At 42.8% G+C, this 138,560-nt stretch overlaps 1 protein-coding gene across 1 annotated transcript; it reads left to right on the forward strand.

Moving 5' to 3' along the window:
- The first annotated feature begins 22,660 nt into the window (after positions 1-22,660).
- On the forward strand, positions 22,661-93,774 carry LOC139366647 (patched domain containing 1). The gene is made up of 13 exons (XM_071104322.1): positions 22,661-22,672; positions 22,775-22,893; positions 24,182-24,283; positions 45,242-45,356; positions 52,773-53,007; positions 54,302-54,506; positions 54,589-54,827; positions 71,307-71,443; positions 77,498-77,753; positions 77,982-78,139; positions 82,251-82,428; positions 92,612-92,948; positions 93,174-93,774. Exons 1-13 carry the CDS (start codon positions 22,661-22,663, stop codon positions 93,772-93,774), a joined length of 2,694 nt encoding a protein of 897 aa, XP_070960423.1.
- Positions 93,775-138,560: the final 44,786 nt, after the last annotated feature.

Genomic DNA, 138,560 nt, shown 5'->3' on the forward strand with positions numbered 1-138,560 from the left:
AAATGGTTATTGAAATTTTAGATTATCATGGATTTTTCAGTGGTGACCGTGTTACCTAGCCTCAGTGCAGTGGGCAGCTGGTAGGAGGTGCTCTTGTTCTGCTTGGACTTTACAGTGTCCCAAAACTTTTTGTAGTTAGAGCTACAGGATGCAAATTTCGGCTCGGAAAAGCTAGCCTTTGCTTTTCTGACTGACTGCGAGTATTGGTTCCTGACTTCCCTGAACAGTTGCATATCGTGGGGAGTATTCGATGCTATTGCAGTCTGCCACAGGATGTTTTTGTGCTGGTCAAGGGCAGTCAGGTCTGAAGTGAAGCAAGGGCTATATCTGTTCTTAGTTCTGCATTTTTTGAACGGGGCATGCTTATCTAAGATGGTGAGGAAATTACTTTTAAAGAATGACCAGGAATCCTCGACTGACAGGATGAGGTCAATATCCTTCCAGGATACCTGGGCCAGGTCGATTAGAAAGGCCTGCTCGCAGAAGTGTTTTAGGGAGTGTTTGACAGTGATGAGGGGTGGTCGTTTGACCGCGGACCCATAGCGTATACAGGCAATGAGGCAGTGATCGCTGAGATCCTGATTGAAAACATCGGAGGTATATTTGGAGGGCAAGTTGGTCTGGATAATGTCTATGAGGGTGCCCATGTTTACGGATTTAGGGTTGTACCTGGTGGGTTCCTTGATGATTTGTGTGAGATTGAGGGCATCTAGCTTAGATTGTAGGATGGCCGGGGTGTTTAGCATATCCCAGTTTAGGTCACCTAACAGAACGAACTCTGAAGCTAGATGGGGGAGATCAATTCACAAATGGTGTCCAGGGCACAGCTGGGAGTTGTGGATCAGTTCTCTAAGTCCTGTCATCTCCTCCCTCTGCCTGGTCTCCCTACGGCCCTACAGACTGTGGAGGCCTTGTTTACGCACGTCTTCTGGCATTACGGGGTGCCTGAGGATATAGTGTCTGATCGAGGTCCCCAGTTCACATCTAGGGTCTGGAAAGCGTTCATGGAATGTCTGGGGTCTTGATCAGCCTTACTTCAGGGTTTCACCCCGAGACTAATGGGCAGGTGGAGAGAGTAAACCAGGATGTGGGCACGTTTCTGCGGTCCTATTGCCAGGACCGGCCGGGGGAATGGGCGGCACTCATGCCCTGGGCCGAGATGGCACAGAACTCGCTTCGCCACTCCTCCACTAACCTCTCTCCCTTCCAATGTGTACTGGGGTACCAGCTGGTTCTGGCGCCTTGGCATCAGAGTCAGACCGAGGTTCCTGCGATGGACGACTGGTTCAGGCGCACAGCAGAGACATGGGAGGCTGTCTGTGTTCACCTTCAGTGGACCATGCTGCGCCAAAAGGAGAACGCAGATCCCACCGCAGTGAGGCCTCGGTGTTCACACCGGGGCCTCACTGACTGGGTCTGGCTCTTGACCCGAAACCTGCCCCTGTGGGAGGTTCCTCCGTCCCCTATGGACATCGAGGGGGCCCCGGCATACTCCGTTCGCTCTATGCTGGATTCAAGGCATCGGGCGAGGGGTCTTCAGTATCTCATGGAGTGGGAGGTGTACGGTCTGGAGGAAAGATGCTGGGTTCCGGTCGAGGACGTGTTGGACCCTTCAATGCTGCAGGAGTTCCACCGTCTTCATCCGGATCGCCCTGTGCCTCGCCCTCCGGGTTGTCCCCGAGGCTGGTCTCGGCTGGCTGCTGGAGCCGCGCGTCAAGGGGAGGGTACTGTCACGACTTCTGCCGAAGTCGGTCCCTCTACTTATTCGGGCGGCGTTCGGCGTTTAGCGTCGTCGGACTTCTAGCCATCGCCGATCCACCTTTCATTTTCCATTTATTTTGTCTTGTCTTTTCACACACCTGACTTCTCTGCCGCCAGTATGCACTCATTACAGGCGTCTGGTAAGACAAGGGGAAATGGACTATGTATTTTTGTAACTAACAGCTGGTGCACGATAGCTAAGGACGTTTTGAGCAATTGCTCACCTGATGTAAAGTATTTAATGATAAGCTGTAGACCATACAGTCTACCGTATTTTTTGTAGCTGTTTACATACCTTCACAAACAGAGGCTGGCACTAAGACACAATTGAATGAGGGGTATTCCGCCATAAGCAAACAAGAAAACGCTCATGCAGAGGCGGCGCTCCTAGTAGCCAGAGACTTAAATCCGTTTCACCAAATTTCTTTCAGAACATTAAATGTGCAACCAGAGGAAAAAAACTCATCAATAAGTACATCGATGACGTTGTCCCCACAGTGACCGTAGGTACATATTCCAACCAGAGGCCATGGATTACAGGCAACTTCCGCACTGAGCTAAAGGCAAGAGCTGTACCTTTCAAGGAGGGGGACACTAATCCTGATATGCCCTCCGACAAACCATCAAACAGGCAAAGCATCAATACAGGACTAAGATCGAATCGTACTACACCGGCTCTGATGCTCGTTGGATGTGGCAGGGCTTACAAACGATTAGACTACAAACGGAGACACAGCCGATAGCTGCCCAGTGACACAAGGTTACCAGACAAGCTAAACAACTTCCATGCTCGCTTCGAGGGACATAACACTGAAACATGCATGATGACCAGCTATTCCGGAAGACTGTGCGATCACGCTCACCGCAGCCGATGTGAGTAAGACCTTTAAACAGGTCAACATTCACACGGCCGCAGGGCCAGACAGCTTACCAGGACATGTACTCTGAGCAAGCTCTGACCAACTGGCAAGTGTCTTCACTGACATTATCAACCTCTCCCTGTCCGAATCTGTAATACCAACATGTTTTAAGCAGACCCCCATAGTCCCTGTGCCCAAGAACACTATGGTAACCTGCCTAAATGACTACTGACTCGTAGCACTCACGTCTGTAGCAATGAAGTTCTTTGAAAGGCTGGTCATGGCTCACATCAACACCATTATCCCAGAAACCCTAGACCCACTCCAATTTCCATACCGCCCCAACAGATACACAGATGATGCAATCTCTATTGCACTCCACACTGCCCTTTCTCACCTATGTGAGAAAGCTATTCATTGACTACAGCTCAGTCTTCAACACCGTAGTGCCCGCAAATCTCATCACTAAGCTAAGGACCCTGGGACTAAACACCTCCATCTGCATCTGGATCCTGGACTTCCTGATGAGCATGATGAGGTGGTAATGGTAGGTAACAACACATCCGTCAAGCTGATCCTCAACACAGGGGCCCCTCAGGGGTGCATGCTCAGTCCCCTCCTGTACTCCCTGTTCACTCATGAATACACGGCCAAGCACAACTCCAACACCATCATTGAGTTTGCCGATGACACAACAGTGGTAGGCCTGATCACCAACAAAGATGAGACAGCCTATAGGGAGGAGGTCAGAGACCTGGCAGTGTGGTGCCAGGACAACAACCTCTCCCTCAACGTGATCAAGACAAAGGAGATGATTGTGGACTACAGGAAAAGGAGGACGGGGCACGCCCCCATTCTCATTGACAAGGCTGTAGTGGAGCAGGTTGAACACTTCAAGTTCCTTGGAGCGGGCACGACAATGCCTATTCCCCCTCAGGAGACTGAAAAGATTTGGCATGGGTCCTCAGATGCTCAAAAGGTTCTACAGCTGCACTGGTTGCATCACTGCCTGGTATGGCAACTGCTCGGCCTCCGACTGCAAGGCTCTACAGAGGGTAATGCGAACGGCTCAGTACATCACTGGGCTCAGTACATCACTGGCTACTTGGCTACCAACCTTGCAAATTGATTTGTAACAATAAATTCATAAAGTATTTTCAATCCAGTAGTCATGAGTGCAAACAATTTGGTTTAATTTGAAGTTATACATCTGAAGATATTTCTGTTGGTGTTTACACTATAGGGAATAGGCTTGCTTGCCGGGTCCAGAAAAACATTTTTCGACATGACTTCGGCATTCTTTGGAATTCTGATCGGTTTTATGTAATAACTTCAAAGGTAGAAATAAACTGAAATGCCTTATATACATAAATATTAGGACCCTTTGCAATGAGACTCGAAATTGAGCTCAGGTGCATCCTGTTTCCATTGATCATCCTTGAGATGTTTCTAAAACTTGATTGGAGTCCACCTGTGGTAAATTCAATTGATTGGACATGAAAGACAAACACCTGTCTATATAAGGTTCCACAGTTGACAGTGCATGTCAGAGCAAAAATCAAGCCATGTGGTCGAAGGAATTGTCCGTAGAACAGGATTCTGTCAAGGCACAGATCTGTGGAAGGGTTCCAAAACATTTCTATAGCATTGATGGTCCACAAGAACACAGTGGTCTCCATAATTCTGAATTGGAAGTAGTTTTGAACCACCAAGGCTCTTCCTAGAGCTGGCCACCCGGCCAAACTGACCAATACGGGGAGAAGGACCTTGGTCAGGAAGTTGACCAAGAACCCGATGGTCACTCTGACAGAGCTCCAGAGTTCCTCTGTGGAGATGGGAGAACCTTCCAGAAGGACAACCATCTCTGTGGCACTCCACCAATCAGGCCTTTATGGTAGAGTGGCCAGACAGTAGCCACACCTCGTAAAAGACACATGACAGCCTGCTTGGAGTTTGCCAAAAAGCATCTAACGACTCTCAGACCATGAAAACAAGTTTCTCCGCTCAGATGAAACCAAGATTGAACTGAATGCCAATTTTCACGTCTGGAGGAAACCTGGCACCATCCCTCGGTGGAGCATGGTGGTTGCATCATCATGTTGTGGGGATGTTTTTCAGCGGCAGGGACTGGACACTAGTTAGGAATGAGGCAAAGAGGAACGGAGCAAAGTACAGAGAGATCCTTGAGTCAGTGTCAGTACCTTATTCAATGTGCAGGGGTGGCACACACTGATCTGTTTCACCTGTCTTGTGCCACCTCACCAGTTGTCTCTCATTTGTTCCCATTATCCCCTGTGTATTTATACTGGTGTTTTCTGTTTGTCTCTTGCCGGTTACTCTCTCTCGTGTTTTCCGTACTCCTGTTTTTCTAGTCCCTGTTTTCTAGTCCTCCCGGTTCCTACCTTTTCTGCCTGCCCTGACCCTGAGCCTCGTCCTGTGTCGTTATAGTACGAACTGGTCATGACCTACCCAGTAGACTCGGACCAGCTCTGAAACACTGTTTCCCTGTATGAAGCCACCATTGGAAGACATGAGGAGCTATGCTGAATCGGTTTGTGTTTTGTCTACATCCTTGTTTTCTCCCATTCTGCTCAAGAGCATGTCCTCCATGCGCCTCTTGGAGAACCTTTTGTTTGTGAAGGCTGAGAAGTGTGAATTCCATCGCTCCACTATCTCTTTTCTGGGATACGTCATTGCTGAAGGGAACGTTCAGATGGATCCTGACAAGGTGAGCGCGGTGGTGGATTGGCCCCAACCCTCTGCAACGTTTTCTGGGATTCGCTCATTTCTACCACCGCTTCATTCGGGGCTACAGCACACTGGCTTCTCCCCTCTCTGCACTCACTTCTCCTAAGGTGCCATTCACTTGTTCCCCAACTGCCGACAGGGCGTTCTTGGACCTCAAGCATCGTTTCACCACAGCCCCCATCCTCATCCATCTGGACCCGTCCCATCAGTTCGTGGTGAAGTTTGCCGCCTTAGACGTTGGCGTGGGGGCCGTTCTGCAGCATCGTTTGACCCAGGACCAGAAGTTGCATCCCTGCTCTTTCCTTTCTCATCGCCTGAATTCCGCTGAGACGAACTATGACATTGGTAATCAGGAGCTTTTTACTTTATTTTACCTTTATTTAACTAGGCAAGTCAGTTAAGAACAAATTCTTATTTTCAATGACGGCCTAGGAACAGTGGATTAACTGCCTGTTCAGGGGCAGAACGACAGATTTGTACCTTGTAACCTTCCGGTTACTAGCCCAACGCTCTAACCACTAGGCTACCCTGCCGCCCCATGACGCTGAGTCTTGTTCAAAGCTTCTTGCGTTTAAGATGGCTTTGGAGGAGTGGAGGCACTGGCTTGAATGGGCAGAACTTAGTTTGGACCGACCATAAGAATCTTGAATATCTCAACTCTTTGGGCTCTGTTATTCAGTCGGCTTAACTTTACCATCACCTACCGCCTCTGGGTCCAAGAATGTTCAGCCTGGTGCCCTCTCTATCGCCTGTATAGTTCTGTGGCTACAACATCAGACCCAGAGACCATCCTCCCTACCTCTTGTCTCGCTGCTACACTTGTCTGGGGAATGAAGAGCCTGATCCGCAAGGCGCAGGAGGGGGTTCCGGCTAACCGGATGTTCGTCCCTGATACGGCCCGCTCTCTGGTCCTGGAATGGGCCCATTCCTCGAAGCTTACCTGTCATCCCAGCTCCGGCCGGAATCTGGCTTTCATCCGACAATGTTTTTGGTGGCCCACTATGGTTTCTGACATTTCCTCATTCATCGCCACCTGCACTGTCTGCACTCAGAACAAGACTCAGCGTCATGCTCCGGCTGGCCTCCTTCAACCACTCCCTGTTCCTCACCACCCATAGTCCCATATATCCTTGGACTTTGTCACTGGTCTCCCTCCATCTGATGGAAACACCACCATCCTTACAGTGGTGGATTGGTTTTCTAAAGCTGCCCATTTTATTCCCCTCCCCAAGTTACCTTCAGCCAAGAAGACGGCCCAGCTCATGGTGCAGCACGTCTTCCGAATCCATGGACTTCCAGCCAACATGGTCTCCAATCGTGGTCCTCAGTTCTCGTCTCGATTCTGGAAGGCGTTCTCCAATGGTCAGTCGAGCTTGCCATTTAGGACCTGGAAACGACTCTTCAGTGCCTCGTCTCGGCCAATCCCACAAACTGGAGCCAGTAACTCATGTGGGTGGAGTACGCCCGGAGCACCCTTCCCTGCTCGGCCACTGGGCTCTCGCCTTTCGAGTGTTCCCTGGGTTACCAGACTCTGCTATAAGGGGTACTGGAGTGGTTGTATATACAGGTCAGTGTCAGTACCTTATTCAATGTGCAATGGTACTGGAGTGGTTTTATATACAGGTCAGTGTCAGTACCTTAGTCAATGTGCAGGGGTACTGAGTGGTTGAATATACAGGTCAGTGTCGGTATCTCATTCAATATCCAGGGGTACTGGAGTGGTTGTATATACAGGTCAGTGTCTGTACCTTATTCAATGTCCAGGGGTACTGGAGTGGTTGTATATACACATGTCAGTACCTTATTCAATGTCCAGGGGTACTGGAGTGGTTGTATATACAGGTCAGTGTCAGTACCTATTATTTATTCTTACCACCTTTTTCTCCCCAATTTCGATCTTGTCTCATCGCTGCAACTCCCCATGCGTCCTCCAAAACAGCACCTGCCTAACCACGCTTCTTAACACCTGCCAGCTTAACCCGGAAGCCAGCTGCACCTATGGGGTGGAGGAAACACCGTCCAACAGACGTCCGAGGTCAGCCGCAGGCGCCCTGCCCACCACAAGGAGTCACTAGAGCGCAAGGAGTCAAGTAAAGCCCCCCGTCCAAACCCTCCCCTAACTCGGATGACGCTGGGCCAATTGTGCACCGCCCTATGGGACTCACAATCACGGCCGGTTGTGATACAGCCTGGGAACGTACCCAGGTCTTTAGTGGCGCCTCTAGCACTGAGATGCAGTGCCTTAGACCACTGCACCACTCGGGATGCCCCAGTGTCATTACCTTATTCAATGTGCAGGGTTACTGGAGTGGTTGGTTATAGAGGACAGTGTCAGTACCTTATATAAATAGATAGATACTAACGGTAATATATACATGTAAACAGGAGTAATAGTGACCAGTAGCAGGATAAATAGATGGATACTAATTGTAATATATACATGTAAACAGGAGGAGTAGTGACGAGTAGCAGGATAAATAGATTGATACTAATTGTAATATCGTCACGCCCTGGTCTTAGTATTTTCTTTATTATTTTGGTCAGGCCAGGGTGTGACATGGGTTATTTATGTGGTGTGTTTTGTCTTGGGGTTTTTGTAGGTTATGGGATTGTGGTATAGTAGAGTTGTCTAGGTAAGTCTATGGTTGCCTAGAGTGGTTCTCAATCAGAGGCAGGTGTTTATCGTTGTCTCTGATTGGGAACCATATTTAGGCAGCCATATTATTTGAGTGTTTTGTGGGTGATTGTTCCTGTCTCTGTGTTTGTTTGCACCAGATAGGGCTGTTTCGGTTTGTCACGTTACGTTTATTGTTTTGTAGTTGTATCGTCATTATCTTTATTAAAGATGTATCGAGATAACCACGCTGCATTTTGGTCCTCCTCTCTTTCGACACAAGAAAACCGTAACAGAATCACCCACCACAACAGGACCAAGCGGTGTGGTGACAGGCAGCGGCAGCAGGAGCAGCGAAGTATGGAATATAAGACTTGGGAGGAAATAGACAGGTGGGCGGTAGACCCAGGGAGAGTGCCTGAGCCCGCCTGGGATTCGCTGGAGCAGTGCGAGGAAGGTTATAGGAGAATGGAGTTGGAGAGACGAACACAGCGACGCAGATGGAGGCCCGAGAGTCAGCCCCAAAAATATCTTGGGGGGTGGCACACAGGGAGTATGGCTAAGCCAGGTAGGAGACCTGCGCCAACTTCCTGTGCTTACCGGGGGGCTAGAGAGACCGGGCAGGCACCGTGTTATGCTGTGGAGCGCATGGTGTCTCCAGTGCGGGTGCATAGCCCGGTGCGGTACATACCAGCTCCTCGTATCGGCCGGGCTAGAGTAAGCATCGAGCCAAGTGTCATGAAGCCGGCTCTACGCATCTGGTCTCCTTGGGCCGGCTTACATGGCACCAGCCTTGCGCACGGTGTCCCCGGTTCGCCTGCATAGCCCAGTGCGGGCCATTCCACCTCGCCGCACTGGCAGGGCGACCGGGAGCATTCAACCAGGTAAGGTTGGGCAGGCTCGGTGCTCAAGAGCTCCAGTGCACCTGCACGGTCCGGTCTATCCAGTACCACCTCCACGCACCAGCCCTCCGGTGGCAGCTCCCCGTACCAGGCTTCCTGTGCGTGTCCTCGGCCCAGTACCACCAGTGCCAGCAACACGCATCAGGCCTACAGTGCGCCTCGCCTGTCCAGCGCTGCCAGAGCCTTCCTCCTCTCCAGCGCTGCCGGAGTCTCCCGCCTGTCCAGCGCTGCCAGAGCCTTCCTCCTCGCCAGCGCTGCCGGAGTCTCCCGCCTGTCCAGCGCTGCCAGAGCCTTCCTCCTCGCCAGCGCTGCCGGAGTCTCCCGCCTGTCCAGCGCTGCCAGAGTCTCCCGCCTGTCCAGCGCTGCCAGAGCTGTCAGTCTGCAAGGAGCCGCCAGAGCTGTCAGTCTGCAAGGAGGCGCCAGAGCTGCCAGTCTGCAAGGAGCCGCCAGTCTGCAAGGAGCTGCCAGAGCTGCCAGTCTGCAAGGAGCCGCCAGAGCTGCCAGTCTGCATGGAGCAGCCAGAGCCGCCAGTCAGCCAGGATCCGCCATTCAGCCAGGATCCGCCAGTCAGCCAGGATCTGCCAGAGCCGCCAGTCAGCCAGAATCTGCCGGAACCGCCAGTCAGCCAGGATCTGCCAGAACCACCAGCCAGCCAGGATCTGCCAGAGCCATCAACCTGCCTGAGCTACCCCTCAGTCCCGAGCTACCCCTCAGTCCCGAGCTATCCCTCAGTCCCGAGCTCCCTCTCAGTCCGGAACTGCCCCTCAGTCCAGTGGGGCCCTGTGTTAGGGTTACTTGGCCAAGGTCGACGGCGAGGATCGCCAATCTAAGGAAGCGATGCAAGCGGACTAAGACTATGTTGGAGTGGGGTCCACGTCCCGCGCCGGAGCCTCCACCGTAGACAGACGCCCACCCGGACCCTCCCCTATGGGTTTAGGTGTGCGGCCGGGAGTCCGCACCTCGGGGGGGGGGTTCTGTCACGCCCTGGTCTTAGTATTTTGTGTTTTCATTATTATTTTGGTCAGGCCAGGGTGTGACATGGGTTATTTATGTGGTGTGTTTTGTCTTGGGGTTTTTGTAGGTTTTGCGATTGTGGTATAGTAGAGTTGTCTAGGTAAGTCTATGGTTGCCTAGAGTGGTTCTCAATCAGAGGCAGGTGTTTATCGTTGTCTCTGATTGGGAACCATATTTAGGCAGCCATATTCTTTGAGTGTTCCGTGGGTGATTGTTCCTGTCTCTGTGTTTGTTTGCACCAGATAGGGCTGTTTCGGTTTGTTACGAATCCCTTTTGGCCCGACAGTCTAGGGGGGATGGTAATGAGACGCGTAACATAACTCATGTAAATTATAATTGTGACAAAGTAAAAGTGTGAACGTAATAACCAGGACAACTGAAATAATACCGTCAAACTCAGGGTTTATTTATAAACACACGGTAATGGGGGGGGCAGGAAAAGGGGCTGAGCTGGACCCAAGGAAAGAAACAATAAGTATTCAAAACACCCCTAAGCTAGACTAGCCTATTTCAACAACAGCTAACTAACTAACCAAAATACAGTGGGTGGTCCGCCCAGTTCTAACTAGTGTATTTAACAAAGTTCACCTACGGGTAGTGTATGCCCATGGGCGACTTGTCTTGGTTTCCCCCTTTTCCCACCAGCAACAAACAAACACCATAACCAAAACAATACTCACAGGTGATGACAAAGTGCTATGGAGGTGCTCAAACAAAAGAGAGGTTAATTAATACACAGAGAGCGCGTGCAAAACAGAGGTCTACAAACATGGCATTTACAAAGAGATTGAGCTTGAAATCTATATAGAACAGAGATCTACCAACATGGCATTATAAAGATTGAGCTCTCCTGAAATCTACAAAGAACAGCTATCTACCAACATGGCATTACAAAGATTGAGCTACTGAAATCTACCAAGAGCAGAGATCTACCAACATGGCATTACAAAGATTGAGCTACTGAAATCTATCAAGAGCAGAGATCTACCAACATGGCATTACAAAGATTGAGCTCTTGAACAAACAAATGATGGGGTTTTTAAACCATGGGGAAGGAACTGTGATAGGGTAGGAAACAGGAGGAGGTGTGTTCTGATTGATGGGTTGATTGTTGACTGATTGGGGAGTAATGATTTTCACCTGTGAGGGGAGAAGGAGAGAAAAGAAACACACACAGGATACACACAGACACAGGATACCTGTATCCGTAACACTCCCACCCTTAAAAGAGCAACCCTAGGGATTGCGACCACAGTATTACAATTAATACTCACAACAAAATTAATACTTACAACAACAACAGTGCTACCGCCCCGTAGCACTCACTTCCGTCATCATGAAGTGCTTTGAGAGACTAGTCAAGGACCATATCACCTCCACCCTACCTGACACCCTAGACCCACTCCAATTTGCTTACCGCCCAAATAGGTCCACAGACGATGCAATCTCAACCACACTGCACACTGCCCTAACCCATCTGGACAAGAGGAATACCTATGTGAGAATGCTGTTCATTGACTACAGCTCGGCATTCAACACCATAGTACCCGCCAAGCTCGTCATCAAGCTCGAGACCCTAGGTCTCGACCCCGCCCTGTGCAACTGGGTACTGGACTTCCTGACGGGCCGCCCCCAGGTGGTGAGGGTAGGCAACAACATCTCCTCCCCGCTGATCCTCAACACTGGGGCCCCACAAGGGTGCGTTCTGAGCCCTCTCCTGTACTCCCTGTTCACCCACGACTGCGTGGCCACGCACGCCTCCAACTCAATCATCAAGTTTGCGGACGACACAACAGTGGTAGGCTTGATTACCAACAACGACGAGACGGCCTACAGGGAGGAGGTGAGGGCCCTCGGAGTGTGGTGTCAGGAAAATAACCTCACACTCAACGTCAACAAAACTAAGGAGATGATTGTGGACTTCAGGAAACAGCAGAGGGAACACCCCCCTATCCACATCGATGGAACAGTAGTGGAGAGGGTAGCAAGTTTTAAGTTCCTCGGCATACACATGACAGACAAACTGAATTGGTCCACTCACACAGACAGCATTGTGAAGAAGGCGCAGCAGCGCCTCTTCAACCTCAGGAGGCTGAAGAAATTCGGCTTGTCACCAAAAGCACTCACAAACTTCTACAGATGCACAATCGAGAGCATCCTGGCGGGCTGTATCACCGCCTGGTACGGCAACTGCTCCGCCCTCAACCGTAAGGCTCTCCAGAGGGTAGTGAGGTCTGCACAACGCATCACCGGGGGCAAACTACCTGCCCTCCAGGACACCTACACCACCCGATGTCACAGGAAGGCCATAAAGATCATCAAGGACATCAACCACCCGAGCCACTGCCTGTTCACCCCGCTATCATCCAGAAGGCGAGGTCAGTACAGGTGCATCAAAGCTGGGACCGAGAGACTGAAAAACAGCTTCTATCTCAAGGCTATCAGACTGTTAAACAGCCACCACTAACATTGAGTGGCTGCTGCCAACACACTGACACTGACTCAACTCCAGCCACTTTAATAATGGGAATTGATGGGAAATTATGTAAATATATCACTAGCCACTTTAAACAATGCTACCTTATATAATGTTACTTACCCTACATTATTCATCTCATATGCATACGTATATACTGTACTCTATATCATCGACTGTATCCTTATGTAATACATGTATCACTAGCCACTTTAACTATGCCACTTTGTTTACATACTCATCTCATATGTATATACTGTACTCGATACCATCTACTGTATCTGCCTATGCTGCTCTGTACCATCACTCATTCATATATCCTTATGTACATATTCTTTATCCCCTCACACTGTGTACAAGACAGTAGTTTTGGAATTGTTAGTTAGATTACTTGTTGGTTATTACTGCATTGTCGGAACTAGAAGCACAAGCATTTCGCTACACTCGCATTAACATCTGCTAACCATGTGTATGTGACAAATAAAATTTGATTTGATTTGATTTGATTTTGAATTTGATTTGATTTGATTTGAACAACGTCAACCTTGCCAAAACATACAAAAATCATTTTTACACACGAGACAAAGCATCTGCCAACACATTATCTGAACCCTTTTTGTGGCGGATCTCCAAATTATAATTTTGTACAATCAGCGCCCAACGCATAAGGCGCTGGTTCTGGTTGTACATTCGGTGGAGAAAAACTAAGGGGTTATGGTCAGTATACACAATCACTGGTAGGGCACTGGAACCAATGTATACTTCAAAGTATTGCAGAGCCAACAACAAAGCAAGAGCTTCTTGTTCTATTGTCGCATAGTTTGTTTGACATTTATTAAATTTACGAGAAAAATAACAAACAGGATGATCTACTCCACTCTTGTCCTGCTGCAGTAGAACAGCACCAGCACCTCTGGCACTAGCATCTACCTCAAGCTTGAATGGTTGTTCAAAATCTGGAGCAGCAAGTACAGGCGTACTACACAAGAGTGCTTTCGCAGATTCAAAAGCGCTCTTACAATCAGGGGACCACACAAATGATCTTGCCGGACTAAGCAAATCGGTCAATGGAGCAACTACCACAGAGAAATTTTTACAGAAGCTACGGTAGTAGCCAACCATCCCTAAAAAGCGGCGTAGCTCTCGTCTGGTGGTAGGTGCAGGGAATGCAGTTATAGCCAAGACCTTGGCATCAACAGGGCGCACCTGTCCATGGCCAACCTCTTTACCGAGATAGGTAACAGTAGCCTTCCCAAACTCGCACTTTGCTAAGTTCAGGGTTAGAGAAGCAGCTGCCAACCGTTCACATACTACCCTTAGCGAGTCAACATGATCTGACCACTCAGACGAATAAATCACTAGGTCATCAAGGTATGCACTACAATTAGGAACGCCAGCTAATACGGAGTTAACCAGTCGTTGGAAAGTGGCTGGTGCATTTCGCATCCCAAAAGCCATGACTGAGTACTGTAGGAAGTTGTCTGGGGTCACAAAGGCAGAAATCTCTGAAGCACGTGAAGTTAACGGAACCTGCCAGTAACCTTTTAAGAGGTCCAACTTGGTTATATACTTAGCAGCACCAATAGTGTCGATACAGTCGTCCAGTCTGGGTAACGGGAACGAATCTGGCATTGTGACATTTACCTTTCGATAATCCGTACATAACCTGGACGTACCATCAGGTTTAGGAACCAGAATGCAAGGAGAACTCCAAGGGCTTGAACTTGGCTTAGCCAGGTCATTCTCCAACAAATATCTCACCTCATCCCTCATTATCTTCCTCTTGGAAGCGTTGATACGATATGGGTGTTGCTTGATAGGTGTAGCATTTCCAACATTAATGTCATGTTCCAACACCTTTGTGCGAGTAGGAACGTCATTAAAGAGACATGGAAAACTGTGTAGTAGCCTCACAATATCATTAGCCTGTCCATCCGTTAAATGAACCAGACCTGACTGGATAGACAGCAGCATTTCTGAGTTGGGCAATCTAACACACTGCTGCTGAGTATTGCGCAACTCCAAGCCATCAACATCATCAATATGACAGTCCACTATCATCGCAGTAGTAGCAGAGGAGACAGCAGTACCTTCCTCTGTTTTTAAACTATCTAACTGTGTGATGGGTCGGGTGTGGTATGCTTTCAACATGTTAATGTGACACACACGAGATTGGCGTTTTCTATCAGGAGTTTGAAGCACATAGTCAGTTTCACTTATTTTCTTTTCAATTAAATAAGGACCAGAGAAACGAGCTGACAGTGAAGATCCTGGAACAGGTAATCCCACCAGTACTTGGTCACCTGGCTGTAGTGGACGAGAAACAGCCTCTTTATCATAGTGTCTTTTCATGCTCCTCTGTGAGGAAGACAGAGCTTCCTTTGCAAGAGCACAAGCTTGGTGTAGGCGCTCACGAAAGCGACTAACATAGTCCAACACATTCTCATCTCTGGTACACAACTCTTGGGACAAGAACTGTTCTTTAAGGACTTTCATTGGTCCTCTCACTGTGTGACCAAACACTAGTTCAGCCGGGCTGAAACCTAGGGACTCCTGCACAGTTTCACGAGCAGCAAACAAAACTAGAGGAACTCCCTCATCCCAATCTTTCTCAGATTCCAAACAATATTTATGTAGCATAGACTTCAGTGTCTGATGCCATCTTTCAAGCGCACCCTGAGACTCTGGGTGATAGGCGCTTGATACACGGTGCGTAATTGATAAGGATTTCAACACCTGCTTGAAGAGCTTGGATAGGAAATTGGTACCTTGATCGCTTTGTACCACCTTAGGTAACCCGAATGTCGTGAAGAATTTTATTTCAGGCTTTACTCACTTGCGGAGCTGTAATCCTTCTCAGAGGAATAGCCTCGGGGTATCTTGTAGCCATACACATTATCGTTAACAAAAACTGGTTACCCGATTTTGTCTTCGGTAACGGTCCGACACAATCAACCACCACATGCTCGAATGGTTCACCTATGACAGGTATGGGACAAAGAGGAGCGGGAGGAATAACCTGATTTGGTTTTCCTGTTATCTGACATGTGTGGCATGTCCGACAGAACTGAGCCACATCTTGTTTTAAACCCGGCCAAAATAAATGTTGAAGGATCCGATCATAAGTCTTTGTAATTCCTAAATGACCAGACCACTGGTGATCATGAGCAAGGGATAACACATTCTGTCGAAAGGCTGTAGGAATCACTATTTGGTAAACAGCATTCCAATCTCCACCCGCGTCAACATGGGATTTCCATTTACGCATGAGGAGATTACCATCAATGAAGTAAGCCACGTTCTTCTTCTTTACCTCTTCTAACGAGACAACACTAGAAAAACATTTAGTAAGCTTGTTGTCAACCTTTTGGTTAGCAATCAGCTGCTCACGAGTGACTGGTAACTGTATTGCATCAGCAATAAGTTCAACGTTCTTTAATTCTTTCCTGGGCTGTTTGTCAGAGGTGATCAGCTTCTCAGAGGTATCACACAATCCATCCTCTTGATCATCCTCTTTGAACAGAACAGTGTTCGACAAATCTATCACGTCACCCTCTTGTAGTGCCTGAGCACGAGTGACAGCACAAGCGGGGAACACATGTGGATAACTCTGTGCCAACTCATTCGAGAGAGAGTGGTCACTTTTATCCAATACTTCCAATACGGGTACAACCTTTCCTCCGGCAATATCGTTACCCATATAAAGGTCACACCTTTCACTGGCAACTTAGGACGTACCCCCACTCTGAATATTCCACTGATTAACTCAGAGTGTACTTTCACAAAGTGCAATGGCACTGGGACAAAACCCATTTCAATACCCTGCACTAACACACTGGAACCACAGTATGTATCGTCAGATAAGGGCAACACATCAGACAATATAAATGACTGCGCCGCACCAGTATCTCTAAGGATTTTAACCGGACGCTGAGACGCTTTGTCATTCGTTAGGGACACAAACCCCTCGAAAATGAATGGTTCATAACTGCGGTCGGGGACTGACTACAAACTACAGTTACTCTGAGGCACCTGTTTTGTTGCAGACCTCACAACCGTACGAATTAGAGCAACACCTGTTGGCGGCTTGGCACGAAGAGGCATCCCTTGTTTGCGTTTAAGCAGGAAGCAATCATTAATCATATGTCCCACTTTATGACAATAGAAACAGGAACGCTTATTCTTCTGCCGTGCTTGATATACTACTGCTGGTCGACTAGGGCTAAAGGTAGGAAACTCAGTGGTTCTACTCTCAGTTTGAGCCGAAAACACACTCTTGTGCGTCAACACAAACTCGTCTGCCAACACAGACGCTTCTGCCAGGGAGGATACTTTCTGTTCGTTTAGGTAAACTACAATGCGTTCAGGTAAGCAATTTTTAAACTCTTCCAACAAGATTAACTCCCGGAGAGAGTTGAAATCAGTTACCTTACTAGCAGCATGCCATTTATCAAACAGATTTCCCTTATCTCTAGCAAATTCCACATAAGTCTTACTAGAAGACTTTCTATGAGACCTAAATCTCTGTCGGTATGCCTCAGGCACAAGCTCATAGGCACGAAGAACAGTAGCTTTGACCACTTCATAATTCAAACTGTCCTCCAGAGGTAGCGCTGACAAAACCTCTTGGGCTTTACCAGTTAATTTACACTGAAGTAATAGGCACCATACCTCTTCAGGCCACTTCAATGCTACGGCTATACGCTCAAATACACAAAAATAGGAGTCAACCTCCGACTCTCTGAACAAAGGTACTAAGGCTATCTGCCTACTAATGTCAAACGTGTTTGAGGACACAGCAGGTGAGGACGGCTCACAAACAGGCACAGTAGGAACGAAGGCTAGCCTCGCTGTCTCTGCCTCCAGTTCCATCTGGCGCATTTTAAACGTCATCTGCCGTTGTTCTCTTTCTGCCTCAATTTTACACATCTCCAACTGGAGAGTCTCTCGCCTAATTTGGGCTCTCTCTTCCACCTCTAGTTGGAACTGTGCTAAACAGACATCCCTTCTGGCATCACCGTTTGACAGTGGGGAGAGTGGATCAAAATGGGACAATGTGGCTGGTGTTTTAGCCTCGCCCTCATTATCAGATACCAATGGGCTTACAGGAGCAGTAACATCCCCTACAGTGGTAGTATGCTCAGGCAGCGGTAACACAAGCACCTGCTCTTCCAACAATACATTTAACACTAGCTGTTTAACCTCCGCCTTAACTACACTCTGCGGAATCGATATTGAGTAATGGTCAGCCAAGGTCATTAAATCAACTCTACGACATTTATCAAAAACCTCCCACGAAGGATTATCCAAAAAGGACTTCAAATCAAAAGTAGCCATCTTACACTACTTCACAAGAGCCAACGAAAATAGCAAACACTAATGCTACTTCAGCTATGACGCTCAACACTGAACTATACCACTACAACAATCTACATGAGCGGCATGGGTGTCAGTAAAGACAGATCCCGGATGAGCCCCCACTTATGTTACGAATCCCATTTGGCCCGACAGTCTAGGGGGGATGGTAATGAGACGCGTAACATAACTCATGTAAATTATAATTGTGACAAAGTAAAAGTGTGAACGTAATAACCAGGACAACTGAAATAATACCGTCAAACTCAGGGTTTATTTATAAACACACGGTAATGGGGGGGGCAGGAAAAGGGGCTGAGCTGGACCCAAGGAAAGAAACAATAAGTATTCAAAACACCCCTAAGCTAGACTAGCCTATTTCAACAACAGCTAACTAACTAACCAAAATACAGTGGGTGGTCCGCCCAGTTCTAACTAGTGTATTTAACAAAGTTCACCTACGGGTAGTGTATGCCCATGGGCGACTTGTCTTGGTTTCCCCCTTTTCCCACCAGCAACAAACAAACACCATAACCAAAACAATACTCACAGGTGATGACAAAGTGCTATGGAGGTGCTCAAACAAAAGAGAGGTTAATTAATACACAGAGAGCGCGTGCAAAACAGAGGTCTACAAACATGGCATTTACAAAGAGATTGAGCTTGAAATCTATATAGAACAGAGATCTACCAACATGGCATTATAAAGATTGAGCTCTCCTGAAATCTACAAAGAACAGCTATCTACCAACATGGCATTACAAAGATTGAGCTACTGAAATCTACCAAGAGCAGAGATCTACCAACATGGCATTACAAAGATTGAGCTACTGAAATCTATCAAGAGCAGAGATCTACCAACATGGCATTACAAAGATTGAGCCTTCTACATACAATAATTATACCGGGGAGGACAGCGGACGCCTTAAGCAAGGGGACTGGAATTGCGTAAACTTACAGTTTAATACATGTACAAAATGATCCTCTTTCCCTAAAAGCATGATGGTCATTACTTTTTTTTACATGAAAGAGGGGTTTAACTTGGCCCCAGACAATCGATCTGAGATGAGGTTCAGTCATGGGATTTTCTTTTGCTTTAACAAATCAAATCAAAGTTTATTGGTTTAGCAGGTGTTATAGCGGTGCAATGAAGCGGTGCAATGAAATGCTAGCTCCTAACAATGCAGTAAAATGTCAAACAATTAAAATGTCAAACAAAAAAAAATACAAAGGCAGGACGAATCCAATTAACAACCCAAATAGCACTGTAGCAGTATCATTATGCAATCACTGGGAATTCATACAAGATAAACTAAGAATAATATGTACAGCAGTAGATACACTAGAGCAAGCTATGTTAAGAATCCAGTATATAAATAAATATGCCATGTGTATGAACAGTGTAACTAAAATCACATTTACAGTAGTAGAAATATTATGATGGGATCCAGTATGTAAATACACAGTGTGAGATGGGAAGTGTCCTGATAACATGGGACAGCAGCGTTGGCTGAGAGTGTGTGTTTGTGAGTATAAGTTTTTTTGCAGACGTTTACTGACGCAGGCCATATTCAACGGGTGTTGTACACACATAACATAATGTTAGCTAACGAGCCAGCCACCTAATGTTAAATAGTTAAACAACAATGAACAAAGTGACAACAATGAACAAAGTGCCAACAATGCCTAACATTAGGCTCTAAATAGAAAAGCAAACAGCTCTGGAAAACGAATAATAGCGTCCGCTAGGGAGACAGTCAGCTAAAGTTAGCCAGCTAGCTAACAGTACACTTTAGCTTAAGCTTAAGACATAAGACATATAACAAGCTAGCTTGGTAAACAATGAACCTAGCTAGGTAAACAACGTTTAAGATCACACACGTCACGCAACGTTAGCTAATGAGCCAGCCAACTGACGTTAGCTAGTTAAACAACAATGAACAAAGTGCCAACAATGCCTAACAATGCCTAACATTAGGCCAACAATGCCAAACAATGCCTAACAGTGCTGGGAGCTAACCAACCAGGTTCAATGTTAGCTAGCTAACATTAGGCTCTAACTAGGACAGCAAACGGCTCTGGGAAACCAATAATAACGTCAGCTAGGGAGCCAGCCAGCTAATCGTAGCTAGCTAGATAACAGTACACTTTAGCTTGAAATGAAACCACTTTCTTTCAAAATTTAGATACGTGTAATATCTGAAAATGTAGCTATCTATCTTACCTGTATACATCATCATACATGATGGACACGTCTCCCTGTCAGGAATGCCATACCACGGTTGCCCTTAGTTTGAAGATGTAATCCAGAGACAGGTGTTTTCTCCATCTCTTTAGCTATCATACTCTAATTACACTGATTTCAAAACTTGATCCTCCAGAAAGTGGAGGATGCAGCTCCACGACACAATACATTTAAAAAAAATGGTCGACAGGATTACAAACACAGAGATCAAATAAACAGAAGCTTTCAATATGGCAGACTAATCAAACTCCTCTCTCGGCATGTCCTGCCCACTCATTATCTCAGCCAATCATGGCTTGTGGGAAGGTTGCTGACTTTTTCTGTGGCTTAACCAACTAGGCTCGTAATTTAACAATTGTATTCGTATTTACAGACGGCATACAAGTTTGTTATTAAGGCACATGAAAATTCACATGTTCGAGAAGGCATTTCTGCCAAAAAACTCATTTTGATACAAAACATATTTTTTTACGTTCAAACGGCTCTCCTGTGAAGTCGTGACTTGCGACATACACCTAGTTTTCTGGGTCACATATGGTCATACATTTGGCAGGAGGTTAGGAAGTGCAGCTCAGTTTCCACCTCATTTTGTGTGCAGTGTGCACATAGCCTGTCTTCTCTTGAGAGCCAGGTCTGCCTATGGTGGCCTTTCTCAATAGCAAAGCTCACTAGGTCTGTACATAGTCAAAGCTTTCCTTAAGTTTGGGTCAGTCACAGTGGGCAGGTACTCTCTGTTTAGGGCCAAATTGCATTCTAGTTCGTTCTGTTTTTTTGTTGTTATTCTTTTCCAATGTGTCAAGTCATGATTTGTTTGGGTCTAATTGTGTCAGTCTCTCTCTCTTCTCTCTCTCTGCTCTCTCTGCTCTCTCTTCGCTCTCTCTGCTCTCTCTCTGTGCTCTCTCTCTCTGCTTTCTCTTCTCTCTCTCTGCTCTCTCTTCACTCTCTCTGTGCTCTCTCTTCGCTCTCTCTGCTCTCTCTCTTTGCTCTCTCTGCTCCCTCTTCTCTCTCTGCTCTCTCTCTTCTCTCTCTCTTCGCTCTCTCTCTTCGCTCTGTGTGTGTCACCATAGCACCAGGAGCCATCACCATGGGAACCAGAGCTTGTCAAAGAAGAAGTGATCTGTCTGGTTGCTATGGAAACAGCTAAATACATTCCAACAGTAAACATACAGTACAGCAGCATTCAGAGTGACCAGTGAGATTGGAGCTAAATATCACAAGGGTCAGAACCAAACAGAGTGATGAGAGGGAGAACACAATCTGATTACATTCAGTTACTTTTGGATTACTTTCCCCTTGAGAGGCATTAGAAGAAGACAAAAGGATCCATCAAATGCATTTTGTGTGTCATCATATTAGACTCTGACTTGTGTTCTCCCTCAGGTGGAACAAATTTAACCAATTTAATTTAAACGTGTGACTTTTTTTCAATGATTTATTGAATGTCAGATTTTTTTTCTCACAAATATTCTTTTCAATGTAAAAGTAATCGAATAAGTAATTATGTACTTTTTGAAAAGTATCTGTAATTTGATTGTAATATTTTAGCTGGTAACTGATAACAGTTACAGAGAAAGAGGCTGGCGCTCCCACTGACTGCCTGAAAAAAATGAGATTCGGAGTTTGAGTCTCTGCATTACCAGCGAGGCGAGAGAGAGGCGGGGCGCGGGAAGAGGTGCATCAGTAACGGAATCACTGTTTGCCAGCCAGCCGGTAATTAGTGATGTCAGTTTGTTAGAGCGTGAGGACAACGGAGAGGAGCGGCCAGTGGAAGAGAGAGTGGCGTGGAGCCACCGGGGTGATAATGGGGCAGTGGCGCGTGAGGAGGCGATGACAAAGCCTTTACCGCTGCAGCGCGACCTAGCCGGATAACATCACCTACACACACCGGGGAATCTTTTTTTCACCTAGTTTTACCGAGCCTGCACTCTCTGGGCCAGTGCTACTGGATTACCGAGTTACCGTGCTAAACTAGCGATTTTATCTATCTTGGCTACACCCAGAGAAGGGTGGATGAGGCGGGAGATATGAGGGGTCCACTGCGCCCACTCTGGATTATAACGTCACCATCTAGCTGCTTTAAGGATAGGCTATCGCTTCTCTTGGCTGCTTTCACTGGATCTCTGTTGCCTTCATTTACCCATGTAGGTTAGTTCTGTCGTCTATCTATGGAGCTGTCTCTATAGAAGTGCCATTATCTCCCGGCATCTGCTGCTCTCTAGGCTACTGTGTCTACTGTCTGCTGCACCCAACCTGTAGAGAGAGGGAGAGTTGAGGGAGTAACGATAGAGAGTTGGGGGAAAGAGAGGAAGTGGGGGGAAAGAGAGCAAGTTGGGGGAAGAGAGAAATAGAGGGGGAAATATATATATATATATATATATATATATATATATATATATATAGCAAGAGACAGAGAGCTAGAGAAAGACACAGATCTGCAGGTTATTTATCTGTTGGAGCTACAGTCTGCCGCCAGGGGCTCTGATGAGTGAAGCCCTGAAAAGGAGCTGTCTGACCAGGGAGAACTAGGCTGTCCTCCTGTCTGTCTTTCTGTCTGTCTACCGGAGAACACTGGGACAGTAGTGCCTGTGGACCCGATGCTGTGTGCACCTGATGGTCGGCGTGCCCGCTGTTTCCTCTCGCTGGTGGGAGAGGCTCAAGACGTTGTGTCCAGAGCGCGCTAGGAGGATGCTGCGCCAGGTGTGTTTGTGAGAGAGAGAAGGATGTTTGTGTGTGTGTGTGAGAGAGAGAAAGGATGTTCATGTGTTTGTGTGTGTATCTATGTGTGTGTGTGTGATTCAGGTGTTGCAGGCAGGCCTGAGGAGCTCTTTCCAGGCTCTGGGTCGGTTCGTGGCGAGCCACCCAGTCTTCTTTGCCTCCGCCCCCGTACTGGTGTCTGTCCTGCTGGGGGCCAGCTTCAGGTAACAGACACACCTAACAATACAGAGCTCAATGTTATATTTTTTTATTCAGAAAAAGAAGCCACATGGCATGAAGGGCCACAGCATGTTGATTGGTGGAGGCCTATAGCAGACTGCTACATGGTGACATGTTGATTGGTGCAGGTCTGTAGCAGACTGCTACATGGTGACATGATGATTGGTGCAGGCCTGTAGCAGACTTCGACATGATGATTGGTGCAGGTCTGTAGCAGACTCCGACATGATGACATGTTGATTGGTGCAGGCCTGTAGCAGACTCCGACATGATGACATGATGATTGGTGCAGGCCTGTAGCAGACTCCGACATGATGACATGATGATTGGTGCAGGCCTGTAGCAGACTCCTAAATGTAGATTGGTGCAGGCCTGTAGCAGACTCCTAAATTATGATTGGTGCAGGCCTGTAGCAGACTCCGACATGATGATTGGTGCAGGCCTGTAGCAGACTCCAACATGATGACATGATGATTGGTGCAGGCCTGTAGCAGACTCCAACATGATGACATGATGATTGGTGCAGGCCTGTAGCAGACTCCAACATGATGACATGATGATTGGTGCAGGCCTGTAGCAGACTCCGACATGTTGACATGTTGATTGGTGCAGGTCTGTAGCAGACTCCGACATGATGACATGATGATTGGTGCAGGCCTGTAGCAGACTCCTACATGATGATTGGTGCAGGCCTGTAGCAGACTCCAACATGATGACATGATGATTGGTGCAGGCCTGTAGCAGACATGTTGACATGTTGATTGGTGCAGGTCTGTAGCAGACTCCGACATGATGACATGATGATTGGTGCAGGCCTGTAGCAGACTCCGACATGATGATTGGTGCAGGCCTGTAGCAGACTCCAACATGATGACATGATGATTGGTGCAGGCCTGTAGCAGACATGTTGACATGTTGATTGGTGCAGGTCTGTAGCAGACTCCGACATGTTGACATGTTGATTGGTGCAGGTCTGTAGCAGACTCTGACATGATGACATGATGATTGGTGCAGGCCTGTAGCAGACTCCGACATGTTGACATGATGATTGGTGCAGGTCTGTAGCAAATTCCGACATGATGACATGTTGATTGGTGCAGGCCTGTAGCAGACTCCTACATGGTGACATGATGATTGGTGCAGGCCTGTAGCAGACTCCGACATGATGACATGATGATTGGTGCAGGCCTGTTGCAGATTCTGACATGATGACATGTTGCACAAAGTTATTCTGCTATTGTGTTTGTGTGTGCGCGTGTGTGTGCGTTTCAGTCGGTATAGAGTGGAAGGTAACGTGGAGTCCCTCCTGGTTCCTAAACACAGTCTGGCAAAGATAGAAGGAAACCTGGTGGACTCACTGTTTCCTGTCAACAGGTCTGTTATCTACTATTACTGTCTAATAGCTCTGTTTCTACTATTATATACTATTATCTACATATCTACTAGTATCTACCTTTATCTACTATTACTGTCTAATAGCTCTGTCTCTACTAGTATCTACTGTTATCTACATATCTACTAGTATCTAATATTATTTACTATTATCTACTGTTATCTACTATTACTGTCTAATAGCTCTGTTTCTACTATTATCTACTATTATCAACATATCTACTCGTATCTAATATTATCTAATAGCTAATAGCCCGACAGGATGCTTTCGATTGTGCATCTACTATTACTGTCTAATAGCTGTCTCTACTATTATCTACTATTATCTACATATCTTCTAGTGTCTACTATTATCTACCTTTATCTACTATTACTGTCTAATAGCTCTGTCTCTACTAGTATCTACTGTTATCTACATATCTACTAGTATCTAATATTATTTACTATTATCTACTGTTATCTACTATTACTGTCTAATAGCTCTGTTTCTACTATTATCTACTATTATCTACATATCTACTAGTATCTAATATTATCTAATAGCTAATAGCCCAACAGGATGCCCTCGTTTGTGCATCTACTATTACTGTCTAATAGCTGTCTCTACTAGTATCTACTATTATCTACATATCTTCTAGTATCTACTATTATCTACCATTATCTACTATTACTGTCTAATAGCTGTCTCTACTAGTATCTACTATTATCTACATATCTACTAGTATCTACTATTATCTACCGTTATCTACTATTACTGTCTAATAGCTGTCTCTACTAGTATCTACTATTATCTACATATCTACTAGTATCTACTATTATCTACTATTACTGTCTAATAGCTTTGTCTCTCCTATTATCTACATATCTACTAGTATCTACTATTATCTACTGTTATCTACTATTACTGTCTAATAGCTGTCTCTACTAGTATCAACTATTATCTACATATCTACTAGTATCTATTATTATCTACTATTACTGTCTAATAGCTTTGTCTCTCCTATTATCTACATATCTACTAGTATCTACTATTATCTACTGGTATTTACTATTACTGTCTAATAGCTGTCTCTACTAGTATCTACTATTATCTACATATCTACTAGTATCTATTATTATCTACTATTACTGTCTAATAGCTTTGTCTCTACTAATATCTACATATCTACTAGTATCTACTATTATCTAATGGTATCTACTATTAGTCTCATAGCTCTGTTTCTACTATTATCTACTATTATCTACATATTTTCTAGTATCTATTATTATCTACTATTACTGTCTAATAGCTTTGTCTCTACTATTATCTTCTATTACTGTCTAATTGCTGTCTCTACTATTGTCTACTATTATCTACATATCTACTAGTATCTACTATTATCTACTAGTATCTACTATTAGTCTCATAGCTCTGTTTCTACTATTATCTACATATTTACAAGTATCTATTATTATCTACTATTACTGTCTAATAGCTTTGTCTCTACTATTATCTACATATCTACTATTATCTACATATCTACTAGTATCTACTATTATCTACATATCTACTAGTATCTACTATTATCTACTATTACTATCTAATAGGACATTGAGACTTGTCCTGAAGCCACTCCTGCGTTATCTTGGCTGTGTCCTTAGGGTCGTTGTCATGTTGGAAGGTGAACCTTCACCCCAGTCTGAGGTCATGAGCGCTCTGGAGCAGGTTTTCATCAAGGATCTCTCTGTACTTTGCTCTGTTCATCTTTCCCTTGATCCCGACTATTCTCCCAGTCCCTGCCGCTGAAAAACATCCCCACAGCATGATGCTGCCATTTTTACATTTTATTTAGTTAACCTTTATTGAACTAGGAACTATAAATATATGGATGACCGATGGCCGAATGGCATAGGCAAGATGCAGTAGATGGTATAGAGTACAGTATATACATATGAGATGAGTAATGTAATATAAACATTATATAACATTATATAAAGTGGCGTTGTTTAAAGTGACTAGTGATACATTTATTACATCCAATTTTTTATTATTCAAGTGGCTAGAGATTTGAGTCAGTATGTTGGCAGCAGCCACTCAATGTTAGTGATGGCTGTCTAACAGTCTGATGGCCTTGAGATAGAAGCTGTTTTTCAGTCTCTCGGTCCCAGCTTTGATGCACCTGTACTGACCTCGCCTTCTGGATGATAGCGGGGTGAACAGGCAGTGGCTCGGTGGTTGTTGTCCTTGATGATCTTTTTGTCCTTCCTGTCACATCGGGTGGTGTAGGTGTCCTGCAGGGCAGGTAGTTTGTCCCCGGTGATGTGTTGTGCAGACCTCACTACCCTCTGGCGAGCCTTGCTGTTGTGTGCGGAGCAATTGCCGTAGCAGGCAGTGATACAGCCCGACAGGATGCTCTCGATTGTGCATCTGTAGAAGTTTGTGAGTGTTTTTGGTGACAAGCCAAATTTCTTCATCCTCCTGAGGTTGAAGAGGCGCTGGTACGCCTTGTTCACGACGCTGTCTGTGTGGGTGGACCAATTCAGTTTGTCCGTGATGTGTACGACGAGGAACTTAAAACTTTCCACCTTCTCCACTACTGTCCCGTCGATGTGGATAGGGGGGTGCTCCCTCTGCTGTTTCCTGAAGTCCATGATCATCTCCTTTGTTTTGTTGATGTTGAGTGTGAGGATATTTTCCTGACACCACATTCCAAGGGCCCTCACCTCCTCCCTGTAGGCCGTCTCGTCGTTGTTGGTAATCAAGTCTACCACTGTAGTGTCGTCTGCAAACTTGATGATTGAGTTGGAGGCGTGCATGGCCATGCAGTCATTGGTGAACAGGGAGTACAGGAGAGGGCTGAGAACGCACCCTTGTGGGGCCCCAGTGTTGAGGATCAGCGGGGTGGAGATGTTGTTTCCTACCCTCACCACCTGGGAGCGGCCCGTCAGAAAGTCCAAGACCCAGTTGCACAGGGCGGGGTCGAGACCCAGGGTCTCGTGCTTAATGACGAGCTTGGAGGGTACTATGGTGTTAAATGCTGAGCTGTAGTCGATGAACAGCAATCTTACATAGGTATTCCTCTTGTCCAGATGGGTTAGGGCAGTGTGCAGTGTGATTGTGATTACGGCATCTGTGGACCTATTGGGGCGGTATGAAAATTGGAGTGGGTCTAGGGTGTCAGGTAGGGTGGAGGTGATATGATCCTTGACTAGTCTCTGAAAGCACTTCATGATGGTGATAGTCATTTAGTTCAGTTACCTTAGCTTTCTTGTGAACAGGAACAATGGTGGCCCTCTTGAAGCAGGTGGGAACAGCAGACTGGGATAGGGATTAATTGAATATGTCCGTAAACACACCAGCCAGCTGATCTGCGCATGCTCTGAGGACGCGGATAGGGATGCCATCTGGGCCGGCAGCCTTGCGAGGGTTAACGCGTTTACATGTTTTACTCATGTTGGCTGCGGTGGAGGAGAGTCTGCAGGTTTTGGTCGCGGGCCGTGTCAGTGGCACTGTATCGTCCTCAAAGCAAGCAAGTAATTTGTTTAGTTTGTCAGGGAGCAACACATCGGGGTCCTCGACGGGGCTGGTTTTCTTTTTGTAGTCCGTGATTGACTGTAGATCCTGCCACATACCTCTCTTGTCTGAGCCGTTGAATTGCGGCTCTACTTTGTCTCTATACTGATGCTTACCTTGTTTGATTGCCTTGCGGAGGGAATATCTACAATGTTTGTATTCAGTCATGTTTCCGGTCGCCTTTCCCTGATTAAAAGCAGTGGTATGCGCCTTCAGTTTTGAGCGAATGCTGCAATCAATCCACGGGTTCTGGTAGTGGAAGGTTTTAATTGTCGCCATGCGTACAACATCACAGATGCACTTGCTAATAAACTTGCTCACCGAATCATTGTATACATCCATGTTGTTGTTCGACGCTATGCAGAACATTTTTTAATTTTTTATTTCACCTTTATTTAACCAGGTAGGCTAGTTGAGAACACCTTTATTTAACCAGGTAGGCTAGTTGAGAACACCTTTATTTAACCAGGTAGGCTAGTTGAGAACACCTTTATTTAACCAGGTAGGCTAGTTGAGAACACCTTTATTTAACCAGGTAGGCTAGTTGAGAACACCTTTATTTAACCAGGTAGGCTAGTTGAGAACACCTTTATTTAGCCAGGTAGGCTAGTTGAGAACACCTTTATTTAACCAGGTAGGCCAGTTGAGAACACCTTTATTTAACCAGGTAGGCCAGTTGAGAACACCTTTATTTAACCAGGTAGGCTAGTAGAGAACACCTTTATTTAACCAGGTAGGCTAGTAGAGAACACCTTTATTTAACCAGGTAGGCTAGTTGAGAACACCTTTATTTAACCAGGTAGGCTAGTTGAGAACACCTTTATTTAACCAGGTAGGCTAGTAGAGAACACCTTTATTTAACCAGGTAGGCCAGTTGAGAACACCTTTATTTAACCAGGTAGGCTAGTAGAGAACACCTTTATTTAACCAGGTAGGCTAGTAGAGAACACCTTTATTTAACCAGGTAGGCTAGTAGAGAACACCTTTATTTAACCAGGTAGGCTAGTTGAGAACACCTTTATTTAACCAGGTAGGCTAGTAGAGAACACCTTTATTTAACCAGGTAGGCTAGTAGAGAACACCTTTATTTAACCAGGTAGGCTAGTAGAGAACACCTTTATTTAACCAGGTAGGCTAGTTGAGAACACCTTTATTTAACCAGGTAGGCTAGTAGAGAACACCTTTATTTAACCAGGTAGGCTAGTTGAGAACACCTTTATTTAACCAGGTAGGCTAGTAGAGAACACCTTTATTTAACCAGGTAGGCTAGTAGAGAACACCTTTATTTAACCAGGTAGGCTAGTAGAGAACACCTTTATTTAACCAGGTAGGCTAGTTGAGAACACCTTTATTTAACCAGGTAGGCTAGTAGAGAACACCTTTATTTAACCAGGTAGGCTAGTTGAGAACACCTTTATTTAACCAGGTAGGCTAGTAGAGAACACCTTTATTTAACCAGGTAGGCTAGTAGAGAACACCTTTATTTAACCAGGTAGGCTAGTTGAGAACACCTTTATTTAACCAGGTAGGCTAGTTGAGAACACCTTTATTTAACCAGGTAGGCCGGTTGAGAACACCTTTATTTAACCAGGTAGGCTAGTTGAGAACACCTTTATTTAACCAGGTAGGCCGGTTGAGAACACCTTTATTTAACCAGGTAGGCTAGTTGAGATCACCTTTATTTAACCAGGTAGGCCGGTTGAGAACACCTTTATTTAACCAGGTAGGCTAGTTGAGATCACCTTTATTTAACCAGGTAGGCTAGTTGAGAACACCTTTATTTAACCAGGTAGGCTAGTTGAGATCACCTTTATTTAACCAGGTAGGCTAGTTGAGAACACCTTTATTTAACCAGGTAGGCCGGTTGAGAACACCTTTATTTAACCAGGTAGGCTAGTTGAGAACACCTTTATTTAACCAGGTAGGCTAGTAGAGAACACCTTTATTTAACCAGGTAGGCTAGTTGAGATCACCTTTATTTAACCAGGTAGGCTAGTTGAGAACACCTTTATTTAACCAGGTAGGCTAGTTGAGATCACCTTTATTTAACCAGGTAGGCTAGTTGAGAACACCTTTATTTAACCAGGTAGGCCGGTTGAGAACACCTTTATTTAACCAGGTAGGCTAGTTGAGAACACCTTTATTTAACCAGGTAGGCTAGTTGAGAACACCTTTATTTAACCAGGTAGGCTAGTTGAGAACACCTTTATTTAACCAGGTAGGCTAGTTGAGAACACCTTTATTTAACCAGGTAAGCCAGTTGAGATCAAGTTCTCATTTGCAACTGCGACCTGGCCAAGATAAAGCAAAGCAGTGTGAACAGACAACACAGTCTGTGTTCGGTTAGCTGCTCAGATAGCAGATGTTTAAAGTTGGTGAGGGAGATAAAAGTCTCCAACTTCAGCGATGTTTGCATTTCGTTCCAGTCACAGCCAGCAGAGAACTGGAAGGAAAGGCGGCCGAATGACGTGTTGGGGCTTGGTGATGATCAGTGAGATATACCTGCTGGAGCGCGTGCTATGGGTGGGTGTTGTTATCGTCACCAGTCCACGTGATCGAAGCAATCTTGAAGCGTGGAATCAGATTGGTCGGACCAGCATTGAACCAACCTGAACACTGTAGTTTCCTGTTTTATTTTCTGTCTAGGCTGGGAGCAACAAAATGCAGTCGTGGTCAGATTTGCAGAAAGGAGGGCGAGGGAGGGCTTTGTATGCGTTGCGGAAGTTAGAGTAACAATGATCCAGAATTTTTTCAGCCCGAGTCGCACATCAATATGCTGATAAAATTTAGGGGGCCTTGTTTTCAGATTAGCCTTGTTAAAATCCCCAGCTATAATAAATGCAGCATCAGTATATGTGGTTTCCGGTTTACATAGAGTCCAATGAGGTTCTTGGTCACCTCCATGACCAAGGCCCCTCTCCCCCGATTGTTCAGTTTGGCCAGGTTGCCAGCTGTGAGACCTTATATACACAGGTCTGTTCCTTTCCAAATCATGTCCAATCAATTGAAATTACCACAAAAGTTGTAGAAACGTCTCAAGGATGATAAATCAAATCAAATGTATTTATATAGCCCTTCTTACATCAGCTGATATCTCAAAGTGCTGTACAGAAACCCAGCCTAAAACCCCAAACAGCAAGCAATGCAGGTCTAGAAGCACGGTGGCTAAGAAAAACTCCCTAGAAAGGCCAAAACCTAGGAAGAAACCTAGAGAGGAACCAGGCTATGAGCAGTGGCCAGTCCTCTTCTGGCTGTGCCGGGTGGAGATTATAACAGAACACGGCCAAGATGTTCAAATGTTCATAAATGACCAGCTTGGTCAAATAATAATAATCACAGTAGTTGTCGAGGGTGTAGCAAGTCAGCACCTCAGGAGTAAATGTCAGTTGGCTTTTCATAGCCGATCATTAGGAGTATCTCTACCGCTCCTGCTGTTTCTAGAGAGTTGAAAACAGCAGGTCTGGGACAGGTAGCACGTCCGGTGAACAGGCCGGGGTTCCATAGCCGCAGGCAGAACAGTTGAAACTGGAGTAGCAGCACGGCCAGGTGGACTGGGGACAGCAAGGAGTCATCATGCCAGGTAGTCCTGAGGCATGGTCCTAGGGCTCAGGTCCTCCGAGAAAGAGAAAGAAAGAGAGAAAGAGAGAATTAGAGAGAGCATACATAAATTCACACAGGACACCGGATAAGACAGGAGAAGTAGTCCAGATATAACAAACTGACCCTAGCCCCCCGACACATAAACTACTGCAGGATAAATACTGGAGGCTGAGACAGGACGGGTCAGGAGACACTGTGGCCCCATCTGATGATACCCCCGGACAGGGCCAAACAGGAAGGATATAACCCCACACACTTTGCCAAAGCACAGCCCCCACACCACATAAATGGAAACAGGATGCCCTTGAGCTCAATTTCGAGTCTCAAATCAAATGGTCTGAATAGTTATGTAAATAAGGTATTTCTGTTTATTTTTAAATCTTGAATCAATTTGCAAACATTTCTAAAAACCTGTTTTTGCGTTGTCATTATGGGGTATTTCTTTATAGATTGATGAGGATTTTAAATGATTTAATCAATTTTTTAATAAGGCTGTAAGGTAAAAAAATTATCTTCTCTACATACTGTTATCTACATATTATCTACTGTTATCTATATATTATCTACATATTATCTACTCTTATCTACTGTTATCTACATATTATCTACTGTTATCTACATATTATCTACTGTTATCTACTGTTATCTACATATTATCTACTGTTATCTACATATTATCTACTGTTATCTACATATTATCTACTGTTATCTACATATTATCTACTGTTATCTACATATTATCTACTGCTATCTACATATTATCTACTGTTATCTACATATTATCTACTGTTATCTACATATTATCTACTGTTATCTACATATTATCTACTGTTATCTATATATTATCTACTGTTATCTACATGTTATCTACTGTTATCTACATATTATCTACTGTTATCTACTGTTATCTACATATTATCTACTGTTATCTACTGTTATCTACATATTATCTACTGTTATCTACATATTATCTACTGTTATCTACTGTTATCTACATATTATCTACATATTATCTACTGTTATCTACATATTATCTACTGTTATCTACTGTTATCTACATATTATCTACTGTTATCTACATATTATCTACTGTTATCTACATATTATCTACTGTTATCTACATATTATCTACTGTTATCTATATATTATCTACTGCTATCTACATATTATCTACTGTTATCTACATATTATCTACTGTTATCTACATATTATCTACTGTTATCTACATATTATCTACTGTTATCTATATATTATCTACTGTTATCTACATATTATCTACTGTTATCTACTGTTATCTACATATTATCTACTGTTATCTACATATTATCTACTGTTATCTACATATTATCTACTGTTATCTATATATTATCTACTGTTATCTACTGTTATCTATATATTATCTACTGTTATCTATATATTATCTACTGTTATCTACTGTTATCTACATATTATCTACTGTTATCTACATATGATCTACTGTTATCTACTGTTATCTACTGTTATCTACATATTATCTACTGTTATCTACATATTATCTACTGTTATCTACTGTTATCTACATATTATCTACATATTATCTACTGTTATCTACATATTATCTACTGTTATCTACTGTTATCTACATATTATCTACTGTTATCTACATATTATCTACTGTTATCTACTGTTATCTACATATTATCTACTGTTATCTACTGTTATCTACATGTTATCTACTGTTATCTACATGTTATCTACTGTTATCTACTGTTATCTACATATTATCTACTGTTATCTACATATTATCTACTGTTATCTACTGTTATCTATATATTATCTACTGTTATCTATATATTATCTACTGTTATCTACTGTTATCTACATATTATCTACTGTTATCTACATATGATCTACTGTTATCTACTGTTATCTACTGTTATCTACTGTTATCTACATATTATCTACTGTTATCTATATATTATCTACTGTTATCTACTGTTATCTATATATTATCTACTGTTATCTACTGTTATCTACTGTTATCTACATATTATCTACTGTTATCTACATATTATCTACTGTTATCTACTGTTATCTACATATTATCTACATATTATCTACTGTTATCTACATATTATCTACTGTTATCTACTGTTATCTACATATTATCTACTGTTATCTACATATTATCTACTGTTATCTACTGTTATCTACATATTATCTACTGTTATCTACTGTTATCTACATGTTATCTACTGTTATCTACATGTTATCTACTGTTATCTACTGTTATCTACATATTATCTACTGTTATCTACATATTATCTACTGTTATCTACTGTTATCGACATATTATCTACTGTTATCTACTGTTATCTACATATTATCTACTGTTATCTACATATTATCTACTGTTATCTACTGTTATCTACATATTATCTACTGTTATCTACATATTATCTACTGTTATCTACATATTATCTACTGTTATCTACATATTATCTACTGTTATCTACATACTGTTATCTACATATTATCTACATATGATCTACTGTTATCTACATATTATCTACATATGATCTTCAGATTATCTTCTATTATCAACATATTATCTACTATTAGCCACACATGATCTACATATCTACTGTTATCTACATATTATCTACATATGATCTACTGTTATCTACATATTATCTACATATTATATACTATTATATATCATGATCTACATATGATCTACTGTTATCTACATATTATCTACATATTATCTACATATTATCTACTGTTATCTACTGTTATCTACATATTATCTACTGTTATCTACATATTATCTACTGTTATCTACTGTTATCTACATATTATCTACATATTATCTACTGTTATCTACATATTATCTACTGTTATCTACTGTTATCTACATATTATCTACTGTTATCTACATATTATCTACTGTTATCTACATATTATCTACATATTATCTACTGTTATCTACATATTATCTACTGTTATCTACTGTTATCTACATATTATCTACTGTTATCTACATATTATCTACTGTTATCTACTGTTATCTACATATTATCTACTGTTATCTACTGTTATCTACATATTATCTACTGTTATCTACATATTATCTACTGTTATCTACTGTTATCTACATATTATCTACTGTTATCTACATATTATCTACTGTTATCTACATATTATCTACTGTTATCTACATATTATCTACTATTATCTACATATTATCTACATATTATCTATTGTTATCTACATATTATCTACTGTTATCTACATACTGTTATCTACATATTATCTACATATGATCTACTGTTATCTACATATTATCTACATATGATCTTCAGATTATCTTCTATTATCAACATATTATCTACTATTAGCCACACATGATCTACATATCTACTGTTATCTACATATTATCTACATATGATCTACTGTTATCTACATATTATCTACATATTATATACTATTATATATCATGATCTACATATGATCTACTGTTATCTACATATTATCTACATATTATCTACATATTATCTACTGTTATCTACTGTTATCTACATATTATCTACTGTTATCTACATATTATCGACTGTTATCTACATATTATCTACTGTTATCTACTGTTATCTACATATTATCTACATATTATCTACTGTTATCTACATATTATCTACTGTTATCTACTGTTATCTACATATTATCTACTGTTATCTACATATTATCTACTGTTATCTACATATTATCTACATATTATCTACTGTTATCTACATATTATCTACTGTTATCTACTGTTATCTACATATTATCTACTGTTATCTACATATTATCTACTGTTATCTACTGTTATCTACATATTATCTACTGTTATCTACTGTTATCTACATATTATCTACTGTTATCTACATATTATCTACTGTTATCTACTGTTATCTACATATTATCTACTGTTATCTACATATTATCTACTGTTATCTACATATTATCTACTGTTATCTACATATTATCTACTATTATCTACATATTATCTACATATTATCTATTGTTATCTACATATTATCTACTGTTATCTACATACTGTTATCTACATATTATCTACATATGATCTACTGTTATCTACATATTATCTACATATGATCTTCAGATTATCTTCTATTATCAACATATTATCTACTATTAGCCACACATGATCTACATATCTACTGTTATCTACATATTATCTACATATGATCTACTGTTATCTACATATTATCTACATATTATATACTATTATATATCATGATCTACATATGATCTACTGTTATCTACATATTATCTACATATTATCTACATATTATCTACTGTTATCTACTGTTATCTACATATTATCTACTGTTATCTACTGTTATCTACATATTATCTACTGTTATCTACTGTTATCTACATATTATCTACTGTTATCTACATATTATCGACTGTTATCTACATATTATCTACTGTTATCTACTGTTATCTACATATTATCTACATATTATCTACTGTTATCTACATATTATCTACTGTTATCTACTGTTATCTACATATTATCTACTGTTATCTACATATTATCTACTGTTATCTACTGTTATCTACATATTATCTACTGTTATCTACTGTTATCTACATATTATCTACTGTTATCTACTGTTATCTACATATTATCTACTGTTATCTACTGTTATCTACATATTATCTACTGTTATCTACATATTATCTACTGTTATCTACTGTTATCTACATATTATCTACTGTTATCTACTGTTATCTACATATGATCTACTGTTATCTACTGTTATCTACATATTATCTACTGTTATCTACATATTATCTACTGTTATCTACATATTATCTACTGTTATCTACATATTATCTACTATTATCTACATATTATCTACATATTATCTATTGTTATCTACATATTATCTACTGTTATCTACATACTGTTATCTACATATTATCTACATATGATCTACTGTTATCTACATATTATCTACATATGATCTTCAGATTATCTTCTATTGTCAACATATTATCTACTATTAGCCACACATGATCTACATATCTACTGTTATCTACATATTATCTACATATGATCTACTGTTATCTACATATTATCTACATATTATCTACTGTTATCTACTGTTATCTACATATTATCTACTGTTATCTACATATTATCGACTGTTATCTACATATTATCTACTGTTATCTACTATTATCTACATATTGTCTACTATTATCTACATATTTTCTACTGTTATCTATATATTATCTACTGTTATCTACATATTATCTACTGTTATCTACATATTATCTACTGTTATCCACATATTATCTACTGTTATCTACATATTTTCTAATATTATTTACTATTACGTACTAATATCTACATATAAATTAACCCATACATAGGTTTTGTTCAGTAGTATCCTCCAACAGTAGTGTGTAAAGCCTTAATAACCTCTTGAGACTAGGGGGCAATATTTTGATGTTTGGAATGAAAAAACGTTCCCAAATGAAACTGCCTATTTCTCAGGCCCAGAAGCTAGAATATGCATATAATTGGCAGATGAGGATAGAAAACACTCTAAAGTTTCCAAAACTGTCAAAATATTGTCTGTGAGTATAACATAACTGATATTGCAGGCGAAAACCTGAGGAAAATCCATTCAGGAAGTGCTGTTTTTCTGAAACCTCTCTCTTCCATTGCAAGCCTATCCTTCATTTAAAGGGATATCAACCAGATTCCATTCCCTATGGCTTCCGCAAGGTGTGAACAGTCTTTAGTCATAGTTTCAGGCTTTTATTCTGAAAAATGAGCGAGAAGGATCACATCTCGTCAGTGGATAGACAGATGTCCTTAGATTTGTTAATGCGCGCGGCACTGGAGCGACACCTTTTCTTTCTCTCTTGTATTGAAAAGGCTGACGTCCGGTTGAAATATTATCGATTATTTATTGTAAAAACAACCTGAGGATTGATTATAAAAAACGTTTGACATGTTTCTACGAACTTTCCGGATACCATTTGGAATTTTCGTCTGCCCGTCGTGACCTGCACGAGCCTGTGGATTACTAAACAAAACGCGCCAACCAAATGGAGGTTTTTGGATATAAAGAGAATCTTTATGGAACAAAATAAACATTTATTGTGTAACTGGGAGTCTCGTGAGTGCAAACATATGAAGATCATCAAAGGTAAGCGATTCATTTTATTGCTTTTCTGACCTTCGTGACCAATCTACTTTGCTGCTAGCTGTTTGTAATGTTTTGTCTACTCAAAAGCTGTCCTCACATTATCGCAGGTGGATTAACAACAAGGATGGATTAACAACAAGTTAAGCTGTGTTTTGGTATATTGCACTTGTGATTTCATGAAAATGAAATATTTTTAGTCATTTAATTTGAATTTGGCGCTCTGCAATTCACTGGATGTTGACGAAAATGATCCCGCTAAAGGGATCGGTGCGCCAAGAGGTTTTAACAAATGAGTCCATAAATAGGCTTTGTTCAGTAGTAACCTCTAACAGAATGGTATAAAGCCTTAACAAATGACAGATAAATACAGTTACAACCAAAGTTGCTCAATATATTTTTAACACAAAACTATCATAGACTTCCATAAGGAAACAACATGAAAGATTCCACATGTAAACCAACAGTGTCAAGACTCTGCTAGCTCCTTATCCAAGAATCATGCAGAATGCACCGTGCGGCCCATTGGCGTAGCATGGGCAACGTTTCCCATCTCTTCAAAAGTATATCTACCATTGCGATTGTTAGACTCCACTCTGTGAGGCAAATCGATCTGCAGGTTGAACATGGTGAGATTATAGACTCGTAAATTGATAGTGTAGTTTGTTGAGTCGATTTTACAGCTAACTAGCTACGTTACACGCTGATAGTGTCTTCGGTATTATTGTGTGTAGCTACATTTGATAGCCAGACCCATAGAGAGAGCATTGCACTGTGGATTTTGTGGTCGACTTCAGCTGCAACAGATTTCCACAATGATTTTCCATGTTGCTAGCAACCTTGTTATAACGCCAAAATGAAACATTTGTCACAAAAAATATTGTGTTAGCTAGCTATCATGAAAATGGAGTAGGCTAACGGTGCTAGCAAACCATTGTTTTTATGCACGACGGCACAAATGCTTCAGGTGTGAAATGTTTTCCACACAATCACATGATGAAGACAACGTGGAACTGGAAAATGGACAGGGATTTATCTGCCCTACATGCACCACCATCAAGCAGCTTAGAGAAGAGAGCCTCCGGCTGTCAGCTCGGCTGAGAGAAAAGGAGAACCTGCTTTCTAAGTACACCAACCTTTCTGTAACCCAGGCAAACCAAATCTCTAGCAAAGCTGTTGATGAGTCAGGCGGCATTGATCTGTCCCAATCCAATGGACAGATGGTAAGCTCAACTCCGCGGCCCAGTGGAGACTGGACACTCGCAAGGCATATGAGATCGGGGAGGCAGTCTGGCCACCCTTCATCTATCCGAGAGGATCCAATTGTCATGCCCTGATCTGTTTCACCTGTTGTGATTGTCTCTACCCCTCCAGGTGTCGCTTATTTTCCCCAATGTATTTATCCCTGTGTTTCCTGTCTCTCTGTGCCAGTTCATCTTGTATGTTTAGTCATGTCAACCTGCGTGTTTTTCCAATACTCCTTTTGCTATTCTCTTTTTTCTAGTCCTCCTGGTTTTGACCCTTGCCTGTTTCTGGACTCTGTACCCACCTGCCTGACAATTCTGCCTGCCTTGGCCACGAGCCTTTCTGCCACTCTGTACCTCCTGGACTCTGATCTGGTTTTTACTTGTTTGCCTGTCCACGACCATTCTCTTGCCAACCCCTTTGGATTATTAAACATTGTAAGACTCCAACCATCTGCCTCCTGTGTCTGCATCTGGGTCTCGCCTTGTGCTTTGATACCAATCCAACTATCAAAGAACTTTGCCCCGCTAGAGATGGACCTACCAATGCCCCTAGCCCCCTCTTCGTTCCACATCAGATTCCATCACGTTGGCAGCTCGATGGTGAGATTTATTGGCCTGCCTTCAATCTGTGGACCGACCAAGGTCCACTGTCACCCAAGAGCCAGTGCCCACAACTTCAACTCCCTCCTGCCCACAGTTCTGGCCAACCACTCCAATATTGACACCATCGTCACTGACATATGTTTAACCTTAGTTTTGGATGATCTGAGGGAGGACTACAATTTCTTTTTTTTTACATCTTTGGACAGTGAAGAGAATAATTATCTCTACCTCGCAACCAGCACTTTTTTAAAAGAGACAGGATTCACCCTAACTGCAGGGTTCCAGGATTATTTCCAGCAACATCAAACTGTTTTAGAGACTGACAGACAGGGTCTGATAGTGTTCCAGTCCTCCCTGTCAGAATAACCAACAGAGGATGTGGAAACCATATACATTCCTTTAGGAATGGCACTATGGTTATTGTGATTAACCTAGTTTATGTTCCTATAACACCGACTTCTAGTGAGTTTATACAAACTGTCATCACCTACTATTCTGATAGATTGAAGACTGTCAGAAAAAGTGGTTGTAACATTAATAATTTGGTTGTTATTTGATTGGTTACCTCAATCCAGATGGGTTAGGGTTAGGACTTGGTTATTACCAAGGGGCTTTCTATTGACATATCCTCTATTGTTGATGTTGCTTTATCTGATCACCTCTATGTATTTTATACTACCTTGTTGCCCATAGCACAGGGTAATACTGAACGCATTATTATGAAATGCTATCTGACCTCTGAAGTTGCTACAGATTTTATTGAGTGTGTGAACAATACTCCACCACCTATTCTGCCTTCCTCTTGTGGTGATTTAGTTGATCACTAATAGCTAATGAAGGACAACCATTGATGCCATAGTTGAAAGGCCACATCCAAACAGAGAGCTCCATTTGGGGAACTAATAAATTAGGAAACTAATCAATTAAAGAGACATTTCAGAAAGAAAGAGCGGAAGTGGAGAAAGTCAAAGTTGCAGATCAATTATGATATTCTGAGAGACCAACTTAGCATATATAACAAGGCATTTAGAAATGCCAGACAGTCTTATTTTTCTAGCTTGATTACAAGTAATCAGAATAATTAGAGAGTGCTCTTCTCGACCGTTGATGGCCTGATAAATCCTACCCCCTCAAACCTATGTGAACTTTCCTTCACATCTAAATGTGATGAGTTTGCTGCATATTTCAGATATAAAATAACCAACATTAGGCTGGGTATCAGACAAGTCAGACCTGATGAGAAGTTTGATGACGTGCCCTAGCCTACCAAGCAAAGGCACTATGGATTTATTTTCCCTGGTTGACACAGACATGCTCAGGAAAATTATATCACAACTTAAGCCTTCTACATGCCTTCTAGATCCTATCCCCACCACCTTCTTCAAAATATGAATTGCATATCTGAAGAAATGCAGGCTATTGATAATCTCTCCCTGTTCACAGGCACTTTCCCCACTGCACTAAAAACTGTTATGTGAAACCCCTTCTGGGGAAACGGCATCTAGATTCTTCAGCTCTTAGCAATTATCCATCCATCTCAAGCCTTCCATTCTTAAGCAAAATTCTGGAGCAATTGATGTTCAAACAGCTAAATCATTTAAGTGACAACTGTAAAAAAAACAAATCCAATCGCAGAGACAGCCTTAGTTAGTGGTAAATGATCTTAGAGCCAACACAGATGCCAAACAGCTCTCTGTCCTTGTACTCTTAGATTTAAGTGCTGCATTTGATACTGTTGATCATGATGTCCTTCTGGAGAGGGGGGTGGCCTCTCCGGTCCAGGTCTAAATTGATTTAGGACCTATTTAACTGGTCGAGAGTTTTATGTCTCCCTTGGTGAACATAACTTCGATATCATGTGGCTTTCCACAAGGTTCGATTTTGTGTCCAGTAGTGTTCAGTTTATATATGTTACCCCTTGGCAGTGTTATCAGGAAGCACAGCATTGATTTTCACTGCTACGCAGACGATACATGGCATTTCTATGTCATCAGAGGATTTAGCTCCATGGATAAATTATTAGGTTGTATTAGTAATTTAAACACTTGGATGGCTCACAACTTCCTTCAGCTATATCAAGACAAAACCGAGGTACTTATTGTTGGAGTCAAAGCACAGAGAGAAATCTGGCCGCACATTTTAATGGGCAATAAAGATTAAAAACTAGGTAAAAAGCCTAGGTGTCAATTTAGATTCTGAACTCAATTTCGAATCACACATTAGGAATATGACCAAAATAGCTTTTTACCACCTGAGGAACATTGCCAAGATGTGACTGTTTCTCTCTCAGGCTGATACAGAGACTCAGCCATGCTTTTATTACAAGCAAGCTTGACTACTGTAATGCTGTCCTGTCTGGTCTACCCAAGAAAGCCATTGGTCAACTGCAAAACATACAGAATGCTGCAGGGTACTGACCAAGACCAGACAGAGAGAACACATTACACCGGTTTAATGGTCTCTGCACTGCAAAACATACAGATTGCTGCAGGGTACTGACCAAGACCAGACAGAGAGCACGTTACACCGGTTTAATGGTCTCTGCACTGGCTGCCTGTGAGTTTTAGAATTCATTTTAAGATTATTTTATTGGTTTTTAAATCAATCCACGACTGTGCAGCCCAATACATACCAGTCATGCTTTTAAGTTATGTACCCAGTAGGTCCCTCAGGTCCTCTGGTACTGGCCTTTTAACTATCCCAAAGCCCAGGACCAAGAGGCATGGAGAGGCAGCCTTTAGTTACTATGCCCCCAGCCTCTGGAATAGTCATAGAACCTGAGGGGGCCAAAACTGTGACATTTTAAAAAGAGATATTTAAATATTTGTAGCTTTGCTTTTCCTTAGGTTATTTTAATCACTCAGTTCTTATTGCTCTTTTGTTTTTTATCCTGTTGTGTTTATTGTGTAGTAATAAATATGAACGTTTTTTTTTCTCCAATGTTTTTTTAATTTGTTTTTTTTTTCTCCCAGTGAAGCACATAGCAATGCATTCCATGTCTGAAATGTGCTGTACGAATAAAACTTTATTGAACCATTCCGAACACAAAAACTGGGAACATAAACACAAATCCAAAACACAGCAGAATAGAAAGTGGACAATACCATGTGGGAGGAAACAATCCTTATTCTAATATACAGTGCATTTGGAAAGTATTCAGACCCCTTGCTAAGCTTGTAGCGTCCTACCCAAGAAGACTATAGGCTGTAATCGCTGCCAAAGGTGCTTCAACAAAGTACTGAGTAAAGGCTCTGAACAATTGGTGTGTGTGTGTGTTTGTTGTCAACAGATTATATATTTTAGTAATGCTGGACTGAAAGGTCTGTTTGTTGCCAACAGATCATATATTTTAGTAATGCTGGACTGAAAGGTGTGTTTGTTGCCAACAGATCATATATTTTAGTAATGCTGGACTGAAAGGTGTGTTTGTTTCCAACAGATCATATATTTTAGTAATGGTGGACTGAAAGGTGTGTTTGTTGCCAACAGATCATATATTTTAGTAATGGTGGACTGAAAGGTCTGTCTGTGTGTTTGTTGTCAACAGATCATATATTTTAGTAATGCTGGACTGAAAGGTGTGTTTGTTGCCAACAGATCATATATTTTAGTAATGGTGGACTGAAAGGTCTGTCTGTGTGTTTGTTGTCAACAGATCATATATTTTAGTAATGCTGGACTGAAAGGTCTGTTTGTGTGTTTGTTGTCAACAGATCATATATTTTAGTAATGGTGGACTGAAAGGTGTGTTTGTTGTCAACAGATCATATATTTTAGTAATGGTGGACTGAAAGGTGTGTTTGTGTGTTTGTTGTCAACAGATCATATATTTTAGTAATGCTGGACTGAAAGGTGTGTTTGTTGCCAACAGATCATATATTTTAGTAATGGTGGACTGAAAGGTGTGTTTGTTGTCAACAGATCATATATTTTAGTAATGGTGGACTGAAAGGTCTGTTTGTGTGTTTGTTGTCAACAGATCATATATTTTAGTAATGGTGGACTGAAAGGTGTGTTTGTGTGTTTGTTGTCAACAGATCATATATTTTAGTAATGCTGGACTGAAAGGTCTGTTTGTGTGTTTGTTGTCAACAGATCATATATTTTAGTAATGGTGGACTGAAAGGTGTTTTTGTTGTCAACATATCATATATTTTAGTAATGGTAGACTGAAAGGTGTGTTTGTGTGTTTGTTGTCAACAGATCATATATTTTAGTAATGCTGGACTGAAAGCTGTGTTTGTTGCCAACAGATCATATATTTTAGTAATGCTGGACTGAAAGGTGTGTTTGTTGCCAACAGATCATATATTTTAATAATGGTGGACTGAAAGGTGTGTTTGTTGCCAACAGATCATATATTTTAGTAATGGTGGACTGAAAGGTGTGTTTGTTGCCAACAGATCATACATTTTAGTAATGGTGGACTGAAAGGTGTGTTTGTTGCCAACAGATCATATATTTTAGTAATGCTGGACTGAAAGGTGTGTTTGTGTGTTTGTTGCCAACAGATCATATATTTTAGTAATGGTGGACTGAAAGGTGTGTTTGTTGCCAACAGATCATATATTTTAGTAATGCTGGACTGAAAGGTGTGTTTGTGTGTTTGTTGCCAACAGATCATATATTTTAGTAATGGTGGACTGAAAGGTGTGTTTGTTGTCAACATGTCACGGGATACTAGGAGTGGTGGGTGGAATCAGGCGCAGAGAGCAGGTTTCAGTAGATCGTCAATTTATTCTCCGGCGCACAAAACGGTCACGCCAACATACAGGGTGCATACAATTGACCAGCCCAAACACAGTACCAAATAGTCCGGAGAATACACATGCGAAAACCACCATTAGACAGAGGTAACAAAAACAATCCCGCACAAAACAAGGCTGGACAACCTACTATATATAAGGACGCTAATTAAACTAAAATACACACAGGTGAAACTAATAAGACAAAACCAACAGACAAACGAAAAAGGGATCGGTAGTGGCTAGTAGGCTGGTGACGACGACCACCGAGCACCGCCCGGACAGGCAGGGGAGCCAACTTCGGCGGAAGTCGTGGCACAACAGATCATATATTTTAGTAATGGTGGACTGAAAGGTGTGTTTGTGTGTTTGTTGTCAACAGATCATATATTTTAGTAATGCTGGACTGAAAGCTGTGTTTGTTGCCAACAGATCATATATTTTAGTAATGGTGGACTGAAAGGTGTGTTTGTAGCCAACAGATCATATATTTTAGTAATGGTGGACTGAAAGGTGTGTTTGTTGCCAACAGATCATATATTTTAGTAATGCTGGACTGAAAGGTGTGTTTGTGTGTTTGTAGCCAACAGATCATATATTTTAGTAATGGTGGACTGAAAGGTGTGTTTGTTGTCAACAGATCATATATTTTAGTAATGGTGGACTGAAAGGTGTGTTTGTTGCCAACAGATCATATATTTTAGTAATGCTGGACTGAAAGGTGTGTTTGTGTGTTTGTTGTCAACAGATCATATATTTTAGTAATGGTGGACTGAAAGGTGTGTTTGTGTGTTTGTTGTCAACAGATCATACATTTTAGTAATGGTGGACTGAAAGGTGTGTTTGTGTGTTTGTTGTCAACAGATCATATATTTTAGTAATGGTGGACTGAAAGGTGTGTTTGTGTGTTTGTTGTCAACAGATCATATATTTTAGTAATGGTGGACTGAAAGGTGTGTTTGTGTGTTTGTTGCCAACAGATCTAAACACACCCTGTACTCTGACCTGCAGACTCCAGGTCGTTACGGTCGTGTTATAGTCACCTCTAGGAGAGGCAGCATCCTGGACCCTCTACACACAGACCTAGTACTCAAGGTAACGCTGTGTGTGCGTGTGTGCGTGTGTTGGTCAGAGAATGATATAGCGGTCTATTTTATGTTTGCTGAACACACTCCTCTCTCAGTGTAAAAACCACACAGCACAGGGCCAGCCAGATGAGCAGCAGTCAGTCAGCCAGGCCAGGCAGTGTATATATAATCTGAACCAGTCACTCACTCAGTCAGCCATGCCAAATCAAATTTTATTGGTCACATACACATGATTAGCAGACGTTATTGCAGGTGTAGCGAAGTGCTTGTGCTTCTATCTCCAACTGTGCAGTAATAACAAAAAAGTAATATCTAACAAATTACACAACATATACCCAATACACACACATCTAAGTAGGAATGAATTAAGACTATATACATATGGACAAACGATGTCAGAGCGGAACGGACTAAGACACAGTAGAATAGGTATAGGTTACAGTACATATGAGATGAGTAATGCCAGATAAGTAAACATTATTAAGTGAATGAGATACCGTAGAATAGTAGGTATATATAAGCCAGGAGGTATATATAGTCGGAACCAGTCAGTCAGCCAAACCAGGAGGTATATATAGTCTGAACCAGTCAGTCAGCCAAGCCAGGAGGTATATATAGTCGGAACCAGTCAGTCAGCCAAGCCAGGAGGTATATATAGTCTGAAACAGTCAGTCAGCCAAGCCAGCAGGTGTATATAGTCTGAACCAGTCAGTCAGCCAAGCCAGGAGGTATTTATAGTCTGAACCAGTCAGTCAGCCAAACCAGGAGGTGTATATAGTCTGAACCAGTCAGTCAGCCGAGCCAGGAGGTATATATAGTCTGAACCAGTCAGTCAGCCAAGCAAGAAGGTATATATAGTATGAACCAGTCAGTCAGCCAAGCCAGGAGGTATATATAGTCTGAACCAGTCAGTCAGCCAAGCCAGGAGGTATATATAGTCTGAACCAGTCAGTCAGCCAAGCCAGGAGGTATAGTCTGAACCAGTCAGTCACCAAGCCAGGAGGTGTATATAGTCTGAACCAGTCAGTCAGCCAAGCCAGGCGGTATATATAGTCTGAACCAGTCAGTCAGCCAAGCCTGGAGGTATATATAGTCTGAACCAGTCAGTCAGCCAAGCCAGCAGGTGTATATAGTCTGAACCAGTCAGTCAGTCAAGCCAGGAGGTGTATATAGTCTGAACCAGTCAGTCAGCCAAACCTGGAGGTATATGCAGTGCCTTAGGAAAGATTTCATACACCTTGACGTTTTCCACATTTTGTTACGTTACAGCCTTATTCTAAAATGGATTAAATAAATAAAAATTGTCAGCAATCTACACACAAGACCTCATAATGACAAAGCAAAAATAGGTTTAGACATTTTTGAAAATCTATTAAAAATATTAAAAAATAATAAGTATTCAGACCCTTTGCTAGGTGACTCGAAATTGAGCTCAGGTGCATCCTGTTTCCATTGATCATCCTTGAGATGTTTCTACAACTTGATTGGAGTCCACCTGTGGTACATTCAATTGATTGGACATGATTTGGAAAGGCACACATCTGACTATATAAGGTCCCACAGTTGACAGTGAATGTCAGAGCAAAAACCAAGCCATGAGGTCAAAGGAATTGTCTGTAGAGCTCCGAGACAGGATTGTGTCGAGGCAAAGATCTGGGGAAGAGTACCAAAACATTTGCAGCATTGCAGCATTGAAGATCCCCAAGAACACCGTGGTCTCCATCATTCTTTAATGGAAGAAGTTTGGAACCGCCAAGACTCTTCCTAGAGCTGGCCGCCCAGCCAAACTGAGTCGGGGGAGAAGGGCATTGGTTAGGGAGGTGACCAAGGACCGGATGGTCACTCTGACAGAGTTCTAGTGTTCCTCTGTGGAGATGGGAGAACCTTCCAGAAGGACAACCATCTCTGCAGCACTCCACCAATTAGGCTTTAATGGTAGAGTGGCCAGACGGAAGCCATTCCTCAGTAAAAGGCACATTACAGCCTGCTTGGAGTTTGCCAAAAGGCACCTAAAAGACTCTCAGACCATGAGAAACAAGATTCTGTGGTCTGATGAAACCAAGATCGAACTCTTTGGCCTGAATGCCAAGCGTCACGTCTGGAGGAAACCTGTCACCATCCCTACATCCTCTACCACCTCAGGTCTCTTGGGGGAGGGTAATATTTGCCCAGTCCAAGCTCTTCTTTGTCCTGGCACCCCAATGGTGGAACCAGCTTCCCCCTGAAGCTAGAACAGTGGAACATCTTCCGAAAGCATCTGAAACCCTACCTTCAAACAATATCTTAAATAATCCTCCTCCGCTCAACTTAACCAGCACTTGGCCCCTCCCATCCAGAGGCTGCACTCCTAGTGGCCGGGGACTTTAATGCAGGGAAACTTAAATCAGTTTTACCTAATTTCTATCAGCATGTTAAATGTGCAACCAGAGGGGAAAAAACTCTAGACCACCTTTACTCCACACACAGAGACGTGTACAAAGCTCTCCCTCGCACTCCATTTGGCAAATCTGACCACAATTCTATCCTCCTGATTCCTACTTACAAGCAAAAATGTAAGCAGGAAGCACCAGCGACTCGGTCTATAAAAAAGTGGTCAGATGAAGCAGATGCTAAACAACATGACTGTTATGATAGCACAGACTGGAATATGTTCAGGGATTCTTCCGATGGCATTGAGGAGTAGATCACATCAGTCACTGGCTTTATCAATAAGTGCATCGAGCACGTCGTCCCCTCAGTGACCGTACATGCATACCCCAACCAGAAGCCATGGATAACAGGCAACATTCACACTAAGCTAAAGGGTAGAGCTGACGCTTTCAAGGAGCGGGACTCTAACCCGGAAGCTTATAAGAAATCCCGCTATGCCCTCCGACGAACTGTCAAAGAGGTAATGCCTCAATACAGAACTAAGATCGAATTGTACTACACCGGTTCCGACGCTCTTCGGATGTGGCAGGGCTTGCAAACTATCAGACTACAAAGGGAAGCATAGCCGCGAGGCCTGCCAAGTGACACGAGCCTACCAGACGAGCTAAGTAACCTCTATGCTCGCTTCAAGGCAAGTAACACTTTAACATGCATGAGAACATCAGCTGTTCTGGAAGACGTGATCACGCTCTCTGCGGCCGATGTGAGTAAGACCTTTAAACAGGTCAACATTCACTCGGCCGCAGGGCCAGATGGCTTAGCAGGACGTGTACTCCGAGCATGCGCTGACCAACTGGCAAGTGTCTTCACTGGCATTTTCAACCTCTCCCTGTCTGAGTCTGTAATGCCAACATGTTCAAGCAGAACACAATAATCCCTGTGCCCAAGAACACTACGGTAACCTGCCTAAATGACTACTGACCCGTAGCACTCACATCTGTAGCCATGAAATGCTTTGAAAGGCTGGTCATGGCTCACATCAACACCATTATCCCAGAAACCCTAGACCCACTCCAATTTGCATACCGCCCCAACAGATCCACAGATGATAAAATCTGTATTGCACTCCACACTGCCCTTTCCCACCTCGACAAAAGGAACACATACGTGAGAATGCTATTCATTGACAACAGCTCAGTGTTCAACACCATAGTCCCCTCAAAGCTCATCACTAAGCTAAGGACCCTGGGACTAAACACCTCCCTCTGCATCTGGATCCTGAACTTCCTGATGAGCCTCCCCCAGGTGGTAAGAGTAGGTAACAACACATCCGCCATGCTGATCCTCAACACGGGGGCCCCTCAGGAGTGTGTGCTCAGTCCCGTCCTTTACTCCCTGTTCACTCATGGCTGCACAGCCAGACATGACACAGCAGTGGTAGGCCTGATCACTGACAATGATGAGACAGCCTATAGGGAGGAGGTCAGAGACCTGACCGTCCCTCAACGTGATCAAGACAAAGGAGATGATTGTGGACTACAGGAAAAGGAGGACCGAGCACGCCCCCATTCACATCGAAGAGGGTGTAGTGGAGCAGGTTGAGGGCTAAAGTGCTAAATTAACATGGTCAAAGCACACCAAGACAGTCGTGAAGAGGGCATGACAAAACCTATTCCCCATCAAGAGATTGAAAAGATTTGACATGGGTCCTCAGATCCTCAAAAGTTTTTACAGCTGCACCATCGAGGGCATCCTGACGGGTTGCATCACTGCCTGGTATGGCAACTGCTTGGCTTCCGACCTCAAGGCACTACAGAGGGTAGTGTGTACGGCCCAGTACATCACCGGGGCCAAGCTTTCTGCCATCCAGGACCTCTAATACCAGGCGGTGTCAGAAGAAGGCCATAAAAATTGTCAGACTCCAGCTACCCTAGTCATAGACTGTTCTCTCTGCTACCGCACGGCAAGCGGTACCGGAGCGCCAAGTCTTGGTCCAAGAGGCTTCTAAACAGCTTCTACCCCAAGCCATAGGACTCCTGAACAGCTAGTCAAATGGCTACCCAGACTATTTGCATTCCCCCCCCTCTTCTACGCTGCTGCTACTCTGTTATTATCTATGCATAGTCATTTTAACTCTACCTACATGTACATATTACCTCGACACCGGTACCCCCTGTATATATCCCGCTATTGTTATTTACTGCTGCTCTTTTAATTATTTGTTTTTCTTATCTCTTACTTTTTTTTAGGTATTTTCTTAAATCTCTATTGTTGGTAAAGGGCTTGTAAGTAAGCATTTCACTGTAAGGTCTACATCTGTTGTATTTGGCGCATATGACAAATACAATTTGATTTGATTTATATCCAGTCAGTAACAACACATTTTTTTCCAATATTGATCAATGTTAGGGTTTAAAGCTCTGTTGTTGAGAGTGAGGTATGGTATTTAATGGGTAGTATAGTGACCGTACACACACACAAGCGCTGGTAGATGCAGCATTCCAAGGTGTGTGATAACTCCGCCCACACACTGTGAATGGTTTTGCTGTTTCCTAGTAACTGTAACCACGCACATGATCCCTATTGTCTTCTTGCCATGGAAAAAGAACAGAATGCTTCCTAATCTGTGGATACTTCTCCCAATACAGTGTTTGTACTGTATTATTGGACATATAGTATAATTATAGGAACATAATTATATACATACAGGTACATATGGTAGTAGGTAGATTATAGTATAGGTGCATACAGTGCATTCGGAAAGTATTCAGACCCGTTCCCTTTTTTCACATTTTGTTACGTTACAGCCTTGTTATAATATGTATTCAATAACTTTTTTCCATCATCAATCTACAAACAATACCCCATAATGACATCACAATACCCCATAATGACATCACAATACCCCATAATGACATCACAATACCCCATAATGACATCACAATACCCCATAATGACATCACAATACCCCATAATGACATCACAATACCCCATAATGACATCACAATACCCCATAATGACATCACAATACCCCATAATGACATCACAATACCCCATAATGACATCACAATACCCCATAATGACATCACAATACCCTATAATGACATCACAATACCCCATAATGACACCACAATACCCCATAATGACATCACAATACCCCATAATGACATCACAATACCCCATAATGACATCACAATACCCCATAATGACATCACAATACCCCATAATGACACCACAATACCCCATAATGACATCACAATACCCCATAATGACATCACAATACCCCATAATGACATCACAATACCCCATAATGACATCACAATACCCCATAATGACACCACAATACCCCATAATGACATCACAATACCCCATAATGACATCACAATACCCCATAATGACATCACAATACCCCATAATGACAGAGCAAAAACTATTTTTGCATATATATCTATTTTTTAAATGAACAGAAATACTTTGAAGTATTGAAGTATTCAGACCCTTTGCTACGAGACTCAACATGGAGCTCCGGTGCATCCTGATTCCATTGATGATCCTTGAGATGTTTCTACAACTGGTTTGGAGTCCACCTGTGATAAATTCAATTGATTGGACATGACTTAGAAAGGTAGACACCTGTCTATATAAGGTCCCACAGTTCCCAGTGCATGTCAGAGCAAAAACAAAGCCATGAGGTCAAAGGAATTGTCCGTAGAGCTCCGAGACAGGATTGTGTTGAGGCACAGATCTGGGGAAGAGTACCAAAACATTTCTGCAGCATTGAAGGTCCCCAAGAACACAGTGGCCTCCATCATTCTTAAATGGAAGAAGTTTGGAACCACCAAGACTCTTCCTAGAGCTGGCCGCCCGGCCAAACTGAGCAATCGTGGGAGAAGGGCCTTGGTCAGGGAGGTGACCAAGAACCCAATGGTCACTCTGACATAGCTCCAGAGTTCCTCTGTGGAGATGGGAGAAACTTCCAGATGGACAACCATCTCTGCAGCACTCCACAAATTAGCCAGACGGTAGCCACTCCTCATTAAAAGGCACATGACAGCCTGCTTGGAGTTTGCCAAACGCACCTAAAAGACTCTGACCATGAGAAACAAGATTCTCTGGTCTGATGAAACCAAGATTGAACTCTTTGGCCTGAACGCCAAGTGTCAGGTCTGGAGGAAACCTTTCACCTTCCCTACGGTGAAGCATGGTGGTGGCAGCATCATGCTGTGGGGATGATTTTCAGCGGCAAGGACTGGGAGACTAGTCAGGAATAAGGGAAAGATGAACAGAGCAAAGTACAGAGATCCTTGATGAAAACCTTCTCCAGAACGCTCGGGACCTCAGAATGGGGCGAAGGTTCACCTTCCAACTGGACAACGACCCTAAGCACACAGCCAAGACAATGCAGGAGCGGCTTTGGGTCTCTGAATGTCCTTGAGTTGCCGAGCCAGTGCCCGGACTTGAACCTGATCGAACATCTCTGGAGAGATCTAAAAATATCTGTGCTGCGAAGCTCCCCATCCAACCTGACAGAGCTTGAGAGAATCTGCAGAGAAGAATGGGAGAAATCCCCAAAATACAGGTGTGCCAAGCTTGTAGCGTCATACCAAATAAGACTTAAGGCTGTAATCGCTGCCAAAGGTGCTTCAACAAAGTACTAAGTAAAGGGTCTGAATACTTATGTAAATATGATATTTCAGTTTTAATAAAGGTGCACACGTTTCTAAAAACCTGTTTTTGCTTTGTCATTATGAGGTATTGTGATGTCATTATGGGGTGTTGTGATGTCATTATGGGTTGTTGTGATGTCATTATGGGGTATTGTGTGTAGATTAATTAACGATTTTAATCAACTTTAGAATAAGGCTGTAACATAATAAAATGTGGAAAAAGTCAAGGGGTCTTAATACTCTCCGATTGCACTGTATATTATATGCATACAGGTACTTCAATGTTCTAAAATAACAGCCTTGTTTCCTGTGTAAAGGCAGTGATATCGCTACTGATTGAATGGATTGGTAAAGAAACAGAAATAAATAATTTTCTCTCTCTTCAGCTCCATCGTGCTGTCGTTCAGCTCCAGGTTCCAGTGTTGGGGTTCAACTACTCTTTCTCCCACCTCTGTCTTCTCGACGACAAGAATACCTGCATCATCGATGACATCATCCGAGCCCTGGAGGACAGCCAATCAGCTCGCTTCGCTAACCGTTCTTCCCTTCCTCTGCGCTACCCAATCACACGTTTGGCTGACGGGCGGATGGCCTACATTGGTCACCAGTTAGGAGGGGTGTGTACTGTGTATTTTCATTGGTCACCTGTTAGGATGAGTGTCTGATTTGAGACTAGAGTTGCACAATTCTGGCAACTTTTCACAAAGTTCCCAGGTTTTCCTCAAATCCAAGTTGGAAGATTTCCAGAATCAGAAGGGAATCAGAAGGGAATGAGCAGGAAATAAGTCCTCCAACCAGGATTTCTGGACAACCTGAGGGGTATCCTACAAAGTAAGAGAGAGATACTCAGGGTTTTCTAAAGCTAACCGGCTTCAGTTAACTTCACATTCCATCCAAGTACTACCACGGTGGATATTGTTCGTGCTCCTGCCTCTGAATCTAGCAGGCTTGTAACTTTGCGTTAATGTCACACATGGCTAGTCGAACGCTCTTCTTTGAGACGATGCTAAAACATCAATCCATGGGTGATGTGTGCCACATTTTAATTTGTGCCGAAATCAAAATGAAAGAAAATGATCTTGCAAATTCAGCAGGTTATGGAGTGAAATGGACTTTCAGAAGTGCTTTTATTTATTACTTGACGTTATTGCCGTCTTAGGAGTGGGATAAAAGTTGCTTGTGCATTGATAAGCACACCAATCACTCCTATCTGTGGAACAGCTTGTTGCGTTGAGGCCATAGACATAATCCATAGAAGGGTTTTGGAACCTCTAAACCTGAGAATTTAACTGTTAAACTCATGGGTACACTAGCAATAGCTGTCAGTCCTGACTTGAATGGGAACTGCTATCAATGTCTATGGTTGGTTACGGCTGTTAGTTTGCCTTTAACAAATTTGAAAATATAATTGCGAGAAAAACATACAGTTTGGAAAGCAAATGTTTTCCTTACTAAATGTGTCATGTGATACATATTTTAATGACTTTTTTTTACACCCCCAAAAAACATTTGATTAATAAAATATTAAATAAGTAGTCTACCTCGAATGAAAGGGACGATGACACCATCTTTGCGAGAGGAAGGGAATCTAATTTCATTGGTCCTCAACTCGTGGCTCAGACACTTAATTCAGGATAAATGGAGTTAGCTCTGAATTAGCCTGCACCCGAGCAGGATAGTTCTGAAGGACTTGTTGCTATAGAAATGTACCTGGCTCTCTCCTCAGTGACCTCGCTAACTCCTCAAACCTGTTTCGTAGGATATCCCTTTTTGGGAAAGTTCTGTGAATTTTGCAACCTTTCTTCTGCTAACAACCCTTTACTGGCCCTGACAACCGCCCTCAGGTGACCTTTCCCTTCTTTAGATGTAGCCTTTCTTCTTTTCCAGGTGCAGGCGTGGGGGGCGGGGCCTGCAGTACAGGGTCCTGGGGGTGTGTCTGGTCGAGGCCAGGGAGTCCGCAGCGCTAGGGCTCTGCAGCTGACCTACTACCTGCAGGCTCGCGGCGCCCTGACAGACAGGGTGGCTAGCCAATGGGAGCAGGCGTTCTGTGGCGAGCTGGGCCGGTTTGGGGCGGGACACCCTGAACTGAGCTTATACCCCTTCACTTCATCCTCTCTAAGGTGTGTGTGTGCATCTGTGAGTGTGTGTGTGTGTGTCTCTCTCTTCACTCTACCCCTCTAACTCAGCCCTCTCTCCCCCCAGGACAGACTTCCAGGCGTCGTCAGTGCTGGCTCGGCGCCCCCTGCTGGCCAGTGTATGTGTGTGTTTGGTGTTAGCCGTGGGCTGTTGTTCTATGAGGGACTGTGTGAGAGCTAAACCCTGGCTAGGGCTTTTGGCTCTGCTGTCTATCGCCCTCTCTGGTCTCACTGCTGCTGGCATCCTTAACCTGACTGGAACCACTTACAACTCAACCTACTTGGGGGTACCATTCATACTGCTGGGTGAGTTATGACTATTTATCTACCTGGGGGTACCATTCATACTGCTGGGTGAGTTATGACTACCTACCTACCTGGGTGTACCATTCATACTGCTGGGTTTGTTATAACTACCTATCTACCTGGGGGTACCATTCGTACTGCTGGGTGAGTTATAAACTACCTATCTACCTGGGGGTACCATTCATACTGCTAGGTGAGTTATGACTACATATCTACCTGGGGGTACCATTCATACTGCTGGGTGAGTTATGACTACCTACCTACCTGGGGGTACCATTCATACTGCTGGGTTTGTTATAACTACCTATCTACCTGGGGGTACCATTCGTACTGCTGGGTGAGTTATAACTACCTATCTACCTGGGGGTACCATTTGTACTGCTGGGTGAGTTATAACTACCTATCTACCTGGGGGTACCATTCATACTGCTAGGTGAGTTATGACTACATATCTACCTGGGGGTACCATTCATACTGCTGGGTGAGTTATGACTACTTACCTACCTGGGGGTACCATTCATACTGCTGGGTTTGTTATAACTACCTATCTACCTGGGGGTACCATTCATACTGCTGGGTTTGTTATAACTACCTATCTACCTGGGGGTACCATTCATACTGCTGGAATGACTTTCATGACTGTCATGTCATGACTGTCATTTACAAAATAGCCTCCAACTCTCTACTCAGCAAATTGGATGTAGTCTATCACAGTGCCATCCGTTTTGTCACCAGTGCCCCATATACTACGCACCATTGCAGCCTGTATGCAAACCCACTGGCTCCAGGTCATCTATAAGTCTTTGCTAGATGAAGTCCTGCCTTATCTCAGCTCACTGGTCACCATAGCAGCACCCACCCGTAGCACGTGCTCCAGCAGGTATATCTCACTGATCATCCCCAAAGCCAATTCCTTCCAGTTCTCTGATGCCAATGACTGGAATGAATTGCAAAAATCACTGAAGCTGGAGACTTATTTCACCCTCACTAACTTTAAGCACCAGCTGTCAGAGCTTCTTACCGATCACTGCACCTGTACATAGCCCATCTGTAAATAGTCCACCCAACTACCTCATCCCCATATTGTTATTTATTTTTGCACCCCAGTATCTCTACTTGCACATCATCATCTGCACATCTATCAGGTAAGGTAAGGGAGGTAAGGTAATAAATAGGTAATAAATAGGCCAAATAGGCCATAGTGGTGAAATAATTACAATTTAGCATTAACACAAGTGATTTGATTTGATTTGATTTTGATTTGATTATCTTGGCCAGGTCGCAATTGTAAATGAGAACTTGTTCTCAACTAGCCTACCTGGTTAAGTAAAGGTGAAAAGAAAAAAAAAATATATATATATATATATATATATATATATATATATATATATACTGTCGTGTCTTTGGCTATGCCGGATTAAGTGATATGACATGCTATTCTATAAAATAATTTCTCCGTAATTAATATCACCTGATTGAGCTAATCATGTAAATGTAATTAAATAGACAGTCAGGGCACCACAAAATAATATTTATAGAGCTGTTATCTTCCGAATAAACTCTTAAAGACCTGGTAATATTTTACATCAATAGCAGTCAATATCAATCGTCATCTTAATTCAGTCTCATCTGAAAGTTGTAAATTCTTGGTTATCTGCACAAACCCCGGCTAACAAGTTGAATCAGCAATACAAAATTGGGTTTCATTATTTATTTACTAAATACCTAACTAATCACACAGAATTACACATACACATAATTAAATCATAACTTGATTACAAATTACGTCATAAAGGAAAACGTCCCTAGCGGACGGAATAGACATGACAGCTTGTTACACAAAATAAAAGGGCTGGGTTTGAGTGAAAGAGTGGGAAGACTGAGGAACAAAGACAAAGCTATGCTATCGTAAATACAGTATCTTATGCATTCTAAATTACCGCCCATTTGGAAAAGGAAAATGCAATAAATATTTACTCTGAGCTGCGCTTCGGTAGATTGGTGGTAGATGGAGTCCTTTGTCCTTTGAAGAATGTCTCTGGTGGTCAATTGGATACGGTGTAGTAACGTCGTTGTGTGATAGACGGGATACTCTGTCTGTTCCTTCCTAACCCTCATTTGCATCTGCTAGGAGGTATCACTTCTGTAGTGAATAAGAGTTCGAAGTTCATACCATTCGCAACCAAAGCTCACGCTGATGTTGGTTTCGTTCTGTAGTTATTATCTGAACCATTCTGACATCAGACCATCGTCCTCACATCCTCGGAACAGGAGGTTATATTGTTGTCCAGGCTTTATAAAGGAAGGGAGAGGAGGGCGTGTTTGAAAGGTTTTATAGCCCATGTCCCTTCACAGGGGCGGGCCACTGATTGAGCATAGCCCTAATTTATGAAATCCCGAATCTCACATTTTAGAAGCTAAAATCACATTTCATCCCATCACAAATAATTTCATATTCAAACATTTAAATTGAACAACAATTCCATGTGAATCCGATAACTCTGATGTGTAGACTTTCCACTGTAGAGTTTATGTCATCTTATCATTGATGAGAATGTCTCAGATGACAACCGAACTGACATCATCTTCATTAAGTACCACCGCATATGTTCAATTGGTCGGATTACCAGAATATAGTTAATTTCCCCCCACCTTCTGATGTTCCCAGAATCTCTGTTAACCAAGGGTTTTGCAAATGTAACATCAGTAGGGTAGAAAATGGAAAAGGGGGGGTAAAGATATTTATGACTGTCATAAACCTACCCTAACCTAAACCTAACCTAACCTAAACCTGCCAACGTCATGACAATACTGTATATATACACTGCTCAAAAAAATAAAGGGAACACTAAAATAACACATCCTAGATCTGAATGAATGAAATATTCTTATTAAATACTTTTTTTTCTTTACATAGTTGAATGTGCTGACAACAAAATCACACAAAAATGATCCATGGAAATCAAATGTATCAACCCGTGGAGGTCTGGATTTGGAGTCACACTCAAATTTAAAGTGGAAAACCACACTACAGGCTGATCCAACTTTGATGTAATGTCCTTAAAACAAGTCAAAATGAGACTCAGTAGTGTGTGTGGCCTCCACGTGCCTGTATGACCTCCCTACAACGCCTGGGCATGCTCCTGATGAGGTGGCGGATGGTCTCCTGAGGGATCTCCTCCCAGACCTGGACTAAAGCATCCGCCAACTCCTGGACAGTTTGTGCTGCAATGTGGCGTTGGTGGATGGAGCGAGACATGATGCCCCAGATGTGCTCAATTGGATTCAGGTCTGGGGAACGGGCGGGCCAGTCCATAGCATCAATGCCTTCCTCTTGCAGGAACTGCTGCACACTCCAGCCACATGAGGTCTAGCATTGTCTTGCATTAGGAGGAACCCAGGGCCAACCGCACCAGCATATGGTCTCACAAGGGGTCTGAGGATCTCATCCCGGTACCTAATGGCAGTCAGGCTACCTCTGGCGAGCACATGGAGGCCCCCCAAAGAAATGACACCCCACACCATGACTGACCCACCGCCAAACCGGTCATGCTGGAGGATGTTGCAGGCAGCAGAACGTTCTCCACGGCGTCTCCAGACTCTGTCACATGTGCTCATTGTGAACCTGCTTTCATCTGTGAAGAGCACAGGGCGCCAGTGGCGAATTTGCCAATCTTGGTGTTCTCTGGCAAATGCCAAACGTCCTGCACGGTGTTGGGCTGTAAGCACATCCCCCACCTGTGGACGTCGGGCCCTCATACCACCCTCATGGAGTCTGTTTCTGACCGTTTGAGCAGACACATGCACATTTGTGGCCTGCTGGAGGTCATTTTGCAGGGCTCTAGCAGTGCTCCTCCTGCTCCTCCTTGCACAAAGGTGGAGGTAGCGGTCCTGCTGCTGGGTTGTTGCCCTCCTACGGCCTCCTCCACGTCTCCTGATGTACTGGCCTGTCTCCTGGTAGCGCCTCCATGCTCTGGACACTACGCTGACAGACACAGTAAACCTTCTTGCCACAGCTCGCATTGATGTGCCATCCTGGATGAGCTGCACTACCTGAGCCACTTGTGTGGGTTGTAGACTCCGTCTCATGCTACCGCCAGCATTCAATAGTGACCAAAACATCAGCCAGGAAGCATAGGAACTGAGAAGTGGTCTGTGGTCACCACCTGCAGAACCACTCCTTTATTGGGGGTGTCTTGCTAATTGCCTATAATTTCCACCTGTTGTCTATTCCATTTGCATGCATATTGTCAATCAGTGTTGCTTCCTAAGTGGACAGTTTGATTTCACAGAAGTGTGATTGACTTAGAGTTACATTGTGTTGTTTAAGTGTTCCCTTTATTTTTTTGAGCAGTGTATATATATATATATATATATATATATATAGTGCTGGTTGAGTTATAACTACCTACCTACCTACCTGGGGGTCTCTCTCTCTCTCTCTCTCTCTCTCCTCATCTCTCTCTCTCTCCTCATCTCTCTCTCTCTCTCTCCTCATCTCTCTCTCTCTCTGTCTCCTCATCTCTCTCTCTCTCTCTCCTCATCTCTCTCTCTCTCCTCATCTCTCTCTCTCTCTCTCTCTCTCCTCATCTCTCTCTCTCTCTATCAGTAGTCAGGATAAGACCAAGATGCAGACAGCTAGAGTAACAGATGTATTTTGACCCAAACAGGGGGCAGGCAATATACATGTCATGGGCAGGCAGAGGTCTATAATCCAGGGCAGAGTCAATAAGGTACAGAACAGCAGGCAGGCTGGGGGTCAGGACAGGTAGAGGTTTGTAAACTGGTCAGAGTGGCAGGCAGGCTGGGGGTCAGGACAGGCAGAGGTTTGTAAACTGGTCAGAGTCAGGGAGATACAGAGTGGCAGGCAGGCTGGGGGTCAGGACAGGCAGAGGTTTGTAAACTGGTCAGAGTCAGGGAGATACAGAGTGGCAGGCAGGCTGGGGGTCAGGACAGGCAGAGGTTTGTAAACTGGTCAGAGTCAGGGAGATACAGAGTGGCAGGCAGGCTGGAGGTCAGGACAGGCAGAGGTTTGTAAACTGGTCAGAGTCAGGGAGATGCAGGCAGGCTGGGGGTCAGGACAGGCATAGGTTCGTAGACTGGTCAGAGTCAGGGAGATACAGAGTGGCAGGCAGGCTGGGGGTCAGTGCAGGCAGAATGGTCAGAACCGAGGAAACTAGGTAACAGAACTTGAGAAAGCAGGGAGATGGAAAAACAAGCTGGTAAGATCTGACAAGACAAGACGAACTGGCAACAGAGAACACAGGTATAAATACACAGTGGATAATGAGGAAGATGGGCGACACCTGGAGGGGGGTGGAGACAAGCACAAAAACAGGTGAAACAGATCAGGGTGTGACACTCTCTCTCTCTCCTCATCTCTCTCTCTCTCTCTCTCTCTCTCTCTCTCTCTCTCTCTCTCATCTCTCTCTCTCTCTCTCTCTCTCTCTCTCTCCTCATCTCTCTCTCTCCTCATCTCTCTCTCTCTCTCTCCTCATCTTTCTCTCTCTCTCTCCTCATCTCTCTCTCTCTCTCTCCTCATCTCTCTCTCTCTCTCTTTCTCTCTCCTCATCTCTCTCTCTCTCTATCAGTAGTCAGGATAAGACCAAGATGCAGACAGCTAGAGTAACAGATGTATATTGACCCAAACAGGGGGCAGGCAAAAGACATGTCAATGGCAGGCAGAGGTCTATAATACAGGGCAGAGTCAATAAGGTACAGAACAGCAGGCAGGCTGGGGGTCCGGACAGGCAGAGGTTTGTAAACTGGTCAGAGTCAGGGAGATGCAGGCAGGCTGGGGGTCAGGACAGGCATAGGTTCGTAAACTGGTCAGAGTCAGGGAGATACAGAGTGGCAGGCAGGCTGGGGGTCAGTGCAGGCAGAATGGTCAGAACCGAGGAAACTAGGTAACAGAACTTGAGAAAGCAGGGAGATGGAAAAACAAGCTGGTAAGATCTGACAAGACAAGACGAACTGGCAACAGAGAACACAGGTTTAAATACACAGTGGATAATGAGGAAGATGGGCGACACCTGGAGGGGGGTGGAGACAAGCACAAAAACAGGTGAAACAGATCAGGGTGTGACACTCTCTCTCTCTCCTCATCTCTCTTTCTCTATCATCATCTCTCTCTCTCCTCATCTCTCTCTCTCTCTCTCTCTCCTCATCTCTCTTTCTCTCTCTCCTCATCTCTCTCTCTCTCCTTATCTTTCTCTCTCCTATCACTCCCTCTCTCTCTCTCTCCTCATCTCTATTTTTTTTTTTACATTATTTTCCCAGACCCCACTTAGGCTGTTGGTGTATGTCATTACTCTCTCTTTCTCTTTCTCTCTCTCTTTCTCTCTCGCTCTCCGTATGTCCTCTGTTATTTCAGTCCCAACAGCAGCTCTCCTCCCACACATGACACTAATTACAGTGAGCATGTGCTTGTATATGTGTGTTTGTGCATGTGTGTGTCTGTCTGTCTCAAACATAGACTGCATTCCTGATAAATATAGAGAGAGACAGAGGATGTTTAGTTTTTGTCTAACCCTATGAATACATTGTGACGATGGAAGCTTCCAGTCCCTTCAACCCCTGAGCACCTCCCTACAAACACTTACTGTACTCCTTTACAATACACAGCTCTTGGAGAGAGGGAGAGGTTCAGACTACAGCGAATCTAAGTCCCCAGGCAGTCTACTTCCCCACTACTCTCTCTTTCGTCCACCTCTCCTCTCCCTTGCTCCCCTGTCTCTCTCTGATTTTTATCCAAAGTGACAGTAGTGTGTGCATACATTTTCATATGGGTGGCTCCAGTAGGTATCAAATCCACAATATTGTCTTTCCAAGCGGCATGGGCTACCAACTGAGCCACACAGGATAATGTCTGATAGGATGGTCAGAGACAGGATAATGTCTGCTAGGATGGTCAGAGACAGGATAATGTCTGCTAGGATGGTCAGAGACAGGATAATGTCTGCTAGGATGGTCAGAGACAGGATAATGTCTGATTAGATGGTCAGAGACAGAATAATGTCTGATAGGATGGTCAGAGACAGAATAATGTCTGATAGGTCACCTAGATTTGTAGTAGTAAAAAGCATTATCATAATCCTACACGCACACACACACACACACACACACACACAGAAAATAGATTATCTCAGAGCTTCACAGGAGGAGGGGGTCAGTGTCACTGATGAGTCACAGGTGCCATGGCAACCACAGAGGTGAAAGCCATCTGCCCCCCCCCCCCCCCCCCCCCACAAACACACCTCCCCCAGCACACACACACAGTAGCAGTGCGTGGGTAAAATCACTGGGGAAGCCAAGCCAGGATAAAAGCCATATGTGACCGACGGGCTCGATTCAGTCTTATGTAGGAACATTTCAAATTGTGTTTTTTTTTTACATTGGATAACAGTAGAGACTCAGCTACAAAATATGTGGCAGCATTCGGAATGTTGGATGAAAAGCATACCCAAATTAAACGACCTGCTACTCGGGCCCAGAAGATATGCTATGCATATAACTGGTATATTTGGATGGAAAACACTCTAAAGTTTCCAAAACTGTTAACCTCTCTGATCTCCCCATCCCGGATCCGGTATCAGGAATACAGACTCAAGCTCATTACCATAACGCAACGTTAACTATTCATGAAAATCGCAAATGAAATGAAATAAATATGCCATCTCTCAAGCTTAGACTTTTGTAAACAACACTGTCATCTCAGATTTTCAAAATATGCTTCTCAACCATAGGAAAACAATAATTTGTGTAAAAGTAGCTAGCTAGCGTAGCATTTAGCGTTAGCATTAGCGTTAGCATCCAGCACGCAACATTTCAACAAAAACATAAAAGCCTTCAAATAAAATCATTTACCTTTGAAGAACTTCTGATGTTTTCAATTAGGATACTCTCAGTTAGATAGCAGATGCTCAGTTTTTCCAAAAAGATTCTTTGTGTATTAGAAATAGCTCCGTTTTATACATCACATTTGGCTACCAAAAAAAAACGAAAATTCAGTCCTCAAAACGCGAACTTTTTTCCAAATTAACTCCATAATATCGACTGAAAACATGGCAAACGTTGTTTAGAATCAATCCTCAAGGTGTTTTTCACATATCTCTTCAATGATATATCGTTCATGGAAGCATGGTTTCTCCCCTCAATCAAATGGAAAAGTGCAAGCAGCTGGCAATTGCGCACCGAATTCCACGCAGGACACCAGGCGGACACTTGGAAAATGTAGTCTCTTATGGTCAATCTTCCAATGATATGCCTACAAATACGTCACAATGCTGCTAACACCTTGGGGGAACGACAGAAAGTGTAGGCTCATTCCTTGCGCAATCACAGCCATATAAGGAGACAATGGAAAACAGAGCTTCAGAAATTCTGCTCATTTCCTGGTTGACGCATCATCTTGGTTTCGCCTGTAGAATGAGTTCTGGGGCACTTACAGACAATATCTTTGCAGATTCTGAAACTTCAGAGTGTTTTCTTTCAAAAACTGTCAAGAATATGCATAGTCGAGCATCTTTTCGTGACAAAATATCGCGCTTAAAACGGGAACGTTTTTTATCCAAAAATGAAATAGCGCCCCTAGAGATCAAAGAGGTTAAAATAGTGTCTGTGAGTATAACAGAACGGATTTAGCAGACGAAAACCTGAGAAAAATCCATTCAGAAAGTAGTTTTCTTTTGGTTTTGTAGTTTTCTATTCAATGCCATTACAGTATCCATTGACTTAGGACTCCATTTGCAGTTCCTATAACTTCCACTAGATGTCAACAGTCTTTAGAAATCGTTTCAGGCTTGTATTATTATAAATGAGAGAGTAAGACCAGTAAGTGCATTTCTTGTTTACCTCTTATATTGACGGTTGAAATATTATAGATCATTTAGGCTAAAAAACAACCTGAGGATTGAATATAAACATCGTTTTACATGTTTCTATGAACTTTACGGATACAATTTGGATTTTTTTGTCTGGTTGTTTTGACTGAGTTTGAGCCTGTGGATTACTGAAGAAAATGCGCTAACAAAATTGAGGTTTTTGGATATAAAGAGACTTCATCGAACAAAAGGAACATTTATTGAGTAAATTAATGTCTTCTGATTGCCACCATATGAAGATCATCAAAGATAAGGGATTCATTTCATCTCTATTTCTGAGTTTTGTAACGCTTCTGCTTGGCTGGTTACTGTTTGTAATAATTTGTCAACTGGGCTATGTTCTGGGCTAGGTATGCTTTCGCGGAAAAGCATTTCATAAATATGACACTGTGGTTGGTTTAACAAGAAGTTAATCTTTAAACCTATGTCAAATATGTTTTCTTTTCTGAATTTTTATAATGAGCATTTCTATATTTGAATTTGGCGCTCTGCAATCTCACTGGATGTTGGCCAGATGGGACGCTAGCGAGGTTAAGAGCCAATCATCTCTTTAAGAATTCACATGTGAGGCCATGTATTAAACAGAGTAAGGTAGTGTCAAATCAAATCAAATCAAATGTTATTTGTCACATACACATGGTTAGCAGATGTTAATGTGAGTGTAGCGAAATGCTTGTGCTTCAAATCAAATCAAATCAAATTTTATTTGTCACATACACATGGTTAGCAGATGTTAATGCGAGTGTAGCGAAATGCTTGTGCTTCCAGTTCCGACAATGCAGTAATAACCAACAAGTAATCTAACTAACAATTCCAAAACTACTGTCTTATACACACAAGTGTAGGGGGATAAAGAATATGTACATAAAGATATATGAATGAGTGATGGTACAGAGCGGCATAGGCAAGATACAGTAGATGGTATCGAGTACAGTATATACATTTGAGATGAGTATGTAAACAAAGTGGCATAGTTTAAAGTGGCTAGTGATACATGTATTACATAAAGATGCAGTAGATGATATAGAGTATAGTATATACGTATACATACGAGATGAATAATGTAGGGTATGTAAACATTATATTAGGTAGCATTGTTTAAGTGGCTAGTGATATATTTTACATCATTTCCCATCAATTCCCATTATTAAAGTGGCTGGAGTTGAGTCAGTGTGTTGGCAGCAGCCACTCAATGTTAGTGGTGGCTGTTTAACAGTCTGATGGCCTTGAGATAGAAGCTGTTTTTCATTCTCTCGGTCCCAGCTTTGATGCACCTGTACTGACCTCACCTTCTGTATGATAGCGGGGTGAACAGGCAGTGGCTCGGGTGGTTGTTGTCCTTGATGATCTTTATGGCCTTCCTGTAACATCGGGTGGTGTAGGTGTCCTGGAGGGCAGGTAGTTTGAACCCGGTGATGCGTTGTGCAGACCTCACTACCCTCTGGAGAGCCTTACGGTTGTGGGCGGAGCAGTTGCCGTACCAGGCGGTGATACAGCCCGCCAGGATGCTCTCGATTGTGCATCTGTAAAAGTTTGTGAGTGCTTTTGGTGACAAGCCGAATTCCTTCAGCCTCCTGAGGTTGAAGAGGCGCTGCTGCGCCTTCTTCACGATGCTGTCTGTGTAGGTGGACCAATTCAGTTTGTCTGTGATGTGTATGCCGAGGAACTTAAACCTTGCTACCCTCTCCACTACTGTTCCGTCAATGTGGATAGGGGGGTGTTCCCTCTGCTGTTTCCTGAAGTCCACAATCATCTCCTTAGTTTTGTTGACGTTGAGTGTGAGGTTATTTTCCTGACACCACACTCCAAGGGCCCTCACCTCCTCCCTGTAGGCCGTCTCGTCGTTGTTGGTAATCAAGCCTACCACTGTTGTGTCGTCCGCAAACTTGATGATTGAGTTGGAGGCGTGCGTGGCCACGCAGTCGTGGGTGAACAGGGAGTACAGGAGAGGGCTCAGAACGCACCCTTGTGGGGCCCCAGTGTTGAGGATCAGCGGGTTGGAGATGTTGTTGCCTACCCTCACCACCTGGGGGCGGCCCGTCAGGAAGTCCAGTACCCAGTTGCACAGGGCGGGGTCGAGACCAAGGGTCTCGAGCTTGATGACGAGCTTGGAGGGTACTATGGTGTTAAATGCCGAGCTGTAGTCGATGAACAGCATTCTCACATAGGTATTCCTCTTGTCCAGATGGGTTAGGGCAGTGTGCAGTGTGGTTGAGATTGCATCGTCTGTGGACCTATTTGGGCGGTAAGCAAATTGGAGTGGGTCTAGGGTGTCAGGTAGGGTGGAGGTGATATGGTCCTTGACTAGTCTCTCAAAGCACTTCATGATGACGGAAGTGAGTGCTACGGGGCAGTAGACGTTTAGCTTAGTTACCTTAGCTTTCTTGGGAACAGGAACAATGGTGGCCCTCTTGAAGCATGTGGGAACAGCAGACTGGGATAGGGATTGATTGAATATGTCCGTAAACACACCAGCCAGCTGGTCTGCGCATGCTCTGAGGGCGCGGCTGGGGATGCCGTCTGGGCCTGCAGCCTTGCGAGGGTTGACACGTTTAAACGTTTTACTCACCTCGGCTGCAGTGAAGGAGAGGCCGCATGTTTTGGTTGCAGGCCGTGTCAGTGGCACTGTATTGTCCTCAAAGCGGGCAAAAAAGTTATTTAGTCTGCCTGGGAGCAAGACATCCTGGTCCGTGACGGGGCTGGTTTTCTTTTTGTAATCTGTGATTGACTGTAGACCCTGCCACATACCTCTTGTGTCTGAGCCGTTGAATTGAGATTCTACTTTGTCTCTATACTGACACTTAGCTTGTTTGATTGCCTTGCGGAGGGAATAGCTACACTGTTTGTATTTGGTCATGTTTCCGGTCACCTTGCCCTGATTAAAAGCAGTGGTTCGCGCTTTCAGTTTCACGCGAATGCTGCCATCAATCCACGGTTTCTGGTTTGGGAATGTTTTAATCGTTGCTATGGGAACGACATCTTCAACGCACGTTCTAATGAACTCGCACACCTAATCAGCGTATTCGTCAATGTTGTTGTCTGACGCAATGCGAAACATATCCCAGTCCACGTGATGGAAGCAGTCTTGGAGTGTGGAATCAGATTGGTTGGACCAGCGTTGGACAGACCTCAGCGTGGGAGCTTCTTGTTTTAGTTTCTGTCTGTAGGCAGGGATCAACAAAATGGAGTCGTGGTCAGCTTTTCCGAAAGGAGGGCGGGGCAGGGCCTTATATGCGTCGCGGAAGTTAGAGTAGCAATGATCCAAGGTTTTGCCAGCCCTGGTTGCTCAATCGATATGCTGATACAATTTAGGGAGTCTTGTTTTCAGATTAGCCTTGTTAAAATTCCCAGCTACAATGAATGCAGCCTCAGGATGTGTGGATTCCAGTTTGCAAAGAGTCAAATAAAATAAAAATAAAGTGCTTGTGGGGGAATATATAATATACGACTGTGATTATAATCGAAGAGAATTACCTTGGTAGATAATGCGGTCGACATTTGATTGTGAGGAATTCTAAATCAGGTGAACAGAAGGACTTGAGTACCTGTATGTTGTTGTGGCCACACCACGTCTCGTTAACCATGAAGCATACGCCCCCGCCCCTCTTCTTACCAGAAAGATGTTTGTTTCTGTCGGCGCGATGCGTGGAGAAATAGCGTCTCTCCAGTGAACCATGTTTCCGTGAAGCAAAGAACGTTACAGTCTCTGATGTCCCTCTGGAATTCTACCCTTGCTCGGATTTCATCAACCTTGTTGTCAAGAGACTGGACATTGGCGAGTAGAATGCTAGGGAGTTGCGCGTGATGTGCCCGTCTCCGGAGCCTGACCAGAAGACCGCTTCGTTTCCCCCTTTTACGAAGTCGTTTTTTTGGGTCGCCGGCTGGGATCCATTCACTTGTCCTGGGTGAAAGGCAGAACACAGGATCCGCTTCGCGAAAGTCATATTCTTGGTCGTACTGATGGTGAGTTGACGCTGCTCTTATATTCAGTAGTTATTCTCGACTGTATGTAATGAAACCTAAGATGACCTGGGGTACCAATGTAAGAAATAACACGTAAAAAAAACAAAAAACTGCATACTCATACTCTGTATGCCATTGGATCTCGAACCCTGTTCCTGTTGCACACACAGGATACAGAAGGTGTTCCTGTTCCTGTTGCATAGTTTCCTAAACAACCAAAGATTTCAAGACTAAAAGTGGGGAAAGTATTAGAAAAAATACACTCTATCTAGTCCTTGGCCTATATCCTAATCTGTCTTTGGTGCAGGTCATTTTCTTCTTCACATACCGTCTCTGGTAAACACACACTATATCAAATGAAATCATTGTTTATTTGTCACATGGACAGGATACAGAAGGTGTTCCTGTTGCAGTACTCTGTATGCCATGGGCTCTCCAACCCTGTTCCTGTTGCATACACAGTATACAGAAGGTGTTCCTGTTGCATACACAGGCTACAGAAGGTGTTCCTGTTCCAGTACTCTGTATGCCATGGGATCTCCAACCCTGTTCCTGTTGCATACACAGGATACAGACGGTGTTCCTGTTCCAGTACTCTGTATGCCATGGGATCGCCAACCCTGTTCCTGTTGCATACACAGGATACAGAAGGTGTTCCTGTTCCAGTACTCTGTATGCCATGGGATCTCCAACCCTGTTCCTGTTGCATACACAGGATACAGACGGTGTTCCTGTTCCAGTACTCTGTATGCCATGGGCTCTCCAACCCTGTTCCTGTTCCATACACAGGATACAGAAGGTGTTCCTGTTCCAGTACTCTGTATGCCATGGGCTCTCCAACCCTGTTCCTGTTGCATACACAGGATACAGAAGGTGTTCCTGTTGCATACACAGGCTACAGAAGGTGTTCCTGTTTCATACACAGGATACAGAAGGTGTTCCTGTTGCATACACAGGATACAGAAGGTGTTCCTGTTGCATACACAGGATACAGAAGGTGTTCCTGTTCCAGTACTCTGTATGCCATGCGATCTCCAACCCTGTTCCTGTTGCATACACAGGATACAGAAGGTGTTCCTGTTGCATACACAGGCTACAGAAGGTGTTCCTGTTCCAGTACTCTGTATGCCATGGGATCTCCAACCCTGTTCCTGTTGCATACACAGGATACAGAAGGTGTTCCTGTTCCAGTACTCTGTATGCCATGGGCTCTCCAACCCTGTTCCTGTTCCATACACAGGATACAGAAGGTGTTCCTGTTCCATACACAGGATACAGAGGGTGTTCCTGTTCCAGTACTCTGTATGCCATGGGATCTCCAACCCTGTTCCTGTTTCATAAACAGGATACAGAAGGTGTTCCTGTTCCAGTACTCTGTATGCCATGGGCTCTCCAACCCTGTTCCTGTTGCATACACAGGATACAGAAGGTGTTCCTGTTCCTGTTGCATACACAGGCTACAGAAGGTGTTCCTGTTCCAGTACTCTGTATGCCATGGGCTCTCCAACCCTGTTCCTGTTGCATACACAGGATACAGAAGGTGTTCCTGTTCCAGTACTCTGTATGCCATGGGATCTCCAACCCTGTTCCTGTTGCATACACAGGATACAGAAGGTGTTCCTGTTGCATACACAGGCTACAGAAGGTGTTCCTGTTCCAGTACTCTGTATGCCATGGGATCTCCAACCCTGTTCCTGTTGCATACACAAGATACAGAAGGTGTTCCTGTTCCAGTACTCTGTATGCCATGAGCTCTCCAACCCTGTTCCTGTTCCATACACAGGATACAGAAGGTGTTCCTGTTCCAGTACTCTGTATGCCATGGGATCTCCAACCCTGTTCCTGTTGCATACACAGGATACAGACGGTGTTCCTGTTCCAGTACTCTGTATGCCATGGGCTCTCCAACCCTGTCCCTGTTCCATACACAGGATACAGAGGGTGTTCCTGTTCCAGTACTCTGTATGCCATGGGCTCTCCAACCCTGTTCCTGTTGCATACACAGGATACAGAAGGTGTTCCTGTTCCTGTTCCATACACAGGATACAGAAGGTGTTCCTGTTCCAGTACTCTGTATGCCATGGGATCTCCAACCCTGTTCCTGTTTCATAAACAGGATACAGAAGGTGTTCCTGTTCCAGTACTCTGTATGCCATGGGCTCTCCAACCCTGTTCCTGTTGCATACACAGGATACAGAAGGTGTTCCTGTTCCTGTTGCATACACAGGATACAGAGGGTGTTCCTGTTCCAGTACTCTGTATGCCATGGGATCTCCAACCCTGTTCCTGTTTCATAAACAGGATACAGAAGGTGTTCCTGTTCCAGTACTCTGTATGCCATGGGCTCTCCAACCCTGTTCCTGTTGCATACACAGGATACAGAAGGTGTTCCTGTTCCTGTTGCATACACAGGCTACAGAAGGTGTTCCTGTTCCAGTACTCTGTATGCCATGGGCTCTCCAACCCTGTTCCTGTTGCATACACAGGATACAGAAGGTGTTCCTGTTCCAGTACTCTGTATGCCATGGGATCTCCAACCCTGTTCCTGTTGCATACACAGGATACAGAAGGTGTTCCTGTTGCATACACAGGTTACAGAAGGTGTTCCTGTTCCAGTACTCTGTATGCCATGGGATCTCCAACCCTGTTCCTGTTGCATACACAAGATACAGAAGGTGTTCCTGTTCCAGTACTCTGTATGCCATGAGCTCTCCAACCCTGTTCCTGTTCCATACACAGGATACAGAAGGTGTTCCTGTTCCAGTACTCTGTATGCCATGGGATCTCCAACCCTGTTCCTGTTGCATACACAGGATACAGACGGTGTTCCTGTTCCAGTACTCTGTATGCCATGGGCTCTCCAACCCTGTCCCTGTTGCATACACAGGATACAGAGGGTGTTCCTGTTCCAGTACTCTGTATGCCATGGGCTCTCCAACCCTGTTCCTGTTGCATACACAGGATACAGAAGGTGTTCCTGTTCCTGTTCCATACACAGGATACAGAAGGTGTTCCTGTTCCAGTACTCTGTATGCCATGGGATCTCCAACCCTGTTCCTGTTTCATAAACAGGATACAGAAGGTGTTCCTGTTCCAGTACTCTGTATGCCATGGGCTCTCCAACCCTGTTCCTGTTGCATACACAGGATACAGAAGGTGTTCCTGTTCCTGTTGCATACACAGGCTACAGAAGTTGTTCCTGTTCCTGTTGCATACACAGGATAGAGAAGGTGTTCCTGTTGCATACACAGGATACAAAAGGTGTTCCTGTTCCAGTACTCTGTATGCCATGGGATCTCCAACCCTGTTCCTGTTGCATACACAGGATACAGAAGTTGTTCCTGTTCCTGTTGCATTCACAGGATACAGAAGGTGCACTTTCTGAAAGAGAGGAGTTCTGTTTTGCTCGCTCGGATGCTTTATACAGTGACATACAATCAGCCTCTTGCGAATTGAAGGAACATTTAGAATTGCAGAGAGACGAAAGATACATGTTAAAAAGGAAATGTTGAATACATTTTATTTTTCTTTGCTAACATTTTTAGGGAAGTCTGGCTTTCCTTGGCATCCAGGAATACACAAACACTGCAAACACACAAAACACATTTATCTCTATGTGTGTGTCTATCTCCAGGTCACGGACTGTTTGGCACATTTGAGATGCTATCGTCATGGAGAAGGACACGTGAGGACCAACATGTTAAGGAGCGTGTAGCTAGCGTATTCTCTGATGTCATGCTGCGTTACTCAGGAGCTACACTGCTACATCAGGTCAGTCTGTGTGTGTGTATGTTTGTCTTTGTCTTTGTGTTTGTCTAGCCATGCTGTGACACGCTAAAGCCTTGAATTCAATCTGGGTTGGGCTGGCCTTGGTGGGCTGGCCTTGGTGGTCTAGCTGGTTCTAGGTGGCCTTTAGGTTTTAAATGGCCTTGGGGTCTAGATGGCCTTGATGGTCTGGCTGGCCTTGGGTTTCTAGATGGCCTTGTGGGTCTAGATGGCCTTGTGGGTCTAGATGGCCTTGGGGTTCTAGATGGCCTTGGGGTTCTAGATGGCCTTGTGGGTCTAGATGGCCTTGGGGTTCTAGATGGCCTTGGGGTCTAGATGACCTTGATGGTCTGGCTGGCCTTGGGGTTCTAGATGGCCTTGGGGTTCAGATGGCCTTGGGGTCTAGATGGCCTTGATGGTTTGGCTGGCCTTGGGGTTCTAGATGGCCTTGGCGTTTTAGATGGCCTTGTGGGTTTAGATGGCCTTGTGGGTCTAGATGTCCTTGTGGGTCCAGGTGTCCTTGTGGGTCCAGGTGTCCTTGTGGGTCTAGATGGCCCTGTGGGTCTAGATGGCCTTGGTGGTCTAGATAGCCTTGATGGTCTAGATGGCCTTGTGGGTCTAGATGGCCTTGTGGGTCTAGATGGCCTTGGCGGTCTAGATGGCCTTGTGGATCTAGATGGCCTTGTGGGTCTAGATAGCCTTGATGGTCTAGATAGCCTTGATGGTCTAGATAGCCTTGATGTTCTGGCTCAAATTGCATTTAGAAATGATGTCATGTTAATAGGTAGACATTACTGTGCAGCTTAACTAACTAATTAGCTCCACTAATGTTGCTCGCTGTAACTAATGTTACCCCCATCCTCCTGCCACTGCTAACTAGCCAGATGTTTAGCTTGCTGGCTAGCTAGAACTGGACCGTCGAGTGCTGAAGCGCGTAGCTCATAGAAATCGTCTGTCCTCGGTTGCAGCACTCACTACTAAGTTCCAAACTGCCTCTGATGTAAAGATCGCTGCCATTGAACTCTTGAGGAGTGGAAACACTTCTTTAGAGTGATGAATTATGCTTCACCCTCTGGCAGTGCGATGGACAAATCTTGGTTTGTTTCTCCTGATGCCAGGAGAACTGTACCTGCCCCAATGCATATTGCCAACTGTAAAGTTTTGTGGAGGAGGTCTGTGGCTGGTCTGTGGCTGTTTTTCATGGTTCGGGCTAGGCCCCTTAGTTCCAGTGAAGGAAAATCTTAATGCTACAGCATTCTAGACGATTATGTGCTTCCAACTTAGTGGCAATAGTTTGGGGAAGGCCCTTTCCTGTTTCATGACAATGCCCCCATGCACAAAGCAAGGTCCATACAGAAACGGTTTGTCGAGATCGGTGTGGAAGAACTTCACTGGCCTGCACAGAGCCCTGACCTCAATCCCATTTAATACCTTTGGTATGAATTGGAACGCCAACTGCGAGCCAGGCCTAATCGCCCAACATCAGTACCCTGACCTGACTAATGCTCTTGTGACTGAATGGAAGCAAGTCCCTGCGGCAGTGTTCCAACTTCTAGTGGAACGCTTTCCCAGAAGAGTCTGTTATAAACTCAGCAAAAAAATAAACATCCCTTTTTCAGGACCCTGTCTTTCAAAGATAATTCCTAAACTTCACAGATCTTCATTGTAAAGGGTTTAAACACTGTTTCCCATGCTTGTTCAATGAAGAAAGGCAAATAAAGAATGAATGAACATACACCTGTGGAATGGTTATTAAGACATTAACAGCTTACAGATGGTGGGCAATTAAGGTCACAGTTATGAAAACTTAGGACACTAAAGAGGCCTTTCTACTGACTCTGAAAAACACAAAAAGAAAGATGCCTAGGGTCCCTGCTCATCTGTGGGAATGTGCCTTAGGCACGCTGCAAGGAGCCATGAGGACTGCAGATGTGACCAGGGCAATAAATTGCAATGTCCGTACTGTGAGACGCCTAAGACAGTGCTACAGGGAGACAGGATGGACAGCTGATCGTCCTCGCAATGCCAGACCACGTGTAACAAAACCTGCACAGGATCGGTGAATCCGAACATCACACCTGCGGGACAGGTACAAGATGTAAACAACAACTGGCTGAGAGAGGCTGGACTGAGGGCTTGTATGCCTGTTGTAAGGCAGGTCCTCACCAGACATCACCGGCAACAACATCGTCTATGGGCACAAACCCACCATCGCTGGACCAGACAGGACTGGCAAAAAGTGCTCTTCACTGATGAGTCACGTTTTTTTCTCACCAGGGGTGATGGTCGTATGTGCTTTTATCATTGAAGGAATTAGCTTTACACCGAGGCCTGTACTCTGGAGCGGGATCGATTTGGAGCTGGGGTCCGTCGTGGTCTGGGGAGGTGTGTCACATCATCATCGGACTGAGCTTGTTGTCATTGCAGGCAATCTCAACGCTGTGACTACAGGGAAGACATCCTCCTCCCTCATGTGGTATCCTTCCTGCAAAATCTTATACACTATTTTTTCGCCCAGCTTTTGGAACTTTGGCTTTCCTGGATAAAGCCACTATATTGTGATCACTGCATCCAATGGGTACAGATACAGCTTCAGAACAAAGTTCTACAGTATTAGTAAACATGTGATCCATACACGTGGATGATCTTGTTCCTGTAGTGTTTGAAAAACACCCTGGTAGGTTGATTAATAACCTGAACCAGATTACAGACACTAGTTACAGTGAGAAGCTTCCTCGTGAGCAGACGTCTTGATGAAAACCAGTCAATATTCAGGTCTCCAAGAAAGTAGACCTCTCTGTTTACATCATATACACTATCAAGCATTTCACATACATTATTTCGATACTGACTGTTAGCACTTGATGGCCTATAGCAACACCCTTAAAGAAAAGGCTTACGATGTGCCAAGTGAACCTGCAACCAGAACACTTCAATAACACTTGACATTTTCAGCCCTTTCCTGGGTAGCTTATCAGAGATATACAGTTGAAGTCGGAAGTTTACATACACTTAGGTTGGAGTCAATAAACTTGTCTTTCAACCACTCCATACATTTCTTGTTAACAAACTATAGTTTTAGCAAGTCGTTAACGACATCTACTTCGTTAACGACATCTACATGACACAAGTCATTTTTCCAACAATTGTTTACAGACAGATTATTTCACTTATAATTCAATGTATCAATATTCCAGTGGGTCAGAAGTTTACATACACAAAGTTTACTGTGCCTTTATACAGCTTGGAAAATTCCAGAAAATTATATCATGGTTTTAGAATTGGAGGTGTACTTGTGGATATATTTCAAGGCCTAACTTTAAACTCAGTGCCTCTCTTGACATCATAGGAAAATCAAAATAAATCAGCCAAGAATCATTTTAGATCTCCACATGTCTGGTTCATCCTTGGGAGCAATTTCTAAATGCCTTGTTGGTACCACATTCATATGTACAAACAATAGTAAGCAAGTATAAACACCATGGGACCACGCAGCTGTCATACTGCTCAGGAAGGAGACGCGTTCTGTCTCCTACAGATGAACGTACTTTGGTGCGAAAAGTGCAAATAAATCCCAGAACAACAGCGAAGGACCTTGTGATGCTGGAGGAAACAGGTACAAAAGTGTCTATATCCACAGTAAAACTAGTCCTATATCGACATAACCTGAAAGGCCGCTCAGCAATGAAGAAGCCACTGCTCCAAACCGCCATTAAAAAAAGCCAGATTACTGTTTGCAACTGCACATGGGGACAAAGATCGTACTTTTTGGAGAAATGTCCTCTGGTCTGATGAAACAAAAAAGGGGAAGGCTTGCAAGCCGAAGAACACCATACCAACCGTGAAGCACGGGGGTGGCAGCATCATGTTGTGGAGGTGATTTGCTGCAGGAGGGACTGGTGCACTTCATAAAATAGATGGCATCATGAGGCTGGAAAATTATGTGCATATATTGAGGCAACATCTCAAGACATCAGTCAGGAAGTTAAAGCTTGGTCGCAAATGGGTCTTCCAAATGGACAATGACCCCAAGCATACTTCCAAAGTGGTGTCAAAATGGCTTAAGGACAACAAAGTCAAGGTATTGGAGTGGCCATCACAAAGCCCTGACCTCAATCCCATAGAAAATTTGTGGGCAGAACTGAAAAAGTGTGTGAGCAAGGAGGTCTTCAAACCTCAGTTACACCAGTCAGGTGGAATGGGACAAAATTCACCCAACGTATTGTGGGAAGCTTGTGGAAGGCTACCAATTTTTTTTGACCCAAGTTAAATCATTTAAAGGCAATGCTACCAAATACTAATTGAGTGTATGTAAACTTCTGACCCACTGGGAATGTGATGAAATAAATAAAAGCTGAAATTAACCATTCTCTCTACTTTTATTCTGACACTTCACATTTCTTAAAATAAAGTGGTGATCCTAACTGACCTAAGACAGGGAATCTTTACTATGATTAAATGTCAGGAATTGTGAAAAACTGAGTTTAAATGTATTTGTAAACTTCCGACTTCAACTGAGAGAAAAATATACTTTTTACATCTAGTAATCCGTTGGTGTGTGTGTGCTGCGGTGTTGAAGCTACGAACCCATAGTCTTGGCTCTCTCATCTCTTCCAGGCTTTTGGGAGGGAGCAGGGACAATGAGCTTGTCATAGCAGATGTAAGCAAAGTCCCCACGCGCTCTGGCAGCTTTCATAGCTGGGATGAGTTCTTTCCTCTTCTGGTGCACAGCTTCAGGGTAGTCCTCATTGAGGAAGATATACGTTCCTCTCAAGTTCTTGGCTTTTTCCAGAACAGCTACCTTGTCAGGTCGTCCATTCTTTTTTTAGTTGACTCCACCAGTATTTTGATAAAACACTTTAAGCTATTTTCTTGTTGTAGCAATTGCTTGTAGAACTATTTTTGTTTGTTTAAAAGATCCCTCATCCTGCTAGACACCACTGTCCTTAACGGTACTCCCGCCGGATTTGGTCTTTGTCATTGTAGCAACGTAGGTTACACTGTTACTCCTCATAGTTCCAGACAGTTCAGGTCGCAGGGAAGATTGAAAACAACAACAAAAAACTGCAGGGATCTATACAGCCACAGGCCCGGGACAATCCACTGTCCCAGCCACAATGACAAACTGTATCGCGGGCTGCGTTCAAGCCCTCAAGAAAACCCTGCTTGGCTAGCTGCTACTCCAAACGGTTCAGAAGGTCAGAAGGTCAGAAGTTCCTCCAGGGCGGTCCCTTAAGTTATCTTGTATTCTGTTTACACAGACAAGCTACATCATTAACATTGGTTCCGGCATGACCAATACCTCACAAGGCTTCTTCTCTCCAAGCTGAGACCTTGAAACTGAGATACCCCTTTTGGTTCCCAGACCAATGTTCTTGGCGTACTGCCAAATTGCCTATACAGTGATTGTGAGGATTCCTCCCATGAGCAATCAATCAGTCACTTGCATGAACCCAGCCAAATTGGTTGTTAGAAAAGCAGCATTTATGCTAAACATATGATCTGTGTACAATCTGATACACACAGACATTTTCCCTCACACACTTTCAACAGGAAGTGAACAGCAATGACAGAAAAGGGGAGGCTTTCGCAGGAGAAGGGAAACTACTTTTGGTCATTTAGTTTAGGTAGCTAGCTTTCAATAATGTATGAAAATGACCCGCCTAGCTAAAATACCTGTTAGCTAATGTTAGCTCCCTAGCATTTGAGGGCTGATAACCAAACAACATGACTGACTCTGTTCTCATGAAAGTTTGTGTAGTGCAAAAATAAATGACGAATCCAGCTATGGTGTCATACCTGGCTACTGCAGTGCTGCTTGTCCATGTGCTAGCTAACCTCAACAAACTCAGGCAAGCTAACAGGAACAAACCCAGACGTGTTCGCATTCAGCAGTGATCAGCTGGTGGTTGCATACAGTATTAACAGTGTCACCAGCCCAAATCTAATCAGGCCCCAGTTGTGAAACTTGTCTGCGCTGGTCCGGGTTTCCTCCGACCCAGCTGGAATTTGACCCTGACTTAAAGTGCCAATGGAAACGGTGTGTGTGTGTGTTCCCAGGTGTCTCTGGGTCTGGCTGCGTCTCCTCTGACCAACCTGGAGGCTGTCCGGCTGTTCTGTCGCTGCGCTGCATTGGGCGTAACCGTTGGTTACCTTTACACCTTGTCCTTCTACGCCACCTGTCTGGTTGCCACAGGTTACCTGGAGACAGGGTACAGACACGGGTGTTTCTGTCGCCGCGTCCCCAAGAAGGGAGCGCTGGACACCAAGCCACGCTGGTACCGCTGTCTCATGTACACACGCTACCAGGACGAGACACACTCACAAACTCACTCACACACACCCAACTCTACACACACACACACACCTAATGCTGCGCACACCTACACACATACAGCGAATCCTGCACACTCACACACTCACACACACACTCCCAACACCACACACACACATGACCATACACCTAACACTACACACGCTCACACACACACTCCCAACACTACACACATACATGCTCACACACACATTCCAAATACACACACCCCAACCACCATCTCTGAACTGAGACCCCAGGACTCACACTTGTTGCTAGGCTGCGTGCAGCGTTGCTATGGAGACTGGATCACCAACACCTATGTGAAGCCCTTCATGGTTCTGCTCTACCTCGTATACATCTCCTTTGGCCTGATGGGCTTCCTACAGGTAACACACACACACACACACACACACACACACATACTACTGACTCTACTAACTACTAACTATGCTGACTACTATCTCTACTGACTCTACTGACTCTACTAACTACTAACTATGCTGACTACTATCTCTACTGACTCTACTAACTCTACTGACTACTAACTCTAATAACACCACTGACTGCTAACTCTACTAACTCTGTTAACTCTACTGGCTACTAAATCTACTGACGACTAACTCTACTAACTACTGATTACTAAGAATTATTAATACATTGGACATAAAATGCAATGGCGTGACACTGAGTTCACCTCTCTCTCCTCTCTCTGAGTGACTGCTAACTCTACTGACTACTAACTCCACTGACTACTAACTCTACTACCTCTACTGACTGCTAATTCTACTGACTACTAACTCTAATAACTACTAACTCTACTACCTCTACTGAATGCTAATTCTACTGACTACTAACTCCACTGACTACTAACTCTACTACCTCTACTGACTGCTAATTCTACTGACTAATAACTCCACGGACTACTAACTCTACTACCTCTACTGACTGCTAATTCTACTGACTACTAACTCTACTAACTACTAACTCTACTAACTCCACTGACTACTAACTCTACAACTCTACTGACTACTAACTCTACTACCTCTACTGACTACTAACTCAACTGACTACTAACTCTACTGACTACTAACTCTACTGACTACTAACTCTACTAACTTTACTGACTACTAACTCTACTAACTCTTCTGACTACTAACTCTACTAACTCTTCTGACTACTAACTTTACTAACTCCACTGACAACTAAATCTACTGACTACTAACCCTATTGACTACTAACTCTACTAACTCTGCTGACTCCTAACTCTACTAACTCTACTAACTATACTGACTACTAACTCTACTGTCTACTAATTCTACTAACTCTACTGACTACTAACTCTACTAACTACTAACTCTACTAACTATACTGACTACTAACTCTGCTGACTACTAACTCTACTAACTATACTGACTACTAACTCTGCTGACTACTAATTCTACTAACTCTAATGCCTACTAATTCTACTAACTCTACTGACTACCAACTCTACTAACTTTACTGACTACTAACATTAATAATTCTACTAACTCTACTGACTACTAACTCTACTAACGTTAATAATTCTACTAACTCTACTAACTCCACTGACTACTAACATTAATAATTCTACTAACTCTACTGACTACTAACTCTACTAACGTTAATAATTCTACTAACTCTACTGACTACTAACATTAATAATCTACTAACTCTACTGACTACTAACATTAATAATTCTACTAACTCTACTAACATTAATAATTCTACTAACTCTACTAACGTTAATAATCTACTAACTGTACTAACGTTAATAATCTACTAACTCTACTAACGTTAATAATTCTACTAACTCTACTGACTACTAACATTAATAATTCTACTAACTGTACTAACATTAATAATTCTACTAACTCTACTAACATTAATAATCTACTAACTGGACTAACGTTAATAATCTACTAACTACTGAATACTAACGTTAATAATTCTACTAACTCTGCTAACGTTAATAATTCTACTAACTCTACTAACGTTAATAATTCTACTAACTCTAATGACTCTACTAACGTTAATAATTCTACTAACTCTACTAACGTTAATAATTCTACTAACTCTACTAACGTTAATAATTCTACTAACTCTACTAATGTTAATAATTCTACTAATTCTACTGAATACTAACGTTAATAATTCTACTAACTCTACTAACGTTAATAATTCTACTAACTCGACTGAATACTAACGTTAATAATTCTACTAACTGTACTAACTCTACTGAATACTAACGTTAATGATCTACTAACTCTACTGAATACTAACGTTAATAACTCTACTAACTCTACTGAATACTAACGTTAATAATTCTACCAACTCTACTAACGTTAATAATCTACTAACTGTACTAACTCTACTGAATACTAATGTTAATAACTCTACTAACTCTACTGAATACTAACGTTAATAATTCTACCAACTCTACTAACGTTAATAATCTACTAACTCTACTAACGTTAATAATCTACTAACTCTACTGAATACTAACGTTAATAATTCTACTAACTCTACTAACGTTAATAATTCTACTAACTCTACTAACATTAATAATTCTACTAACTCTACTGACTCTACTAACGTTAATAATTCTACTAACTATACTAACGTTAATAATTCTACTAACTCTACTAACATTAATGATTCTACTAACTCTACTAACGTTAATAATTCTACTAACTCCAGTAACGTTAATAATTCTACTAACTCTACTAACGTTAATAATTCTACTAACTCTACTGACTACTAATGTTAATAATTCTACTAACTCTACTGACTACTAACGTTAATAATTCTACTAACTCTACTAATGTTAATAATTCTACTAACTCTACTAACGTTAAAAATTCTACTAACTCTACTAACTCTACTGACTACTAACGTTAATAATTCTACTAACTCTACTAACTCTACTGAATACTAATGTTAATAATTCTACTAACTCTACTAACGTTAATAATTCTACTAACTTTAATAATTCTACTAACTCTACTAACATTAATAATTCTACTAACTCTACTGAATACTAACGTTAATAATTCTACTAACTCTACTGACTACTAACGTTAATAATTCTACTAACTCTACTAACTACTAACTCTACTAACTCTACTGACTACTAACTCTACTGACTACTAACTCTACAAACGTTAATAATTCTATTAACTCTACTGACTACTAACTCTACTAACGTTAATAATTCTACTAACTCTACTGACTTCTAACGTTAAGAATTCTACTAACTCTACTGGCTACTAACTCTGTTGTGACGTTGTATTAGTTAATGTGACGACTGTTGTTCATCGAATGATTAAAGTTTCTAATTGCGTGATTTACTGAATCAAGCAGTTTCTAACTCATTAACCTGGGGTACCATGGGTTTTACATTTTCATATTCCGTCTATCGTCATGACCACCATTGTGGCTGACGGAAACCATTTATTTTTTTATTTCATGTTTAATGTTCTGAGGCTGGTTCTCCATAGTAGCAGGACAAAGGCATTTGTCTGTGGCCTGAGATTTGCCATGGGCGTGAGGGGTCATAAAACCCCCCACATCTTCAGACCCCTAGATCTCTCCTCCTCTGTTGGGGTTGAGAGATAATCTGTAGGGTTGTGGTCTCCTGTAACCTGACCTGACCAGGACAGTCATTACATCTACTAACTCTACTGACTACTAACTCTACTAACTCTATTGACTACTAATGTTAATAATTCTACTAAATCTACTAATTTTACTGACTACTATCTCCACTGACTACTAATTCCACTAACTCTACGGACTACTAACTCTACTAACTTTACTGACTACTAACATGAATAATTCTACTAACTCTACTGACTACTAACGTTAATAATCTACTAACTCTACTGACTACTAACATGAATAATTCTACTAACTCTACTGACTACTAACATGAATAATTCTACTAACTCTACTAACTCTACTGACTACTAACGTTAATAATCTACTAACTCTACTGACTACTAACATTAATAATTCTACTAACTCTACTGACTACTAACATTAATAATTCTACTAACTCTACTGACTACTAACGTTAATAATCTACTAACTCTACTAACTCTACTGACTACTAACATTAATAATTATACTAACTCTACTGACTACTAACATGAATAATTCTACTAACTCTACTGACTACTAACATTAATAACTCTACTGACTCTACTGACTACTAACGTTAATAATTCTACTAACTTCACTGATTACTAATTGTACTACTAACGTTAATAATTATACTAACTCTACTAACTCTACTAACTCTACTGACTACTAACTGCACTGACTACTAATTCTACTAACTCTACTGACTACTAATTCTACTAACTCACTGACTACTAATTCTACTAATTCCACTGACTACTAACGTTAATATTTCTAACTCTAAGCCCTAACCGTTATTAAGAATATATCTAATATATAATAACATGTGTGTTGCAGGTGAGCCAGGGCTCAGAGCCCAGTTCTCTGGTTGCTATGGATACAGGGACGTTGTTGTATGCTCGCGCCCAGCAGCGCTACTTCTCCTCCTACTCTCCTGTGATTGGCTTCTATGTCTATGAGAGCGCCCCCTATTGGAACACCTCGGTACAGCGAGACCTGCTGGAGTACGCTAAAGGTACTGACCTCTGACCTCCAACCATAACTCTAACCCTGCCGGAGTAGCTAAAGACACTGACCTCTGACCTTTAACCCTAACCCAGGGTTTTCAAAACTTGGTACTGGGGACCCCAAGGGGTGCATGTTTTGTTTTTTGCCCTAGCACTACACATCTGATTCAAATGATCAACTCATTATCTAGCTTTCATTATTTGAATCAGCTGTGTAGCGCTAGAGCAAAAAACAAAATCTGTATCCAGGGGGGCCCCAGGACCAAGTTTGCAAAACACTCCTCTAACCCTAACCCTGCTTGAGTACGCTAAAGGTGTACTGACCTCTGACCCCTAACCCTGATGGAGAACCTTAAAAGTACTAACCCTAAAGGCCATGATCCACTGGCAATTTGTTGAGGCAATGTTGCTGGCAACGAGATGGGGTATGAGACAGGGGAGCAATGATGGGCAACAAGTAACATGGACATGAAGAATAGATTTCATATAAAGCATAGCATATATTAATGTAGGCCTTCAGGAAGTATTCACACCCCTGGACTTATTACACATTGTGTTACAGCCTCAATTCAAAGTGAATTTAACATGTTTTTAAATCTCACCCATCTAAAAAAAATACCCCATAATAAAAAAGTGAAACATATTTTTAGTCAATTTAGCAAATGTATTGAAAATGAAATACAGAAGTATCAAATGTACATATGTATTCAGACCCCTTTGCTCTGCAACTCAGGGGTATACAATTTCCTTTGACCATCCATGAGATGTCACTACAACTTGATTGGAGCCCATCTGTGGCCAAGTCAACTATTTGGACATGATTTAGAAAGAAACACATCTGTCTGTATAAGGTCCCACAGTTGACAGTGCAGTAACTATACCATGAAGTCCAAGGAACTGTCCGTAGATCTCTGAGATTGAATGGTGATGCGGCGTATAAAACTATTCCTAGAGTGTTGAAAGTTTCCAAGAGCACAGGGGTCTTCATCATTGGGAAACTACCCAGACTCTGCCTTGAGCTGGCCGTCCGACCAAACTTGGCAAGAAGGGAGGTTACCAAGCACCCAATGACCACACTGACCAGAGCTTATTGGCTGAGATGGAAGAACCTGCCAGAAGGACAACAGTCTCTACAGCACTTCACCAATCAAGCCTTTATGGTAGAGTGGCCAGACGGAACTATTTGGCCTGATTGGTGGAATGCTCCAACTGATTGATGGAGTGCTCCATCTCCACAGAGGAACTCTAGAGCTCTGTCAGAGTGACCATCGGGTTCTTGGTCGCCACTGTGATTTTGGGGGCCGTCAATGCTGCAGGCGTTTTTTTGGTACCCTTCCCCAGATCTGTGCCTTGACACAATCCTGTCTCGGAGCTCTACGGACAATTCCTTCGACGTCATGGGACCTTATATAGACAGGTGTGTGCCTTTCCAAATCATGTCCAATCATTTGAATTTACCACAGGTGAACTTCAATCAAGTTGTAGAAACATCTCAAGAATCATCAATGGAAACAGGATGCATCTGAGCTCAATTTACAGTCTCGTAGCAAAGTCAGTATTACTGACTAAGGTTTTTCTGTTTTTTATTTTTAATACATTTGCTGGAATTTTTAAAACCCTTTTTTCACTTTGTCATTATGGGTTATTGTGTGTAGATTGAAGAGGAATTTATTGGATTTGATCAATTTTTAAATAATTATGTAATGTAACAAAATGTGTAAAAAGTCAAAAGGTCTGAAAACTTTCCAAATGCGCTGTATTGCTTCAAGTTGTATGTTTAAAGTATTTTATGTATTGCCTTGGTATTGCCCTCCAATTCCAATCTTAGTCTGTTATAGTTTGTTAAACAGTTTACAGAAACCAAATAACAAAATACAGACCTATCCTATCCTGTTGACTTCTGTGATCGAAAAAGCCTTGGTTTCATGCATGTCAACATCAGAAGCCTCCTCCCTAAGTTTGTTTTACTCACTGCTTTAGCACACTCCGCCAACCCTGATATCCTTGCCGTGTCTGAATCCTAGCTTAGGTAGGCCACCAACAATTCTGAGATTTCCATACCCACCTACAACATTTTCCGTCAAGATAGAACTGCCAAAGGCGGAGGAGTTAGCCTGCAAAGCTCTGTCATACTTTCCAGGTCTATACCCAAACAGTTTGAACTTCTAATTTAAAAAATGTACCTCTACAGAAATAAGTCTCTCACTGTTGCCGCCTGCTATCGACCCCCCTCCGCTCCCAGCTGTGCCCTGGACACCATTTGTGAATTGATCGCCCCCATCTAGCTTCAGAGTTCATTGTGTTAGGGATATGGGATATGCTTAACACCACGGCAGTCCTACAATCTAAGCTAGATGCCCTCAATCTCACACAAATCATCAAGGAACCCACCAGGTACAACTCTAAATCCGTAAACATGGGCACCCTCATAGACATTATCCTGACCAACTTGCCCTCCAAATACACCTCTGCTGTTTTCATATATATTTCACATATATAGTATGAACCAGTCAGTCAGCCAAGCCAGGAGGTATATATAGTCTGAACCAGTCAGTCAGCCAAGCCAGGAGGTATATATAGTCTGAACCAGTCAGTCAGCCAAGCCAGGAAGTATAGTCTGAACCAGTCAGTCACCAAGCCAGTAGGTGTATATAGTCTGAACCAGTCAGTCAGCCAAGCCAGGCGGTATATATAGTCTGAACCAGTCAGTCAGCCAAGCCAGGCGGTATATATAGTCTGAACCAGTCAGTCAGCCAAGCCTGGAGGTATATATAGTCTGAACCAGTCAGTCAGCCAAGCCAGCAGGTGTATATAGTCTGAACCAGTCAGTCAGTCAAGCCAGGAGGTGTATATAGTCTGAACCAGTCAGTCAGCCAAACCTGGAGGTATATGCAGTGCCTTAGGAAAGATTTCATACACCTTGACTTTTTCCACATTTTGTTACGTTACAGCCTTATTCTAAAATGGATTAAATAAATAAAAATTGTCAGCAATCTACACACAAGACCTCATAATGACAAAGCAAAAATAGGTTTAGACATTTTTGAAAATCTATTAAAAATATTAAAAAATAATAAGTATTCAGACCCTTTGCTAGGTGACTCGAAATTGAGCTCAGGTGCATCCTGTTTCCATTGATCATCCTTGAGATGTTTCTACAACTTGATTGGAGTCCACCTGTGGTACATTCAATTGATTGGACATGATTTGGAAAGGCACACATCTGACTATATAAGGTCCCACAGTTGACAGTGAATGTCAGAGCAAAAACCAAGCCATGAGGTCAAAGGAATTGTCTGTAGAGGTCCGAGACAGGATTGTGTCGAGGCAAAGATCTGGGGAAGAGTACCAAAACATTTGCAGCATTGCAGCATTGAAGATCCCCAAGAACACTGTGGTCTCCATCATTCTTTAATGGAAGAAGTTTGGAACCGCCAAGACTCTTCCTAGAGCTGTCCGCCCAGCCAAACTGAGTCGGGGGAGAAGGGCATTGGTTAGGGAGGTGACCAAGAACCGGATGGTCACTCTGACAGAGCTCTAGTGTTCCTCTGTGGAGATGGGAGAACCTTCCAGAAGGACAACCATCTCTGCAGCACTCCACCAATTAGGCTTTAATGGTAGAGTGGCCAGACGGAAGCCATTCCTCAGTAAAAGGCACATGACAGCCTGCTTGGAGTTTGCCAAAAGGCACCTAAAAGACTCTCAGACCATGAGAAACAAGATTCTGTGGTCTGATGAAACCAAGATCGAACTCTTTGGCCTGAATGCCAAGCGTCACGTCTGGAGGAAACCTGTCACCATCCCTACAGTGAAGCATGGTGGTGGCAGCATCATGCTGTGGTGATGTTTTTCAGTGGCAGGGACTGGGAGAATAGTCAAAATTGAGGCAAAGATGATCTGAGCAAAGTACAGAGAGATCCTTAATGAAAACCTACTCCAGAGCGCTCAGGACCTTAGACTGGGGTGATGGTTTACCTTCCAACAGGACAACGACCCTAAGCACACAGCCAAGTCAACGGAGGAGTGGCTTCGGACAAGTCTCTGAATGTCCTTGACCCGGTCGAACATCTCTGGGAGACCTGAAAATAGCTATGGAGCGACCCTGCCCATCCAACCTGACAGAGCTTCAAATGATCTGCAGAGAAGAATGGGAGAAACTCCCCAAATACAGGTATGCCAAGCTTGTAGCATCATACCCAATAAGACTTGAGGCTGTAATCGCTGCCAAAGTAGCTTCAACAAAGTACTGAGTAAAGGGTCTGAATACTTCTGTAAATGTGATGTTTTGATTTGTCATTATGGGGTATTGTGTGTAGATTGATGAGGAAAAACAAGGCTGTAACCTAAAAAAAATTGAATTTCCCGAAGTCACTGTACAAATTCTTGAGATTGTGATTTTTTCTGAAAGGGTCATAAGGGAGATAAAGAACAGAACACGTACAAGTAGAGTTGTTATTACTCCATTTCTAAAAAATCCACAACAAGCCGAAGATCACCATGCGCAATGCCAAGCGTTGGCTGGAGTGATGAATCACACTTCACCATCTGGCAGTCTGATGGACCAATCTATGTTTGGCGGATGCTACCTGCCCGAATGCATAGTGCCAAATGTAAAGTTTGGTGGGGGAGGAATAATGGTCTGGGGCTGTTTTTCATGGCCTGCTAGCCGTTGGCTATCTTATCGGCTGCTATCTGAATAGACAATCGGACAATTTTTATTTTATTTTTATTTATTGATTTATTTTTCTTCTTGGGCCTCTATAACTATATCTATTGTTTTTATTTTTGTTGTTGTTGTGTGATTTGGATTCATCCCCTCTACCACACGGAAACCCACTAATCTACTGACGGAACGCAAGAGTTGGCTAATAACAGACCTCCATCTTATGCTAGCTTGCTCCTATGCTAGCTTGCTACCGATTTAGCTGTCTAAATCGCCGTGACCCCCAACCAACCTCTCCACTCACTGGACCCTTTTGATCACTCGACTGAGCATGCCTTTCCTTAATGTCAATATGCCTTGTCCATTGCTGTTCTGGTTAGTGTTTATTGGCTTATTTCACTGTAGAGCCTCTAGTCCTGCTCATTATACCTTATCCAACCTATTAGTTCCACCACCCACACATGCAATGACATCTCCTGGTTTCAATGATGTTTCTAGAGACAATATCTCTCTCTTCATCACTCAATACCTAGGTTTACCTCCACTGTATTCACATCCTACCTTACCTTTGTCTGTACATTATACCTTGATGCCCCCAGAAACCTCCTTTTACTCTCTGTTCCAGACGTTCTAAACGACCAATTCTTATTGCTTTTAGCCGCACCCTTATTCTACTACTACTCTGTTCATCTGGCGATGTAGAGGTGAATCCAGGCCCTGCAGTGCCTAGCTCCACTCCTATTCCCCAGGCGCTCTCTTTTGACGACTTCTGTAACCGTAATAGCCTTGGTTTCATGCATGTTAACATTAGAAGCCTCCTCCCTAAGTTTGTTCTATTCACTGCTTTAGCACACTCTGCCAACCCGGATGTTCTAGCTGTGTCTGAATCCTGGCTTAGGAAGACCACCAAAAATTCAGACATTTTAATTCCAAACTACAACATTTTCAGACAAGATAGAACTGCCAAAGGGGGCGGTGTTGCAATCTACTGCAAAGATAGCCTGCAGAGTTCTGTCCTACTATCCAGGTCTGTACCCAAACAATTTGAACTTCTACTTTTAAAAATCCACCTCTCTAAAAACAAGTCTCTCACCGTTGCCGCCTGCTATAGACCACCCTCTGCCCCCAGCTGTGCTCTGGACACCATATGTGAACTGATTGCCCCCCATCTATCTTCAGAGCTTGTGCTGCTAGGTGACCTAAATTGGAACATGCTTAACACCCCAGCCATCCTACAATCTAAGCTAGATGCCCTCAATCTCACACAAATCATCAAGGAACCCACCAGGTACAACTCTAAATCCGTAAACATGGGCACCCTCATAGACATTATAATGACCAACTTGCCCTCCAAATACACCTCTGCTGTTTTCAATTAGGATCTCAGCGATCACTGCCTCATTGCCTGTATCCGCTATGGGTCTGCGGTCAAACGACCACCCCTCATCACTGTCAAACGCTCCCTAAAACACTCAGGCCTTTCTAATCAACCTGGCCCGGGTACCCTGGAAGGATATTGACCTCATCCCGTCAGTCGAGGATGCCTAAACATTCTTTAAAAGTAATTTCCTCACCATCTTAGATAAGCATGCCCCGTTCAAAAAATGCAGAACTAAGAACAGATATAGCCCTTGGTTCACTCCAGATCTGACTGCCCTTGACCAGCACAAAAACATCCTGTGGCGGACTGCAATAGCATTGAATAGTCCCCACAATATGCAACTGTTCAGGGAAGTCAGGAACCAATACACGCAGTCAGTCAGGAAAGCAAAGGCTAGCATTTTCAAGCAGAAATTCGCATCCTGTAGCTCCAAAACGTTTTGGGACACTGTAAAGTCCATGGAGAACAAGAGCACCTCCTGAGGCTAGGTAACACGGTGACCACTGATAAATCCATGATAATCGAAAATTTCAATAAGCATTTCTCAACGGCTGGCCATGCCTTCCTCCTGGCTACTCCAACCCCGGCCAACAGCCGTCTTCATTGACCTGGCCAAGGCTTTCGACTCTGTCAATCACCGTATTCTTAGCGGCAGACTCAATAGCCTTGGTTTTTCTCATGACTGCCTCACCTGGTTCACCAACTACTTTGCAGACATAGTTCAGTGTGTCAAATTGGAGGGCATGTTGTCCGGACCTCTGGCAGTCTCTATGGGGTTACCACAGGGTTCAATTCTCGGGCCGACTCTTTTCTCTGTATATATCAATGATGTTGCTCTTGCTGCGGGAGATTCCCTGATCCACCTTTACGCAGACGACACCATTCTGTGTACTTCTGGCCCTTCCTTGGACACTGTGCTAACTAACCTCCAAACGAGCTTCAATGCCATACAATAGTTCCTCCGTGGCCTCTAACTGCTCTTAAACGCTAGTAAAACCAAATGCATGCTTTTCAACCGTTCGCTGCCAGCACCCGCCCGCCCGACTAGCATCACCACCATGGACGGTTCCGACCTAGAATATGTGGACAACTATAAATACCTAGGTGTCTGGCTAGACTGTAAACTCTCCTTCCAGACTCATATTATACATCTCCAATCCAAAATTAAATCTAAAATCGGCTTTCTATTTCGCAACAAAGCCTCCTTCACTCACGCCGCCAAACTTACCCTAGTAAAACTGACTATCCTACCGATCCTCGACTTCAGCGATGTCATCTACAAAATAGCTTCCAACACTCTACTCAGCAAACTGGAGTCAGTCTATCGCAGTGCCATCCGTTTTGTTACCAAATCATCTTATACCACCCACCACTGCGACCTGTATGCTCTAGTCGGCTGGCCCTCGCTACAAATTCTTTTTTTCAGCTGTGAGTCGTCTTGGGTATGCCTGTATCAGCTGTGAGTCTTCTTGGGTATGTCTGTATCAGCTCTGAGTCGTCTTGGGTAGTCTGTATCAGCTCTGAGTCGTCTTGGGTATGTCTGTATCAGCGCTGAGTCGTCTTGGGTATGTCTGTATCAGCGCTGAGTCGTCTTGGGTATGTCTGTATCAGCTCTGAGTCGTCTTGGGTATGTCTGTATCAGCTCTGAGTCGTCTTGAGTATGTCTGTATCAGCTCTGAGTCGTCTTGGGTATGTCTGTATCAGCGCTGAGTCGTCTTGGGTATGTCATCAATTCTCATCAAAAGCCTAAACAACATTAATCAACATCTTGTTTTAAACAGGCTGTCTAAACACACTCACAGTGTATAATATTAAAACAATACAGTCTATGAAGGGTTTTACACAAATCCAAACGTTTGACAGTAGCTGGACAAAGATCCAATATAAAGAGAGAGCGAGAATGTCCACTAAGTGTTTTACTACTCCCTATTAGGCCTGTTTTATAAACCTAATCAGAACCATCTATCAGATCAGATTCACACATCTCCATACGTTGCATTGCAAGCCCTCCACGGACGTTGTCACCGTAAAACCAGGAAGGTGAATCATTCTAATGAGTTTGGTTGTAATAAAATTTAACAAAAAGCAAGCAATCCGTTTTGATTAACCAGCAGCGATATACCCAAGACGACTCGGAGCTGATACAGACATACCCAAGACGACTCAGAGCTGATACAGACATACCCAAGACGACTCAGAGCTGATACAGACATACTCAAGACGACTCAGAGCTGATACAGACATACCCAAGACGACTCAGAGCTGATACAGACATACCCAAGACGACTCAGAGCTGATACAGGCATACCCAAGAAGACTCACAGCTGATACAGGCATACCCAAGACGACTCACAGCTGATACAGACATACCCAAGACGACTCAGAGCTGATACAGACATACCCAAGACGACTCAGAGCTGATACAGACATACCCAAGACGACTCAGAGCTGATACAGGCATACCCAAGACGACTCAGAGCTGATACAGACATACCCCAGACGACTCAGAGCTGATACAGACATACCCCAGACGACTCAGAGCTGATACAGACATACCCCAGACGACTCAGAGCTGATACAGACATACCCCAGACGACTCAGAGCTGTAATCACCACCAAAGGTGCTTATCGAAAGTATTGTATCAGGGGTGTGAATACTTAGATAAATTAGATTTCTGTATTTAATCTATTTTGTATTTAGCCTTTTTCGCACATCATGTCAAAATCATCCAATAGTATCTACAATGGACTGTGAAGCTCAACAAAGTCACTTATAGATGTTTTGTACATGGTGTGGGAAAAATGCTGATATTGGTCCCATGACTTGAATGGGAGTTGTGCCACTAATGCTAAAATGTTAGCATGTGGAAACAGTGCCAGGGAAACTAAACCAAAGCATGGATTGCTGTCATACCTTCCATTGACTGCTTACAGGGTAAGTAAATCAGTATGTCATTTTGTAATTTGGGTGAAATATCCATTTAATATGGGCTTCAATTAGCAGGCTGATTGATTAGCAGGCTGATCGATTAGCATGGGCACTACAGTGTATGTTTCTGGCAGTTAAATATGACAAACTGAACACAATATGTATATACTAACATATTGTGATCAAATATGGTAGTGAGGTAACATATGAGACATTAATGACCAACATTTCACTCCAAAACCAGAGATGATTTTAGGTTTTAGGTATTTTCTCTCGCTTCATCTAAAAAATGGCCATCCCAGGACCGAGATCTAAGCTCTGATTGGAGGAACATAAAAAATTACCCACTATGTGGCGCTGCCAATCAAAACTCCCAGATTATTATTTTAAATGTTTGTCTTCCAAAATTGTCAATGTATCACCATGGCATTAACTCGATTCCCTCAAAGCTAATGGTCTTCTTTAAATCTCTTTTAATCCCTATTCCCTCTTTTAAACACATTTTCAGGAACTTGCTTTCGATTGATTGTTTTGATTGATTGTCAAGTGATTTAAAGTAATCAAATACCTTTTTATTTGTCACTTGCCGAATGCAACAGTAGACCTTACCGTGAAATGTTACTTACGATCCCTTAACCAACAATGCGGAGTTTAAAAAAAATAAGCTAACGGGTAAATAGTAACCCAATAAAATAACAATAACGCGGCTATATACAAGGGGTACCGGTACCGAGTCATTGTGCAGGGGTACGAGGTAATTGAGGTAATGTAGGTCGGGATAAAGTGACTATGCATAGATAAAACAGAAAGTAGCAGCAGTGTGTGTGAAGAAATCCTCCGAAACCACCTGGTATAGAGGTCCTGGATGGCAAGGAGTTTGGTCCCAGTGATGTACTGGACTGTACACACCACCACCTGGTATAGAGGTCCTGGATGGCAAGGAGTTTGGTCCCAGTGATGTACTGGACTGTACACACCACCACCTGGTATAGAGGTCCTGGATGGCAGGGAGTTTGGTCCCAGTGATGTACTGGACTGTACACACTATCCTCTGTAGCTCCTTGCGGTTAGATGCCGAGCAGTTGCCATACCAAGCAGTGATGCAACCAGTCAGGATGCTCTCGATGGTGCAGCTGTAGAACTAGTATTATATTGTATGAAAAGTGCTGTATAAATATTACTATTGGTACATGAATATAATTGTTATTATTGTTGAAGGGTTCCAGCGAATCAGCTGGCTGGAAAGCTACCTGGATTACCTGACAGAACGGAACCTCTCCACTACCAGCCAATCACGTGAAAGCTTTACGCGGATGCTCCGCCTCTCCTTCCTTCGCCAGCCGCAATTCGCTCATTTTGCCGATGACATCATCTTCGCTGAGCGCGATGAAGGGGAGGAGCCAGAGATGGCAGCGTCACGTGTCTTCCTGGTTGCCAAGACAACAGAGAACAAGAGGGAGGAGATGTCCGTCCTATTGGACACACTGAGACGTCTGTCTCTGACATCACGCGTCCGCTTTCTCATCTTCAACCCCTCCTTCGTCTACCTGGACAGGTGGGACGGGAGTGTGTGTGTGTGTGTGTGTGTGTGTGTGTGTGTGTGTGTGTGTGTGTGTGTGTGAGAAGAGAGGAGAGTCTCAACTGATCTTTCTGTCTCCTCTTTCCCTCCCCCTCTGTACCTGTCTTTCTCTCTCGCCTCCTCTCTCCCTCCCCTACCTGTCTCTCTATCTTTCTCTCTCTTCTCTCTCTCTCTTCTCTCTTTCTCTCCCCCTCTCTCTAGGTATGCTACAGCGGTGAGCTCTCCTCTGCGCCACTCCCTGATGGCGGTGTTGTTCCTGCTGGGTCTGTCGTCTCTAGCGGTGGTGGAGCCCCTAGTGGCAGTGTGGCTCAGTCTAACCCTCCTCTCTGTCCAGTTTGGTGTTCTGGGCTTCATGACTCTGTGGGGCGTGGAGCTCGACTGCGTGTCTGTGTTATGTCTGATTTCAGCACTGGGTCACTCAGCAGACTGCTGTGGTCCTCTACTGGCCACCTTCTCCTCTGGCCGGGGGGACAGCCGGACCGTGTGGGTCAGACTGGCGTTGGAGAGACATGGCGTCCCCTCTCTACAGACGTTGATCTGCTACACTGCAGCGCTGCTCCCTCTGGCCGCCGTCCGCTCCAACCTTACACGCTCGCTGTTCCGTTGCCTAGTGCTGACGGCATTCTGTTCAGCGCTCCATGCCTTGGCCTTCCTGCCCACGCTGCTCACCTTCCTGCCACCCGCCAAGAAGACAGGAAGTAGACAGGGAGACAGAGGGGAAGGGGAGGGGCTTAGAGAGGAAGTGGAGTGTGTGGAGATGGTTGACAGCACCAGGGTGGTCGACCAGATCACCACCGTCTGACCAACAGGATGTGATGTCACAGGTTTTGATGGTGTCGCTGAGGATATGTTACCATGGCAACTAGCCTCTGTTGGCTGACGCCTCACAGGGTGTGGCCAATCAGAGCAAGGAATAAACATGTTGCGTTTTCACATAGAGAGAGAGAGGAAGAAACGGAGGGAGAGAGAGTGAAAGAGAGGGTGAGAAAGTCAGATGAGATGGAGAGAGAGAAAGAAAGTGAGAGGTAGAGAGGAAGAGCGAGAGAAGGTGAGAAAGTCAGATGAGAGATAGATAGGGAGAGAGAAAGAAAGTGAGAGGGAGAAAAAGTCAAAGGTAGAGGTAGAGAGAAAGAGAGTGAGAGAGAGTGAAACAGAGAGGGTGGAGTAAGATAGAAGAAAAATGGAGAGGTGCTTTGTTTCCATGGTTACTCTCTCCTTGCCTCTTGTTGCAGTGTCATACAGTTATCAGGACATGCCCCCCCCATTTTTTGCAGTCTGTATCTACTGCAGACTGGATCTACTGCAGTCTGGATCTACTGCAGTCTGGATCTACTGCAGTCTGGATCTACTGCAGACTGGATCTACTGAACACTGGATTACTGCAGACTGGAACTACTGCAGTCTGGATCTACTGCAGTCTGGGTCTACTGAACACTGGATCTACTGCAGACTGAATCTACTGAACACTGGATTTACTGCAGACTGGATCTACTGAACACTGGATCTACTGCAGACTGGATCTACTGCAGTCTGGATCTACTGCAGTCTGGATCTACTGCAGTCTGGATCTACTGAACACTGGATCTACTGCAGACTGGATCTACTGAACACTGGATCTACTTCACACTGGATCTACTGAACACTGGATCTACTGCAGACTGGATCTACTATGGTCTGGATCTACTGCACACTGGATCTACTACAGTCTGGATCTACTGAACACTGGATCTACTGCACACTGGATCTACTGCAGACTGGATCTACTGCACACCGGATCTACTACAGTCTGGATCTACTGAACACTGGATCTACTGCACACTGGATCTACTGCACACTGGATCTACTACAGTCTGGATCTACTGAACACTGGATCTACTACAGACTGGATCTACTGCACACTGGATCTACTGCACACTGGATCTACCACAATCTGGATCTACTGCACACTGGATCTACTACAGTTTGGATCTACTGCACACTGGATCTACTACAGTCTGGATCTACTGAACACTGGATCTACTACAGTCTGGGTCTACAGCAGACTGGCTATACTGCAGACCTTGTCTACCACAGTCTGGGTCTACTGCAGACTGGCTCTACTGCAGACTGGGTCTACTGCAGTCTGGATCTACTGAACACTGGATCTACTGCAGACTGGATCTACTGCAGACTGGATCTACTGAACACTGGGTCTACTGCAGACTGGATCTACTGCAGACTGGGTCTACTGAACACTGGATCTGCTGCAGACTGGATCTACTTCAGACTGGATCTACTGAACACTGGATCTACTGCAGACTGGATCTACTGAACACTGGGTCTACTGCAGACTGGATCTACTGCAGACTGGGTCTACTGAACACTGGATCTGCTGCAGACTGGATCTACTGCAGACTGGATCTACTGCAGACTGGGTCTACTGAACACTGGATCTGCTGCAGACTGGATCTACTGCAGACTGGATCTACTGCAGACTGGATCTCCTGAACACTGGATCTGCTGCAGACTTGATCTACTGCAGACTGGATCTACTGCAGACTGAATCTACTGAACACTGGGTCTACTGCAGACTGGATCTACTGCAGACTGGATCTACTGAACACTGGGTCTACTGCAGACTGGACCTACTGCAGATCGGATCTACTGCAGACCGGATCTACTGCAGACTGGATCTGCTGCAGACTGGATCTACTGCAGACTGGATCTACTGCAGACTGGATCTACTGCAGACTGGATCTACTATGGTCTCACAGAGACTTTGACATCAGTAAGAGTTTCCTGTATCAATGGAGGAAAGGTTTTAGTGATGTCAGAAACCCTTCATGAACTATTGTCCAATCAGAGACTTCTAACCCTGTATGAGAGGGATGTCAGTCAGTTGTCATAGTAACTAATGACCTGTGGAACACTGTGTATGTTACATTCACCTGTGAATCATCTGTTTATCCCAAACTCCAAAAAATACCGTATCACAGGTAATAGAGGACCAGTGATACCGTATAGAGCTCCAGAGTGGAGGTGTCATAATACCCATATAACCTGGTGGTCCAACAGGGAAATGGTTCAAATAGTTTTTCCACTATTCATTTTTCTCATATGGGATTTAGAAACACTTATAATGAGGGCTATGTTTCATGTAGGCTTACCCTGGCATGACGTTTTGATAACCATGTAAAGACTAGGTGACTTTACAATATATCCGGCTCTATTTACTCTCAGATTCTAATCAAATGCTAATTAGCATCAAAGATGCATGTCATCTCTAGCTGACACATTTGCTAACGAGTATTGTGTCAATTTAAAACTTATACAAGACAGTTAACAGAATTGTCCATTTAAAGAAATGTTGCCTATGTATTCATTACTAAATTTAGCTAACATTAGATAGATAATCCAGAGATTCTGACCTTTGCCTCAATTCAGTCTCATCCAGATCATCATGGCATTTGTAGTTCTTTATGATAGCCACATTAGCGGCATTTAATTATTATTTTTTTTTTTTGGGGGGGGGGTAAATATATTGATAAGTCACCCTGTCCTAGAGAGATCGGTTATCAAAAGGTTACACCAGGGTAGGCCTACACGAAACACAGCCCTTACTTTAGGTGTTTCTAAAATCCCCTATGGGAAATATGAATGGTGGAAAAACAATTAGAACCATTTCTCTGTTTGACTTCTAGGTTTTATTGGAGTTATGACTTATACTGTGGTACTCTATAATTAAGCAGTAAGTCATGAGGGGATGTGGTATATGGCCAATATACCACGGCTAAGGGCTGTACTTATGCACGACGCATTGCGGAGGCATAGACACAGCCCTTAGCCGTGGTATATTTTCCATATACCATAAACCCCGAGCTGCCTTTATAAACTGGCTACCAACATAATTAGAGCAGTAAAAATAAATGTTTTGTCATACCTGTGGTATACGGTCTGATATACCACGGCTGTCAGCCAATCAGCATTCAGGGCTAGAACCATCCAGTTTATAACAGGTAATGGAGAACCAGTGATACCATATTACAGGTAATAGAGGACCAGTGCTACCGTGTTACAGGTAATAGAGGAGCCGTCATATCGTATTATAGGTAATAGAGGACCAGTGATACCGTATTACAGGTAATAGAGGACCAGTGATACCGTATTACAGGTAATAGAAGAGCAGTGATAGCGTATTACAGGTAATAGAGGACCAGTGATAGTATTACAGGTAATAGAAGAGCAGTGATACCGTATTACAGGTAATAGAGGAGCAGTGATACCGTAGTACAGGTAATAGAAGAGCAGTGATAGCGTATTACAGGTAATAGAGGACCAGTGATAGTATTACAGGTAATAGAAGAGCAGTGATAGCGTATTACAGGTAATAGAGGACCAGTGATAGTATTTCAGCTAACAGAGGAGCAGTGCTACCATATTACAGGTAATAGGAGAGCAGTGATGTACAGTATGTATTACAGCAAACAGAGGAGCAGTGATACCATATTACAGGTAATAGAAGAGCAGTGATACAGTATTACAGGTAATAGAGGAGCAGTGATAGTATTACAGGTAATAGAAGAGCAGTGATACCGTATTACAGGTAATAGAGGAGCAGTGCTAGTATTAGAGATAGTAGAGGAGCAGTGCTGTACGGTATGTATTTCAGCTAACAGAGGAGCAGTGCTACCATATTACAGGTAATAGAAGAGCAGTAATGTACAGTATGTATTACAGCAAACAGAGGAGCAGTGATACCATGTTACAGGTAATAGAAGAGCAGTGATACAGTATTACCGGTAATAGAAGAGCAGTGATACCGTATTACAGGTAATAGAGGAGCAGTGATGTACGACATGTGTTACAGGTGATAGAGGAGCAGTGCTACCATATTACAGGTAATAGAGGAGCAGTGATGTACGACATGTATTACATGTAATAGAGGAGCAGTGATGTACGACATGTGTTACAGGTAATAGAGGAGCAGTGCTACCATATTACAGGTAATAGAGGAGCAGTGCTACCGTATTACAGGTAATAGAGGAGCAGTGCTACCATATGACAGGTAATAGAGGAGCAGTGATACAGTATTACAGGTAATAGAGGAGCAGTGATATACGGCATGTATTGCAGGTAATAGAGGAGCAGTGATACCATATTACAGGTAATAGAGGAGCAGTGCTACTATATTACAGGTAATAGAAGAGCAGTGATACAGTATTACAGGTAATAGAGGAGCAGTGATGTACGGTATGTATTACAGGTAATAGAGGAGCAGTGATGTACGGCATGTATTACAGGTAATAGAGGAGCAGTGATGTACGGCATGTATTACAGGTAATAGAGGAGCAGTGATGTACGGCATGTATTACAGGTAATAGAGGAGCAGTGATGTACGGCATGTATTACAGGTAATAGAGGAGCAGTGATACCATATTACAGGTAATAGAAGAGCAGTGATGTACGGCATGTATTACAGGTAATAGAGGAGCAGTGATACCATATTACAGGTAATAGAAGAGCAGTGATACAGTATTACAGGTAATAGAGGAGCAGTGCTACCATATTACAGGTAATAGAAGAGCAGTGATACAGTATTACAGGTAATAGAGGAGCAGTGATATACGGCATGTATTACAGGTAATAGAGGAGCAGTGATATACGGCATGTATTACAGGTAATAGAGGAGCAGTGATGTACGGCATGTGTTACAGGTAATAGAGGAGCAGTGCTACCATATTACAGGTAATAGAGGAGCAGTGCTACCGTATTACAGGTAATAGAGGAGCAGTGCTACCATATTACAGGTAATAGAGGAGCAGTGATACAGTATTACAGGTAATAGAGGAGCAGTGATATACGGCATGTGTTACAGGTAATAGAGGAGCAGTGATACCATATTACAGGTAATAGAGGAGCAGTGCTACTATATTACAGGTAATAGAAGAGCAGTGATACAGTATTACAGGTAATAGAGGAGCAGTGATGTACGTAATGTATTACAGGTAATAGAGGAGCAGTGAAGTACGGCATGTATTACATGTAATAGATGAGCAGTGATGTACGGCATGTATTACAGGTAATAGAGGAGCAGTGATGTACGGCATGTATTACAGGTAATAGAGGAGCAGTGATGTTTTTTTTATTTTTTTTTATTTCACCTTTATTTAACCAGGTAGGCTAGTTGAGAACAAGTTCTCATTTGCAACTGCGACCTGGCCAAGATAAGGCATAGCAGTGTGAACAGACAACACAGAGTTACACATGGAGTAAACAATTAACAAGTCAATAACACAGTAGAAAAAAGGGGAGTCTATATATACATTGTGTGCAAAAGGCATGAGAAGGTAGGCGAATAATTACAATTATGCAGATTAACACTGGAGTGATAAATGATCAGATGGTTATGTACAGGTAGAGATATTGGTGTGCAAAAGAGCAGAAAAATAAATAAATAAAAACAGTATGGGGATGAGGTAGGTGAAAATGGGTGGGCTATTTACCAATAGACTATGTACAGCTGCAGCGATCGGTTAGCTGCTCAGATAGCAGATGTTTGAAGTTGGTGAGGGAGATAAAAGTCTCCAACTTCAGCGATTTTTGCAATTCGTTCCAGTCACAGGCAGCAGAGAACTGGAACGAAAGGCGGCCAAAAGAGGTGTTGGCTTTAGGGATGATCAGTGAGATACACCTGCTGGAGCGCGTGCTACGGATGGGTGTTGCCATCGTAACCAGTGAACTGAGATAAGGCGGAGCTTTACCTAGCATGGACTTACGGTAGCAAGTCCAGGATGACCTGGAGCCAGTGGGTCTGGCGACGAATATGTAGCGAGGGCCAGCCGACTAGAGCATACAAGTCGCAGTGGTGGGTGGTATAAGGTGCTTTAGTGACAAAACGGATGGCACTGTGATAAACTGCATCCAGTTTGCTGAGTAGAGTGTTGGAAGCAATTTTGTAGATGACATCGCCGAAGTCGAGGATCGGTAGGATAGTCAGTTTTACTAGGGTAAGTTTGGCGGCGTGAGTGAAGGAGGCTTTGTTGCGGAATAGAAAGCCGACTCTTGATTTGATTTTCGATTGGAGATGTTTGATATGGGTCTGGAAGGAGAGTTTAGAGTCTAGCCAGACACCTAGGTACTTATAGATGTCCACATATTCAAGGTCGGAACCATCCAGGGTGGTGATGCTGGTCAGGCGTGCGGGTGCAGGCAGCGAACGGTTGAAAAGCATGCATTTGGTTTTACTAGCGTTTAAGAGCAGTTGGAGGCCACGGAAGGAGTGCTGTATGGCATTGAAGCTCGTTTGGAGGTTAGATAGCACAGTGTCCAAGGACGGGCCGGAAGTATATAGAATGGTGTCGTCTGCGTAGAGGTGGATCAGGGAATCGCCCGCAGCATGAGAAACATCATTGATATATACAGAGAAAAGAGTCGGCCCGAGAATTGAACCCTGTGGCACCCCCATAGAGACTGCCAGAGGACCTGACAGCATGCCCTCCGATTTGACACACTGAACTCTGTCTGCAAAGTAATTGGTGAACCAGGCAAGGCAGTCATCCGAAAAACCGAGGCTACTGAGTCTGCCGATAAGAATACGGTGATTGACAGAGTCGAAAGCCTTGGCAAGGTCTATGAAGACGGCTGCACAGTACTGTCTTTTATCGATGGCGGTTATGATATCGTTTAGTACCTTGAGCGTGGCTGAGGTACACCCGTGACCGGCTCGAAAACCAGATTGCACAGCGGAGAAGGTACGGTGGGATTCGAGATGGTCAGTGACCTGTTTGTTGACTTGGCTTTCGAAGACCTTAGATAGGCAGGGCAGGATGGATATAGGTCTGTAACAGTTTGGGTCCAGGGTGTCGCCCCCTTTGAAGAGGGGGATGACTGCGGCAGCTTTCCAATCCTTGGGGATCTCAGACGATATGAAAGAGAGGTTGAACAGGCTGGTAATAAGGGTTGCGACAATGGCGGCGGATAGTTTCAGGAATAGAGGGTCCAGATTGTCAAGCCCAGCTGATTTGTACGGGTCCAGGTTTTGCAGCTCTTTCAGAACATCTGCTATCTGGATTTGGGTAAAGGAGAACCTGGAGAGGCTTGGGCGAGTAGCTGCGGGGGGGGGGGGGGGGGAGCTGTTGGCCGAGGTTGGAGTAGCCAGGCGGAAGGCATGGCCAGCCGTAGAGAAATGCTTGTTGAAGTTTTTGATAATCATGGATTTATCGGTGGTGACCGTGTTACCTAGCCTCAGTGCAGTGGGCAGCTGGGAGGAGGTGCTCTTGTTCTCCATGGACTTCACAGTGTACCAGAACTTTTTGGAGTTGGAGCTACAGGATGCAAACTTCTGCCTGAAGAAGTTGGCTTTAGCTTTCCTGACTGACTGTGTGTATTGGTTCCTGACTTCCCTGAACAGTTGCATATCGCGGGGACTATTCGATGTTAGTGCAGTCCGCCACAGGATGTTTTTGTGCTGGTCAAGGGCAGTCAGGTCTGGAGTGAACCAGGGGCTATATCTGTTCTTAGTTCTGCATTTTTTGAACGGAGCATGCTTATCTAAAATGGTGAGGAAGTTACTTTTAAAGAAAGACCAGGCGTCCTCAACTGACGGGATGAGGTCAATGTCCTTCCAGGATACCCGGGCCAGGTCGATTAGAAAGGCCTGCTCACAGAAGTGTTTTAGGGAGCGTTTGACAGTGATGAGGGGTGGTTGTTTGACTGCGGCTCCGTAGCGGATACAGGCAATGAGGCAGTGATCGCTGAGATCCTGGTTGAAGACAGCGGAGGTGTATTTGGAGGGCCAGTTGGTCAGGATGACGTCTATGAGGGTGCCCTTGTTTACAGAGTTAGGGTTGTACCTGGTGGGTTCCTTGATGATTTGAGTGAGATTGAGGGCATCTAGCTTAGATTGTAGGACTGCCGGGGTGTTAAGCATATCCCAGTTTAGGTCACCTAACAGAACAAACTCTGAAGCTAGATGGGGGGCGATCAATTCACAAATGGTGTCCAGGGCACAGCTGGGAGCTGAGGGGGGTCGGTAGCAGGCGGCAACAGTGAGAGACTTATTTCTGGAGAGAGTAATTTTCAAAATTAGTAGTTCGAACTGTTTGGGTATGGACCTGGAAAGTATGACATTACTTTGCAGGCTATCTCTGCAGTAGACTGCAACTCCTCCCCCTTTGGCAGTTCTATCTTGACAGAAGATGTTATAGTTGGGTATGGAAATCTCAGAATTTTTGGTGGCCTTCCTGAGACAGGATTCAGACACGGCAAGGACATCAGGGTTAGCAGAGTGTGCTAGAGCAGTGAGTAAGACAAACTTAGGGAGGCGGCTTCTGATGTTGACATGCATGAAACCAAGGCTTTTTCGATCACAGAAGTCAACAAATGAGGGTGCCTGGGGACATGCAGGGCCTGGGTTTACCTCCACATCACCCGCGGAACAGAGAAGGAGTAGTATGAGGGTGCGGCTGAAGGCTATCAAAACTGGTCACCTAGGGCGTTGGGGACAGAGAATAAGAGGAGCAGGTTTCTGGGCATGGTAGAATATATTCAGGGCATAATGCGCAAACAGGGGTATGGTGGGGTGCGGGTACAGCGGAGGTAAGCCCAGGCACTGGGTGATGATGAGAGAGGTTGTATCTCTGGACATGCTGGTTGTAATGGGTGAGGTCACCGCATGTGTGGGGGGTGGGACAAAGGAGGTATCAGGGGTATAAAGAGTGGAACTAGGGGCTCCATTGTAAACTAAAACAATGATAATTAACCTGCACAACAGTATACAAGGCATATTGACATTTGAGAGAGACATACAGCGAGGCATACAGTAATCACAGGTGTTGAATTGGGAGAGCTAGCTAAAACAGTAGGTGAGACAATAACAGCTAATCAGCTAGCACAACAACAGCAGGTAGAATGGCGATTGACTAGGCAGAGAGGGTCGGATTAACTACACACAGAGCCTGAGTGCGGCTGGGGCCGACAGATAAAACATAAACAAGCAGAATGGATTACCGTGATTAATGGACAGTCCAGCATGCATCAGCTATGTAGCCAAGTGATCAGTGTCCAGGGGGCAGCGGTGGATGGGGCAGGGAAGCTGGACTGGCGAGTGTTATCCAGGTTAGAAAACTAACAATGACTAAATAGCTTGTAGCCAGTTAGCTGGTTAGCTTCTGGAGGTTCTTGAGTGTGTTCTAAAAATGTAAAAATAATAGCGGTTCCGTATCACATTGGGTGAGGCAGGTTACCGGAAGGTATAAACAAATTAAAAGTCGAAAAGGGATAGAAAGTAAATATGGGTTCAGTGAGTGTTTGGGACGCGGCGATTCAGACGATTAGCAGGCCTGTGCTAACAAGCTAACAGTTAGTAGACCGGTGCCAAACACGGTAGCAGTTAGCGGACCGGGCTAAACAAGCTAGTAGTTAGCAGGCCGAATTTGCAAGCAAGGAGATAGCAAGGTCTAGAGAGTTAGCCTTTGGGGACGTCGCGATGGGGGGAGTCTGTTTATTCCTCTTCATGTACGGCATGTATTACAGGTAATAGAGGAGCAGTGATGTACGGCATGTATTACAGGTAATAGAGGAGCAGTGATACCATATTACAGGTAATAGAAGAGCAGTGATGTACGGCATGTATTACAGGTAATAGAGGAGCAGTGATATACGGCATGTATTACAGGTAATAGAGGAGCAGTGCTACCGTATTACAGGTAATAGAGGAGCAGTGCTACCATATTACAGGTAATAGAGGAGCAGTGATACCGTATTACAGGTAATAGAGGAGCAGTGATACAATATTACAGGTAATATAGGAGCAGTGCTACCATATTACAGGTAATAGAAGAGCAGTGATACAGTATTACAGGTAATAGAAGAGCAGTGATATACGGCATGTATTACAGGTAATAGAGGAGCAGTGATATACGGCATGTATTACAGGTAATAGAGGAGCAGTGATGTACGGCATGTATTACAGGTAATAGAGGAGCAGTGCTACCATGTTACAGGTAATAGAGGAGCAGTGCTACCGTATTACAGGTAATAGAGGAGCAGTGCTACCATATTACAGGTAATAGAGGAGCAGTGATACCGTATTACAGGTAATAGAGGAGCAGTGCTACCATATTACAGGTAATAGAGGAGCAGTGATACCATATTACAGGTAATAGAGGAGCAGTGATATCATATTACAGGTAATAGAGGAGCAGTGATACCATATTACAGGTAATAGAGGAGCAGTGATACCATATTACAGGTAATAGAGGAGCAGTGATATCATATTACAGGTAATAGAGGAGCAGTGATACCATATTACAGGTAATAGAGGAGCAGTGCTACCATATTACAGGTAATAGAGGAGCAGTGATACCGTATTACAGGTAATAGAGGAGCAGTGCTACCATATTACAGGTAATAGAGGAGCAGTGATACCATATTACAGGTAATAGAGGAGCTGCTGCTGCAGAGTTAATAATTATGATTATGGAGTCAAAAATATTATAAATACTTTACAGACTTTAGAAATACAGCAACAACAGGAACATCTGCAGTCAGAAATCAGATTAATTAATAAAATGAAATGTTTTTGAATCCTAAATCGACCCTTAGCCCCTGTTTCATAGGCCTATGCACTCCAGTATTCCAGTGCAGTACTGTATATCACTCTATTCTTTACATAGTGCACTACTTTTGGCCTGAACTCTGGATTAGGGACTTCTACAGGGATCCGTCTTGTGTTCTGTTGATGTTTCTGTTGGCTAGAAGAATAAAGACACACATGTTTCTGGGTCTCGGTGTCTTTTAGTGTGTGACGGACACTCACACACACACCCTAGTGTAGACTAGAAGATGTGATGGCCTCCGGTACCTTGTGTTGTTTGTATTCAGTTGTGATGTCTCATTCATACTGCAGCCTGCTGGGAAAAGAGAAATGAGCATCTACCGGTTGGATCACTTCTATCAATCTAACATATTAATGCACCTCACTTTGTCTGTACATTAAATCTCTCTCTCTCTCTCTTTGTCTACCTCTCTCGTTCTCTAGCTGTCTCTCTCTCTCTCATTCTCTAGCTGTCTCTCTCTCTCTCTTTGTCTACCTCTCTCTCGTTCTCTAGCTGTCTCTCTCTGTCTGTCTTACCTCTCTCGTTCTCTAGCTGTCTCTCTCTCTGTCTACCTCTTGCTCGTTCTCTAGCTGTCTCTCTCTCTCTCTTTGTCTACCTCTCTCGTTCTCTAGCTGTCTCTCTCTCTGTCTACTTCTCTCGTTCTCAAGCTGTCTCTCTCGTTCTCTAGCTGTCTCTCTCTCTCTTTGTCTACCTTTCTCTTGTTCTCTAGCTGTCTCTCTGTCTACCTCTCTCTCATTCTCTAGCTCTCTCTCTCTCTCTGTCTACCTCTCTCGTTCTCTAGTTGTCTCTCTCTCTCTGTCTACCTCTCTCGTTCTCTAGCTGTCTCTCTCTCTGTCTACTTCTCTCGTTCTCTAGCTGTCTCTCTCTCTGTCTACTTCTCTCGTTCTCTAGCTGTCTCTCTCTGTCTACCTCGCTCTTGTTCTCTAGCTGTCTCTCTCTTTGTCTACCTTTCTCTCGTTCTCTAGCTGTCTCTCTCTGTCTACCTCTCTCTTGTTCTCTAGCTGTCTCTCTCTTTGTCTACCTTTCTCTCGTTCCCTAGCTGTCTCTCTCTCTCTGTCTACCTCTCTCGTTCTCTAGCTGTCTCGCTCTCTCGTCTACCTCTCTCAATCTCTAGCTGTCTATCTCTGTCTACTTATCTCGTTCTCTAGCTGTCTCTCTCTCTCTTTGTCTACCTTTCTCTCATTCTCTAGCTGTCTCTCTATCTCAAATCAAATTGTGTTTGTCACACACGGGTGTAGCGAAAGGTTTGTGTTTCTAGCTCCAACAGTGCAGTAATATCGAACAATTCACAACAATACACAAAATATAAAGTAAAAGAATGGAATTAAGAATATATATATATTTGGACAAGCAATGTCAGAGCGGTATAGAATAAGATACAGTAGAATAGGATAGAAATCAGTTGAAGTCGGAAGTTTACATACACTTAAGTTGGAGTCATTAAAACTCATTTTTTAACCACTCCACAAATTTCTTGTTAACAAACTATCGTTTGGCAAGTCAGTTGGGACATCTACTTTGTGCATGACACAAGTCATTTTTCCAACAATTGTTTACAGACAGATTATTTGACTTATAATTCACTGTATCACAATTCCAGTGGGTAAGAAGTTTACATACACTAAGTTGACTGTGCCTTTAAACAGCTTGGAAAATTCCAGAAAATGATGTCATGGCTTTAGAAGCTTCTGATAGGCTAATTGACATCATTTGAGTCAATTGTACCTGTAGATGTATTTCAAGGCCTACCTTCAAACTCAGTGCCTCTTGTCTTGACATCATGGGAAAATCAAAAGAAAAAAAATTGTAGACCTCCACAAGTCTGGTTCATCCTTAGAAGCAATTTCCAAACGCCTGAAGGTACCATGTTCATCTGTACAAAAATAGTAAGCAAGTATAAGCATCATGGGTGTCACATTGGATGACGCTGGAGAGACGAAGCAGGTAGGCGGAGTCATACATTTAATAAGGAACGGACATGGAACGAGACAGGAACAGTGTCAGCGTGATGCAGGGCAGCCTGGCGCCCTCAAGCGCCGCCGGGGGGGGGGGGTGACAAATGTCAGGAATTGTGAAAACTGAGTTGAAATATATTTGGCTAAGGTGTATGTAAACTTCCGACTTCAACTGTACTTATGAGATGAATAATGCAAAATATACAAACATTATCATCTGACTCTCAAGTAAAAACTTTTGGCATGGGAAACATGTTTACATTTCCAAAGTAAGTGAAATAGATCATAAACAAAAGTGAAATAAACAATACACATTTTTACAGTAAACATTACACTCAAAAGTTCCAAAATAATAAAGACAATTCAAATGTCATTATGTGCAAATAGTTAAAGTACAAAAGGGAAAATAAATAAACATAAATATGGGTTGTATTTACAATGGTGTTTGTTTCTATCTGTATTTATTATGGATCCACATTAGTTCCTGCCAAGGCAGCAGCTACTCTTCCTGGGGTTTATTATGAATCCCCATTAGTTCCTGCCAAGGCAGCAGCTACTCTTCCTGAGGTTTATTATGGATCCCCATTAGTTCCTGCCAAGGCAGCAGCTACTCTTCCTGAGGTTTATTATGGATCCCCATTAGTTCCTGCCAAGGCAGCAGCTACTCTTCTTGGGGTTTATTATGGATCCCCATTAGTTCCTGCCAAGGAAGCAGCTACTCTTCTTGGGGTTTATTATGGATCCCCATTAGTTCATGTCAAGGCAGCAGCTACTCTTCCTGGGGTTTATTATGGATCCCCATTAGTTCCTGCCAAGGCAGCAGCTACTCTTCATGGGGTTTATTATGGATCCCCATTAGTTCCTGTCAAAGCAGCAGCTACTCTTCCTGGAGTTTATTGTGGATCCCCATTAGTTCCTATCAAGACAACAGCTACTCTTCCTGGGGTTTATTATAGATCCCCATTAGTTCCTGCCAAGGCAGCAGCTACTCTTCATGGGGTTTATTATGGATCTCCAATAGTTCCAGCCAAGGCAGCAGCTACTCTTCCTGGGGTTTATTATGGATCCCCATTAGTTCCTGCCAAGGCAGCAGCTACTCTTCCTTTAGTTTATTATGGATCCCCATTAGTTTCTGCCAAGGCAGCAGCTACTCTTCCTGGGGTTTATTATGGATCCCCATTAGTTCCTGCCAAGGCAGCAGCTACTCTTCCTTTAGTTTATTATGGATCCCCATTAGTTCCTGCCAAGGCAGCAGCTACTCTTCCTGGGGTTTATTATGGATCCCCATTAGTTCCTGCCAAGGCAGCAGCTACTCTTCATGGGGTTTATTATGGATCTCCAATAGTTCCAGCCAAGGCAGCAGCTACTCTTCCTGGGGTTTATTATGAATCCCCATTAGTTCCTGCCAAGGCAGCAGCTACTCTTCCTTTAGTTTATTATGGATCCCCATTAGTTCCTGCCAAGGCAGCAGCTACTCTTCCTGGGGTCGAGCGAAATTAAGGCAATTATACAACTTTAAAACATTACAATACATTCATTACAGAATTCACAACACACTAAGTGTGTGCCCTCGGGCCCATACTCCACTACCACATATCTACAATGCAAAATCCATGTGTACGTGTGTGTATTGTGCATATGTTATCATATGTGTATGTGCATGTGTCTGTGCCTGTGTTTGTCTCTTCACAGTCCCCGCTGTTCCATAAGGTGTATTTTTACCTTTTAAAAATCTGATTATACTGCTGCATCAGTTACCTGATGTGGAATAGAGTTCCATGTAGTCATGACTCTATGTAGTACTGTGGAATAGAGTTCCATGTAGTCATGACTCTATGTAGTACTGTGGAATAGAGTTCCATGTAGTCATGACTCTATGTAGTACTGTGTGCCTCCCATAGTCAGTTCTGGACTTGGGGACTGTGAAGAGACCCTTTGTGGCATGTATTGTGGGGTATGCATGGGTGTCTGAGCTGTGGGCTAGTTGTTTAAACAGACAGCTCGGTGCATTCAACATGTCATTACCTCTCACAAATACCAGTAGTGATGAAGTCAATCACTCCTCCACTTTGAGGCATGAGAGATTGACATGCATATTATTCATGTTTGCTCTCTGTGTACATCCAAGGACCACCCGTGCTGCCTTGTTCTGAGCCAATTGCAATTTTTCTAAGTCTCTCTATGTGGCACCTGACCACACAACTGAACAGTAGTTCAGGTGCTACAAAACTAGAGCATATTATTGTTGTCTTACTGAGATTTACTGTCTGGTCCCAGGTTTGACAGAATATGCATCCCTGTCTTAGCCCACGGCCCTGTGGAAAGAAACGTGTGTTTCTTTGCCAATTTGTGTACATGGATTTTATAATGTTGTATGTTTTTCCACGAACACAACTTTCCATCAATTTATATAGCAGACCCTCATGCCAAATTGAGTCAAAAGCTTTTTTGAAATCAACAAAGCATGAGAAGACTTAGCATTTGTTTTGGTTTGTTTGTTTGTCAATTAGGGTGTGCAGGGTGAATACATGGTCTGTCATACGGTCATTTAGTAAAAAGACAATTTGACATTTGCTCAGTACATTGTTTTCACTGAGAAAATGTAAGAGTTTGCTGTTAATCATAATGCAGAGGATTTCCCCATGGTTGCTGTTGAAGCATATCCCACAGTAATTATTGGGGTCAAATTTGTCTCCACTTTTGTGGATTGGGGTGATCAGTACTTGATTCCAAATATTGGGGAAGATGCCAGAGCTAAGGATCATGTTAAAGAGTTTTAGTATAGCCAATTGGAATGGTCTGTATATTTGATCATTTCATTGAGGATACCATCAACACCACAGGCCTTTTTGGGTTGAAGGGTTTTTATTTTGTCCTGTAGTTCATTCAGTGTATTTGGAGAATCCAGTGGGTTCTGGTAGTCTTTTAATAATTGACTCTAAGATTTGTATTTGATCATGTGTTTGTTTTTGCTGTTCGTTCTTTGTTATAGAGCCAAAAAGATTGTAGAAGTGGTTTATCCATACATCTCTGTTTTGGATAGAAAACTCTGTATGTTGTTGTTTGTGTAATGTGTTCCAATTTTTCCAGAAGTGGTTAGATTCTGTGGATTCTTCAATTACATTGAGCTGATTTTCTGATGTGCTGTTCCTCCTTTTTCCATAGTGTATTTCTGAATTGTCTTTGTGATTCAGCATAGTGAAGGCATAGTCTCAGGTTTTCTGGGTCTCTATGTTTTTGGTTGGATAGGTTTCTCAATTTCTTTGTTAGGTTTTCACATTCTTCATCAAACCATTTGTCATTATTGTTCATTTGCTTAGGGTCTCTGTTTTGAAATTAGGGTCTCTGTTTTGAAATCCCCATTAGTTCCTGCCAAGGCAGCAGCTACTCTTCCTGTGGTCTGGCAAAATTAAGGCAGTTATACAACTTTAAAACATTACAATACATTCATTACAGAGTTCACAACACACTAAGTGTGTGCCCTCAGGCCCATACTCCACTACCACATATCTACAATGTAAAATCCATGTGTACATGTGTGTATGTTATCATGTGTGTGCGTATGCATGTGTCTGTCTCTTCACAGTCCCTGCTGTTCTATATTTATCTGTTTTTTTAAATCTGGCTTGACTGCTGCATCAGTTACCTGATGTGGAATAGTGCCCCAATAGGTCCACTGATGATGCAAACGCCACTGCTCTCTCCCATCTGGACTAGAGAAATACCTCTGTAAGAATGCTGTTCATTGACTACAGCTCAGCATTTAACACCATAGTGCCCACAACTCGTTATTAAGCTCGAGACCCCGCCCTGTGCAACTGGGTCCTGGACTTTCTGACGGGCCGCCCCCAGGTGGTGAAGGTAGGAAACCACATCTCCACCCCACTGATCCTCAACACTGGGGCCCCACAAAAATACTATAAGGCTGTAATGTAACAAAATGTGGAAAAAGTCAAAGGGTCTGAATACTTTCCGAATGCGCTGTGTAATATATATATATATCTCAGAATAATGAAACCATGGTTGTGACGTAGGTAACAGATCACAATTCAGGGAATCCCCATTACCCATTGAGCTCATTTTTGGAAATGGCAAGTTCACTTTCTCATCCATAAACTCATAAACTCAAGTGCCAGTGTGCTGTCCAGCAGCTCACACAGCAGGATGGAGGCCTTTTCATTAGGAGGGACGTCCAACGAACCATTTTAAATATTAGGCCTACGGGGACACCTATACATTTGGCAGCCAGCACACGTGATCATTGTAGCCTTTTATCGTATAGATGTTGAAATATGTCTAGAATAAAAACCTCCAGAATTACAGGGGGCAGTTTACAAAAACTAATCCAGTGTGAATCTGCTGGAGTAATAATGACATATCCAACATATCCAGTAATACTACAGCTGTCTCTCTCTATCCCTTTCAAACTCCCCTTCATTTATTTTAGCATTAGTATATGCTATAAAGGAGCCTGGACCTACTTTCTAATGGACTACAGCTAATTATTAGAATCAGGTGTGCTTGATTAAGGTTTTAGTGAAAACCCACAGGACGGTAGCTCTCCAGGAACAGGGTTGGAGAGCCCTGTGTTAGTGTGTGCGTGCATGCGTGTGAGTTTTCTAATTCTCTAGGTCCATTTAAAAACTTTTCTAAAGTAGTCTGGACTCTTAATAAGAGAACTGAAATGAGCATATATTTGAATGCAAATGATCAACATCTTTGTGAGGATTGGTGACACGTGACAGTTCTGTGTTTCCTTCCTGTCAATAATGGGATGCAACTGAAGCAAATGTAGTTTGCTAGAATTTGCTCATATTTTCCGTATTATTGTTTCTCTTTCTCATAACGGAGTCCTCTCTAGCCACTTTGAACAACATTAGCTTGCATTGACACTGCCTTCTCATAAGAGAATGACTCAGTAGTTGTAATGGTATTGTTTGTTCTTAATATTATAATTCAATATTGCGACAGATTAGTGCACACCCCATGTTCCATAATGTTGTCATGGAAAATATGATTGTTTACTTCCAGTCAGCAACTGCGCTGTAAATGGGCGTGGAATGTTAGCTAAAGACAGGCTAGTGTTTTCATTGTTTTTTAAATATTATGAAAGGCTTGTTCTGGCAGCATTGTGTTCACTGACAGGTTGGCCGTGATTCCCAGGCTATATGCCTTGTGACTAGGCTACATTATAGGCCTATGTTAAGGTTTTCTTCCGTCGAAGGAGAGGAGGACCAAAATGCAGCGTGGTTATCTTCATACATCTTTAATAAAGATAATGACGATACAATACAAAACAATAAACGTGAGAAACCTAAACAGCCCTATCTGGTGCAAACAAACACAGAGACAGGAACAATCACCCACAAAACAACAGAATATGGCTGCCTAAATATGGTTCCCAGAGACAACGATAAACACCTGCCTCTGATTGAGAACCACTCCAGGCAACCATAGACTTTTCTAGACAACTCTACTATACCACAATCCCAATACCTACAAAAAACCCCTAGACAAGACACACCACATAATTAACCCATGTCACACCCTGGCCTGACCAAATAAATAAAGAAAACACAAAATACTAAGACCAGGGCGTGACAGCCTAATCCTGCTGTACTGTTCTAAGACATTTCATTTCTTTCTGGACAGCAGTAATTCTATAACTTTGGCAAATGTATTTTAATTCATCAGGGGTGTTTTGGCACCTCCAACACCCTTCCTTTTGATTCTTTAAGGAAATAAATGATGAAGTGCAACACTGGAGAGATGAGAGTTAAAGGCTCATTTCTAGCAGCGAAGGGGAGCACTTCTCTCTCCACAGCAACGGCCACACGATGGTCTAAATCACAGAATATAATGTTGCTCAACCCATAAACCTGGGCACAAATGAATATTTTATAATATCAAGCTCGGGCTTAACATCTATGTTTTCACATGACATTTTATGGCGGGCAGGAAAATGAATTATGAGGCAGCTAAACTGAATTTCTTGGTGATCGTTTTTATTAGAATTTGTACATTGCAAAAAGTGTAGAGGTACCAGATCGGTTCGGGAACTAAACAGTCCAAAACGGAGAGGTGCCGAATCCTGTTCCAGCAGACAGTTTTCAGAGACCTGCCACATCACAATGGTTAAGGAGAGATCAACCACAGGGTGTCATCATAAGCCCACAGATCACATTGATTTCAACAGTACTTGATAGAATCCACTAGCTTGCTGAACTGGTATAAAATGTCCCTATTGCATGTGATTTGTATAATAACATATCTGGGACATTTTGGAGAACACATGTAAATCTGTTAGACATGTAGATCTATGGATTTTGTCTGTAAACTGATTTGACATCTGATTAGCATCCAGTAGGAGGCACCTTTTCTCTGGTCTAAATATCCCAATGCCCTAAGGACAGTGATTGGGAAGACATTGCCCTGTGTAGGGTGCTGTCTTTCGGATGGCATGTTAAACGGGTGTCCTGACTCTCCGTGGTCACTGAAGATCCCATGGCACTTATCGTAACTTATCGAGTAGGGGGTGTTAACCCTGGTGTCCTGGCTAAATCCCAATCTAGCCCTCATACCATCCCCATCTAATCATCCCCATCTTACAATTGGCTCATTCGTCCCCCTCCTCTCCCCTGTAACTATTCCCCAGGTTGTTGCTGCAAATGAGAATGTTTTCAGTCAACTTACCTGGTAAAATAAATAAATACATATTTACAAATATCTTCACATTGTGATAATTCTATTAATTATTAGTATGCATGAAACCATTCATGAAGACGATGCACGTAGGTCACTACATGCTGAGTATAAAGAAAGATGCCACAAAATACAATAGATGACATGGGCCTGTCATTCACACTGATGAAAATCCCATCAAGTATAGGACATCGAGAGGTCACCTTCATCCGCAGTCACTAGCTATTAGAAATGTATATTCTCTTGATGTTGGGTGAGTCCCGTTATCTATGCAAAAAAAACACAACTAGAGATTTAATGCACTAGCATGCAATGCAATGAGATATATTTGACGCAGGTATTTACTTTGCAACATGTATTGTCATTGACTAGAACAAAATAATTCTATGAGTTATGCATCTGTGTAGCGGCATATTTGTACCCCTTTACTAGCTAGCTATTACTAAACAAATAAACAGAGGACATCACTATGAATACATTTTTCTCTGAAGAAACATAAAATAACATTACAATAAATAAAAGAAGAACTAAAAATCACAGCACATTAATTGACACCAGTTTCAAAAGGTATTAATAAAGAACCTCAAATAGAATAAGGTCAGGGGTTACGGTTGTATAAACCTATTATAGAATAAGGTCGGGGGTTACGGTTGTATAAACCTATTGTAGAATAAGGTCAGGGGTTACGGTTGTATAAACCTATTATAGAATAAGGTCGGGGGTTACGGTTGTATAAACCTATTGTAGAATAAGGTCAGGGGTTACGGTTGTATAATCCTACTATAGAATAAGGTCAGGGGTTACGGTTGTATAAACCTATTGTAGAATAAGGTCAGGGGTTACGGTTGTATAAACCTACTATAGAATAAGGTCGGGGGTTACGGTTGTATAAACCTATTACAGAATAAGGTCAGGGGTTACGGTTGTATAAACCTATTATAGAATAAGGTCAGGGGTTACGGTTGTATAAACCTATTGTAGAATAAGGTCAGGGGTTACGGTTGTATAAACCTATTATAGAATAAGGTTAGGGGTTACGGTTGTATAAACCTATTGTAGAATAAGGTCAGGGGTTACGGTTGTATAAACCTATTGTAGAATAAGGTCAGGGGTTACGGTTGTATAAACCTACTATAGAATAAGGTCAGGGGTTACGGTTGTATAAACCTACTATAGAATAAGGTCAGGGGTTACGGTTGTATAATCCTACTATAGAATAAGGTCAGGGGTTACGGTTGTATAAACCTATTGTAGAATAAGGTCAGGGGTTACGGTTGTATAAACCTATTATAGAATAAGGTCAGGGGTTACGGTTGTATAAACCTATTGTAGAATAAGGTCAGGGGTTACGGTTGTATAAACCTATTATAGAATAAGGTCAGGGGTTACGGTTGTATAAACCTATTGTAGAATAAGGTCAGGGGTTACGGTTGTATAAACCTACTATAGAATAAGGTCGGGGGTTACGGTTGTATAAACCTATTATAGAATAAGGTCAGGGGTTACGGTTGTATAAACCTATTGTAGAATAAGGTCAGGGGTTACGGTTGTATAAACCTATTGTAGAATAAGGTCAGGGGTTACGGTTGTATAAACCTACTATAGAATAAGGTCAGGGGTTACGGTTGTATAAACCTATTATAGAATAAGGTCAGGGGTTACGGTTGTATAAACCTACTATAGAATAAGGTCAGGGGTTACGGTTGTATAAACCTATTATAGAATAAGGTCAGGGGTTACGGTTGTATAAACCTATTATAGAATAAGGTCAGGGGTTACGGTTGTATAAACCTATTATAGAATAAGGTCAGGGGTTACGGTTGTATAAACCTACTATAGAATAAGGTCAGGGGTTACGGTTGTATAAACCTATTATAGAATAAGGTCAGGGGTTACGGTTGTATAAACCTATTGTAGAATAAGGTCAGGGGTTACGGTTGTATAAACCTATTGTAGAATAAGGTCAGGGGTTACGATTGTATAAACCTACTATAGAATAAGGTCAGGGGTTACGGTTGTTTAAACATATTATAGAATAAGGTCAGGGGTTACGGTTGTATAAACCTATTATAGAATAAGGTCAGGGGTTACGGTTGTATAAACCTATTGTAGAATAAGGTCAGGGGTTACGGTTGTATAAACCTATTGTAGAATAAGGTCAGGGGTTACGGTTGTATAAACCTATTGTAGAATAAGGTCAGGGGTTACGGTTGTATAAACCTACTATAGAATAAGGTCAGGGGTTACGGTTGTATAAACCTATTGTAGAATAAGGTCAGGGGTTACGGTTGTATAAACCTATTGTAGAATAAGGTCAGGGGTTACGGTTGTATAAACCTACTATAGAATAAGGTCAGGGGTTACGGTTGTATAAACCTACTATAGAATAAGGTCAGGGGTTACGGTTGTATAATCCTACTATAGAATAAGGTCAGGGGTTACGGTTGTATAAACCTATTGTAGAATAAGGTCAGGGGTTACGGTTGTATAAACCTATTATAGAATAAGGTCAGGGGTTACGGTTGTATAAACCTATTGTAGAATAAGGTCAGGGGTTACGGTTGTATAAACCTATTATAGAATAAGGTCAGGGGTTACGGTTGTATAAACCTATTGTAGAATAAGGTCAGGGGTTACGGTTGTATAAACCTACTATAGAATAAGGTCGGGGGTTACGGTTGTATAAACCTATTATAGAATAAGGTCAGGGGTTACGGTTGTATAAACCTATTATAGAATAAGGTCAGGGGTTACGGTTGTATAAACCTATTGTAGAATAAGGTCAGGGGTTACGGTTGTATAAACCTACTATAGAATAAGGTCAGGGGTTACGGTTGTATAAACCTATTATAGAATAAGGTCAGGGGTTACGGTTGTATAAACCTACTATAGAATAAGGTCAGGGGTTACGGTTGTATAAACCTATTATAGAATAAGGTCAGGGGTTACGGTTGTATAAACCTATTATAGAATAAGGTCAGGGGTTACGGTTGTATAAACCTATTATAGAATAAGGTCAGGGGTTACGGTTGTATAAACCTACTATAGAATAAGGTCAGGGGTTACGGTTGTATAAACCTATTATAGAATAAGGTCAGGGGTTACGGTTGTATAAACCTATTGTAGAATAAGGTCAGGGGTTACGGTTGTATAAACCTATTGTAGAAAAAGGTCAGGGGTTACGATTGTATAAACCTACTATAGAATAAGGTCAGGGGTTACGGTTGTTTAAACATATTATAGAATAAGGTCAGGGGTTACGGTTGTATAAACCTATTATAGAATAAGGTCAGGGGTTACGGTTGTATAAACCTATTGTAGAATAAGGTCAGGGGTTACGGTTGTATAAACCTATTGTAGAATAAGGTCAGGGGTTACGGTTGTATAAACCTATTGTAGAATAAGGTCAGGGGTTACGGTTGTATAAACCTACTATAGAATAAGGTCAGGGGTTACGGTTGTATAAACCTATTGTAGAATAAGGTCAGGGGTTACGGTTGTATAAACCTATTGTAGAATAAGGTCAGGGGTTACGGTTGTATAATCCTATTATAGAATAAGGTCAGGGGTTACGGTTGTATAAACCTATTGTAGAATAAGGTCAGGTGTTACGGTTGTATAAACCTATTATAGAATAAGGTCAGGGGTTACGGTTGTATAAACCTATTGTAGAATAAGGTCAGGGGTTACGGTTGTATATACCTATTATAGAATAAGGTCAGGGGTTACGGTTGTATAAACCTATTATAGAATAAGGTCAGGGGTTACGGTTGTATAAACCTATTATAGAATAAGGTTGGGGGTTACGGTTGTATAAACCTACTATAGAATAAGGTTAGGGGTTACGGTTGTATAAACCTATTGTAGAATAAGGTCAGGTGTTACGGTTGTATAATCCTATTATAGAATAAGGTCAGGGGTTACGGTTGTATAAACCTATTGTAGAATAAGGTCAGGTGTTACGGTTGTATAAACCTATTATAGAATAAGGTTAGGGGTTACGGTTGTATAATCCTATTATAGAATAAGGTCAGGGGTTACGGTTGTATAAACCTATTATAGAATAAGGTTGGGGGTTACGGTTGTATAAACCTATTATAGAATAAGGTCGGGGGTTACGGTTGTATAAACCTATTGTAGAATAAGGTTGGGGGTTACGGTTTTATAAACCTACTATAGAATAAGGTCAGGGGTTACGGTTGTATAATCCTATTATAGAATAAGGTCAGGGGTTACGGTTGTATAATCCTATTATAGAATAAGATCAGGGGTTACGGTTGTATAAACCTATTGTAGAATAAGGTCAGGGGTTACGGTTGTATAAAGCTATTGTAGAATAAGGTCAGGGGTTACGGTTGTATAAACCTATTGTAGAATAAGGTCAGGGGTTACGGTTGTATAAACCTACTATAGAATAAGGTCAGGGGTTACGGTTGTATAAACCTACTGTAGAATAAGGTCAGGGGTTACGGTTGTATAAACCTATTGTAGAATAAGGTCAGGGGTTACGGTTGTATAAACCTATTATAGAATAAGGTTAGGGGTTACGGTTGTATAATCCTATTATAGAATAAGGTCAGGGGTTACGGTTGTATAAACCTATTATAGAATAAGGTCAGGGGTTACGGTTGTATAAACCTATTATAGAATAAGGTCAGGGGTTACGGTTGTATAAACCTATTGTAGAATAAGGTCAGGGGTTACGGTTGTATAAACCTATTGTAGAATAAGGTCAGGTGTTACGGTTGTATAAACCTATTATAGAATAAGGTTAGGGGTTACGGTTGTATAATCCTATTATAGAATAAGGTCAGGGGTTACGGTTGTATAAACCTATTATAGAATAAGGTTGGGGGTTACGGTTGTATAAACCTATTATAGAATAAGGTCGGGGGTTACGGTTGTATAAACCTATTGTAGAATAAGGTTGGGGGTTACGGTTGTATAAACCTACTATAGAATAAGGTCAGGGGTTACGGTTGTATAATCCTATTATAGAATAAGGTCAGGGGTTACGGTTGTATAATCCTATTATAGAATAAGATCAGGGGTTACGGTTGTATAAACCTATTGTAGAATAAGGTCAGGGGTTACGGTTGTATAAAGCTATTGTAGAATAAGGTCAGGGGTTACGGTTGTATAAACCTATTGTAGAATAAGGTCAGGGGTTACGGTTGTATAAACCTACTATAGAATAAGGTCAGGGGTTACGGTTGTATAAACCTATTATAGAATAAGGTCAGGGGTTACGGTTGTATAAACCTATTATAGAATAAGGTCAGGGGTTACGGTTGTATAAACCTATTATAGAATAAGGTCAGGGGTTACGGTTGTATAAACCTATTGTAGAATAAGGTCAGGGGTTACGGTTGTATAAACCTATTGTAGAATAAGGTCAGGGGTTACGGTTGTATAAACCTATTGTAGAATAAGGTCAGGGGTTACGGTTGTATAAACCTACTATAAAATAAGGTCAGGGGTTACGGTTGTATAAACCTATTATAGAATAAGGTCAGGGGTTACGGTTGTATAAACCTATTGTAGAATAAGGTCAGGGGTTACGGTTGTATAAACCTATTGTAGAATAAGGTCAGGGGTTACGGTTGTATAAACCTATTGTAGAATAAGGTCAGGGGTTACGGTTGTATAAACCTACTATAGAATAAGGTCAGGGGTTACGGTTGTATAAACCTATTGTAGAATAAGGTCAGGGGTTACGGTTGTATAAACCTATTGTAGAATAAGGTCAGGGGTTACGGTTGTATAATCCTATTATAGAATAAGGTCAGGGGTTACGGTTGTATAAACCTATTGTAGAATAAGGTCAGGTGTTACGGTTGTATAAACCTATTATAGAATAAGGTCAGGGGTTACGGTTGTATAAACCTATTGTAGAATAAGGTCAGGGGTTACGGTTGTATAAACCTATTATAGAATAAGGTCAGGGGTTACGGTTGTATAAACCTATTATAGAATAAGGTCAGGGGTTACGGTTGTATAAACCTATTATAGAATAAGGTTGGGGGTTACGGTTGTATAAACCTACTATAGAATAAGGTTAGGGGTTACGGTTGTATAAACCTATTGTAGAATAAGGTCAGGTGTTACGGTTGTATAATCCTATTATAGAATAAGGTCAGGGGTTACGGTTGTATAAACCTATTGTAGAATAAGGTCAGGTGTTACGGTTGTATAAACCTATTATAGAATAAGGTTAGGGGTTACGGTTGTATAATCCTATTATAGAATAAGGTCAGGGGTTACGGTTGTTTAAACCTATTATAGAATAAGGTTGGGGGTTACGGTTGTATAAACCTATTATAGAATAAGGTCGGGGGTTACGGTTGTATAAACCTATTGTAGAATAAGGTTGGGGGTTACGGTTGTATAAACCTACTATAGAATAAGGTCAGGGGTTACGGTTGTATAATCCTATTATAGAATAAGGTCAGGGGTTACGGTTGTATAATCCTATTATAGAATAAGATCAGGGGTTACGGTTGTATAAACCTATTGTAGAATAAGGTCAGGGGTTACGGTTGTATAAAGCTATTGTAGAATAAGGTCAGGGGTTACGGTTGTATAAACCTATTGTAGAATAAGGTCAGGGGTTACGGTTGTATAAACCTACTATAGAATAAGGTCAGGGGTTACGGTTGTATAAACCTACTATAGAATAAGGTCAGGGGTTACGGTTGTATAAACCTATTGTAGAATAAGGTCAGGGGTTACGGTTGTATAAACCTATTATAGAATAAGATTAGGGGTTACGGTTGTATAATCCTATTATAGAATAAGGTCAGGGGTTACGGTTGTATAAACCTATTATAGAATAAGGTTAGGGGTTACGGTTGTATAAACCTATTGTAGAATAAGGTCAGGGGTTACGGTTGTATAAACCTATTGTAGAATAAGGTCAGGGGTTACGGTTGTATAAACCTATTATAGAATAAGGTTAGGGGTTACGGTTGTATAATCCTATTATAGAATAAGGTCAGGGGTTACGGTTGTATAAACCTATTATAGAATAAGGTTGGGGGTTACGGTTGTATAAACCTATTATAGAATAAGGTCGGGGGTTACGGTTGTATAAACCTATTGTAGAATAAGGTCAGGGGTTACGGTTGTATAAACCTATTGTAGAATAAGGTCAGGGGTTACGGTTGTATAAACCTACTATAGAATAAGGTCAGGGGTTACGGTTGTATAAACCTACTATAGAATAAGGTCAGGGGTTACGGTTGTATAAACCTATTGTAGAATAAGGTTGGGGGTTACGGTTGTATAAATCTACTATAGAATAAGGTCGGGGGTTACGGTTGTATAAACCTATTGTAGAATAAGGTCGGGGGTTACGGTTGTATAAACCTATTGTAGAATAAGGTTGGGGGTTACGGTTGTATGAACCTATTATAGAATAAGGTCAGGGGTTATGGTTGTATAATCCTATTATAGAATAAGGTCGGGGGTTACGGTTGTATAAACCTACTATAGAATAAGGTCAGGGGTTACGGTTGTATAAACCTATTGTAGAATAAGGTCAGGGGTTACGGTTGTATAAACCTATTATAGAATAAGGTCAGGGGTTACGGTTGTATAATCCTATTATAGAATAAGGTCAGGGGTTACGGTTGTATAATCCTATTGTAGAATAAGGTCAGGGGTTACGGTTGTATAAACCTACTATAGAATAAGGTCAGGGGTTACGGTTGTATAATCCTATTGTAGAATAAGGTTGGGGGTTACGGTTGTATAAACCTATTATAGAATAAGGTCGTGGGTTACGGTTGTATAAACCTACTATAGAATAAGGTCAGGGGTTACGGTTGTATAAACCTATTGTAGAATAAGGTCAGGGGTTACGGTTGTATAAACCTATTATAGAATAAGGTCGGGGGTTACGGTTGTATAAACCTATTGTAGAATAAGGTCAGGGGTTACGGTTGTATAAACCTATTATAGAATAAGGTCGGGGGTTACGGTTGTATAAACCTATTGTAGAATAAGGTCGGGGGTTACGGTTGTATAAACCTATTATAGAATAAGGTCAGGGGTTACGGTTGTATAAACCTATTGTAGAATAAGGCCAGGGGTTACGGTTGTATAAACCTATTGTAGAATAAGGTCAGGGGTTACAGTTGTATAAACCTACTATAGAATAAGGTCAGGGCTTACGGTTGTATAAACCTATTATAGAATAAGGTCGGGGGTTACGGTTGTATAAACCTATTGTAGAATAAGGTCGGGGGTTACGGTTGTATAAACCTACTATAGAATAAGGTCAGGGGTTACGGTTGTATAATCCTATTATAGAATAAGGTCAGGGGTTACGGTTGTATAAACCTATTGTAGAATAAGGTCGGGGGTTACGGTTGTATAAACCTACTATAGAATAAGGTCAGGGGTTACGGTTGTATAAACCTATTGTAGAATAAGGTCAGGGGTTACGGTTGTATAAACCTACTATAGAATAAGGTCGGGGGTTACGGTTGTATAAACCTATTGTAGAATAAGGTCGGGGGTTACGGTTGTATAAACCTATTATAGAATAAGGTCAGGGGTTACGGTTGTATAAACCTATTGTAGAATAAGGTCAGGGGTTACGGTTGTATAAACCTATTATAGAATAAGGTCAGGGGTTACGGTTGTATAAACCTATTGTAGAATAAGGTCAGGGGTTACGGTTGTATAATCCTATTATCGAATAAGGTCGGGGGTTACGGTTGTATAAACCTATTGTAGAATAAGGTCAGGGGTTACGGTTGTATAAACCTATTATAGAATAAGGTCAGGGGTTACGGTTGTATAAACCTATTATAGAATAAGGTCAGGGGTTACGGTATTATAGAGCTGTAAGAACGTTATTCACTAATTGTAAAGATTTGATTAAATATTTGATTTCAAGTAAAAAATATATTGCACCTGGGGACAATTTCAAATATTTGTTTTGTGTCTATGAACAATTTACCAGGGAAAGTGAAGAAATTAACTACTAATTCAGTAGCTTTGTTTTTATCTTTCATTGTAAATATATGGGTATTGTTAATGAAATAAAACATGTAATTACTTAGTTTGCTCCAAAATAACTTGATTATAATAGTTTCTCCTTCTGTATCACAGAAAAGGTGCATGTCCTCCAAGTCCCTGAATGTTGATACATTACAAGGGTATATTTTATGTAAGATTTTAATGTGAATTTATTTTGATATACAACATTTGTGAGGGAGCGACCAAGCTTTCTTCAATTCAATTTCAATAATATGTGCGTTACAGAAGGATTTCCCTCTGAAGAGATCTTGTTCTTTGAGGGAACAAGTTCCCTTATTAATGTATTATTACATTTCTGATCCAGCAGGGAGAAACCTTCTAACATAAGTTCTCCAAAACACAAATGAAAATCAAATTTAATTGAGTAATAGATATGCTTTGCATATAGAATTAAATTATTTATAATGTATTGGTACGTTATATGTTTCTAAGACCTTCCTATAAGAGAGAGTATATTTCCTTTATCAAATAAATCAAGCACAATTATAATATTTTTTTCAAACCATAAAGACTTGTTTTTCACAACATTATTTTTGTTGTTCCACTGAAGTGTTTTGTGTCGGGAGAAGCTGTGGACCTAACATCGTTTCCAGGCTCAAAGGGCTTCTTCGTGAAATATTTTGCTGACAAATTGTTGCACTTCCACCCAATTAAAAAAATATATGCAAAGGAATAAGTACCATATAGATTCAGAGCTAAGCATGCAATCTTTATATCCAGTTTACTTTAAAAACTCCTTAAGGATCAAATCCCGTTAACGGGATCAATTTGACAACATCCGGTGAGGCGTGGGTTGTAACATCACAAATGGTCCTTTTGTTCGATAAATTCCTTCGTTATCTACAAAATGTCAATTTATTTGGTGCATTTGATTCAGGAAAAACACCGGTTCCAACTCGCCGAACATGACTACACATTATCTAATAAGTTACCTGTAAACTTTGACCAAACATTTCAAACAACTTTCCTAATCCAACTTTGGGTATTTTTTTACGTAAATAATCGATAAAATGTAAGACGGAATAAACTGCGTTCAATAGCGGATAAAATTAAAGTGGAGCGAGCTTTCAGGTTGCACGCCCCAGCCACAACAGTACACTTGGCTATCCACCCAGATAGGAAATGGCTACTTCTTCATACCTCAAAGGAAAAACATCAACCAATTTCTAAAGACTGTTGACATCTAGTGGAAGCAATAGGAACTGCAACCAAGTCCTTAAATCTAGATCCACATTGAAAACACTGTCACCTCAAAAATATAAATAAATCCTGGATGGTTTGTCCTCGGGGTTTCGCCTGCCAGATAAGTTGTTATACTCACAGACATTATTCAAACAGTTTTAGAAACTTGAGTGTTTTCTATCCAAATCTACTAATTACATGCATATGCTAGCTTCTGGGCCTGAGTAGCAGGCAGTTTACCTTGGGCACGCTTTTCATCCAGACGTGAAAATACCGCCCCCTAGCCTAGAGAGGTATTGTTGATATCAATGAAATCTAGTACTTCAAACCCACCATCAGCTCTTTGGTTTGATATTACAGACTTCTTAAGTTTGTGTTGTTTATTTTCCCATATAAAGTCTAGGAAAGTGTTGTTGATTTCCTTGCTGGTTTGATCAGCTACCCATAGGGATAGGGCAAGATAGACAAACGTGACAGACGCTCCCTGCTTTGGACAATAAAACCCTTCCAATAATAGAGAGGTCACGCTGGAGACTAATTAAAGATGGATTTCGTTTTCTTCAAAACTTAAAAAAATAAATAATCAAAATCACTTTTTCTCCCCAATTTTGTGGTATCCAATTGTCCCATCACTGAAACTCTCGTACAGTCTTGGGAAAGGCAAAGGTCGAGAGCCGTGCGTCCTCCGAAACACGACCCAGCCAAGACGCACTGCTTCTTGACACATTGCTTAACCCGGAAGCACCGTACACCTGGCGACTGTCAGCGCGCATGTGACACTTGGGAGGCCCTTCTTTAATAATCTCTGAGAGATTAATGAGAAATGAGATGTTGACGGACAATATGGGTTTTCACCATATGCACCCCTAAACATTTCAGATTATATTTCACTGGAATCAATATATTGGTCATTTGAGACACAGGGAGAATATTTTACATGAATTTAAGTTCCAGACCAGAAGCTGAAGAGGATCGGTGGGACGACATCCGGTGAAACTGGAGGGCGCGTAATTCAAATACATTCTAATAGTTATTATAACGGTTAAACATTTAGGTACATATAAGTGTCTTATATCGGCTGAAAGCTTAAATTCTTGTTAATCTAACTGCACTGTCCAATTTACAGTAGCTATTACAGCGGAAATATGCCATGTGATAGTTTGAGAACTGCGCCACATACCAAATTATTTTCCCACCGGGAACAGGTTTCATACATTCACATATAAAGATTAATTATTCACTTCCTTTTTGAAAATGTTCTAATTTGTCATCCAAAGGGTCCCAGAGATAACATGTAGTGTCGTTTTGTTAGATAAAATCATTTTTTATATCCAAAAAAGTCTGTATAGTTGGCACCATCGATTTGAGTAATGCACTCGTTCAACTTGCAAGAAAGGAATCCAAAAATCGAATCTATGTTTTAAATACATTTGTATTTACTCCTCATACACCCTAAAATGTAATCAAACTATAATATTTATTTTGGAAAGAAGTAAGTTCAATAGGAAACCAATTTTAGCAGATGCGCAACTTCATCATGACGCTCCATGACATGGATTTCCAAGACTGTGTCCTCAAACAAACTGTTATTTCTTATTTGTAGCGGCCGTCGTCGGTGGAAGAAGGTGAGGACCAAGGTGCAGCGTGGTAAGTGTTCATGATTTTTAATATAATCAAAACTGAACACTAAACAAAATAACAACTAGGAAGAACGAACAAACGAAACCACACACAAAACAGAAAATAAACACCCACCAAACACAGGTGGAAAAGGGCTACTACCTAAGTATGATGCTCAATCAGAGACAACTAACGACACCTGCATCTGATTGAGAACCATACCAGGCCAAATTCAAAAACCAACAGACTGCCCACCCCAACTCACGCCCTGACCATACTAAAACAAAGACAAAACAAAGGAACTAAGGTCAGAACGTGACATTATTCGTGTTTGAAGTTACAAGCCAAACTTTGAACATAGACTACTGACACCCTGTGGAAGCCATAGTATCCAGGGAGCTATTTATTTTATTATTTTAACATTTCTACAAACTTCAAAGTGTTTTCTTTCCAATGGTACCAATTATATGCATATCCTGGCTTCAGGGCCTGAGCTACAGGCAGTTTGCTTTGGGCACGTCAGTCAGGCAGAAATTGAGAAAAAGGGGCCTGGTTCCTAAGAAGTTTTGATGACCTTTCATGAAACCAGTTTAGATTTCATTAATAAGGTGGTTTAGACCCATTTTAAGTCTGTTAGCATGTGCTAAAATGATAAATGTATAATCATAATTATTATTAAATACAGAACAGGGGATCTTTACCCCTGGCTCTATGGTAGTAATCATCTCAACATTAGCTAGGCATTCTTGGAACATGTTGAATACTGGTTCCTCTAAATATTCCCAAAAGTCTATATAAAATTCCACAGAAAGACCATCTGTTCCAGGTTCTTCATAGATTTAAGAGCATCTCTAATCTCTACCATAGAATAGAAATACCATCTGTTTCAGGTCCTTCTTCATAGATTTAAGAGCATCTCTAATCTATACTATAGAATAGAAAGACCATCTGTTCCAGGTCCTTCTTCATAGATTTAAGAGCATCTCTAGTCTCTACTATAGAATAGAAATACCATCTGTTCCAGGTGCTTTGCCATTCAAATCAAATAAAAAAAGCCCTTCTTACATCAGCAGATGTCACAAAGTGCTGTACAGAAACCCAGCCTAAAACCCCAAACAGCAAGCAATGCAGGTGTAGAAGCACAATGGCAAGATGAAAGAACATCTCTCATCTCTACTACTGAAAACTCCTCTTCACACATGGACTTGGAAAATGACCGTGACATGTTTTATCAAATGTTCACATTCAATCCCATGAAACCAGATATATACAGATGTTCATAGAAAGAACACACAGGGTCTTGTCAGTATTTAAGATTATATAGATTATCTTAAAGCTTGTGTTTTCACTCCCTCCTCCACCCAGTTTGCTCTACATCTAATAAAGGCTCCTTTAGCCAAATCAATGTACATAAAGCTCAACTAATCTGATCTAGTTCTATTCCAGATGTAGCTCAACTAATCTGATCTAGTTCTATTCCAGATGTATCTCAACTAATCTGATCTAGTTCTATTCCAGATGTATCTCAACTAATCTGATCTAGTTCTATTCCAGATGTATCTCAACTAATCTGATCTAGTTCTATTCCAGATGTATCTCAACTAATTTGATCTAGTTATATTCCAGATGTAGCTCAACTAATCTGATCTAGTTCTATTCCAGATGTATCTCAACTAATTTGATCTAGTTCTATTCCAGATGTAGCTCAACTAATTTGATCTAGTTCTATTCCAGATGTATTGAAATATCTTTCCTCCTCAGCTGAAAGGCTTTTCTAAAAGAACATTCAATTCATTAATTCAGCTCTTCTGTTCATCTTCTCCCTTTAAACATCTTTAGTTCCTTACTGATTATATTATGTATTTATTTCACCTTTAGTTCTCATTTACCACTGTGACCTGGCCAAGATAAAGCAAAGCAGTGTGACAAAAAACAACAGAATTACACAAACAAACGTACAGTCAATAACACAATAGAAAAATCTATATATAGTGTGTTCAAATGTAGAAAGGCAATAACTAGGCCAGAGTGGCAAAATAATTACAATTTATCATTAACACTGGAGTGATAGATGTGCAGATGATGATGTGCAAGTAGAGATACTGGGGTACAATATGGGGATGAGGTAGTTGTGTGGGCTATTTACAGATGGGCTGTGTACAGGTGCAATGATCGGTAAGCTGCTCTGACAACTGATGTTTAAAGTTAGTGAGGGAGATATTAGTCTCCAGCTTCAGTGATTTTTGCAATACGTTCCAGTCATTGGCAGCAGAGAACTGGAAGGAAAGGCGACCAAAGGAGGTGTTGGCTTTGGGGGTGACCAGTGAAATACACCTGCTGGAGTGCTTGCTATGGGTGGGTGTTGCTATGGTGACCAGTGAGCTGAGATAAGGCTGGGCTTTACCTAGCAAAGACTTATAGATGACCTGAAGTCAGTGGGTTTGGCGACAGATATGTAGCGAGGGCCAGCCAACAAGAGCATACATGTCGCAGTGGTGGGTAGTATATGGGGCTTTAGTGACAAAACGGATGGCACTGTGATAGACTACATCCAATTTGCTGAGTAGAGTGTTGGAGGCTATTTAGTTATATGAGGGTATGTTTGGCAGCGTGAGTGAAGGAGGCTTTGTTGCGAAAGAGGAAGAAGGTTCTAGATTTGACCTTGGATTGGAGATGCTTAACGTGAGCCTGGAAGGAGAGTTTACAGTCTAACCAGACTCCTAGGGATTTGTACATGTCCACATATGTCAGAACCGTAGTGATGCTGGTCGGGCAGGTGGGTGTGGGCAGCGATCGGTTGAAGAGCATGCATTTAGTTTTACTTGCATTTAAGAGCAGTTGGAGGCCACAGAAGGAGAGTTGTTTGGCATTGAAGCTCATCTGGAGGTTTGTTAACACAGTGCCTAAAGAAGGACCAGATGTACACAGAATGGTGTCGTCTGAGTAGAGGTGGATCAGAGAATCACCAGCAGCAAGAGTGACATTGATATTTTCAGAGAAAAGAGTCGGCCCAAGAATTGAACAGAAGTTGAAGTAGTTTGTGAACCAGGCGAGGCAGTCATTTGAGAAACCAAGGCTTTTGAGTCGGCCGATAAGAATGTGGGATTGACAGAGTCTGAGGCCTTGGCCAGGTCGATTAAGAAGGCTGCACAGTACTGTCTTTTATCGATGGTGGTCATGATATCGTTTAGGACCTTGAGCGTGGGTGAGGTGCACCCATGACCAGCTCTGAATCCAGATTGCATAGCGGAGAAAGGTACGGTGAGATTCGAAATGGTCGGTGGTCTGTTTGTTAACTTGGCTTTTGAAGACTTTGGAAATGCAGGGCAGGATGGATATAGGTCTGTAACAGTTTGGGTCTAGAATGTCTCCCCCTTTGAAGAGGGGGATGACCGGAGCAGATTTCCAATCTTTAGGGATCTCAGACGATATGAAAGAGAGGTTGAACAGGCTAGTAATAGGGGTTGCAAATATTGTGGCAGATAATTTTAGAAAGATGACTGGGCAATTTTATGGGCGGTCTTCTGACAATGCCTATTATAGAGGTCCTGAATGGCAGGAAGCTTGGCCCCAGTGACGTGTTGGGCCGTACGCATTACCCTCTGTAGTGCCTTGCGGTCAGAGGCCGAGCAGTTGCCATGCCAGGCAGTGATGCAACTAGTCAGGATGCTCTCGATGGTGCAACTGTAGAACCTTTTGAGGATCTGAGGACCCATGCCAAATCTTTTCAGTCTTCTGAGGGGGAATCGGTTTTCCGTGCCCTCTTCACGACTGTCTTGGTGTGTTTGGATCATAATAGTTTGTTGGTGATGTGGACACCAAGGAACTTGAAGCTCTCCACCTGCTCCACTACAGCCCCATCGATGAGAATGGGGGCGTGCTCGGTCCTCCTTTTCCTATCGTCCACAATCATCTCTTTTGTCTTGATCACATTGAAGGAGAGGTTGTTGTTCTGGCACCACACGGCCAAGTCTCTGAAATCCTCCTTATAGGCTGTCTCGTCAAGTGATGAAAGAATCCGTTCAAAACACTACGATGCGATCTGTGCGTCCTGAGTCTCTTATTTCACAATACCAGTTCTTTCACAATAACCCCCCCCCCCCTTGTCAGATGTTTTTTGTTTAGTATAAAATTAACTCATTGTCTCTCTGGGCTGTGAATCGATAATGGTAGGTCACAGGCCGACAAAATAACATATCCTTATCATCTGTGGAGTCTTCGCTTCCACCACATATCAACGTTGTTCAAGATTGATAAAGTTTTAGCTTCTCGTGGGTGTCCTTTTACGACTGTATGCCCATATATGGTACTAAGTCGCACCAAACATTTTATGATATGGCTGGAAAGCCAAGATCCCCATCTTTCAGGAGACACCCTGTATTTACGGAGAGGGGCTACTGTTCTCATTTTAGATGACATTGAATAAAACATTGATTGAAGGTCCCCTATTTAGGTGACCCTACATTTAAGAGGTTAATCACAAGACTCTAATATGTCTGTAGGCTACCAATGTTTTTATCAACTTCCAAATAGACCTTTTGAGCTAACATTGTTTTACAAAGCATGAGAGTATCGGCTATCTCCGGCAATGAGGTGAGCGTCATTGTGTGAGTCAGTGAAAGTGGAAAGCTTTTCTAGGACTACAATTTCCTCCTTTTATAGTACAGTATGTGTCTCTACACACCTAGGCCGAGGCTGATGGATTGAAGACAAGGTCGTTTTTACAGATCTCAGATTCACAGTCTGTCAAGTGTCAAAGTAGCCTGTCATTTCGAGCATTTGTGTGGCATAAAAAAATATTCTGCTATAGATTCCACACATGAAATGTGTTTATAAAAGGCCAAATTCTTCCCAGACCAAAGAAAAATTTTCCCCATGTGTGCAAGAGCAGTAAGCACCTCTAATCTATTGCTCTATGCCACAATGCAAATGCGATGATATGCATGCACTGCTTTATTCTGAAGGTGATTCAATTTCTTTATTTGTTTTGGCACCTCAAAGCCCTCCAGGTCACTCCCTTCTCACACTCACTTTTTGTTCTGGCACCTCCTGATTTACAATTTAAGCACTGCTTTACACTTTACAACATGCTCGCTCATAGCTATGTATGTGAATTAATGTGTACTGACTGTTTTGAACTGTTAACAAACCTCCAGACGAGCTTCAATGCCATACAACTCTCATTCCGTGGCCTCCAACTGCTCTTAAATCCAAGTAAAACTAAATGCATGCTCTTCAACAGATTGCTGCCTGCACCTGCCCGCCCGTCCAGCATTACTACTCTGGACAGTTCTGACTTAGAATATGTGGACAACTACAAATACCTAGGTGTCTGGTTTGACTGTAAAATCTCCTTCCAGACTCACGTTAAGCATTTCGAATCCAAAATGAAATCTAGAATCGGCTTCCTATTTCGCAACAAAGCATCCTTCACTCATGCTGCCAAACATACCCTCGTAAAACTGACCATCCAACCGACATTCGACTTTGGCAATGTCATTTACAAAATAGACCCCAACACTCTACTCAACAAATTGGATGCAGTCTATCACAGTGCCATCCGTTTTGTCACAAAAGCCCCATATACTGCCCACCACTGCGATCTGTACGCCCTCGTTGGCCGGCCCTCGCTTCACACTCGTTGCCAAACCCACTGGCTCCCGGTCATCTACAAGTCTCTGCTAGGTAAAGCCCCGCCTTATCTCAGCTCAATGGTCACCATAGCAGCACCCACCCGTAGCACGCGCTCCAGCAGGTATATCTCAATGGTCATCCCCAAAGCCAATTCTTACTTTGGCCTCCTTTCCTTCCAGTTCTCTGCTGCCAATGAATGGAACGAACTGCAAAAATCACTGAAGCTGGAGACTCATATCTCCCTCACTAGCTTTAAGCACCAGCTGTCAGAGCAGCTCAGAGATCACTGCACCTGTACATAGCCCATCCAACTACCTCATCCCTATACTGTATTTATTTATCCCTATACTGTATTTATTTATCCCTATACTGTATTTATTTATCCCTATACTGTATTTATTTATCCCTATACTGTATTTATTTATCCCTATACTGTATTTATTTATCCCTATACTGTATTTATTTATCCCTATACTATATTTATTTATTTTGCTCCTTTGCAAACCCCAGTATCTCTACTTGCACATTCATCTTCTGCACATCTATCACTTCAGTGTTTAATTACTATATTGTAATTTATGGCCTATTATTGCCTTACCTCCCTAATCTTACTTCATTTGCACTCACTGTATAGACTTTTATTTTATTTTCTCTACTGTATTATTGACTATGTAGGGTTAATTCCATGTGTTACTCTGTGTTATGTGTCGAACTGCTATGCTTTATCTTGGCCAGGTCACAGTTGCAAATGAGAACTTGTTCTCAACTGGCCTAGCTGGTTAAATCAAATTTTAAAAAATTGATGTTTTTTTGTTTGTTGCTAACATCATCTTTTTGGCAGTTAACTCTGATTGAACTACCCGTATGTATCTTATCCGGTTTCGGCATGAGAAAATTTGTAAAAATTCCTGCAAGATGCTGTGAGAATTTGCACCTTCGCGGATACGTAGCCTCAGAAAAAAAAGATCCGGTACCGGATTAGGAGACACTCCCTAAAGGATGAAATTCTCTCCAGGAATTGTCTAGCCCAACATACTGCAGGACCAGCTGTTGCCCTGAAGCCTCTCCCTCTCAGTTCCCATTACTACAGATGGGTGGGTCACAGTCTGCAGGAGTCACATTTCAGAACTTTTGATTTCCTGAACTCTCTCAGGTTGGCGTCAGACAATGGCAGATATAGACAGACAGGCAAACAGGCAGACAAACAGACTGACGAAGACAGACAGGCAGGCAGAGAGGTAAAATAACAGGTGAACTACTGGAGAGATGAAGAGAAGTTTGGATATAGTGTTGATGTTGTACTTTACTGTCTGAGGGGTTTAGATTTGGAGTGGTTGTCTGGTCAGAGGAGAGAGAAGAGAAGAGAGGAGGAGAAGAGAGTTCTGTGTCATTTGAGATGAAGAATGTGTTAAGAGTGAAGAGGACCATTCGCCCTTCATAGGACACACTCAAGGCCAAAGCACCAGGCAAGATACTTGCTGATTAACTTAAAATAGTTGGATAGGTAGACAATTATTTTTCTTGTTTTCAAATGTATGTTGTCTGTGTGTGTCCTGTGTCCAGGTGACATGTAGGAAATTAACCAGGGAGTGAAAAATATATGAAATCCAAACATGCTCTAAATGAGGTCCCTGGTCCTGGAGAGTTGTAGGGTTGGGGTTAATCTAAACATGCTCTAAATGAGGTCCCTGGTCCTGGAGAGGTCCCTGGTCCTGGAGAGTTACAGGGTTGGGGTTCATCTAAACATGTTCTAAATGAGGTCCCTGGTCCTGGAGAGTTACAGGGTTGGGGTTCATCTAAACATGCTCTAAAGGAGGCCCCTGGTCCTGGAGAGTTACAGGGTTGGGGTTCATCTAAAGATGCTCTAAAGGAGGCCCCTGGTCCTGTAGAGTTACAGGGTTGGGGTTCATCTAAACATGCTCTAAATGAGGTCCCTGGTCCTGGAGAGTTACAGGGTTGGGGTTCATCTAAAGATGCTCTAAATGAGGTCCCTGGTCCTGGAGAGTTACAGGGTTGGGTTTAGTTAGAACATCATGATTGGATTGACATAATTGGAGACAATGGATTACTACATTCCTGATACACCATCCCCCCCACACTCACACAGCTATTATATTATTTTTGTGTATGTGTGTGTCTGTGCGTGCGTGCCTGTGTACATGTGTATACGTGTGGTGTGGGTGTATTGATGGTATTCTCTAGAAGAGGAACCAGTCTGATATCCTTCAGTGAGGAACACTCCTATGGTTGATGGAACTGAATTGAGTAGGAATACTGTTTGCCTGAAGATAGAGAGAGGACGGCTGACAGATGTAAAAATACAAAAATACAAACATACATATCATGTAAGCACGTAATTACAGACCGACACGTAATTACAGACCGGCACGTAATTACAGACCGGCACGTAATTACAGACCGGCACGTAATTACAGACCGGCACGTAATTACAGACCGGCACGTAATTACAGACCGACACGTAATTACAGACCGACACGTAATTACAGACCGGCACATAATTACAGACCGGCACGTAATTACAGACCGGCACGTAATTACAGACAGGCACGTAATTACAGACCGACACGTAATTACAGACCGGCACGTAATTACAGACCGGCACGTAATTACAGACCGACACGTAATTACAGACCGACACGTAATTACAGACCGGCACGTAATTACAGACCGACACGTAATTACAGACCGACACGTAATTACAGACCGACACGTAATTACAGACCGGCACGTAATTACAGACCGGCACGTAATTACAGACCGACACGTAATTACAGACAGGCACGTAATTACAGACCGACACGTAATTACAGACAGGCACGTAAATACAGACCGGCACGTAATTACAGACCGACACGTAATTACAGACCGGCACGTAATTACAGACCGGCACGTAATTACAGACCGGCACGTAATTACAGACCGACACGTAATTACAGACAGGCACGTAATTACAGACCAACACGTAATTACAGACAGGCACGTAGTTACAGACCGGCACATAATTACAGACCGACACGTAATTACAGACCGACCGTCACGTAATTACAGACCGGCACGTAATTACAGACCGACACGTAATTACAGACAGGCACGTAATTACAGACCGGCGCGTAATTACAGACCGACATGTAATTACAGACCGACACGTAATTACAGACCGACACGTAATTACAGACCGACACGTAATTACAGACCGACACGTAATTACAGACAGGCACGTAATTACAGACCGGCACGTAATTACAGACCGGCACGTAATTACAGACCGTCGCGTAATTACAGACCGGCGCGTAATTACAGACCGTCACGTAATTACAGACCGACACGTAATTATAGACCGACACATAATTACAAACAGAAACCCAAAAGGAAAGACAAGCAAATGGAAACAGACTCGTAATTACAAACAGACTCGTAATTACAAACAGACTCGTAATTACAAAGAGACTCGTAATTACAAACAGACCCGTAATTACAAACAGACTCGTAATTACAAACAGACTCGTAATTACAAACAGATTCGTAATTACAAACAGACTCGTAATTACAAACAGACTCGTAAATGGACACAGACTTGTAAATGGACACAGACTCGTAAATGGACACAGACTTGTAAATGGACACACTCGTAAATGGACACAGACTTGTAAATGGACACAGACTCGTAAATGGACACAGACTCGTAAATGGACACAGACTCGTAAATGGACACAGACTTGTAAATGGACACAGACTCGTAAATGGACACAGACTCGTAAATGGACACACACAACTGGCCTGAAGTGTTGAAGGTGTGTAGGAGTGTAACACAATCTTCTCAGTCCTGCCCTGCCCTGCAGTGGGCCCACACAAATCTGTAGATATTGTGTGCGTGTGTATACAAAGAGCATTAGATAATCATATTGCTTCACACATTAGGGGCTTTTGCACAAAACAAGAAAACATACTACACAGACACACAATCTTGTATAACTAACCTTGTGGGGGGGACACAATTCAGTCCCATTCAAAATCCTGTTTTCACTAACCCCCAAACCTAAACCTAACCCGTACCGGTACTCTAACCCTTACCCTTAACCCAAAAACCTAACCTTAACCCTAATCCTGAACCTAACCCTAGCTCCTAATCCTAACCCTTAACGTAATTCTACGAATAGTTAAACACATCCATGTGACGTGATAAGGTTGGACCCAGGTGCAGAGAAGAAACCAGACAAGGAATCAGTGGTTAAGGATGAACATAATACTTTACTGAGAAACGGTAGCCACAGGATCACAGTACACTTGAAAAAACAAACACTAAGTCTCAAACGCACTCAGGAAACAAACGCACACAGTAAGCAATTCAAAGCTTCTGCAAAGGACCATAGAAAACAAACCTCTTAACAGGGATACAATCATGAAATCATATGACAAACCTGAGTCCAAAAAAAGTCTCTAAGGCGGTTTCTGCCGCCCTCTGGTGCCAGGAGGAACCCCCCCGCCTCTAGGAGCAGCTCCAGCCGAAGAGCCGTGACGACCACCACGTAGTTGAAGTCTCTACCAAGACCCAGGGTGTCCTGGGCAGGCACCCACGTCCGCTCCTCGGGACCGTAGTCCGTAGTCCTCACGTCGGGTGGATCCCTCAAGCCGAGGAGGCTGAGGAGCAGGTGTAGGGGGAGAGAATGGTCTGGTTCTTACCAGCTTGAGAAGGGAAACGAGGACAGACAGACCCTCATGGACCTGGGAAGCTGGAAAACGATAGGTGACCGAGTTGATGCGACTCAGGATCTTGTATGGTCCTATGTAGCGAGGGCTAGCTTCTTTGAGTCCACTTTTAAGTGAAGATCACGGGTGGACAGCCACACCTGTTGACCCGGTTGGAAGAGCCAAAGAGGTCTTCGGTGCCAGTTTGCCTGATGTTGGTGTCGGGCAGAGGAGTGGAGCAAGGAGGATCACGCTCTGATCCAGGTGCGGCGACATTGTTGAACTAAATACACAGTGGCCACTAGGGGTGTTAGATGACTGGAAGACTGTCTATCTCCCTGATTCTCACCAGATCGTAAACATTGCAGATGTCCAGTTTAGTGAAGAATTGGGCCCCTTGGACCAACTCCAATGCGGAGCACATCAGAGTTAGGGGGTAATGACTCATGATCGTAGTTTGGTTCATCCCTCTGTAGTCGACGCAGGCCCCCAGCCTTCTTACCCTGCACCAGCAGGGGATGTAGAGGGGCAAATTAAACCTGCCTCCAGCAACTCCCGGATGTAATTGTCGATGACTGCTGCTTCAGGGGTCGAGAGGAAGTACAGACGAACCCGAGGAGTTGTAGCGACAGGTAGGAGTTCTATGTCACAGTCGTTAGGACGATGAGGGGGAAGAGTGTCTTGCTGCCTCTTACTGAAGTCCTCCCGGAGGTCAAAGTATTTGGGAGGGAGAGCAGAAAAGTTTTGGTCTTCAAGGGATGCAGGACAACATGGCAAGGCTCTTGGTGGGAATCTTAGACATTTAGTCCAGCAGTCCTTACCCAAGTCTAGTTGGTGTCCCATAAACCAGGAAACTAGTGGGTTATATAGCGCTAGCCAGGGGTACCCTAGGATAAGAGGGTTCTCTGGAGCAGTGATCAACAGAAAACTAAGAGTCTCAGAGTGGTTCATCCCAACCTGCAGTAGAATGGGCTTGGTCTGATATTCCACCTGACAGGAGCCAATGGGGGATCCATGGAGGGCTTGAATATGCGAGGGATAGAACATTTTCATGCAGGGCATCTGTAACTCTCTGGCGAAGTCAATGTAGTAGGCGCCGGAGTCCACAAAAGCTTGAATCTGGTGCTGACGGTTGTCCCAGTGGAGTGTTGCGGGTAGTAACAGACAGTGAATGGGTATCCGGGAGGAACTGCACAGCTTGTCATGGTCTCTCCCTGTCCTGGCATGCCCTGACGTTTCTCGTCAGCTCTGGGCAGGTAGCATGGAGATGACCAAGACCTCCGCCATAGAGGCAGCAGCCATCAAATATTCACCTTTCATGCTCCTGTGGGCTCAGACGTGTGTGACCCAGCTGCATGTGATCCTCCATGCTGGGCTCGGTGGGATTGGGGTGCTCAGGAAACCGGAATTCTGGAGTGGTGTCAAAAGGGCGCTGTCTCACCCATTCCCGGATGCGGCTGTCAATCCTGATTGCCAGCGTTATCAGGGACTCGAGGTCCTCTCCCAGTTCCTGAGCGGCCAGTTCATCTTTGAGTTAGACAGACCCTGGTGGAAAGCGGTAACCAGTGGCTCCATATTCCAATCCCTCTCGGTGGCGAGGGTGAGGAACTCAATGGCGAAGTCAGCCACTGGTCTGGCCCGTAGGCGGAGGTTGAACAGTCCCTTCTCGCCCGCCGACTGGGTGGTCGAAGACTCGTCGCATTGAAGGTAGGAGGCTACTGGATCTGCAAGATGGTGGCTGCTGTTCCCACACCGCCGTTACCCACGCTAGGGCCTTGCCCGAGAGTAATGAGATTATGTAGGTGATCAAGGCATGATTGGTGTGGTACGAGGAAGACAGTAGCGCGAACACCAGAGAACACTGAGTGAGGAACCCTTGCATCCTCCCAGGTAGCCTTCGTGCAGCTCGGAAGCTGGGATCTTGTGATCCTGGTGCAGGTTCCCTGGAGGAACCATGATGACATTCATAGCACTGGGCGATGAGACCTGGGCATTGGCTCCTCCTTGGTTAGGGTCGTGTTGTAGTTGGAGGGACTCGGCAAGTGCCCGAATGGTCCTGGAGATTTGGAAGAGCTGGATTTGCTACAGTCCTATCAGTGCTCCTTGGTGGGCTACCACATTCTGGATCTGGGTGATCTCTACTGGGTCCACGTTGTGGCAGAAACTTGCTGTGATGTGGTAAGGTTGGACCCAGGTGCAGAGAAGAGACCAGACAAGGAATCAGTGGTTAACCTAATAATGTAAGAAATAACACACAAAAAAAAATACTGCAAAGTTGCTTAGGAGCTGAAAGCAGAGCTGCCATGTCTGTCGGTGCCATCTTTAATGTGTTGTGAAATCTGTTGTGAATGTATTGTAATGTTTTTTTAAATTGTAGAACTGCCGTATTAGCCACTCCTTTCGCCCCATCTCTTTCAACCATAGTTTTTCAATTCCTCACCAAGTCTTTTAAATGTTCTGTCAGTTTCTTAAAAGGTGCATGTTTATCAATAATTGCATAATAATAAATTCATCAAGTTTAGCGTCTGGAGGCTCCTTATTAATCACATCAGACCAACATTTTTTTTAAAGATCATCCACAAACAGAAAATTATTTTAGAGGCATTGAAGGAAATCTGCACTCACAGGGCCCCTGAGCCTGTAGGGAGGTGACTTGAATAGGTATGTGACTGAAGGAGTATGATGGTTTTATTTGTATGTATCAAAAAAATAGTGATATTTTTGTCTTTTGAATTTAGGTTTTTCCCCCTTTCGTATATTGGATATTTTTTTCTATAGTTTACAACCCATACAGTAGGTGGCGGCCTACATCTTTAATAATTGTTTGCGGACGTCAATAATACCATAGAAGAAGCAGAAGACGGATGGATGATATCAGAGATATTAGAAAAGGAAGAGAAAAGAATAACAGCAAGCTTTAATAGATTAGCAAAAATGTTAAACTAAATGTCAGGGTATGAGTCAAAATATCCCTGACTATTTTCCTCGAAAGTACATGTCACGAATTCAAAGCTATACGATATTACAGAAAACACGTTCATTATCATTTTTTATGTATTTTTTTTATTAATAACAAATCAATACATAAAAGCACATGAGGGAACACAAGCATACATAGATTACAAACAATAGACAATCGAGCT

Source organism: Oncorhynchus clarkii, chromosome 15 (assembly GCF_045791955.1).
Source record: "Oncorhynchus clarkii lewisi isolate Uvic-CL-2024 chromosome 15, UVic_Ocla_1.0, whole genome shotgun sequence".
Lineage (NCBI taxonomy): Eukaryota > Metazoa > Chordata > Actinopteri > Salmoniformes > Salmonidae > Oncorhynchus > Oncorhynchus clarkii.

What these genes read in the sequence shown, in the direction of transcription:
- LOC139366647 (XM_071104322.1), top strand. An exon ending in TCACTGTTTCCTGTCAACAG is followed by an intron (nt 24,284 to 45,241) that starts GTCTGTTATCTA and finishes TGTTGCCAACAG; the next exon opens with ATCTAAACACACCCTGTACT. An exon ending in TTCACTTCATCCTCTCTAAG is followed by an intron (nt 54,507 to 54,588) that starts GTGTGTGTGTGC and finishes CTCTCCCCCCAG; the next exon opens with GACAGACTTCCAGGCGTCGT.